Raw genomic sequence first — 112,740 nt, forward strand, 5'->3', positions numbered from 1 at the left:
ATATATATATATATATATATATATATATATACACACACACACCCCACATCTTCTTTATCCATTCATCTGTTGATGGACATTTAGGTTGCTTCCGTATCTTGACTATTCTAAATAATGCTGCATAGAGTATAGGCATGCATATCAGCATGTATATATCTTTTCAAATTAGCATTTTTGTTTTCTTCAAATAAATACCCAGAAATGGAACTGCTAGACCTTAAGGGAGTTCTATTTTGAATTTTTTGAGAAATCTTTCATACTGTTTTCCACAGTGGCTACATCAATTTACATTCCCACCAACAGTATACAGGGGTTTCCTTTTCATCACAGCCTCGCCCACATTTATTTGTTGTCTTTTTGATGATAGCCATTCTGACATGTATGAGGGAATATCTCATTGTTTTGATTTGCATTTCCTGATGATTAGTGATGCTGAGCATCTTTTCATGTGTTTGTGTGTTATCTATATGTCTTCTTTAGAAAAATGCCTATTTATGACTTCTGTCTATCTTTTAATTGGGTTGTTTTCTTGATGTTGAGTTGATGTTGGATAATTAATCTCTTATCAGATATATTATTTGCAAATATCTTCTCCCATTCAGTAGATAGCCTTTTCATTTTGTTGATAGTTTCCTTCTCTGTACAAAAGCTTTTTAGTTTGATGTAATCCCCCCCGCCTTTTTTTTTTTTTGCTTTTGTTTCCCTTGCCTGAGACATATCCAAAAAAATATTGTTAAAACCAATATCAAAGAGCATACTATGTTTTCTTCTAGGAGTTTTATGGTTTCTAGTCTTATGTTTATATGGTATGATAAAGTTCACTTATTATTTCTAATAGTTTTTTGATGGTGTCTTTATACTTTTCTATAAATAGATTCTATATCATGTCATCAATGGACAGTGACAGTTTTACTTCTTCTTTTCCAACTTGTATTCCTTTTGTTTGGTTGTCTGATTGCTGTGGCTAGAACGTCTGATACTATGTTGAATAAAAGTGGCGAGAGTGGGCATCCTTGCCTTTTTCCTTATCTTAGAGGAAATGCTTTCAGCTTTTCATCACTGAGTATGAAATTGATGGTAGATTTGTCATATATGGCCTTTATTATGTTGAGATATGTTCTATCTATACCCACTTTAAGAGTCTTTGTCATAAGTGGATGTTGAATTTTTTTTGATAGGCAAGAAATAGACATTAATATAGGACCCTATGATGGATACAAATAGGCAGGCAAGAGGGCTCTACCCCAAGAACTAAGTGGGCCACATTTTTATAATCGAAGAAGTGGGGAGAGGGAGAAGACCACCTTATTCCTTTTCCTTTGTAAAGATGTTTTAGGAAAATGATGCACAAGAGGGATGGTCATGTCCTAGGTCTCAGGTAAGTTCCTGGGACAGGCCACCAATTGAAGTCCTTGGCTTCAATTCAAGAGCGAGCCATAGTAAAGTGAAAGAGATAGATACACACTCTACAGACAGGATATAGTCCCTCTCAAAAGATGAGAGAAGCCCTGGGAGAAACACGCCCCACAGATAGATTGTGGGCAGTCTTAGAAAGTGAGAGCAGCCAGATAGGTGTTGAATTTTGTCAAACAGTTTTCCTGCATCTATTGAGATCATCATATGGTTCTATTTTTCAGTTTGTTAATATGTGTATCACACTGATTTATGGATATTGAGCCATTTCTGGGATAAATTCCACTTCATCGTGGTGTATGAACTTTTAGTAAGACCTGACTGGAAGTTGGGGAATGACAGCATCTAGAAACTAACAGCTGCCATTAGCTGTGGCTGCTCATAGAACCAGAATCCATCCCACTCATTATTCAGAGCTTCTTTGTGGCCAAGGCTAACTCACCCCCACACTCTGGGATACCCTTGATCATCAGTCAACATACTGGATTCTAGACCAGAGAGAAGAAGCAAAGCCCTTTCCTAAATCCTATTCTCTTCCCCAATTTACAGAGTGGCATTTTTAAAATTAAAGTATAGTTGATTTACAATATTATACTATTTAGGTGTACAACAGAGTGATTTAATATTTTTAGGAGTACCACATAATGATTTGATATTTTTATACATCACAAAGTGATCACCAAAGAAAGTTGTATTTTTCAGGAATTTATTAGCATAAAGTTGTTTTTTCTTATCCCTGATACTACTTACCTATGCCCTGATTAGTCTTGCCAGAGATTTTAAGTTTTATTATTCGTTTTTCAAGAACAAACTTTTGACTTGGTTGTTACTGTTAATTGTTATGTGTATTTTCTACTATCCTAATGTTGGCTTTTATTATTTTCCTTTTAAAAAATTCTTTCACATTTTATTACTAATCAGGTACTTTTTCATTGAAATGTAATTTACAGTATGATACTAGTTTCAAGTGTACTGCATAGTGATTCAGTATTTTCTGTTGTTTTCTTCCTCCTACTTTCTTTGAGTGATTCTGATGAGGTTGTCTATCACTGTGGCATAATCTCGTGTGAGGGTATCTTCCGTTTGCTCCTCTGGAGGTCCGCTCCACCTTCTCTCCCCCATGAGGGTGGATTGTTCTCTGCTCTTGTGGTCCTGTATGAACTACACCAATGGGTTCACTTTTTCCCTGGCTTCTACTTGGGTTCAGTCAGTGAGGTGTCTGGGCAGGAGACTGGCGAAAGGAAGTAGAATGAGGTCATGATATTTATTCCCACGGCTTTCTTCCAGCGGGGGTGCTTCAGGCTAACTAGTCTCTCAGTTGAAGGTCACTGTTTCTCTCAACTTCTTTTCAGGTGATGGTAACCTTTCCGTTCCCTTATTCTTTCAGGCTAGGTATGGTAATGGCTATGCTAGTACTAGCCCCAGATTACTACGCTATCCCTTGAGGTTCTCTTATACTCTGCCCAAATACCTTTGTAAATAGTCTTTTTACTAAACCCTCCTCTCATCCTTCTAATTTGAGTGAGCTGTATGTTTCTTCTCAGGTGCCTAACTGTTATATCTAGAGACCATTCCGACTGGTACATGTTTTTAATTTAAAGTCTAAAGTTAATTGTTCTTTTTATACCTCTCCCAAATAAGAGAAAAACATTAGATTAACAAGGTTGCAGGATATAAGATCAATATACAAAAATCAATTTACTTCTGTACATTTGCAATTAACAATATAGAAATGAAATTAAACATCTCCACTTATAACAGCATAAAAGAAAATTATTTGGGAGTAAATTTAACAAAAATACAAGAAGATTTGTACACTGAAAACTACAAAACATTGTTAAAAGTTTAAAGATCTAAGTAAAGGGAAAATATTTCCATCTTCATGGGTTAAAAGACATAATATTGTTAAGATGGCATTTGTACCAAAATTAGTCTGCAGATTCAATGGAATCTCTATCAAAACCCAGTTGCCTTTTTTAGAGAATTGGACAAGCTGATCTTAAAAGTCATATAGAAAGTCAAGGGACCGGGAATAGTCAATACAATCTTAAAAAAGAACAAAGCTGGAGGATTCACTCATAATGATTTTAAAACTTACTACAAATAATAATAATAATCAAGAAAGTATGGTGCTGGCATTAAGGGTGGACATATAAATTAATGGAATAGAACTGAGAATGCAGAAATAAACCTTCATGGTCAATTGATTTTTGAAAAAGGTGCCAAGGCAATCCAGTGGGGAACATTTTTAACAAATTATGCTGGCACAACTGGATATCTACTTGCATAAGAAAGATTTTGTACTACTATTTAATACCATATAAAAAACTAACTCTGTGAATCAAAGACCTAAATAGGAGCTAAAACTATAAAAATCTTTGGAGAAAACATACATTTTTGTGACCTTGGATTAGGCAGTGGCTTCTTAGAAGACACCTCAAAGCACATGTAAACAAAGAAAAACAGATAAATTGGATTTTCTAAAAATTAAAAACTCTGTGCTTCAAAGGACACTATAACTAAAATGAAAAGACAGCCTACAGAATGGGAGAAAATATTTGCAAATCAAATAGTTGGTGAGGGTTTCATATCCGGAATATATAAAGAACTTTTACAACTCAACAGTAAAGACAATACAATGAAAAAATGGGCAAAGGAGATAGACATTTCTCCAAAGAAGTATACAGATGGCCAACAAGCGCATGAAAAGATTTAACATCATTAGTCGTTCAGGAAATGCAAATCGAAACCACAATAAGATACCACTTCATGCCCACTAGGACACGGTGTCTTAGTCTATTTGGGCTGCTATAATAAGTTACCACAAACTAATTTGAAGTTAGTTATGAATGAAAGTGTGGGAGAATTTTTCATTTTTGGCAACATTGCCATAACTTTCAACTGAGTTTTGGTTAGGAATTTGCAGTGTGGTTTTTTCAGACGGTTCATAATCAGGAATATCTTGAACGTGTGAAAAATGTAGCATTTTTACTGAAATAGTTCAAATTGTCCTTAAATGGACTGTTTTCATGCTACAAAAATTGAGAATGAGAAGGTGAAAATATAGGAAGAATGAATAGTGATATTGGGAAAAGTACTTAACGTTAGCAGACAATGGCTTTATTTGTGCCTCATTAAGAAGAAAGGGTAGGTACTTGTGTGGTGGCTCAGTGGTAAACAATCCACTTGCTAGCGCAGGAGACGTGGGTTGGACCCCTGGTCTGAGAAGATCCCACATGCCTTGGAGCAATTAAACCTGTGTGCCACAACTGTGCTCTGAAGCCCAGAAACTGCAACTACTGAGCCCTTGCGCCACAACCACTGAAGCCCGCATGCCCTAGAGCTGGTGCTCCACAAGAGAGGCCACTGCAGTAAGAAGCACTCACACCACATCTAGAGAGCAGCCCAGCTCTCTGCAGCTAGAGAAAAGCCCACACATGAGGGAAGACCCAGGACACCAAAACAAGGGTAAGTTAGTAAGACAGCATTTTAAAAATATGACTTTATCAAATGTACAAAACCAAAAGTGACATGTACTAATGCATTATTTGTAATGATACTCTTGCCAATGAAAGCATCAATAAGCCAGCAATATTAAAAAGATGCATTGGAGAAGGAAATGGCAACCCACTCCAGTGTTCTTGCCTGGAGAATCCCAGGGACGGGGGAGCCTGGTGGGCTGCCGTCTATGGGGTCACACAGAGTCGGACACGACTGAAGTGACTTAGTAGTAGTAGTAGTAAAAAGATACTTGGAAACATGACATGCTGAATCAGTCCCTTGAATATTTTCAAAAAAAGAAAAGTATATATAATGTGATGGGACAGATTTTTCTGTGCCATGATGTAGCTATCAATGAGAAATCCTTATTATCATTGTATTGGATTGTATATTTGGTGCCAAAAGGGAAAACTGCTTACAAGGCTCCTGAAAAAATAAGAAACTGTTCTTCTGGCATATATATATTTTGCTTTTGTTTTTCTTCCAGTTTTATTGAGATATAAATTGACACACAGCACTGTATAATGATTTGATTTACATAACATGATGAAATGATTTTCACAGTAAGTTTAGTGAACATGAATCATCTCATATAGATACAAAATTAAAGAAATAGAAATAAATATTTCCTCATGATGAGAACCCTTATGATTTATTCTCTTAACTTTCATATATATAGCAGTGTTAATTATATTTATTATGTTGTACATTACATGCCTAGTATCTATTTATCTTATAACTGAAAGTTTGTACCTCTTGACTACTTTCATCCAATTCCCAGCCCCCTCACCCTGCCTCTAGTAACCATAAATCTGATCTCTTTTTCTGAGTTTCTTTTTGAAGTACAACTGACCTGTGTACACTGTGTTAGTTCCTGTTACACAACATAGTAATTCGATATTTCTAGACATTGCAAAATGATTACCTCAATAAGTCTAGTTACAGTCTGTCCCTGTAAAAGACATTACATAATTATTTATTTTATTAAAAAACTTATTTTGGCCTTGCTGCACAGCATGCAGGCTCTTAGTTCCTGGACCAGGGATTGAACCTGCGTCTCCTGCATTTGAAGCACAAGGTCTTAACCACTGGACCGCTCGGGAAGTCCCCATAATTATTGACTATATTCCCCACACTGGACATTTCATACCCGTGACTCATTTCTTTTGTAACTTGAATTCTGTAACTCTTAATCTCCTTCATCTCTTTCCTGCCCCCACCCCTGACTCCCTTCCCCTCTGCAACCACCTGTTTGTTCTCTGCATCTCACCCTGTTTCTGTTTTGTTATGTTCCTTTGTTTTGGTTTTTAGATTCCACATATAATTGGCACCCCACTCCAGTACTCTTGCCTGGAAAATTCCATGGACGGAGGAGCCTGGTAGACTGCAGTCCATGGGGTCGCTAAGAGTCGGACATGACTGAGCGAGTTCACTTTCACTTTTCACTTTCATGCATCGGAGAAGGAAATGGCAACCCACTCCAGTGTTTTTGCCTGGAGAATCCCAGGGACGGGGGAGCCTGGTGGGCTGCCGTCTATGAGGTTGCACAGAGTCAGACATGACTGAAGTGACTTAGCAGCAGCAGCCTAAGTAAAATCATAGAGCATTTTTCTTTCTCTGACTTACTTCACTTAGCATAATACCTTCTAGGTTCATCCAAGTTATCACAAATGGCACTATTTCATTCTTTTTTGTGGCTGGGCAATATATATTTATACCACATACTCTATCCATTCAGCTATTGATGGGCACTTAGGTTGCTTCTGTATCTTGGCTGTTGTAAATAATGCTGCAGTGACCACAGGAGTGCATATCTTTTTTAATTAGTGTTTTTATTTTCTTTGGATAAATACCCAGGAGTGAAACTACTGAATTGTACGGTAGTTCTATTTTTAACTTTTTGGAGGAATCTCTATACTGTTTTCCATAGTGGCTGCATCAACTTACATTTCCACCAATAATGCAAAAGGGTTCTCTTTTCTCCACATCCTCACCTACATTTGTTATCTGTTGTCTTTTTGATAATAGCTGTCTGACAGGTGAGAGGTGATCTCTCATTGTGGTTTTGATTTGCGTTTCCCTGTTGATCAGTGATGTTGAGCATCTTTTCATGTGCCTGTTGGCCATCTGTATGTCTTCTTTGGAAAAATGTCTATTTGGATCCTCTGCCCATTTTTTAATTGGGTTACTTAGGTTTTGTTTTGTTTTTGATGTTAAGCTGTATGAATTCTTTGTCTCTTTTGGATATTAACCTCTTATTGGATAGGAAATTTGCAAATACCTTCTCCCACTCAGTAGGTAGCTTTTTTGTTTTGTTGATGGTTTACTTCCCTGTGCTAAAGGTTTTCAGTCTTCTGGTATATTTTTTGGTGTGTACTGTTTTTATGGTAAATCAATAAACATACGTCTTAGCAATAATATGATTTCTCCTTGAATCTTTGCAGAATTTTAGAAGTAGTATTAATTATGGTATTGATTTTGTGATCCAACTTGAGAAAGACAAGTTGGGTATTGCACAATGCTTAGTTTATGCCTGAGATGAGCGGTAAGGCCATTTTAAGGAAGGTCTTGTTATGTATTTAGTTATTCGTCTCATACAAAACTGGATTAAAAATGTATACAAAATTGACAAGTGCAATTTTGGTCAATATAAATTAATCTGGAAAAGTTAAAATATGACAAAGGCATTTTTAAAATGTTAGCAGCATCTGAAAACAATGTTATTTGGCATAGTCTTATAGGTTGTAAATCTTTGGAAAACAAATTTTGGTGAAATTCATGTGTATGTTGGGCAGAAACAGTGGATGTTGTTCATTTTATTAAAGGAAGTCAACAGAATAGCCAATTTTTGGAAAAAAATTATTCAGGGATTAGAGGTGACCTACCACTTTTTTTATCTTATCAGAGTTAGTTGGTGGTCTTAAGGGAAAGTCCAAAGTACATTACAAGAATACAATAAAATTCCTATTTTTCTAGCCAAAAAGCAATCTCATTTGGAAAATCTTTTCAAAGTTGTTTTTTTGGAATAACAATGTTGGCCTATTTGACTGATATATTTTTTAACATTCTTAGTGAATTAAATTAGAAAGTTCTTAGGAAACCCAGTCCAATTCAAGCCTATCCAAGCATTTCAAATGATATTACTGCAATGGCAAGCAAAATTTCAATATATTAGGTTTGGTGCAAAAGTAATTGCGGTTTTGCACTGTTGAACTTTGCTGTTTGCTATTAGAACACATTCTTAAATGTGGTTATGTTATACATCATTTTAATTGCATTTCTCACTTTATGTTTTTTGCTAATGACATTACTTGCTGTTTATTTTATATTTATTTTGGACCATAGACATGATGTTAGACAAAAAGCAAATTTGAGCGATCTTTTTTATTTGAGTTCAAAATGGGTCATAAAGCAGTGGAGACAACTAGCTACATCAGCAATGGATTTGGCCCAGAAACTGCTAACAAATGTACAGTGCAGTAGTGGTTCAAGAAGTTTCGCAAAGGAGACAAGAGCCTTAAAGCTGAGGAGCATAGTGGCCGATCGTTGGAAATTGAGAACGACCAACTGACAGCAACCATTGAAGCTGATCCTCATTATAATGATTTAAAATTCACGGTCCGAAACTGCAATTACTTCTGTACCAACCTAATACATGCCACTGGTTCCACGGTTTTCAAGTGTGGCCCCTGGTCCAGAAGCAGGAGCATCACCAGAGAACTTGTTACAAACGTAAACCCATGGGCTCCACCCCAGAACTTCTGATTCAGAAAAGGGAGGGCCAGCAGTATGTGTTTGAACAAGCCTTCCAGCTGATTCCCAGGTGGCGCTAGTGGTAAAGAACCTGCCTACCTTATGTGCACTCCACAACTGGACCACTCAGAGATGTTCACGGAGTTATACAGAGAAGAGAAGAAGGAGGAAGGTGACAGAGGTGGCCAGGAGGATAAAAGGGGGGAATGAAAAGGAGGGAGACAGATCCAGCCAGTAATCAGTTCCCTAAGTGTTCTCCACCGTCTGGAACACACAGAAATTCACAGAGTTGGGTAGAGTAGAGAGGGGTTAGGGAGGAGACACAGGTGACCTGGTGGAGAAAAAGGAGAGTCCAAAGGGAGAGAGAGCAGTCAAGCCAGTAATCTCGCTCCCTAGTGAAAAATGGGTCCTGAAGATTGGGTCATTAAAGGTACAAAATTGGTAACAAATACATAAAAGCAAAAATTAAAAATCTAGAGTAGAGTTTGGAATTTCAAAAATACGATGTTAAAGAAAAGAAGAAGGAAAAGAAAGAGAGAAAAAACGAACAAACAAAAACAAACAAGGTCGTGAAAATTATAAAGAAAGTACAGGTACAAAATTGATAACTAATACCAGAAAGCAAAAATTAAAAATCTAGAGTAGAGTTTGGAATTTCAAAAATACGATGTTAAAAAAAAAAAAGAAGAAGAAGAAGAAAAATAAAGAGAGAAAACAAACAAACAAATACAAACAATGTCACAAAAATTATAAAGAAAATACAGGTACAAAATTGATATCAAATACCAAAAAGCATAAATTAAAAATCTAGAGTAGAGTTTGGAATTTCAGATATACAATGTTATATAAAAGAAGAGAAAGAAACAGAGAAGAAGAAAAAAAAAAAGTCACAGAAATTATATAAAAAAAAACTATAGGTACAAAATTGATAACATATACCAAAAAGCGAAAATTAAAAATCAAGAGTAGAGTTTGGAATTTCAAAAATACAATGTTAAAGAAAAGAAGAAAAAAACAAAAACAAAAACAAAAAACAAGGTCAAAAAATTATAAAATATATATATATGAAGTTTGCTGAACAAGAAAAAAATAGGGTCTTTTTTTTTTTTTGCAAAGTAATAGGTTATAAAAGTGAAAATTAAAGGAACAATAGAGGACTTAAATTTTTTTTAATTAAAAAAAAAAAGAATGATCATAAAAATAATAAAAATATATCTAGGACTTTCTTGGTTTTTTTGTGGGTGTTGTGGGTTCAGTTCATTTTTGGCTAGTTCCTTGGTCAGACTTATATTTCTCAAGATCTATAGGCCCCTTCCTATGTAGTCCGTAGTAACCACAGGGTTTTGATCTATTGCCTGTAGCTTCCAAGGCGTTTCCCTCTGTTATATCTTCTTCACTGGGACGACCCAGAGGGATGGTATGGGGAAGGAGGAGGGAGGAGGGTTCAGGATGGGGAACACATGTATACCTGTGGCGGATTCATTTTGATATTTGGCAAAACTAGTACAATTATGTAAAGTTTAAAAATTAAAAAAAAAAAAACAAAACAAACATTTTCACTCAAAAAAAAAAAAAAAGAACCTGCCTACCAATACAGGAGAAAGAGACGCGAGTTTGATCCCTGATTTGGGAAGATCCTCTGGAGGAGGAAATGGCAACCCACTCCAGTATCCTTGTCTGGAGAATCCCATGGACAGAAGAGCCTGGCAGGCTACAGTCCATAGGGTCACAAAGAAGTGGACACAACTGCAGCAACTTTGCATGCTCAACTTGGCCAGGTGATTCTGATGTAAGCTCACGTTTCAGAAGCAGGGTATTTGATGTCCCCATCATTGTTGCAAGAAATCGATGAAACCTTATTAATGAAAGGAGCTCAAATTAAATGAAATAAAATTAGAGATTTTCATTGCCCCTTATCTCTTATTGTTGGTATTAATGTTATGCTGGCCTCACAATAACAGTCGGGGAATATTATTTCTTTATCTGGCTTTTGGAAGAAATTATATATTACTGGTATTATTTCTTCCTTAAAAGGTTGGTAGATTTCAGACCCATTTGGGACTGAATTTGTGTGTGTGTGTGGGGGGGGGGTTTAAATTATAGATTCAATTTCTTTAATAGTTATGGGATTATTCCAATTTTCTACTACTTCTTGAGTCCATTTAGCTATAGATTTTTTTCCTAGAAATTTTATTCCATCTAAATTTTCAAATGTCTAGGCATAAAATTGTAATTATATCCTTTTAAGAGTTTCTGAATGCTGAAGAATCTCAATTTTTGACACTAATTCCTGGTGGGAATCTATTCTGTTTTCTTCATAGGGGCTCTTCTAATTTGACTGATTGCTTTCTAGGATTGCAGCACAACAGTCTGGGACTTCTTTTCCTTGTACTGAAGCTTTAAAAAAATAAACAGAAAAATGATGGTTATATAAGATGTAAATATTGGAGAAAGATGAGATATGGGTGTAAGGGTGTTAGTACTATTCTTGGAACTCTTTTGTAAATCTAAAATTATTCCAAATTAAAAAAAATTTTTTAAAGAACAAAAAAATGGTATTAATCATCCACTATTCATCATTTCACTCAAGGACTTTGGGCTGTGTTTGAGACTCGAATTCACCACAAGTCAAATTTGTCGCCTGTCAAGAGGTTCCCAAGAATTACGGAAAAGACTCAGAGGCAGTGGCTTTTACTTAGATTTTTTTTTCTTTCTTTTCAAAAGAGACCTTTTCTTTTTTTAATTCTTTCCAAAACAGAGTTTCAGAAAGGGATAATTATACAATTGCAGGAAATAAGGTTTTGAATGTCTTTTGAACTATATGTATGTTAGGAGGAGGGGAAGTAATCTTGTTACTTTATCCTTCTGTCAGATGCAGTCTACCAGGAAGTTGAAAGAAACCACGAGAACTAAGTATAGAACAATACTAAAAATGTTGGTGAGCAAGGATTAGGTTGTGAGAGTCTAACCAGAAACGCTTCCGGAGTTCTGCAAAGAGTAGGAACTTAGTCTTAAAGAAAATGTGGGATTTGCAGGAGTTGGGTCTTCTCATCCTTAGTAGGACAGGAGGTCTCTAAGGATCCAAGTCTGCCTGGAACACGGAGGGGGTGTGGAAGAATGGTGGGAATCAGGGTGCGGTGTGTGTGTTACTCAGTTGTGTCAGACTCTTTGGAAGAATGATGGGAATCAGGGGTGTGTGTCTATGTGTGTGTTACTTGCTCAGTTGTGTCTGACTCTTTGCAACCCCATGGACTGCAGCCCACCAGGCTCCCCTGTCCATGGAACTCTCCAAGCAAGAATAATGGAGTGGGTTGCTATTTCCTTATCTTCCCAACCCAGGGATGGAACCCGGGTCTCCCGCATTGCAGGCAGATTCTTTACCAGCTGAGCCACAAGGGAAGCCCCTTTGACAACAGAGGAAAGGTTAATTACTATCATCCTAGGGAAAAGGTTGGGCTTCCCAGGTGGCTCAGTGGTAAAGAATCCACCTGCCAATGCAGGAGATGTGGGTTTGATCTCTAGGTTGCAAAGATCCCCTGGGGAAGAAAATGGCAACCCATTCCAGTATTCTTGCCTGGGAAATCCCATAGACAGAGGAGCCTGGCAGGCTACAATCCACAGGGTCTCAAAAGAGTCAGACACGACTTAGCAATTAAAACAAGTTGGTGGGGGGAACAAGATAGCTTCAGTCTTGAGGCCACATATTACTTACTAATTACAAAAGGAAAAAATGTACCTTTCCAATAAGACACTTGGCAAATACCACTTAGGCCAAGAGTTCAACCTTGGCATCATTAATAATGGGATAAATTTATATTATTTCATCCTGATGTGAAGCAGTGAGAAAGATACCATCAACTATATAGTATTATTGCTAGAAAATCTGAACCCTAATCTAATCAAGAAATTCAGATAGTAGGGCATTCAGCAAAATTGGCCCAGACCCTTAAAAACTGTCAGTATCATGTAGACAGAACAGATGAAAGGACTCTTAGACATTAAAAGACACTAAAGAGACATGATATTCAAAAACAAGGCATGATCCTTGATTGAATCCTGTTGGGGGGGTGGGGGGGAAGACTCTATAGGACATCTTGGGAGCAATTGCAGACAATTGAATAGAAGGTGATATTATATAACATTAAATTTCTTAGATGTGATGGTGTCATAGTTATTAGAAGCAGGTCCGTATTCTTGGGAGATAATATGCTAAAGTATTGAGGTATAGTATCATGATATCTGTAATTTACTTTCAAATGGTTTGGGAACAAATTTGATGTTTATGTGTGTGTGTATATATATATATATATATATATGCAAATAGAGAAAAATAAAGATAAAATAATGTTAAAATGGATGAGTTTAAGCAAGGATATCTGAGTATTCGTAGTATTATTCTTTCAACTTGTCTGAAGATTTGAAAATTTCCCCAAAAAAACTGGAGGGAAAATAAAATATTGCAAATAAACTGCTTGGCCAATGGTAAATGCCCCCCCGCCCCGAAAAAGAAAAGGGTGGGTCTTACATAAGCATATAAGCTCCATGAGGGCAGAGACTTTGTTTCTTTTATTTAGCACTGTATCCCGAGCGCCTGGCAAGTGAAACCGTACCCAACAAACATTTTTGAAACAAATTCTTGAAAAGTTGTACATTAGAAATGTAATGTGTAAAATATAATCATTGGAAATAACAGCAAAGGACGATATATGAACAGCTGTTTCTATGGTCTGAATATAATTGTACCAGTTGCTTTGATTAAAATGACTTTTCTATGTTGAAAATTTTTTTAAATTGCCCAGAAAATCCATCTGCCCAGTTGGGTAACTCATTTATAAGAAGTTATAGTCTCTGAGTAGTATCAGCATGTTTGGTTACACCATTTGGGATTAATATGGGGGAAAAATTAGCCTATGAAGAAGCTTAAGTTTTTCTAACTGTGACCCCAATATCAATAACCTCAGATATGCAGATGACACCACCCTTATGGCAGAAAGTGAAGAGGAACTCAAAAGCCTCTTGATGAAAGTGAAAGTGGAGAGTGAAAAAGTTGGCTTAAAGCTCAACATTCAGAAAACGAAGATCATGGCATCCGGTCCCACCACTTCATGGGAAATAGATGGGGAAACAGTGTCAGACTTTATTTTTTGGGGCTCCAAAATCACTGCAGATGGTGACTGCAGCCATGAAATTAAAAGACACTTACTCCTTGGAAGGAAAGTTATGACCAACCTGGATAGCATATTCAAAACCAGAGACATTACTTTGCCAACAAAGGTTCGTCTAGTCAAGGCTATGGTTTTTCCTGTGGTCATGTATGGATGTGAGAGTTGGACTGTGAAGAAGGCTGAGTGCCGAAGAATTGATGCTTCTGAACTGTGATGTTGGAGAAGACTCTTGAGAGTCCCTTGGACTGCAAGGAGATCCAACCAGTCCATTCTGAAGGAGATCAGCCCTGGGATTTCTTTGGAAGGAATGATGCTAAAGCTGAAACTCCAGTACTTTGGCCACCTCACGCGAGGAGTTGACTCACTGGAAAAGACCCTGATGCTGGGAGGGATTGGGGACAGGAGGAGAAGGTGACGACAGAGGATGAGATGGCTGGATGGCATCACTGACTCGATGGACGTGAGTCTGAGTCAACTCAGGGAGTTGGTGATGGACAGGGAGGCCTGGCATGCTGCGATTCATGGGGACTGATCTGATCTGATCTGAGGCTCTTTTGGGAGGGGTCCTACGCCCTCTGGTGGTGAAGGACACTCATTTGGTTTCTATGGAAAAGGCCGGCAGAAAAGAGAAGTGGGAGTGCCTTTACCCAGAGGCTTCTGGAAACCTGGGGATTCAATCCCTGGGTTGGGAAGATTCCCCTGGAGGAGGAAATGACAACACACTCCAGTACTCTTGCCTGGAAGATTTCCATGGACTAAGGAGCCTGGTAGGCTACAGTTTATGGGGTTCTCAAAGAGCTGTACCCGATTGAGCGACTTCTCTTTAACTTTCTGGAAACCTATCTCATTTCCTAGTTGGTAGTGACCTTGGGACTGAACTTGAAGTGATCATTTTTGACTCAGTGAATAGATAGATCTGGGGAATGCCTGGGCCAGGATGGGCTGAGGAACGTACAAATTTAGGAATGGACAGTGACATTTGTGGTTGGGTGTTCACATTTGTGAACATTCTCCAGTGTTCTTGCCTGGAGAATCCCAGGGATAGGGGAGCCTGGTGGGCTGCCGTCTATGGGGTCGCACAGAGTCGGACACAACTGAAGCGACTTAGCAGCAGCAGCAGCACAGCTGAGATGGGAAGACTTGCCTCCAACATGATGAGTGCCAAGGGAAACCTGAAGGGCCATTTGAACTGTAAGATCTGTCAGGATCCTGTCTCCCAGTTGTGACAAAGATGAGAGAGTATAGTCCACCATACCTATTGGGTTGTTTGGTTTTCCTTGATTTTTGTAGGTGTTAACGCATCTGTTCATTAATTTACTGAGCCAATAAGTCAGGAAGCAACAGTTAGAACTGGACATGGAACAACAGACTGGTTCCAAATAGGAAAAGGACTATGTCAAGGCTGTATATTGTCACCCTACTTATTTAACTTCTATGCAGAGTACATCATGAGAAAAGCTGGGCTAGAGGAAGCACAGGAGAAGGCAATGGCACCCCACTCCAGTACTCTTGCCTGGAAAATCCCATGGACGGAGGAGCCTGGTAGGCTGCAGTCCATGGGGTCGCTAGGAGTCGAGACTGAGCGACTTCACTTTCACTTTTCACTTTCAGGCACTGGAAAAGGAAATGGCAACCCACTCCAGTGTTCTTGCCTGGAGAATCCCAGGGACAGGGGAGCCTGGTGGGCTACCATCTCTGGGGTCTCACAGAGTCGGACACGACTGAAGTGACAGCAGCAGCAGCAGCAGCAGCAGCAGAGGAAGTACAAGCTGGAATCAAGATTGCTGGGAGAAATATCAATAATCTCAGATATGCAGATGACACCACCCTTATGGCAGAAAGTGAAGAAGAACTAAAGAGCCTCTTGATAAAATTGAAAGAGGAGAGTGAAAAAGTTGGCTTAAAGCTCAACATTCAGAAAACTAAGATCATGGCATCCGGTCCCATCACTTCATGGCAAATAGATGGGGAAACAGTGGAAATAGTGGCTGACTTTATTTTTCTGGGTTCCAAAATCACTGCAGATGGTGACTGCAGCCATGAAATTAAAAGACGCTTACTCCTTGGAAGGGAAGTTATGACCAACCTAAACAGCATATTAAAAAGCAGAGACATTACCTTGCCAACAAAGTAATGTCTAGTCAAGGCTATGGTTTTTCCAGTAGTCATGTATGGATGTGAGAGTTGGACTATAGAGAAAGCTGAGTGCTGAAGAATTGATGCTTTTGAACTGTGATGTTGGAGAAGACTCTTGAGAGTCCCTTGGACTGCAAGGAGATCCAACCAGTCCATCCTAAAGGAGATCAGTCCTGAGTGTTCATTGGAAGGACTGATGTTGAAGCTGAAACTCCAATACTTTGGCCACCTGATGCGAAGAGCTGACTCATTGGAAAAGACCCTGATGCTGGGAAAGATTGAGGGCAGGAGGAGAAGGGGACGACATAGGATGAGATGGTTGGATGGCATCACTGACTCAATGGACATGGGTTTGGGCAGACTCCGGGAGTTGATGATGGACAGGGAGGCCTGAGGCCTGGTATGCTGCGGTTCATGGGGTCGCAAAGAGTCGGACACGACTGAGCGAATGAACTGAACTGAATAACGCATCTGTTCATTAATTTACTGAGCCAATAAACATATTTGACCACCTACTATGTGTCAAGTTCTATTCTATGTGCTGGGGATATAAATGCAGCAATGAACAAAGACCCAGATTATCCTCTAGGCAGGGGGAGGGGTGCAGAAAGAAAACCATGTTAGGTCAAACAAAGCAGGTAATAAGATGGAGAGCGTAAGTAAGGAGTGTGAGTGCTGTTTTTATATGGATGGTAGGGAAGGTCTCTCCTTGAATAGAAACCTGGAGTGCATGAGAAAGCAAACCATTCAGAAAGCTTCCTGGGGATGAGAAGTTCCTCACACATTCTGGATACTGACTTGTTTCCCAGAATATTCCTTGCCTTTTATGGTTGTTTATGCTGTCTTATGGGGCTTCCCTGATGGCTCAGACAGTAAAGAATCTGCCTGCAATGCGGGAGACCTGAGTTCAATCCCCAGGTTGGGAAGATCCCCTGGAGAAGGAAATGGCAACCCACTCCAGTATTCTTGCCTGGAGAATCCCATGGACAGAGGAGCCTGGCAGGCTACAGTCCAAAGGGTCGAAAAGAGCTGGACAGGAATGAGTGACAAACACTACAGTGTCTTATACAGAAAGCTTTAATGTTGCTACGGTCAAACTTGTCAATCTTTTCCTCTTTGTGACTTCTGGGTTTTATGATTGAGAAGAACTTTCCTACTCCCAAATCATAAAAGTAGTCCCATAGATTCACTTCTACTGTTTTTATACTTTGATTTTTAACATATATAATTTACATATCACAAATTTATGAGGTATAATTTACATACAATAAAACTCGCCCACTTTGAGTCTAATTATTTGTAGCCAACTTATGGTTGTATAACCATTAGCACAATCCAGCTTTAAAACTGTACTTTGATTTTGTCACATACCACTTTTAGTATGTCTGAGATTCATTTTAGCTTTTGGTGTAAAGTTCAACACCTAACTTTTTATTTTCTTTCCCCATTGATTTGAAATGTCTCCCTTACCACATGTTAAATTTCCATGTATACCGGAATCAGATCTTGATCTCTTTGTTTCAGGGGTCACAAATAGGGTTTTATTTGGCCCTTGGGGTTTTCAAAATTGGGTAATTTCACATAAAAATTCAGACTTTTGGCCTTTCTGGAAAAAACCAGACGATTTAGCAACAACCTGCTGAAGGCGAGTAGAGCTCACTCCCTGCAGATGGGAATGAGGACGACGACCACAATCCCAGTTTACCAGAAACAGCCTCTTTATATGCCTACTGTCCTGTTGTAATTAATAGCACTTTTTCATTCTTAACAATGTTCTGGTTTGGGCAGTAAATTATGAGTTACAACCTCCACCATTCCTTATTGCACTACACCCACCATTCCTCTTTCATTTATGTTATTAATACAAGACCCCTTCCCAGAATGAAAAAAGGCAAGGAGACACCACGATTCTACCACAGAAGTTTGCCAAAAGCATGATTATGTGGGCTCAGAGTAGAGTAAGAACATACTGGTGGGGAGAAATCAGGTCAAGTTTCCTCTGACAGTGAATATGATGTCACAATTTACCAACCATTTTCCCTTCCATTATTTCATTTAACTTCACAGCAACCTACCAAGTTACACAACTTACCCTACTGTGCGTCTGAATAGGGATGTGCTGTCTTCCCCTGTAACTCGCATTCCAAAACAGGGACCTAGTTATCTTCTCTGCTCACCACTGCTTTTCCAGGGACCGCTCGGTGCTGGGCGCAGAGCTGGCTCCAAGGAACTATGTATTGGCTGAATAGGCTCCCAGGAACTATTGACTGAATGAACTCGGGAAAATGAAGCTCAGGGAGGTCCGTGGCGAGTCTCAGCAGAAAGAAGCAGGTGGGAATCAGAACAGGCGGCCTGGTCCTGGTCTGGAACCCAAGATCTTTTCCTAGTCATTTGACTGTAACCTCCCCAAATTGGCAAGAAATGGGAGACTGCGCACGCAGGGACTTGTCTTCGACCTCGAGGGACCTCAGTGAAATGCTGGACCGAGGGGCCAGAAGGACAAGTGGCGCAAGAAACCACTCATCGCTCGCTCTCATCTGCCCGCTTGCGAACAAGACTACATTTCCCGGCAGCCCCCGCGGCACGCACAGCCCCTGCCACGCGGCCTGCGCCTCCGCCGTCGGCCCACTGGGGGCGCTGCGGCGACCCCTCTGCCGCCCCGTAGAAATCTCCGCGGCCCCGGGGCCGCTTGCTTCCTGTTTGTAGGACGAGGAGACATGGCGGCGGCGCCGGCGGCTGCTGGGTCTGGGGCCGGCCGAGGGCGACGGGCGGCGGCAACGGTGGCGGCCTGGGGCGGATGGGGCGGCCGGCCGCGGCCGGGTAACATTCTGCTGCAGCTGCGGCAGGGCCAGCTGACCGGCCGGGGCCTGGCCCGGGCCGTGCAGGTATGAAGCCGGCCCGGAGGGGCGGGGCGGGGTGGACCGGGCGGGAGCTGGCGGGGGGCCGGGGAAGAGGCCTTCCAGGCCGCCGCAGTACGGGCCTGACCCCTCTTGGCCGGTCGCTGGGCCTCTCTGTAGGCTGTCCCAACGCTGTCAGCCGCGGCGGAGCAGTGGGCAGCGGCAGGCTAGAGGCTCCGGGTTAGGGGCCGAGCCGGGCTGGGCTGCATCGGGCACTGATGGCGTGTACGAGTCCTGGGCCCAGCTCCTGGATCCTCCCTTCCTTGCGCCACGTCTGCACGTCTGGGGGACCCTGGGCGAGTTTGCTTTAGCCTCTACGGGCCGCGAGTTTCTCCTCGATGAACTGGGCGGTGGGTCATCATTGCAGCCACCAAACTGTTCCCCAGTCATCATAAATGTCATTCTCTCGGAGAGGCCTTTCCTTGACATAACCCCTCCCCCCCTTCTAAAGTAGGTCCCCATTGTTATTCAGTTACAGCCCAGAATTCGTTTCGTTCACATTACTTTCTTAGTCTCTAATTACGTATTTCTTTGTTGTCTACTCTTTTTCTCGCCTGTATCTTACATTAGGCTGAGCTCCAACGGGTGCAGGGACTGTATCTGTGTTGCGTGTGTAAAGCGTCATGGTTAACAGCTAGGGTTCCGGAGTCAGGCCTGGATTCAGAACCCTGCTGTCTCTTGGTTGGGCAAGTTTACCTTTCTGTGCCTCAGTTTCCTCATTTGTAAAATGAAGATGATAATTAGTAACCAACCTGTTAAGGTGTTGTGAGGATCAAAGACAATTGTGTAAAGCGTTAAATGCGTTTCTGGTGCATAGTAAAAAGCTGAAGGGTAATCAGTTAATATTAATGCAGTACTTGTTATCTAGCTTACGCTACGTGCCTATTATATGATTAGTTTTGGGTTTTGTTTTTTTTTTAATGAATGAAGGACACTGTTTTAGAGTAAATCAGGATGAATAAGACCAAGGTTGCTTGCTCCTCCCCTTCCCCCTCACCTTGTTCCCAGAACTTACCTTGTAAACACCCCTGTAAAACATTAGCTTAACTTAAGGACAGCTTTTGCATAAAGAAACTTTTAAGTATGTACAGGAAACTAATAAAGTGATTGGTGGAGTGGGAATTGGGTAGATGAGGGAGAGAATGAGAGTGAGATTTTTCATAGTAACTTAGTTTTGAGCCATTTTAATATTATATGGTTAAAAGGACATATGTATATGTGTGTTTGTATAGGGTTACAGATGAAGAAGCAGTTCTGGGTGAGCAGTATTTTCCTTGCCATAAGATAACCATAGATGAGCAACTTTTTTCCCTTTGCATTCTTCTCTATCTGCCTTAAGATCCTGGAAATACTTGCTCTGTCCTTTAACCCAAAGACTCTTACTGACCTGAGTAGGTAGGAACGGGCAGAAAGGGAACTTAACTCACCTTTATTGAGTACATACTTTGGATCAAGCATTGTGCAAGTTGTTTCATTCTCAAGTCTTTTGAATCAAGTGTCAGGACTCATCTCTTAACACCGATGAACAAACAGGCTCAGAAAGATTAGGTAATTTGCTCCTAAGCGCTCTTCTTGATAATCTTCTGTGTTCTGAGAGCAATAGAGAGCCACCAAAGTTCTTTAACTTAATGAATGAAAGAAAATTAAGTTCTTTACATTTATTTGTACCCAATGCTGGATGACTTGGAATGGAAGGAGACTGGAGAAACTCATCGCATAGAAGGTACTGGAATGTTCTTGAGCCCCATTTATAATCTGTGGTAATAATTGATTACCACATTAATTACCACCATTAGTATGGTAATCAAGTTGCATACAGACAGGTGTGGGAGCTATTTCAGAGGTTGAGACTGCGGTTCCTTCCCAAAACTATAGTGAAGATAAAGTGGGAATCTTCATCTTTCAAATGTGTCGCTTCTTAGTAACTTTGTTTGATCTCTTCCTTGTTCCACTCCTTTTCCTCCCCCACGTTGCAGAGCAAATGAGTTCCTCACAGGTATTTCCATGACACAGTGAGTATATTCTCTTATGGCCTGTGGAATACTTGGAAAGACCAGGTTAAAATTTTCTTCTTTGCGTTTTAAACACATAATGAATGTAAAGTTTACCAACTCATTCATTTTTAAGTGTGCAGTCAGTAAGTATTCATATTGTTGTGAAGCAGATCTCCAGAATTTTTTCATCTTGTATATCTGAAACTTGAGCCATTAAACTACTCTTTTTCCCTTCTCACAGCCCCTGGTAACCACCGTTCTTCTACTTTCTGTTTCCATGAATTTGATTACTTTAAATACCTCATATAAGTGGAATCATGCATTGTTTGTAATTTTGTGCCTGGCATATTTAACTTAGCACAGTGTCCTCAAGGTTCATCTGTGTTGTAGCATGTAACAGGAATTCCTTGGGAAAAACCAGATTTTGAAGTAAGATGGACCTGTATTGAACCCTAGTTCTGTCATTTACTGCTAGGTTATATTATGTAACCTCTCTTAACCTCAGTTTCGTTATTTCTAAAATGGCAATGGTAACATCTTCTTAGTGCTATTGGGGGAGGAGTAAGTAGAATAATGTATCTAAAAAGCTTGCCCAGTGTATGGTATATAGTAGATGCTCAGTAAATAGTTGTTATCAGCTCATAGATCTGAGACTGGGCCTCTTGAAAGACTGTGTTTTATTTTTTTATGTGTCTGCAGAGCCTGAAACAGCACCGGTCATTTGATCCTCAGGACTCAGGAAATTGTTTGACTTGAAATACTGTATCTGAGGGCTTTGTCTTTCTCGGGGCTGTCTCTTTGTATATCCCACACAGTCCCATGGCTTTAAAGAGTTCTGGAGTCAGATTACTTAGATTTGAATCCCAGCTCTGGTACATACTTGCTGTGTGTCTTTGAACAAGTAGTTTAATCTCTTTTTGCCTCAGTTTCTTCATTTATAAAATAGAGATAATCATGGGCTCTAGCTTGGTAAGGCTGTGGTAAGGACCAAGAGCATTTATACATGTAAAGCACTTAAAATGGTGTCTAAAATATAGTAGTCACGCTATAAAGATTAGCAAGTATTGTTTTTAGCAAAACTATATTCTGATAGATCCTAAATCTGTATTTCCATCCTGGTTCCCCCCTTTAGCTCCAGTTGGATATATCCAAATACTTTCTCAGCATCTCCACACAGACATCTAATGGGCACCTCAAAAACTTAATATGGCAAATACAGCCCACCAAACCTGATCTTCCTCAAGTCCCAAATGGAACTTGGGAGGAGCCTGGGAGAAGACTCCGGGCTGAATGATTTAAAATGGGCCTATCCTAGTTGGATTTTAGTGTGCCTTATTTTCATCTCTCCCTTTCAGTTTGTCCTCTTGTCAGGTAATAAAATATGCTGGTATGATGCTTTAGTGTTTACAGAGCCTGTCCAGATTTATCAGCACATTTGATCCCTAAAACAAATCAGATCTTATAATCCTTTGCCTAAAACCCTCCAGTGGCAGTTGGTATCAAATGCAGTTTCCTTCCCTGGGGTGCACAGGACCCTGCATGGTCAGTGGGAATTGCGGCAAAGTGATAGACTAGGCAAGGCAACTCAACAGGTCATGACCCACCACACCTAAAGATACCACTTCAGTTTGGAAATCTAATGATAGGCTGGCTTATGGCATCCTGTTCTGTTTCCCAAATTCCAGTCATCACTTCCTTTGTGATTATTGGTATATCTAACTTCTACCTGGGTGTTATTTACTTCATATGTATCTTTTTAGATTGACCCCTCTTTTTTTTTTTTAATTTTCAATTGGTACTGTCTCTTTCAGCCTTGTTCTAAGCATTAACATTTGAAACCTAGAGGTTCAAATCAAATACTGTCCTCTTTGCCTGTCAAGGATAATTTGATATTGAAAACCCCCCAGTAGGATAAATTCTTTTAAAAATATGGATAATATTTAAACAGGTTTTTATATTCACAAACCATAAAATCCCCTTTAAATTATATTAAAACATAACAGATCCCATTAAAGTGGATGCAAGCATTCATTGGTTAATATTAGCAGAATCTAACAATGTCTTTTATCTTCATTAATTAAAGGTATTTGATCTTCATTAATCTTTAAGAAGGCTATTTACTTGCACTTAATTTATTTCGAGGCATTTGATATCTTACACTTAGAACTAAACGAATAAAACATACATTTTATGTTTATGGAATTCATCATTTAATTATTTAAAAAGAAAAGCACTAAAGACAGAAATAAGTCAACAAAAACTGTAAATGTCTGGAAGTGTCACATTTACTAAATAGGTTGACAGCTTAGGCAGCATGATGTAAGAGATTATCACTCCTATAAACTGTCAAACCACAAGTACTCCAAGAGAAAAAACCCATACAACACCTGCCAAAAATTCAGCTTTGAAGATGCCTGGATAGTGGCTCTTTTCATCATACTACTCAGATGCTCACAAGGAAAACAAAACCCAGATGATTATTTTTAAATGAGAGTAAGTGCCTTGTAAGACAAACTGGTAGTAGTAAAAGAAATTCCGTGTGAAGCTGACTATTTCGATTATGATTTGGAGAATCTCTGGGTATCATGAACCTTGCAAAAAATAACAGCAGTGCCCCCACTTTTCACCCCAAGTCCCACTCTCCCCGGGCAGTCACTGTCCACACTGTGGCTGTTTTCTTTTGCAGGCGAAGAGTCCACAAAACAGGAAAGCCAATATTCTAAATGACATAAGGCTAATACTTGACTATACAGTTTTAAAGGTTATCTTTTCTCTTCCTCTTGTAGAGGATGAGGGTTTAATTCACAGCACCCTGTGCCATACATTTGGTCTCCATGATTCTCCTAATGTGGTTATGTCAGTTTTGGCCATTGGTATTTTCATTATGATGATAGTGATAAGATATAATTGTTTACGGCAGAGCCATATAGTATGCAACAGTTATATTCTGTATAATGCGTTTTTCTTAGTTAAAAGCTGCCCTTTCTTTGCCTACTTTTTAAATTGAAACCTGGGTATAGTAGAATTCACCCTTTCAGTGTATAGTTCTGTAAGTTTTGACAAACACACACAGTTGTGTGACCACCACTGTAGTTAAGATTCAGGAAGTCCCCCTGTAGTAGTCTACCCTTCCCACCACCATCCCTTGGCAGCTGCGCATCTGTTGTCTGTCCTGTTATGCTGTTTTACTGACTGTCACAGAAATGGAATCATTCCATATGTAGCCTTTTGAGTCTGGCTTCTTTCACTATAATCATCCTTATAAAATTTGCTTTACTTTTTGTTACAATTTATTACCAAATTCTAAAACTCCTACTTTTTTCTTTTAAAAAGAAATTCTTCTTGGAACCCTCTGGCCCACCTCAGCTTGGACTAGTTACTTGCTAGAATAGCTGTATTGCTGAATTTTGGGGGTTTCCCTTCACCAAATTCAGGACATTTTGTTTCTTTTTCTCATGTTTTGGATCTCTGTTTTCTGAATCCTGTGTTCCTTTCTCTTGGAGTACATTCTCTAGTAGCCACCTAAGAAAGCATACATGGGAGGTAACTTTCTTTTAAGTTTGTATGTCTGAAAATGTCTTTTTTTCCTTATACTTGAGTGTTTAGTTTAGCTGGGTATATAATTCTAAGTTAGAAGTTATTTTCCGTTAGAGTTTTAATGGCATATTATTCCATTGTCTTTAAGCACTTGGTGTAACTGTCGAAAGGTTCTGTTCTCATGCCCCATCCTTTGTACATGACCTATATTCCCACTCCTTACCTCCTAAGAGCTTTTAGGGTCGTCTCTTTTTCTGGTCTTCTGTAATTTTAGCTATAATATGCATTGATGAAAGTCTTCTTATACATTATGGGTACACTTTGGTAGATGTACATTAAAATATGTAACAACTAAGATGAAATCATGTCTATCACCTGACTAACCCCTCTGCAAATGATTGCACTAAGTGTTCTCTTAGGATCTTCCTATTTTTAAAAGACATTTTCTCTCTTTTGAAGTTTGGGCTATGATTGCTTTGGAGAACTTCATAGAATAAGTGAGACGTGAGTTGGTTCTGAAGAATGAGTAGACTTTTAACAGTAGCATAGATATTTCTCAGGAACACCATTGAGAAAGTCCTCATAACTGGCCATTAGAAGACAGAAGAGAAAGTGAAGTGCTCCTGTGGGAGATCGGTGGGAGACAAGTTTAGATATTTGGGATTAGGGCGGGGAACGTAACATTTATTGAACGTCCACAGTATGCCATTGTGCATAGAGTTGGCTTTTTTTCTTTAAGTTTATTGTTAAATATTTGACCTTTAAAAAGCTGTAATAAGTAATACCAGTGTATTGCCACAGTAAACATGTACCCATGGCCAAATTTGAGAAGTTATTAATATATTTAATTCCCCTTTCATGTCAGTCCCTCTCTGCCGGAGATAACATTTGTTTTGAGTAACATATACTCATGTACAAAAGGGAGAAAGTGAGTCTGCCTTACAGATGGCCTGCTGCCACCTCTCCTGTCTCCCTCCAGTTCTACTCCCAGATGCAACTCTGGTTATTGATTTCTTGTGGATCCCTCTGTCTAAGCTTAGGAAAGCAAATGTGTCTCTGTAGTCTTCCTTACACAAGTGATACTGTCCTATACATACTGTTGTGTAGTCTGTATACACACTATACGTGCTATGTGCTTCTAGCTTTTTTCACTTACAAATGTATTGTCGAGATCCTTCCATAGTCACTACATAAGACTATTGTATTTCAGGCATTTACAAAACTTTCTGTGTTGAAATGCACAAAGATAAATGAACAGCTCAAAATTACCTACTATGTAGCAAATACTGCATCACCTCTGTACTCCGTACTAACCTCTCTATCTACTCTTCTTCCCCTCAAATGAAATTGCTAGTCTAACTTCTAACTTTGCATTTAGTCATACTAGTTTTTATACTTTATACAAATAGCATCAGGGCTTCCCAGGTGGCACAGTGGTAGAGACTCTGCCTGCCTGTCCAGGAGACTCAGGTTCAATCCCTGGGTTGGGAACATTCCCTGGTGGAGGAAATGGCAACCCACTCCAGTATTCTTGCCTGGAAAATCCCATGGACAGGAGAGCCTGGTAGGCTATAGTCCATGGGGTCATAAAGAGTTGGACACGCCTGAGCCCGCATATGCATACATACCTACATACATAGAATCAAACAGTATGTACTAAGTCTGCCTTCTGCCTTCTTTCAGTCCACATTGTGAGATTCATCCCTGATGACAGGTAAAGATGTAGTTCATTCATTTTCATTGCTATATAGTATTAAACCACAGTTAATTCATTGTAATTTTGATGAGTATTTGGGATCTTTCCAGTTTTTGGCGGTTTTGAATAATGCTTATGTGAACATTCTTGTACTTGTCTCTTGAAGCATATCTGTGCAATTTCTTTGGGGTGTATACTTAAACGTAGAATTCCTAGGTTATAGGATATACATAGGTTTAGCATCATCAGCTAAACAGTTTCCCAAATGGTTGTACTAATTTACAGTCCCACCAGCAGTGTATGTGAGCTCCTGTTCCATGTTCTGACTAACCTGTGGTGTTGCCAGTCTTTTTAGTCATTCTAGTGTGTGAGAAGTGGCGTCTCATGATTTTAGTTTGTGTTTCCCTCATGACTAGTGACGGAGAAGGCAATGGCACCCCGCTCCAGCACTCTTGCCTGGAAAATCCCAGGGACGGGGGAGCCTGGTAGGCTGCAGTCCATGTGGTTGCGAAGAGTTGGACACGACTGAGCGACTTCACTTTCACTTTTCACTTTCATGCATTGGAGAAGGAAATGGCAACCCACTCCAGTGTTCTTGCCTGGAGAATCCCAGGGACGGGGGAGCCTGCTGGGAGGCCGTCTATGGGGTCGCACAGAGGCGGACACGACTGAAGCGACTTAGCAGCAGCAGCAGCATGACTAGTGAAGTTAAGCATCTTTTCAGGAGTTTATTGGCCATTTGGACTTTCTGTCTTGTGGATTACCTGTCTAAATCTTTTACATATTTTTCTGGTGGGGTTTTTCATTTAAAACAAAGTTCTTTTTATTTGCTGGATATGAGCCCTTTGTAGTTATATTTGGCAGATATCTTCTCTTATTTGGTGGCTTGCCTTGTTAGTCTCTCAAAAGATCTTTTGGTAAACAGAAGTGCTTAATTTTAATACCACTATTTTCCCTTATGGTTAGTGCTTTTTGTATTCTGTTTAATAAATCTTTACCTACTCTAAGGTCATGAAGATACTCTGCTTATCTTCTAGAAGCTTTACTGTTTTGCCTTTGCCATTGAAACATATGTTCCGCTTGGAATTTATTTTTGGGTGTGGTGTGAGCTTTTCCATAGAGATATCGAGTTGACCAGTTGCTTATTGAAAAGTCTTTTTTTGTCCCTCCAGTGCTGTGTAGTATTTGTTTTCACGTCTGTTTCATGTCTGTTCTGTTCCTCTAATTTGTCCGTTTGCCCTTATGCTATTACCAATTCTTATTTTCTGTAATTTTATGTGTTGATTTTGGTTATAGAATATTGAATCAGAAGAGTAGCTTCTCCTAGTTTTCTTCAAGCATTCCTTGGCTCTTCTTGGTCCTTTGCCATTTCCATATACATTTTTGAATGAGTGTGTACATTTTTACAACAGAATTTTGATTGGGTTTGCTTTCAGTCTATTCAATACTGCACACTCATTCTCTCCTTCCCTTACATCTCTTTTTCTCTGACTTAATCTTCCTAATCTCTCTTGATGATATTTTATAGTTTTCTATGTAGTGGTCTTTGTTAGATTCATTCCTTGGTGTTTGATACGATTTGATGGTATCGTAAATAGCATTTTAAAAATCATGTTTTCTAACTGTAGCTGTAACATAAAAGCAAGATTGGTTTTTGTATTGCTGCAGTGTTTATATTGCTCCTGTATTTTAATACTTTAGATTATTTTGGATTGTGTGTGTGTACAGTCATCTGCAAGTATATCTGCAAACGAAGCTTTTATTTTATCCCTTCCTATCTTGCATCTTTTTTTTCTTACCTAACTGCTGTTTGGGATGCTCCTTTACAGTGAATTGAAGTGGCATGTCACTGACCTAAGAGGGAGAGCCTTAAACATTTAACCATTAAGTATGATGTTGAATATTTTCCGTAGATACTCTTATTCACTTCTTTTCTGAGTTTTTGTGTTGAATTCTATCAAAATGCTTTTTCTGCATTGAGATGTTAATATAATTGTTTTCCTTTGTGTTATTAATATGATGAATTACACTGAGTAAACTTTTCAAATATTAAACCAAATCTGAATTTCTGATTCAAAACTTCATCATTTTTATAGATTGCTAAATTTGATTTCTAATTTTCTTATTAGGATTTTTTTCTTTCTGTGTTTATGAATGAGAATGGCCTATAATTTTCCTTTCACCAGGTTTTGGTATCAAGTTTATCCTGGCCACTAGTCATAGCTTTAGTTGGACCCCACAAATTTTGATCTGTAGTATTTTCATTGTCATTTATTTCGGAATATTTTCAAATTTTTCCTTAGATTTCTTCTTTGACCTATGCATCTTTAGGAGGTATACTTTTTAATTTATGAACATCAGGGTTTTATAATTATCTTTCTGTTACAGATTTTAGGCTGATTGCACTGCAGTCAGAGAACATAGTTTGTGTTTTGATTCATTTAGATACGTATTGAAATTTGCTCCATGGCCCGGCAGCTGCGCATTTTGTAAATGCTCTGTGTACTTGCAAAGAATGTATCACTTCAGTTCAGTTCAGTCGCTCAGTCATGTCCAACTCTTTGCGAACCCTTGAATCGCAGCATGCCAGGCCTCCCTGTCCACCACCAACTCCCGGGGTTCACTCAGACTCATGTCCACTGAGTCAGTTGATGCCATCCAGCCATCTCATCCTCTGTTGTCCCCTTCTCCTCCTGCCCCAAGCCCTCCCAGCATGAGTCTTTTCCAATCAGTGAACTCTTCGCATGAGATGGCCAAAGTACTGGAGTTTCAGCTTTAGCATCATTCCTTCCAAAGAACACCCAGGGCTGATCTCCTTCAGAATGGACTGGTTGGATCTCCTTGCAGTCCAAGGGACTCTCAAGAGTCTTCTCCAACACCACAGTTTCAAAGCATCAATTCTCGGCGCTCAGCCTTCTTCACAGTCCAACTGTCATATCCATACATAACCACTGGAAAAACCATAGCCTTGACTAGACGAACCTTTGTTGGCAAAGTAACGTCTCTGCTTTTGAATATGCTATCTAGGTTGGTCATAACTTTCCTTCCAAGCAGTAAGCGTCTTTTAATTTCATGGCTGCAGTCACCATCTGCAGTGATTCTGGAGCCCAGAAAAATAAAGTCTGACACTGTTTCCACTGTTTCCCCATCTATTTTTATATCACTTTTTATGAAGTGATGGGACCAGATGCCATGATCTTAGTTTTCTGAATGTTGAGCTTTAAGCCAACTTTTTCACTCTCCTCCTTCACTTTCATCAAGAGGCTTTTTAGTTCCTCTTCACTTTCTGCCATAAGGGTGGTGTCATCTGCATAAATGTAGTGTCAGTTTCTGCAGTGAAGCCGTCTGGAATTTTGATCAGTTCAGTTCAGTCACTCAGTTGTGGCCGACTCTTTGGGACCTCATGGACTGCAGCACAACAGGCCTCCCTGTCTGTCACCAACTCCTGGAGTTTACTCAGACTCATGTCCATTGAGTCAGTGATGCCATCCAACCATCTCATCAATGTGGAGAATATTGCCATATTAGAAATATTAAGTCTTCCAATCTCTGAGCATGAATGGCTTTCCATTTATTTAGGCATTCTTTACTTCTTTAATTTTTTTCAATGATGTTTTGTGTTTCATTGTACAGATCTTATATTTTGTTAAATTTATTCATAAGTATTCTTTTTGATGCTGTTACAAATGGGATTGCTTTCTTATTTTAACTTTTGGATTGTTCATTGCAGATGCATAGAAATTCAGGTTTTTTGTATACTGATTTTGTATCCTGAAACCTTGCCAAACTCATTGATTAGCTCTAAGTGTGTATGTGGGTCTCCTTTGAAAAAATGTCCATTTAGGTCTTATGCCTATTTTTAAATTGGGTTGTTTATATATTTTTTTTTTCTGTTGAAGTATAGTTAATTTGTAATGTTATGCTAATTTGTGCTAATTAGTTTTTGTAGTTTTGCTTTGAGTTGTGTGAGCTGTTTATATGTTTTAGGTATTAATCCCTTATTATATCATTTGCAAATATTTTCTATCATTCAGTGGGTTCTGCCTTTTCATTTTGTTGATTGCTTCCTTTGCTGTGCAAAGGCTTTTACGTTTAATCAGGCTCCATTTATTTGTTTTTGATTCTTTTGCCTGAGGAGACACAGAAAACATACTGCAATGATTTATGTCAGAGTTCTGCCTCTGTTCTCTTCTAAGAGTTCTATGGTTTCTTGTCTTACATTTAGGTCTTCAATCTATTTTGAGTTTATTTTTTATATTTTGTGAAAAAATGTTCAAATTTCTTTTTTTTTAAATTTATTTTACTGAAGTATAGTTGATTTGCAGTGTTGTGTTACACATGCCATTGTTTTACATATAGCTATACAGTTTTCCCAACACTGCTTATTAAAGAGGCTGTCTTTTCACTGTTGTATATTCTTGTTGGTTTTGGTATAAATTAATTGACCGTAAGTGGTGGGTTTATTTCTGGGCTTTCTATTGCGTTCCATTGATCTGTGTGTCTGCATCCATGTGCCAGTACTGTGCAGTTTTGGTTCCTGTAGTTTTGTAGTATAGTCTGAATCAGGGAGCGTGATACCATCAGCTTTGTTCTTTTTTTTTTTTCCAGGATGGTTGTGGCAGTTCTGGATCTTTTGTGGTTCCATATACATTTTAGGAATTTGTTCTAGTTCTGTGAAAAATGCCATGGATATTTTGATAGGGATTGCATTAAATCTGTAGATTGCTTTGAGTGTATGACGTTTTAACTAGTCTTCTAATCCAAGGACACAGGATATCTTTCCATTTCTATGTATCATCCTTAATTTGCTTCATCATTGTTTTATAGTTTTCAGAGTATAGGTCTTTCACCTCCTTGATTAAGTTTATTTCTAGGTATTCTTTTAATATCTTTGGTTTTGGTATCAGGGTAATACTAGCCTCATAGAATGAGTTGGGAAGTGTTCCTTCTTCTGTTTTATGGAAGAATTTGTGAAGTATTTGCCCATTTCTCTTTAAATGTTCAATAGAATTTACTAGTGAAGCATCTAGACTTGGGCTTTTATGGGTCGTTTCCTTCCTCCATCCCTCCCTCCTTTTCTTCCTTTTGTACTAAATCACTAATTTGATCTCTTTAATTGTTTTAGGTATATCAGATTTTCTGTTTCTTCTTAAGTTAGTTTCTGTTATTTGTGTCCTTCTGAGAATTTGTACATTTCATCTAATTTATGTAGTTTGTTGGCATATAGTTGCTCCTAGTATTTCCATGTAAACCTTTTTATCTCCTTAAAATTGGTAGTTGTTTCCTCTTTCATTCCTGAATATATAGTAATTTGAGTCAATGTAAGTTAGTCAGTGTAACTATTTTTAATATTGTTGGTCTTTTCGAAGAACCAAATTTGATTTTGTTGATTTTTTTCCTGTTATTTTTCTTTTCTCTATATCACTTATTTTTGCAAGGATATTTTTAATTTCCTCATGCTTGCTTTGGGTTGGGTTTACTCCGTTTTCCCCCTAGTTTCTCATGATGGAAGATAAGATAATCTGAGATTGCTCTCCTTTTTAATATAAATGTTTATAGCTATAAACTTGTAAGCACTGCTTTTGCCAAGACCCATGAAGCCATTGTTATTTTCTTTTTCCTTTCAAGGAAGGGAAAGGTGTTTTGGTTTTTTTCCATTGTTTTGGGGTTTGCCTTAATTTGAGTTTGCTTGAAGAATATAACATTTCTGATAATCATTTAGACCTACAGAAATGGTAATTTCCTACGGTGCACCCTAATACAAATATTCAGAAACATTTCATTATCTTTCATGACCCTTGAATTATTTTATTTTTACAATTTAAGAAAACAAGCTCAGGAAGAGTAATGGGACTTGTCCAAGATCAGAGTACTGATGTGCATCAGGATAGGCCAAGCTGTTACTGAAGACCTGCGTGTCCTTTGTAAGCTGCAGTGAGCTTTTGATCTAATTGAGGGATAAGTCTACATGAAAATAATTCACTTCTGGCACCCATAATGCCATATCCCCAAAATAGACACTGCCATGATTAATGAACCTGTCATTAGACTAGGCTATTGCTCATGCCTTCAGACACTTACTGAGCCCCTGCTCCGTGCCTGGCGTCCTTGGGGAGAAAGAAGGCGTGCGCGGTAAACACAGCCTGGCACCTGCTCTGTAGCAGCGGCGGTTAGGACAAATGAGCCAGTAACTATGATACTGTATGATAAATGTTAGATAAGGTCCCAGACCCTCTCAGAAAGGAGAGAGAGGAAGTCCTATCAAGGAAAGTTTCTGGGTTTTTGGCTTGCATTTTGAAGGAGAAGGAACTTTCTAGGTAGAAGAGACAGGGAGGAGGAGGAGCTTTCCAGGTAGAAGAGACAGGGAGGAGGAGGAGCTTTCCAGGATGCCCAGAAATGTTCTGTGGCATAGAGTCCACCCTTGAACAGCACAGAGGCGTAGGGGCGCTGACCGTTCAGTCACAATTCTTGTATAACTTAAGAGTCAGCCCTCCATACCCACAGTTTCCCTGCACCTGTGGAATCAGCCAGCCATGGATTGTGTAGTACTGTAGTATTTACTACTGAAGAAAATTTCTCATGTAAGTGGACCCATGCAGTTCAAACCTGTATATGTGTGTGTGTGTAAATAATTACGCCTCTTGCTCCCACCTTAGGTTTATTTTCTCCCCATACAGGTGGCATACCTATACAGAGCTGTGTACGGGGGAAGCACATATGCAAAGCATAGAGAGAGAACACATACATTTGGAGCCTAGAGTGTGCATTGGGCAAAGAAGAAGTTAAGAGAGGAAAGTAGGTGATAGAGTAGGAAGGGGGTGTATCATAAACCAGGAGCTGGACTTTGACCTTACAGGCTGTGGGGAAACTTTGGAAGGTTTCTAGAAAGACCTTTGACTGACTTGTCCTGGGTGGATTTGGGAGCCAGCTGCTCTCTTTTGCTGTATGTTCTAGTACTTCTTTCCTCACCAGTAATAGTTTCCTCTTTTTTTTTTTTCCTTTGGACTTACAGTTCACTGAAACTTTTTTGACGGAAAGGGACAAACAGTCCAAATGGAGTGGAATTCCGCAGCTGCTCCTTAAGCTGTATGCGACCAGCCACCTCCACAGTGACTTCGTTGAATGCCAAAACATCCTCAAGGTAACTGTTAGGGGCACTGGAGGGGCTGCATTCAGGCCTCCAGGTGATACCAGACATCTGGGTTATTCCTCTTTTTCAGTCTGCTTTTTAAAATAGCCTGTATTTATTGAGTAAGCTGTAGAAAATTTGGGAAGTTCAGAAAAAGTGCAAAGAAGAAAATAAAAATCACCTATAATCCCACCACACAGAGATAATCACCATAAAGTTCCCGGTGTATATACTTCTGGGTTTTATTCACACTTGTTTTGTCCTGCTGCTGCTACTGCTAAGTCACTTCAGTCATGTCCGACTCTGTGCGACCCCATAGATGGCAGCCCACCTATGGGCAGCACGGGGGAGCCTGGGATTCTCCAGGCAAGAACACTGGAGTGGGTTGCCATTTCCTTCTCCAATGCATGAAAGTGAAAAATGAAAGTGAAGTCGCTCAGTCGTGTCTGACCCTCAGTGACCCCATGGACTGCAGCCTTCCAGGCTCCTCCGTCCATGGGATTTTCCAGGCAACAGTACTGGAGTGGGGTGCCATCGCCTTCTCCGTGTTTTGTCCTAGTACTTGCCTAATTAAGGAGGCCTTGCCCTGGGATTGGGATACATTCTTTTTCAATGGGATTTAAAAGGTCCCATTTGGGTGAGACTTCAAGGAAGTGGCCTTGTGGTTGTTGATAAGTATGACAGGCATCTGAAGGTGAAGGGACTTGGAAAGAGTGCAGAGACATCCAGGGCAGTTGTTCTCAATCTGGAGTGTGTTACAGAGTCACCTGGAAGCCTTGTTAATGGTGGGCCCTGCCAGTAGAATTTCTGATTTAGTAGGTCAAACTTCATATTGGGAAAGCAGGTCCAACTTTGAATTTAGATTACTGGCTCTAATGTAGCTAAAATCTATTCAAGTTATATTTGATCATAATAAAATATGTTTTTCATATGTGAAGTTCTGTTTATTATTTCACATAAATCATTTTTAAATATTAATAGGGCCAGATAAGTTTAATCTTTACCTTTCAGAAGAGATGTTTTGTCTACACAACTTTTTTTGTAAATTGAAAATCATTCCCAAGTAAAAGTTTATAAAAAGATGTTTGTGTTCTTAATCTTCTCACAGTTTGATTTAGGATAGAAATAATTACAGTGTCTTATGCTTGCTTGAAAACATTTTGTGAAGAATTATACATTATTTCACTTGATTCCTGCAAAATCTCTGAGATATGAGGTAGATGAAAGAGGGAAATTCATATTTGTGAGTGCTTGCTATGTAATCATCATTTCTTTATGCATTCAACAAATACTTGAAATTTACTATGTACCAGGCATATTTAATTTTTATGATAACTCTGTGAGATGGGTGGTATTAGTGGATTAGTCCAAAATACTTTGATTGCATGTAACAGTAACCCACTCAGATTAGCGAAAAAGATTTTTTATTGTCTCACATCTTCAGAAAGCACAGATGTGAATTCAGGGGCCAAATAGAGTTAGGCAGTCTATTTCTTATCTTGACATCTGTGTGTGGCCTCGTATTCTTCCACAGAAGTAGGGCTGTTACCTGAAGAAGAGAAAAGGAGATACTGAGCAGGAAAATCCAGGTGTCTTCTGCATTTCCTTTCTCAGTTGAGAAAACAGACTCAGCATAATCCACCCACGTTCACGTGGTTATCATGATGAGCCCAGATTTGTCCTGCTCCTGAAACCAGCTTCCACTGTACTGTGTTGCCAGCAGAATTATAGTCTAGTTTTATAAATGAGAGAAATGAAACCCAGAGGAAGTAGTTCTCCCACTAATTATGTGACCTTGTACAACTTTGTGCTTTTTGTTTTTTAACCTGTAAAATGAGTCAAACTATACTCACTTCATTGAATTATTTTAAGGATGAAATGGACTTAAGTATAGAAATCCGGTGCTTGTCATGTAATAGGTTATCTGTAAGAGAGAGTTCTGCTTTTTCTTGATGAGTGGTACTTCGACCAACATCAACATCACTTGGGTACTTAACGATAAATGCACATTCTCAGGCCCCAGCCCAGACCTGTTAAATCAGAAACTGCAGATGGGACCCAGCAGTCTGGGTTTTAACATGTCCTTCAGGTGACTGGATGCTCACCACTGTATGAGAACTACTGCTCTAGTCCAGTGGGTTCCGTCTTCCCTTGCGGTTCCTGAGAAGAGAGCACAATGAGTAGGACCCTGTATTCCTCCTACTCTTCCTCCTGTTTGACCCACAGTAGTTATGCTTTCTTTTGTAAGCACAGACTCAGGAGCCAGACATCCTAGGTTTAAGTCCTGACTCTGTCACATACCCTGTTTGACATTGACAACTTCTTTGTGTCTTAGTTTCCTTATCTGTAAAATTGGGCCAATACATTACTGTTACGTCATAGAGTTGTGAGGATTTTTTAAAAGAGGTAACTTATGAAGAACCATGCCTGGTACATAATAAGCATTTAATAAGTTAGCTTCTACTACGATTACAACAACTTTTATCACATCAGCTTTTCTGTAAGTTGGCTTTTTTTTTTATTGTTCATTGTGGAGGCTGTCTTTGGCTTCATGGGAATTCAAGTTGTGACTAAAATGCAAACTGTTCTTTTGGTGTCTGGTTTGTGTTGGATAGTAGCACTCAGTGTCTCTTGGTTCCTTTTTCACTAGGAAATTTCTCCTCTTCTCTCCATGGAGGCTATGGCGTTTGTTACTGAAGAGAGGAAACTTACCCAAGAAACCACTTATCCAAATACTTATATTTTTGACTTGTTTGGAGGTGTTGATGTAAGTCATTGTTTATTATTACTACTGCTATTTAATGGCTTGGGAACTTTTGAAATGGGAATTAGGAAGCGTTTTAGAATTTATAGCAAGCATTTCAGAATTTTCTCTTTAGAAGCTCCATGGTATTCACCTGTGTTGAAGTACCATAGCTTTTACATTGAAAGAGTTGATTTTGTGTGAATTGATAATAATATCAACTTTTTTAAGGCACAAAGTTAATGTTTCCTAGTTCAGCTGTGATGACTAGTTTCTTCTTTGTCCTTCCAGAGATGTAATATATATATGTGTGTATGTAAATAGTTACCCTGACTGCCCCCCCTTAGGTTTATATTCTCCCCACATAGAAGTAGCATATCATATATACAGGTACCTTGCTTGCTTTTTTTCATGTGATTCTATAACTTGGAGGTAGATTCATTTTAATATGTGTAAATCTGCCTCATTATTATTAACAGCTATATAGTATTCCCTGGTATGATTATACCATTATTTACTTAGGCCTTAGTTGATGGACATTTAGCTTTCTCAACACCTTTCCTATAACAAACAAGGTTGCAGTGAAAGTTTTTGTACATGTGAGTACTGTATACTTTTAGGATCAAAGCATATGTCTTTTATTGTTTATAAACTTACCAATTTATGTACCTAAAAGGCTTTTATCAACTTACATCCCCAGTAACAAAGAAGAAGAGTGTCTTTTTATCCACTCCATCGCCAACACAGTGTGTGTATGTGTATTTTTATGGACTTTGTTCTTGAGGTGTAACTTGCATACAGTGAGGTATGTCAGTAACTATGAGAAGATACATTCACCTTTGCCACCCAAACCATGAAATAGACTGTTACCAACACAGAGTAGCCTCCTTCACTAAGCAATATGTTTTAAGTATTTTAAATATTTGCTAAGCAGATATGAGAAAAATGATATTTCTTCATAGTTTTTTAAAGTTTTATTGAGATACAGTTCACATCATATAATTCACCCATTTAATGTGTATAATTCAGTAGTTTTTAGTGTATTTGTAGATATGTGAGACCACCACCATAGTCACTCTAGAACATTTTTATCACCCAGAGAAGAAACTCCATATGTTTAAGCTATCACTCTCCCACTCCTCCAACCACCAGCCCCATCATAGGCAACTGTTACTCCACTTTGTCTTTATAGATAACCTTGTCTTGGACATTTCATATGAACAGTCACATAATATGTGATCTTTTGTTATTGGTATGTTTCACTTAGTTTAATGTTTTTAAGGTTCATCCCCATTATAGCATGTTTCAGCAGTTTATTCTATTTTATGGTTGAATAATACTCTACTGGGTGGATATAGCATATTTTGTATGTTCATTTGTCAGTTAGTGGACACTTGGGCTATTTCTATCTTTTGACTGTTACAAATAATGCTGCTCTTAACACTTGTGTACAAGTTTGTGTGTGGAAATATCTTTCCATTAATGTTGGGAATATACCTAGAAGTGGGATTGATGGGTCATATAGTAGCTCTTGTATTTAATTCTTTGAGGATTTATCAGACTGTTTTCCAAAGCAGCTGCACCATTTTACATACCCACCAACAATGCACAAGGGTTCTGATTTTTCCACATCCTCTTCAACACTGGCTATTCTCTCCACTTTTGATTATAGCCATCCTACTGGGTGTGAAGTGTTACTTCCTTGTGGTTTTGATTTGCCTTTTCCTGTTGCCTAATGCTATTGAACATTATTTTATGTGCTTCTAGGTCATTTGTTTGTCTTCCTCAGAAAATATCGTTATTATGAATTCTGAGAGCCCTTTATATAGTCTCTGTATAGTTTTAAAAATTTATATCTTTCAATGAGTGGAATTGGATATCTTTTCGTGTGTTTATAAGTAGTTCCTTTTTTTTTCTTCTATTTGTTTATTAGGCCCTTCTCTTATTGATTTTTGTCTTAGTTCAGGCTGCTACAGCAAAATCCACATTTGAGTAGTTTATGAACAACAGATTTATTTCTCAAAGTTCTAGAGGCTGGGAAGTCCAGATTCATGGCACTGGCAGATTTGGTGTCTCGGGAAGATCCTCTTCTGGATTACAAATGCCAGCTTCTCCCTGTGTCCACACGTGATGAAGGGCTGGGGAATCTCTCTGGAGCCTCTTTCATAATGTGTAACACCATTCGTGGGTGCTCTGCCCTCATAACCTAATCACCACCCAAAGGCCCCACCTCCTAATGCTGTCACATTGGGCATTAAGATTTAGCATGGTTTTCAGGAGACAACATGCAGATTATAGTAACTTGTAAGTACTCAGTTTTTAAAGGTCCTTTGTCATAAGTGTTCTATTTTTTTCCCTAGTTTGAAAATTGAATTTTGACTTTGTTTATGATACATTTTAATGTGAAACTTTTTAGGTTTACTTTTTAAGTTGTTTACTTTTTAGGTTGTCAAACTGATCGGTCTTTCCTTTCATGGGTTCAGAGTTTTTCTTTGCCCATTGTTGCATTATAAACTGTGTCTTTATTTCCATCTAATACTTCAAAGTTTTTATCATGTATGATTAATTTTTGCACCACTTGAAATTTATTTTTATGTAATGAGTGAGGGTACTGGGATCCTGCTTCTTTTCTCTCAGATAACCTGTCCTTTCCCCTGTTACTGGGAGCATGAGGGAGGCTTTCAGGGTGTTGTGGTTGTGTTGTATCTTGATCTGGGTGTTGATTGTGTTGGATAGAGATTCACTTTGTAAAAACTGGAGCTGTATGTTTACAATTTATACTGTTTGCTTTATCACGTTCAGTTCAGTCACTCAGTTGTTTCCGACTCTTGGCGACCCCATGGACTGCAGCACGCCAGGCCTCCCTGTCCATCACCAACTCCCGGAGTTCACTCAAACTCATGTCCATTGAGTCAGTGATGCCATCCAACCATTTTATCCTCTGTCATCCCCTTCTCCTCCCACCTTCAATCTTTCCCAGCATCAGGGTCTTTTCAAATGAGTCAGCTCTTCATATCAGGTGGCCAAAGTATTGGAGTTTCAGCTTCAACTTCAGTCCTTCCAATGAATATTCAGGACTGATTTCCATTAGGATGGACTGGTTGGATCTCCTTGGAGTCCCAGAGACTCTCAAGAGTCTTCTCCAACACCACAGTTCAAAAGCATCAATTCTTCGGCACTTAGCTTTCTTTATAGTCCAACTCTCACATCCATACATGACTACTGGAAAAACCATAGCCTTGACTAGACGGACCTTTATTGGCAAAGTAATGTCTCTGCTTTTTAATATACTGTCTAGGTTGGCCATAACTTTGCTTCCAAGGGGTAAGCATCTTTTAATTTCATGGCCGCAGTCACCATCTGCAGTGATTTGGAGCCCCCCAAAATAAAATCTGCCACTGTTTCCCCATCTATTTGCTATGAAGTGATGGGACCAGATGTCATGATCTTAGTTTTCTGAATGTTGAGCTTTAAGCCAGCTTTTTCACTCTCCTCTTTCACTTCCATCAAGAGGCTCTTTAGTTCTTCACTTTCTGCCATAAGTGTGGTGTCATCTGCGTATCTGAGGTTATTGATATTTCTCCTGGCAATGTTGATTCCAGCTTGTGCTTCATCTAGAGCTCAGCGTTTCTCATGATGTACTCTGCATATAAGTTAAATAAGCAGGGTAACAATATACAGCCTTGACGTACTCCTTTTCCTGTTTGGAACCAGTCTGTTGTTCCGTGTCCAGTTCTAACTGTTGCTTCCTGACCTGGATACAGATTTCTCAAGAGACAGACCAGGTGGTCTGGTATTCCCATCTCTTTCAGAATTTTCCAGTTTATTGTGATCCACACAGTCAAAGTCTTTGGCATAGTCATTAAAGCAGAAATAGGTGTTTTTTTGGAACTCTCTTGCTTTTTCAATGATCCAGTGGATGTTGGCAATTTGATCTCTGGTTCCTCTGCCTTTTCTAAACCCAGCTTGGACATCTGGAAGTTTACAGTTCACATATTATTGAAGCTGGGCTTGGAGAATTTTGAGCATTACTTTACTAGCATGTGAGATGAGTGCAATTGTGTGGTAGTTTGAGCATTCTTTGGCATTGCCTTTCTTTGGGACTGGAATGAAAATTGACCTTTTCCAGTCCTGTGGCCACTGCTGACTTCTCCAAATTTGCTGGTATATTGAGTGCAGCACTTTCATAGCATCATCGTTTAGGATTTGAAATAGTTCAACTGGAATTCCATCACCTCCACTAGGTTCATGCGTAGTGACGCTTCCTAAGGCCCACTTGACTTCACATTCCAGGATGTCTGGTTCTAGATGAGAGATCAAACCATTGTGATTATCTGGGTTGTGAAGCTCTTTTCTGTGTATTCTTGCCACCTCCTCTTAATATCGTCTGCTTCTGTTAGGTCCATAACATTTCTGTCCTTTATTGAGCCCACCTTTGCATAGAATGTTCCCTTGGTATCTCTAATTTTCTTGAAGAGATCTCTAGTCTTTTCTATTCTATTGTTTTCCTCTTATTTCTTTTCACTGGTCACTGAAGAAGGCTTTCTTATCTCTCCTTGCTGTTCTTTGGAACTCTGCATTCAAATGGATGTATCTTTGCTTTTCTTCTTTGCTTTTTGCTTCCCTTCTTTTCACAGCTATTTGTAAGGCCTCCTCAGACAGCCATTTTGCTTTTTTGCCTTTCTTTTTCTTGGGGATGGTCTTGATCCCTGTCTCCTGTACAATGTTATGAACCTCTGTCCATAGTTTATCAGGCACTCTTGTCTATCAGATCTAGTCCTTTAAATCTAGTTCTCACTTCCACTGTATAATCATAAGGAATTTGATTTAGGTCATACCTGAATGGTCTAGTGGTTTTCCCTACTTTCTTCAATTTCAGTCTGATTTTGGCAATAAGGAGTTCATGTCTGAGGCACAGTAAGCTCCTGGTCTTGTTTTTGCTGACTGTATAGAACTTCTCCATCTTTGGCTGCAAAGAATATAATCAGTCTGTCTTCAGTGTTGACCATCTGGTGATGTCCATGTGTAGAGTCTCCTCTTGTGTTGTTGGAAGAGGGTGTTTGCTATCATGTTATTACTTCAATTTGAAAAAACACTTCCTTTCCTTAAAGATGCCATTTTCCCCAAAGCAAAAATTGAGTGTTGAACATTTACATCCATAGCATGAGTCATAGACTGTATTCCTTCAACCGTTGCTCAGCATTCCCTCTTTAGCAATCCCAGCGGTCCTGTCGCGTTTACTTACTGGCCAGTTTGAAGGGCCTTTACTTCTGAATCGTTTGTCAAAGAATTTGCTTAATAGAAACCAGTGTGTTCCTGGGAGGAAAAAGAAGATAGGAGTCTTTAGCCTGGTGTCTTATTTGCAGTGGGAACGAAGCTTTTCTCCTGCAGGTACATGCCCCATCTTAGGACATCTTTGGATCATTAGTTCTTGATTTTGTGGAGTTTTTCTTCCCTGCTTTGAGTTAGGTTAGCTTCTCCAAGAATCTCAGTGTGTTTATAGAGGCTTTTGCTTGGATTATTTTGTTCTTCACTAACCATTATTTGGGTGCATTTCTTCTTGCTGAATTCTCTTGTCATCTTGCTTCTAAAAGTACCTTTCAAAGTTCTTTATTTCTCCCTCTGCCAATCCCCAGAAAGGCTCCCAAGTAATTCCGTTTTCAACATGCTGCCTAATGCTTAGCTGAAGTGGAATGGTGGCTACACCATTCCTTGTCAACTTGAACAAACCCCTAATGTAACACTGGAAAGTGTATCCTAGAGTCTGTGAAGTTAGATGCCTGTAGGATCAAGTAGGCGTATAGTGAAGCAGGCCCAGAGTAAGATGATCTACATAAGTTAAATGACTGCAGAGACTGAGATGAACTGGAGAGTGCATGCCTGCTTTTATAGGGAAATGACTTCCATTTCTTTTGACCTTTGCCCTCAGGGATGTAGGAAATCTAGATTCGTAAGTAGAATCACAGCTTTTCAGTAGATATGGACCACATGAATTATGTCTGTGGGCCAGGTGTAATCCATGCTTGGCATTCAGGGACTTTTAATTTGTTCATTGACATAGAACATCATCTATTTGAAGACAGTTTATTTTAAATATAATAATCTATGCAGGATGAGCTCCTCATACTTTACTGGGATGACTGAAAAGCAGGGCATCTCTTTGAAAAGCTTTTGTGTAGTACATCTCAAAATCTTAAAGATCGTTATTGATTTTGCTCTGTTTGCGTTTATGTGAATCTCTTCTGAGGACATAAGTCAAAATGAGATAAAGCTTTGTATACAAAAATGCTTAGTGTGGCATTACATATAATAGTTAAAAATATTCATCAGGAGGAAGGTAGTTTTTGTTTTCTATAAGGTCAGTGGTGATATCATTGATATTCTCTGTTATTTTCTATTCTCTGCTAAATTAGTTTCCATTCTAATCCTTATTATTTCTTTTCTTTTGCTTGCTTTGGGGTTGGCTTACACCTCTTTTTTTCCAGTGAATTGAAGTAAAAGATTATTAGGCTATTGGTTTGAGATAATTCCTTTTTTTTTCTTTTAAGAGAAATTTTTTGCATTTTTACTGAAGTACAGTTGCTATACAATGTTATATAAATTACAAATGTACAGCATAGTGATTCACAGATTTTAAAGGGTATGCTCCATTTATAGTTACTATAAATACTGGCTGTCTTCCCCATGTTGTATAATACATTTGTGTAGCCTGTGTTACTCTCAGTAGTTTGTACTCCCCCACTTTGATGTTGCCCCTCCCCACAACTGGTAACTACTAGTTTGTTCTCTGTATCTGTGAGTTTGCTTCTTTTTTTGCTATAGTCACTATTTTGTTTTATTTTTTAGATTCCACATACAAGTGATATTCATATACTGTTTGTCTTTCTCTGTTTTATTTCATTTATCATAATGTCCTCCAAGTCTGTTCATATTGCTGCAAATGGCAAATTTTTGTTCTTTTTTATAGCTGAGTAGTATTCTTCTCTCTGTGTGTGTATTCCATGCGTGCTTTAGTAGAACATGTATTCTGCTCTTGCTGGGCAGAATTATATAGCTATCTGTTATAGCTTATTGGTTTATCGTGTTCAAGTCTTCTGTTTGGTGATACCTCATTTTCTATCCATTATTGAAAGTGGAGTATTGTCTTGTCCAGCTACTGTTTAACTTGTCTGTTTCCTTCAGTTCTGTCAGTTTTTGCATCATGTATTTTGAGGCTCTGTTGTTAGATGCATATATGTTTATTATTGTTATATCTTTTCCAATGGATTGACCCTTTTATCATTATTAACTCTTTCTTTCAACAAAATGTGTGTTTTTTTTTTCAGAATGAGCTTTTAAATGCATATTTATTATAAACAGTTTAAACAGGAAGTGAAAGTGTTAGTCACTCAGTCATGTCTGACTCTTTGCAGCCTCATGAACTAGCCCACCAGTCTCCTCTGTCCACGGGACTCTCTAGGCAAGAATACTAGAGTGGGTTGCCATTCCCTTCTCAGGGGATCTTCCTGACCCAGGGATCGAACCTGGATCTCCCACATTTCGGGCAGATTCTTTACTGTCTGAGCCAGAAGGGAAGCCCTTAAACAGTTATATGTTGTATTAAAAGTATGTAAAATGATAAATGAATGCATATCCTCTCCAGCCCCCTGTGGAAATCAGTATTAACAGTTTATGGTGTATCTTTTGTGATTCTTTTTATAAACTTGTGTTTATAAAAGAACATAAATATTCTAAAGCAAGAGTAATCATTGTTGTAGTGTTCTGCAGCTTTTAAAAAGTTGAAGCCACATTGGATCCCAGAGGTTAACTAATCTAACATTCTTATCTTTTGAAATGAGAGTTGAGACCATGGTGGGACCCTGACTTGCCCAAGTTTTCATGGAGAATAGGTGGCTGAGCTGTGACTAGAACCCAGGTTTCCTGACTCTTGGTACAGTGCTCATTTCCCTGAACTTCATTGCCTTCTCCCTGTGTTGGGAACAAAAGGGCCTTGCAGTACCATGACAGGTATTTGGGCCATGAGTTATCACAGCAAAGATTGTTTTATAAGTTGTGCTTTGAATTTTGAAGATTTTATCCCTTTTTTTTTTTTTTTTTAAATAGCTCCTTGTAGAAATTCTTATGAGGCCTACGATTTCTATTCGGGGACAGAAACTGAAAAGTAAGTATACTCAGCAGCTACTTGCGCTCATTTTCTAACCTGCTATTGTGGTGATTCCCAGGAGTCTCTCTTCTTTCCCTTCACACTGAGGACATGCCTTACATTCAGCTGTAGAACATTCTCCGCCTAACTGCTCTCTTTATTTTATACTCGGTAGAAAATACAAATCTGGTGCTTTAAATCAAAAAGTGTGAAAACTACTGGACTAAAAGAATTGCATCTTTGTAATTTCTAACAGTCTTTGGGTTCAGCTTTTATGTTTTCTTTGCAAATTCTTATTTCTCATATCACTAATTGAGAGAGTAAGGAAAAAACTGGCAAGATCATTTACTTTTTTTAATTACTGTCTTGTTTTTGTTGTTATGAGGTTATTCACGCTCTTTGTAAAAAGTTCCGTTACTACCAGAATGTGTGTGGTGAAAAGTCAGAGTGTTAAGATAGCACATAATTTCTTGAATTGGGTGGTGGGTATATGGGTATTGTCCTATTATTAGTCTTTATAACTTACACATGTTGCAAATACTATTTTTAGGTCGTCCTTTTATAATTTTTAAAAAAAACTGTAAAAAAAATAAAAAACTGTAAAAAATTAAAAGACATTAAAAGCCAGGGATCAGTTAACATTTGATGAATGTTTACTACAAACATCAGTTTGTCTTTTTTTTAATGAAAAATTTTTCTTCTAAACAAAATCAACATGACATAGTGTATAAGGAAGGCCTTGTTTATACGTGCAGGAGCAGTTAAGAGGATTTGTATTCATCTTTGATGTCGTACCTTTGTATCCTGTCTAAATTGATTCTTCCTGTCCTTGGTCCTCGTAGCAAGTAGCAGCTTGTAATTACCTGTTGGTGTACTTATTTATTCTCTCTTCCCCTCTAAATTCATAAGTTCTATGAGGCTTTGTCTTTTTTTTTCCACTGCTAACCTCTGTATATTCTGTATCCGCTCTAGAGTGGATGCTGAATAAATATTTGATGAATGAGTGAGTTCCAATTCCCTTTGAAAATGAAGGTCTAGAAGTACTGAAATACACTGATTTGGTGTTCCAGCCTGCTCCGAAGTCATGAAGTAAACCAAAAAGCCCCCTTAGGTTGAAAAGCAGTGGTGAGGGATATAGGACATCTCCATTGTCTCAAGATTATGTCAGTTAGTCCTCTGGTCACTCTAGCTTGGCAGGGCTGCCCACTGGAATTGTGAAGGGAAGCCTGACATTTTAGAGTTTGTGGCAGCATGGGAATGAATGTAAACAGTTTTCAAAAATAAAAAATGATGCCAAACAAAACACTTTATCCATGGTTCATACTCAGCTTTATTATCTCCTGCTTTTGAGGTCATGAAAATTTATTTTCCATTTTGTCATACTCTTCTGTTCCTGCTCACGGAGAAGTAACTAGTTCTTTATTAGAGTCAGTAGGTTAGGGATTAAAAGCCTTTTATTTAGCACAAATAATAAAACAGAACACTTTGAGTCTGGAGTAAAAAAGACTTCCTTGTTTGCTGCTAATAGGATTTTCAATGGAGATTTATAACAACAATCCTGGTGCTGACACTTTAGTTTTAGTGGATTCTTACAGTTCTGTTTTTGGAAATGTGTTTTAGGGAACCAGTTCAACACAAGCATAAAATTAAGGCTGTATGTTACATTATTTATTTCTAGCCTATTTAAATAGCAAAAGTAAAAAAAAAAGAAAAGCTGGATATGATTTTAAGCAAGCTGCAAAGGGAACATGGCTTATTAAGTGATAACACCACAACAGGTTGAAATTATGAAGACTGTGGACCCTAGGAAGCATACTAGTATATCAGACCAAAAAGCTATATACAAATTGGTTAATAGGCTCTGATGGGCATCCTGAAACTCGGGTAAATAAGGACTGGAAGGAGGTATGCTGAAAGGAAAATAATCATTTTGGGATCATGAGGAACAATTCTTATGTTCAAAAATTTGATTCTGTTGTACTGTCTTTCCAATGAGAAAAATAACCAGTTGTTCCCCTTTCACTTTCAGTAAGTGATGAAATGTCCAAGGACTGTTTGAGCATCTTGTATAATACCTGTGTCTGTGTAAGTACCCCTGCCACTGGGACCTCATTTATCTCCCTACCAGATCTGCAGTGCTTGAGGAAGGAAGATTTGAATGGGGGTGGTAGACATGACAGCTATCTTCACACATTGGAGAATTGGACTTATGGACTTATGTGTGCCTGAGAACCAGAACCAACAGGTAGAAATTGTGGGGTGGCAAAATTTCATAGTAATTGTTAAGAACCATGGCTGATTCAACAGCTACTGAACTCTTCTAGCCCTGGAAGAGTCCAAGCAGAGACTGAACAAATACTTGTTAAATGGATGCAAGCCTGGGAAGAGTGTCTATGACCTTTTAGGATTTCTTTAAACTCTACTGTGCCTACTCCTTCATTTTTATTGTTAGAAAACAGAACAAGAACCAGAAGGCCTACCTTTTGTTGACCAGGACACTCATCTAGGTTGATCATTGAGTGAGAAAGAATGGTAAATAGAAGCAGTTTGGTAGAGAGAGCATAGCACTTAGTGCTGCAAGTTGACTCGGGATTCTGGCTCTTGTCTTCATGCTTATTCATTCTCCCTGTGCTTCAGTTTCATTTCTTAGTAGAGTGTGGTTAGTAATCATACTAACAACACCATAGGGTTATTGTGAGGATTAAATGAGATGATACATGTGAAAGCACTTTGTAAAGCAATATACAGTGTTAATTTTTGTAAGACACAATACCTGTCTTTTGGGAGCTTATGTGGTAAACTGTAAAGAGTGAATCATATACAACAGAAGGAAACAGATGCTGTTGCAGAAGTGAAACCTATATGCAGTCAAAGCACAAAGGAATATTTAATTTTCATTTCATTGCTTGCTTCATTCAAAGAAAGATTTCAGGCACCTTGCATGTAAAATCTACCAAGATCATTAATTTAGAAGCAGATATCCAGGAATTGGGCTGAACATAAAATCATCTGTACCATGGATGGGGTACAAATTTGAATTTAAGCATCTTACCAACCAACACAAATAGGGAAATATGTTTCAGTGCTTAACACAGTTAAACATCTATTATAACAGTGCTCTGCAATAGAAATATAACACAAAACACTCAGGTTCTTTTTATTTTACCTTTAGGAATAATGTGTTTATTAGTTCAGGATTGATATCCTAAGATAAAAATCGGCATCCACAAAGATCTTGACAACATACATGATAGACCATTTGAATAAAAAGAATTAAAAAGGGATAAGCTTTGGATATAACTATAAACATACGGGAAATAAAAACTAAGGTCCTGAGCAAGGGAGGTATGTCTTAGGGACATACAAATGAAAAATAGTTTAGGGGCCTAAACTGTCAGTAAGTTTATCAGTAATCAAAAGGATTCATCAAAGACTACTGTCACCAAAAAAGGCTAAAACAAGCTTAGTCTACTGATCAGTCGAAATAAAATATTTAAAAGGAGTTGCACCCTTGTGTGCGACTCAGCAGTGGTGCCCTGCTTCCATGACTGTGCAGCTTTCCTCTGGGGGCACTCCTTGCCAGAAATTTCCTCCCTCCTGTTCCCTCGGGCCATCTTCCTGTGGTGGTCCTGGGGTCCTGGCCCGGGGACTGCTCTCCAGTCCCCACTCTCCAGCTTCCCAGCCACCGTGCCCACCGGTGGACCCACATCCCAGTCCAGGCTTCGGGGGCATCTTAAAGACCATGGGTCCTTGGAAAAATGATGGAGAAGGAGTACTGTCAGGCCAAAAAGGCACAAAACAGATTTAAATTTCCTTTGGGGACAAAGTTTTATAGAGTGAAACCTGTGTCATGGAAGAAGAAAGTATAATTTATGGAAGAAACTGAGACATTCTGTGACATTTTTCTCATTTGTTCAACAGTGCTCATTCATCCCTTCCAACACAGCAGACCGTCTTTTTATAGAAAAGTTAAAATAATAATATAGTTCAGTGGTACATATCATTTACTATTTACCTGGTTACATTTTAGGAACAATAAATTCACCAAAACTCTCAGCTGAATTAAAGTGGTTTTTGTTTTTGTTTTTCTACCCAATAACTCTAGAAATGCGGATCAAACTAGTTCATTTTTTCAAAGGGAAAATGTGCATTGTGGCTTATGATTAGCCACCTTAATTGCCTGTTACATATACATTGGCTTGAACTTAGATATTCACTGTTAGTTATTGTTAGCAGCATTTGTCCTTTTGTGAAACCAGTATCAGAAAACTTACACCCTTTAAGACATTCTTTATAAAATGTATAAATTCTTCAAAAATATTTGAAAAGGAGTGTTACTGCCTGCAGATATTTATAATTTCGAGTTTGCCTCTGTAGACTGTGAAAGCAAATTGTTTAATTTTTTTTTTTAAATGCGCTTTGATGTTTCAAAACAAAAAGAAACTCTAATTCCATTGACTGACTTTAAAATCAGCTATAATCATTAGTCTTCAAAAGCATTTTGCACAGATTGGTCACCTGGATTCTACAAGAAGGCATGTGCTGGTGGTGGTCTCCCAGCAGCACACAGCCCTTCCCAACACTCTCTTACTCTGTTTAGAATAATCATACTGATGAGGTCAGAATTCATGGTTCAGTTTCAGAAAAAAAGTATTCATTGTACATTAACCATTTAGAGGTCATTTAAATAACAAATGTATTGTAAAAGACATGTAGAATTTTAAAACTGAAGATTCGGACCTGTTTTTTCTCTTTTTTTTTTAAAAAAGAGTTATGTAATAAACCTGCACCTAATCTGCATTTTTAGTCACTGATTAGGCTATGTATATTTTGTGTTTGCTTCTGTGTACCACATTTTAAAAAGTATAAAAATGTATTATACTGGTCTCTCAAGAATGTTAGAGTATAATATAAAAGTACTCCAAAAACAGATGAAATAACCTATCACTCCAGCATACTAGGTTGTTTTAAATGTCCTCGTAGCCAGTTTTTTTGAAAGTAAGAAAAGAAGTAGGAAGAAATAGTTGAAGTTAATTTTAACATTGTAGTTTATTTAATACAGAGTATGTCAAGAATACTATTCCAACGTGTAATCAACATGAGTAATTTTTAGTGAGATAACGTAATCAGTATAAGTAATTATTAATGATACATTCTTTTTTTATTTTAAACTGTCAAAGTCCAGTGTATTTTTTGCTCTTACAGCACATCTCAGTTCAGACTAGCCACATTTCAAGTCCTCAGTAGCCACATGCAGCTAGTGGCACAGGTAGGCACAGACAGACCCGTAAGGTAAAAATAAGCTAATTGTTCAGGTAGTGCACAATTATAACTAAAGCCGGTAAGAAATTGTTCTTATTAAAGAAAAGATGATGCATGTGTGATGTAAAGACTCCATCATTCACAGCTTCCATGCTGTTAATAGTCTTATGGGGCAGTCCTACAAGAGTGCCAAAGAATTTTTGAACTGTGGTGTTGGAGAAGACTCTTGAGAGTCCCTTGGACCACAAGGAGATCCACCCAGTCCATTCTGAGGAAGATCAGCCCTGGGATTTCTTTGGAAGGAATGATGCTAAAGCTGAAACTCCAGTACTTTGGCCACTTCATGTGAAGAGTTGATTCATTGGAAAAGACTCTGATGCTGGGAGGGATTGGGGGCAGGAGGAGAAGGGGACGACAGAGGATGAGATGGCTGGATGGCATCACTGACTCGATGGACGTGAGTCTGAGTGAACTCCGGGAGTTGGTGATGGACAGGGAGGCCTGGCGTGCTGCCTGGGGTCGCAAAGAGTCGGACACGACAGAGTGACTGAACTGAACTGAACTGAATGTTAATGATACTCCAGTAGAACACAGTTCAGTTTTAATAAAGGGCAAGGAAGGGGAAGGAAAGACAGGGAAAGAAGGAAGAAAAAAAGAAAAGGAATGGGAAAGAAAGAAAATGAAATGAAAGCGAAGAAAGAAGAAGAAACAAAAATATAAAGATAGGATGATGTGGTCCAACCTGTGCTGATCTGATTTACATCCAGGTTAGATGGAAACCTAGGGCTTTCAAAGTTGCAAACACCAGTGCCTCCAAGGATCAGGTAGAAAACAAGAAAGGTTTGCCTGTTTTGGAGTGGGCACTTTAGTCACAAGTCACAAGTGACTAACCTGTGACTAACCTGGAGTAAGATTGTCCTGTCTCTTAAATTCAAAATTTAAAAGGTGCTGCTGGCCATATAAAACTTGGCTTACTAAGTGCTGGTTTGTAGCGCTTGATTTAAATACTAGGCAGATACTAGGTTAAGAACCTATGATGGATATTATTTAAAAACTCCTCCCCAGAAAAAAAATGCATTCATACAGTGTTTTATATATAGTTGTAGGAATTTAAGGTCTCAGCTACAATTCCTGGTATAGCATGGAATTGCTTTTCCATGTCTGGAGGGGATATTTTGCCCTTTATGTTTTATTTTGTGATTTTAACCTGTTCTGTCTTTTCTTCTCCCCTGATAGACGGAAGGGGTTACAAAGCGTTTGGCGGAAAAAAATGACTTTGTGATCTTCCTGTTTACACTGATGACGAGTAAGAAGACATTCTTACAAACAGCAACCCTCATTGAAGATATTTTGGGTGTTAAAAAGGTGAGCTGGGTCCTCTGGCTGGTGCGTGACCAGGTGGAGCAGAATGTCTCAGACAGCTGTACATGAGTGATATACAAGAGCTCTTTTAAAGAAGAATTTTTGCCATATTCCTTATAAATACTTAAATATATTTATAAATATATAATATTATAGTATATGCTAACAGAATATTTATATATAAACATATAAATACTTAAAGATTTTAAAATACTTAAATATATTTAAGTAACACAAAAAAGTTATTTTTTTGTGTTGCTTAAATATATTTACTAGGTTATGCTCCTTATAACAGGTCTTAAGTGACTATAAAACTTAAGACAGATTGAAATCAAACTAATTATAAAACTCAAAAGGACAAATTGACGTGAATTTAATGTGTCAGCTATTGTTACTGTGCTGAAATCAAATTGTCCCTCAATTATTATGATGCAGGATCTTTTTCGCATAGCTCTTCTGCTGTATGCTGTGCAGGGACTCCGTTTTGCTACCACTTCTCTATATTTGAACTGTTGTGAAGCTTTCTTATGGTGATGTTTGACTTTCACTTGTTACATTCACCTGTGTTTTTTCTCATTACTCTTCAGCAGTTACTTTTAATTGACACCAACCATAAGAAATAACAAATATGAGCACTGAAATCCTGCTACTTGGTCTTAAGACGAACTTTCAAATGATGCAGAATATGCTTTTCTTAAAAAAAAAAAAAAGGCAAACTGTAATCGAAAGCACTAAATTAAAAACTTGTCATCAAGCACTCACAGACCTCTCCAGAGGTCTGTAGACATGTTAGAGAAGCACTGTATTAGATTTTTGGCATAATGCTTGTTAGAACCTGGTTTTCTTCCCCCAGTCTGTGTCAGTTACAGTTGGCAGATTTCTTTTACTACTGAGGAGGTGGGAGTTAGCATTGCTCTTAGAGTTGCTGTTGCAGTGAAAAGAGCACCGTGTGCATTGTAGAGATCCCCGCTTTCACTTCTGTCATCCTGCTGCACTTTCCCCAGGCTCTGCTTGTCATTGCCCAGGCCAAAGATGCACAAGTGACCCATTGTCTGTAGGAACACACTGGAGATGTGTGCAGGTCCCAGACAGACCCTTTGTTCTCTTTGATGAAAAGGCTTTGTTATTTTTCCAATAATTGTATGTTCCAGTTTGTGAGAAGGGGCTTCCAAGGCGGAAACTCCAAATTCCCTGACAATCTCAGCATGAGACTCTGGGATTGCTCCTTCATAACTTTGCCTCCTTGTCCCTTGTGTGCTCTCTCCCCTCTCATACTTTTCTGTGTTGCCAAAAATGGTGATGAGTTTTGCTAGATGTTAGTTGGAAAGAATAGACACCTTAAAGAGAGTGGGAACACAAGCCACAAACTGGGGAAAGATATTTGCAACTCATTCAACTAACAAAAGATTGGTATTCAGAATTTATCATGAGGAATTCCCTGGCACTCCAGTGGTTGGAGACTCTGAGCTTCCACTGCGGGGGGCACGAGTTCAATACCTGGTCAGGAAACAAAGATCCCACGTGCCTCATGGTACGGCCAGACAAACAACAAAAAAGACCAAAAGCAACAATAGAATTTATCGTGAATTCTTACGCATCAGCAGGGAAGAGACAGTTGGCCCAGTAGAAAAATGGGCAGTGATAGGAACAAGCATTTTACAGAAGAGAGACAGATGATCCATAAATAGAAGATGCTTAACTCCCATGAGAATGTGCATCACTGCAAACGTATTACTGCGGACACCTTTTTGTATCAGTGGAGTAAACCTATTTTGTTTTCTAGTTGAATATGCGCCTTCCCTGTGACCCACACCTATGGAAGCATTTCCTTGAGGACTGAGGCACTAGTATCGTGGCCTAGGTCACCTGTAACCTGTGCCCAGGCATGCTTGTGGGGAAGCTCAATTCCAGGACAGTGATTCTTTTATTTATTTATTTTTGGCTATGCTACGTCTTCATTGCTGTGCAGGCTTTCTCTCGTTGCAGCGAGCAGGGGCTGCCCTCTAGTTGCAGTGCACAGGCTTCAGTAGTTGCAGCACGTGGGCTCAGTAGTGATGCTCGCAGCCACTAGAACACAGGCTCAGTAGTTGTGGCACAAAGGCTTTTAGTTGCTCCATGGCATGTGGAATCTTCCTGGACCAGGGATCAAACCTGTATCCCTCACATTGGCAGGCAGATTCTTAACCACTGGACCACTAGGGAAGTCCCCAGAACAGTGATTCTTAGAAATAAAAACACTAAATTGAAGCCACAAGGGTGTGAAATCAATTCAGTGGATCTACCAGCTAATAGAAAAGATCAAAATGTATTGTGTAAGGGTAACTCAGTTTTTGTTTCATGTGTATACACATATTTATGCATTCACCTATGTATATTTGCTAGGTTGTGATGGAAAATTTATTTTTTACTCTTGAATATTGTCAGAATGGTTTGGAAGCCACTGCCCCAGAAAAACTTCTGCACCTGTGCATCAAGAAACACATAAGAACGTTTAAAGCATTATTGATTAAGAGCCTGAAATCTGGTGTCTCTGATCCATCAACAGGAAAATGGATAAATGTCCTCTATTCCCACAATGGGATATTATACAATGAATGTTGCTATAAGCAGCAACATAGCCAAATCATAGAAATTATTGATAGAAGTCAGTCAAAGAAGATGGTCTATAGTATATCATTTTTACAAAGCTCAAAAATAGGCAAACTCAAATTATACAAAACTTTTTTCAATGAAAAAACAATAATAAAATTCAGAATAGCGGTTACCTCTGGTAGAGAGGCAGGGAAATGTGATAGAAGAGGCGCACATAGCTGTTCACTTTGTTTTACTTTGTGGCATATATTACACCAAGTATTAAATAAAAATTAAAATGTAACCCAAACAAGTGCACCTGAAGAGTGGGAGGGCCTGGGTTGTAACCCTACACCCTAAGTTAGCCAGGGCTAGAGGAACTGATGAGCTGAAAGTTTTCAATAATAACAATAGCCAACATTTATTGTTACTATTGTTACTGAGAAGCAAAGGTGGAAGAAATTGTTCTCAAATACCCCTCCACAGACAACCAGAAGTGGGAGTAGGATTCAGGAGGGCTTCTAGGAATCATCTATTTGTTCATGACATGTTTATTGAGACCCTCACTACCAGGTTCTATGCACTGAAGCTCTGGAGAGAAGGTAAGACACACCTCGCCCTCAAGACAGTGTCAGTTTATTTGGGAAATTATTTGGGAATAGAAAACTTCGTGTGATATGTGCAGTGATAGAGAAATACCCAATCCAGTGAAAGTTGAGTAAATTTATGGGATGAGGGGTAGCAGGTGTTATCTGAGGAATGTCAGGATGCTTCAAGGAGAGAAACTCATGTGATGTGTGTGCAACATTTGTGGCTCTTAAGAAAGGAAATGAGAATATAACCAGATAACAAAAAGCATTTCATTAAACTCAGTACTCACTCATGATAAAAGCTAGGAATAGAAAGAAAATTCCTTAAGGTGATATTGACTATCTGTTAAAATTTACAGCAGACATCCAACTGAACCTGGAACTTTGGGAATACTTCTATTACAGGAAAAGGGGAGAATGTCTACTGTCATTTACTCTCGATAATTGGTTACATAGGCAGGTACACAAGGAGACGCCTTTGGGAATGTTCATTGCTAATTTGTTTAATAGTGAAAAGTTGTAGTCCACCTTAACACACACATATTGTAAAAGGAGAAAGATTGAATAAATCATAGGGTAAAACAGTGAGAAATGAATAAAGCAGACTTATTTGTATCAATAAAGTTAAATTACAGTGTTGACTGTGAAAAATAGGGTATAATATGTCAATCACACTGGATGCAGAACAAAACTATATTTTTGTTTATTGAGGTATAATTAGTTTCAGGTATACAGCTTAGTGATTCAAAATTTTAAAAAATTATGCTCTGTTAAAATTTATTTTAAGAATTTATTTGGCTGCATCTGGTCTTAGTTTTGGCACATGGGATCTTTTGTTGTGGCACATGGACTCTAGTGTGGTGTGCAGGGTTGATAGTTGGCGGCATGCAGACTTGGTGGCTCTTAGGCATGTGGGATCTTAGCTCCCTGACCAGGGATCAAACCCTCATCCCCTACATTGCAAGGAGGATTTTTAACCACTGGACCACCAGGAAAGTCCCTAGGTTATACTCCATTTAAAGTTATAAAATACTAGCTGCATTCCCTGTGCTATACGTTATATCTTTATTTTATACATAGTAGGTTGTGAACAATAACATGTATTTTTGTGGAAATATTTGTAAGTGTGAACGTGTAGAAATAATAGAGTTCAAAGTAATGGTTACCTCTGAGGGGAAAGAAGTGAAGGCTACTGGATAGGGACACACAGGGGCATTCACCTATGTTTAAAATATTTTATGTCTTAAAAAGAGAACATCTGTGGCAATTTCTTATTCATAAAACTTGAATGGTAGACTTTTTTTTTTAAGCCAAAATGGGACATATGAGCAAAGGTAGAGAATACAAATAGTGGCTCTCAAAGGGTTTAATTCTCAAACCAAGACTGCTAGGTAGATTAGTTCTGTTTAACAAATGAGAAAACAAAGATTTAAATTCCATGACTTACTTAAGGTTGCACAGCTGCAAATTGCAGGAGCTGGGATTTGAACCTAAGTGGTATAAATACCAAGCTCCATTCTCAGGGGAATGCAGTAGAGCGGCACATTCAGTCTCAAATGAACTGAGCATGGGAATTGTTTTGTTTGTGTCTTTTGTAGGAAATGATCCGACTAGATGAAGTCCCCAATCTGAGTTCCTTAGTATCCAATTTTGATCAGCAACAGCTTGCTAATTTCTGCCGGATTCTGGCTGTCACCATTTCAGAGATGGATACAGGGAATGATGACAAGCATACACTTCTTGCCAAAAATGCTCAGCAAAAGAAGAGCTTGAGCTTGGGGCCTTCTGCAGCTGAAATTAACCAAGGTAAACTCTCTAAGTTGTCAGAATTTTGACACTGTAGCACTGAGATCCCTTCCTAAATCTTTTCTTTCAGTATTTCTAGAGATTTGACTCCCATGTGAGGGCTCCTTGGGTCCACTTAGACTGTGTAAAATTTGTGTGTATCTGTTCATTATTTTGGGGGACCAAGTCCATAGCCATCAGATTTTTTAATAGTTCCAGAATTTCAAAAAAGTGAAGCACCATTATTTATCAAAATTAAAAGTACATATATCTTTTGTTCCACTACACTTTTTCTGGGTCTTTATGCTATATGCAAAAAATCTTTGGTCATTACTTTGCTGACAAAGGTCAGTCTAGTCAAAGCTATGGTTTTTCCAGTAGTCATGTATGCATGTGAGAGTTGGAGTATAAAGAAAGCTGAGCGCCGAAGAATTGATGCTTTTGGACTGTGGTGTTGGTGAAGACTCTTGAGACTCTCTTGGACTGTCCATCCTAAAGGAAATCAGTCCTGAATATTCATTGGAAGGACTGATGCTAAAGCTGAAACTCCAGTACTTTGGCCACCTGATGCAAAGAACTGACTCATTGGAAAAGACCCTGGTGCTGGGAAAGACTGAAGGCAGGAGGAGAAGGGGATGACAGAGGATGAGATGGTTGGATGGCACCACTGACTCGATGGACATGAGTTTGAGCAAGCTCTGGGAGTTGATGATGGACAGGGAACCCTGGCATGCTACAGTCCATGGGGTCGCAAAGAGTCGGACATGACTGAGCTACTGAACTGATACTGACTGATGCTATATGCTATGTGTGTGTGTATATATGTGTGTGTATGTTTCTCTGTACAGGGAAGATCCCCTGGAGGAGGGCATGGCAGCCCACTCCAATATTCTTGCCTGGAGAATCCCCATGGACAGAGGAGCCTGGTGAGCTACAGTCCATGGGGATGTGAAGAGTCAGATACGCCTGAAGCGACTTAGCACTTGTGTATATACACACACACACACACAGAAAGATATATACAGTCATACATTAGAGAGACTGGAAGTTCAGTTCCAGTATCTGCAGCACTGTGAGAAATACTGCAGTAGAGTCACACAAACTCTTTGGTTTCCCAGTGCATATAAAGGTTATGTTTACACTCTACTTAGTCTATTCAGTGTGTAATAAGAGCACTATATCTAAAAAAAAGTACATACTTTAATTAAAAATATTGCCTAAAGTGCTAGCCATTATCTGAGCCTTCAGAGTTATAATCTCTTTGCCTCAGTGTTGATGGCTGCTAACTGATCAGAGTGGTGGTTGCTGAAGCTTGGGTAGCTGTGGCAGTTTCTTAAAATAAGACTGCAGTTTGCTACATGGATTGACTCTTTCATGAATGATTTCTCTGTAGCAGGCAATGCTGTTTGTTGGGATTTTACTCATAGTAGAACTTACTTCAAAATAGGAGTCAATCAAAAAAAAAAAAAAAAATTGGAGTCAATCTTCTCAAACCCTGCTGTTGCTTTATCAACTAAGTTTATGTAATATTCTTAAATCCTTTGTCATTTCAGCAGTCTCTTTTTTTATTGAAGTATAGTTGATATACAGTGTGTTAGTTTCTGCTGTACAGCAAAATGAATCAGTTATGCATATACATACATCCACTTTTTTAAGACATTCTTTTCCCATATAGGTCATCACAGAATACTGAGTGGAGTTCCCTGTGCTATACAGAAGTTTCTTACTAGTTATCTATTTTATATATAGTAGTGTGTGTATGTCAATTCCAGTCTTCCAGTTTATCCCTCCCCCGCTTCCCCCTTAGTAGCTGTTAAGTTTGTTTTCTCCATATATGACTCTATTTCTGTTTTGTAAATAAGTTTATTTGTACCTTTTTTTTTTTTTACTTTTAGATTCCACATATAAGGGGTATTATATGGTGTTTATCTTTCTCTGGCTTACTTCACTCAGTATAACAATCTGTAGGTCCGTGTTGCTGCAAGAGGCATTATTTCATTTTTTATGGCTGAGTAATACTTCATTGTGTATATGTACCACATCTTTATCCATTCATCCATCAGTGGACATTTGGGTTGCTTCCATGTTCTGGCTATTATAAATAGTGCTGCAATGAATGTCCTGTTGTATGTATCTTTTTGAATGATGGTATTCTCCAGGTACATGCAGGGCTTCCCTTGTAGCTCAGTTGGTAAAGAATCTGCCTGCAGGGCAGGAGACCCGGGTTTGATTCCTGGGTTGGGAAGATACCCTGGAGAAGAAAATGGCAACCCTTTCCAGTATTCTTGCCTGAAGAATCCCATGGACAGAGGAGCCTGGAAGGCTACAGTCTGTCGGGTAGCAAGAGTCAGACATGACTTAGTGACTAAACCACCAGATATATGCCCAGGAGTGGGATTGCAGGATCTGACTGGTAGCTCTGTTTTCAGTTGTTTAAGGAAATAGAGGTATACATAGTAGTCAGCTTTGGCTACCATAACAGGATAGCATAGACTGAGTGGCTTAAACAACAGAAATTAGTTTCTCACAGTTTTGGATGCTACAGGTCCAAGATGCAAGTGCCATCGGCAGCGGTTTTGGTGAGGCCTCTCTTCCTGACTTGCAGATGGCCTCCTCCTCACTGTGGCCTCAGTGTGACCTTCTCTCTGCACATGCACAGAGAGCTCTGGTGTCTCATCCTCTTAAATAAGGATACCATTCCTGTCAGATTAGGACCTCATTTTATGATCTCATTTAATTACCTCCCTAAAGACTCTGTCTCCAGATACAGTCATGTTGTGGATTAGACCTTCAACGTAACAATTTGTGGGGGGACACAGTTCATTCCATTATAGTGTGGAAGGCTAAAGTGTGTAGGATGTTGCCAAAAAGTTTTTGTTTTGTTTCTAATAAACTGTGGCTGTGAAATAGTTTTCTTGACCAGCAAAATGATGATTTATCTATCTTCCTGCCCCTCAGTTAATAAAAATGTTAGAGCACTTTATAGGCTGCTCAGAAACTACCAATTATCTCTTCTGTCGATTCAGATGGAAACAAATGGATCCATCTGTGGGGAAAAGGTCTTTCAAATTTTAGTCAGAGATGCAAATAAAGCCTCAGGCCTGGCAATTATCAATTTATAGGTGACACTGAGATGAGAGGGGCTGATTTATACAACATGTGAGCTAGAATGGAATTCAGAATCCTCTCAGAGATCTGGAAAGCAGGGCCTCAACTGCAGCAGAAAAATTTACAGGAATATTTTGGAAATACTGATGTTTTAACAAATAAGAGAGACAAGGTCTGCTTTTGCAGAAATTATTGGAAGTTGTGGATGTTTTAATTTTCAGCTGGTTTAACATTAGCCAACAGTGTGTGTGGTAGCTACTGGTAAAGCTGTGAGAAGTACAGATTGTACAATGCTGGGGTTGCCAGTCCCCTGAGATTGTGCATAAGTTGGTGAGTAAAGTGAGGCCAGTGAGTGTTTTCTGAGAAGAGACTCCATAACTTTGATCAGCTTTCATCATCAGAGAATCCATAACATTCATCAGAGATGAGTGACTAACAAAAGCTCAGGACCCTGTCGGGTGGGAATCAGTCTCAGAATCCTAAATACTGGGCAGGTCACATCTGAATGGCTGTGTTTAGTGTTCAGGGTGTGTTGACTAGGTCTTAGGAACTGCCCTCCGAGGAACAGTTAGGAAAACTGGAGCTGTTTACCTGGAGAAAGAAAATGTGACTAAAAATCCATGTTTTTGAAATTTTTCAAAATTAGAAATTTTTAGAATTCAAACTTATCATTTATTTTATTTTTTGTGGGGGGAAATCTACAGTTGTGTTTTTTTTTTATTCACAAACTACAAGATGAATAGCAGGTATACAGCAGAAAGTTTGTTCTCCTCCCAGTGGTGACGTATCACCAGTTTCTCATCTGTCCCTCCAGAGATGCCCAGCCACGGGGGTGGAGGAGGGAATGAGAGAAGACTGGCTCCTTTCTGGTTGTACTGATGATGATGTAAAATAAGCACCATGCTGCCTCTGACTCTTTTCAGATAACTTTATCTTGCAAAGCATCCCATCCCAGTACATGTAGAATTACCTGATTCCTTTTTACAAGTGGGTAGCCATTGTATGGGTGTACCGCAATTTATTTAATTAGTCCAGTGTTGATGGAAATTTGGTTTCCCTCGTCTTTGTTCCTACAAATAACATCTTTATGTATAGAGTTTAATGTGCTGGATATTTGCCTTTTAAATGTTGATAGATGTTAACAAATTTACCTTCCATAGAAATTACTAGTTCACCTTCCCACCCTGTATACCCTTCCCAGTATAGGGCTATTTTAGATTTCTTGATATTTGTCAAACTTGATAAGTAAGAAATGGTATCTCAAAAGAAACAAATGTAAAAACAAAACCAAAAAATTCTATCCCAGTATATTTTTGTTACTTGATGTGAAAGTCACATTAAAAAACCAACCACTTAGTTCAGTGACTTATAGTACCTTTGCAGTTTGTGCGGCCACCACCTCCATCTAGTTCCAAACCATTTTCCTTATCCCAACAGGAAACCCTGAACACATTCAGCAGTTACTCCCCAGCCCCTCTCCCCGCACCCCGTGCTAAGCGGCCTTAGTTGTGTCCAGCTCTTTGCGACCCCGCCAGGCTTCTCTGTCCATGGGATTCTCCAGGCAAGACTACTGGAGTGGGTTGTCATTGCCTTCCTCCAAGGGATCTTCCAGACCCAGGAATCAGACCCCTGCATCTCCTGGGTCTCCTGCGTTGGCAGGCAGGTTCTTTACCACTAGCGCCACCTGGGAAGCTCTATTCCCCCCAGCCACTGGCCATCATCTGCTTTCTGTCTGTGGATTCACCTATTCTGGGTTTTTCATATAAATGGATTTTAAAAATGTGTGACCTTTTGTATCACATCTCATACCTTTTTCACTTATCATGATGTATTTGAGGTTCATCAGTGCTGTTAAATGTCAATGTTTCATTCTTTTTTCATTCTTTTTTGTGTGTATATAACAAAATTTATAATTTTGTTAAATACACAGAAAATTTATACACATTACAAAATGTGTATCTATTGATGGACATTTGGGTTAGTTACACCTTTTGACTACTGTGAATAGTGCTGCTCTGAACACATGTATTTGTTCGAGCACCTACTTTCACTTCTTTTGGGTATGTATTGGGTTGGCCTAAAAGTTCATTCAGATTTTTCTGTAAGATCTTACAGAATGAATACTTAGGATGGAATTGCTAAGTCACATGGTATAATAATTCTATGTTTAACTTTTTGAGGAAAAGTTAGTTTAAATATAGTTTTATTTCATCTTTGTTAATGAAGTCATACATTATTTTATAGTCAGTCACTAATTTGTAGAGGATGGAAAGAGGGCTAAGATGATTTGCCAATTTCTGCTGGGACTAAATTCATATGACATAATCCTCCTAACTAGTTATTTTGTTTTTATTTATTCTATTTTTAAAGAACTTTCTTTAAAGTTGTATTCTTCTAGGATTTATTTTAAAATTTTTTGTTATGGGACTCTTCACACATATAAAAGTAGAGACATGTATCTAACAGTATAATGATCCCTGTTTACGTATTACCTGCCTTCAGCAGTTATCAACTGATGGCCTGTCTTTGTCTCTACCTTCCTTTACTCCTCCCTTCCTCACTTTGGATATTTTGAAGCAGATCCCAGACGTTATAATATTTCACCTGCCTATATTTCAGTGTTTCTATAAGATGGTGATTCTTGAAACACAACTCTTAATACCATATTATACTCTCCCAAAGTAATATTAATATCTTGATATTTTGAAATATCTATTTGTTAATTTTTTATTAGCTGTTACATTTTCATGGTTCAGAAAATTACAAATTCAGAGAGGTGTTCACTGTAAACTTCTCCTCACACTTTTCCCAATGGCCATATTCTCTTTGCCTTTGGCAACCACTCTTTTCTGTCCTTCCAAGATTTAGTATATCCACAAGCAAATAGGCACAGACATTAGCTTTATTTTAAAGAGGGTTAATTTTTAGAGCCAAGATTTGAACCTGAATTCCCTGCCTTCAAAGTTTATTACGCTGTTTATGCTGACCAGAGTTTCTGTCCTACTCATCATGGTGAGTACAGTGGGACTGGTGGAAATGGGAATTGGGTGGTTAAGCTGCTTTCTTTACCTTAAAAAAAAAAAGGACTATCATTTTTTCTTCCGGGTGTGTGTGTTGTAGGAAAATCAGATAGTTAAGTAATTTTAAAAGAAGTATTTGTATCCTTTCCTACTTAGGAACAGCCACAGTAAGTACTTTGGTATATATCCTTCCATTCTTCATGTGTGTGTATATATAATGTGCATATTTTAAAGAAGAAAACTTTAAAATTTAAAGACATTGGGCTTAAGCCAAAACAGTTTAATAATTTACTTCTTTAAGAAGTAAATTAAACACCTCTTTAGAGTTGCTATATAGACATATGTGTCATTGTTTGTAGTATGTGTGTATTGTGCTCCACTGCATGGATATATTGTATTTAATCGATATGCTGTTAATGAACATATAGTCATCTGTGACTTTCGCTGTTATAGAAACACCAGTGAACCTCTCTCTACAGATATCTATCTATCTATCTATCTGTAATTAATTATTTCTTCATGGTGAATTCACAGAAATGGACCTCTAGCTCAAAGACAGAGAGAAATACAGGGTTTAAAGGTTACTCCAATTTATCTTCCCACCAATTGATATGAGAGAGCCTGACTCCCTGCACCTGCTAAAATTGCTCTTATTTCTCTACCTTTATTACTGTTTTACCTTGGGTGGGCATTTCATTTTAAAAGGAAGTTCTAACTGCTGTCAGCTTAAGAGTCATTCCTCTGGGTGGGATGCAGGGAGTGGGAGGCAGGCTCAAAAGGGAGGGGATATATGTATACATAGAGCTGATTCAGGTTGTTGTACAGCAGAAACTAACACAACATTGTAAAGTAATTATATTCCAATTTAAAAGAAAAAACCCCAGAATTTTCACTTAAAAAAAAAAATCATTCCTCTCATGCAGGTGAGGATCTGGTTGTCTGTTGAGAGCTGTAGTACTGGTTTCTGTGGTCACATTTCTTCTCTTGTTTTTCCTCGGCAGCGGCCCTCCTCAGCATCCCTGGCTTTGTCGAGCGGCTATGCAAGCTGGCAACTAGAAAGGTGTCAGAATCAACGGGCACAGCCAGCTTCCTGCAGGAGTTGGAGGAGTGGTACACGTGGCTGGACAATGCCTTGGTGCTAGATGCCCTGATGCGAGTGGCTAATGAAGAATCTGAGCACAATCAAGGTACCCGGGGCAGGTCTCCTGAGAGGTGGAGAGTGTTCCTGTGGGTTCCTAGAGCCATTCTTGACCTCTTTTCCAAGGAGAATAAGTTGAAATTGACTCAAAAAAGAATCTCCCTCAGGGCGGTCCTGAATCATGATTGTTCAGATTTTAATAGCAAATGACAATTTCTTGGAGCTCCCTCAAAGCAGACCTGATTTCAGGGACAGGACCTTTATTACAGAACCCAAAGGACCAACTGGAAAACCATTACCAGAACATTCTTAGCAACCCAGAGGATCTTTCTCTGTCTCTGCTTCTTTCTACACATTTCTTTAGTCTTCTCCGTTCTCCATTCTGATGAGTATGCCGCCTGGAAATGTGTGGACTCCTAGTCTCAGCTTCAACTTCTCGGTGAACTGCTCTGTTTTAGATGAGGTACTCAACCCAAAGCATTTGACTCTGGGGTCAAATTGTACAAATACAGGAATTCCCACTGGAATCATGCAGATAAAAGTGAAGGGAGGAGTTTCATTCCTGGGATACACAACAGCAGCAGCAACAGACATCCATATAAAGTCTGTGGAAATTGTTCTCAGAGCATGCAGCGAGTAGGGAAACATTTCTTCCAGAAAAAATCTACTAAGATTGGGAACCTTGAGAGCTTGTGATGCTGGAATTTCTACTTGATGCAAGTTCCACTGTAGGCAGGTGTGGCCAGAAAGACAGGGCTCTCTCAGCTCCCAGATAAGGATACAGAATCTCCCTGGGAGGGACAGGCTCTCATTCCTTCTAGCTCCAAATGGAAGAGGCTGAATTCTTGATGAATACAGCCACGAGGGCAGAGGTTCCTTTCCTTCTCCCTTCCTTTCCCTTCCCATTGTACAATGTGTTGATTTCATACATTTATGTATTGTAAAATGATTACCACTGTAGCCTTAGCTGACACCTCTATCCCATCAGATAATTAACATTTCTTTTTTTCTGGTGAGAGTATTTAAGATCTACTGTATTAGCAACATTCAGGAATATGATAATGGTATTATTAGCTATAATCACCATCTTCTCTATTGGACACCCAGAATTTATTTATCTTATAACTGGAAGTTTGTGTTCTTTAACCAATAACTTCTCATTTTCCCAACTCCTAACCACTAGTAACCACCACTCTGTTTCTCTGAGTTCAGCTTTTTTTAGATTCTACATATAATTGATATTATACAGTATTTGTCTTTCTCTGACTTATTTTACTTAGCGTAATGCCAGGGGCTCCTTCCTTCCACCTACCTCCATACCGTATTCATAGCTCAGAAGCTTGCCCAGTAGACCAAGAATTCTGTGGCCCTTATCACCTTGCCCCAGTTCACTTGTGGAACAAAGGTTCCACCACATAGAGAGAGGCAGGCTGAGAAGACAGTGGAGGCTATCAGTCCTGCTCAGAGTAGTAGCACTGAGATTTTGCCAGGCGGAGAGGTAATAGGTAAGAACAGAATGTTGGGAAGTTTGAGCTCAAGGTCATTCTCAGAAACAATGTAGATTTTTTAAGAAAATAAAAGGACTTATTTTTAATTGAGAAGTAAAAGTCAAACCATATGCCAGCTAGTTCCCCAGAGAACCAGGGAAAGAGGTGGCTGAGAAGAGCTTAAAACTGAGGTCACAAGAAACCTCAGTCTCAAAAACTACCCCTGCATGAATTTAATTGAATCAGACTCTGGAGCAATTTATGCCTCAAGGCTTTGTCAAAAACAGTAGAGTGGTCAGCTAGCAATTAGTGGAGCCTGACAGCTGAGTTTCGTATCAGATGAGGCAGAAAGTTTAACAGAGAGATGAGGGAAAGATCCAGACAAAGAGAGCCCTGCTAAAACACTGTCATCCAGGGACACATGCCCAAGGCTGGCAGAGGGGCTCATCAGTCCTCAGAGAAGCAGACTTGACCACAAATGGCTAGGCAGGTCACTAAACAAGAAAACAACAAATCAGTCCTCAGAGAAATAGACTTTATCCCCAAGTAGCTAGGTAGGTCACTAAACAAATAAACAAGAAAACAACAAATCAGTCCTCAGAGAAATAGACTTTACCACAAGTGGCTAGGCAGGTCACTGAACAAACAAGAAGACAACAACATGCCCTGAAAGGAAGAAGGGGAATCAGCCTCAAGAGTTGCTATAATATTTACCCAAAATGTCTGATGTTTAACAAAAATTGAGACATCCAAAGAAACAGGAAAATATGACCCATACATAGGAGAAAGCAGGCAAAAGAAATTGCCTGTGGAAGAGCTCAGATGTTAGAATTAACAGAGACATCATAATTATAGTCAAAGAGCTAAAGGTAACTATGCTCAAGAAGCTCAATGAGTCATCAAATAGAGAATATTATTAACCAGATAAAAAAAGTCAAAAGGAAGTTCCAGAGATGAAAAATACAATAACTGGAATGAAAAGTTCACTGAGAGAAAGGAACAGAAAATAATATTCAAAGAAGTAGTTGCTGAAAACTCCCCAAATTTGATCAATGTATACACATCACATCCAAGAAATTCAAAGAACTACAAGTAAATAAACTCAAAAGAATTATACCCAGGCACATCATAATGAAAATGCTGGAAGACAGAGAAAATCCTGAAAAATATTTAAGCAAAGCAAATAGCTTAAAATAGCAAGAAAGAAATGACTCATCATGCCCAAGATTATCTCAATAAGATCATCAGAAATGATAGCAGCCAGAAGGGAGTGAAATGACCTACTCAAAGTGCTGGGGAAAAAAACTCAGCCAAGGATTATATCCAGTAAAACCTTCTTTCAGAAACGAAGGTGAATCCCTCAAGGCAATAAAAATAAAAACAAAAATAAACAAAAGAGACCTAATCGAACTTATAAGATTTTGCATAGCAAAGGAAACCATAAAAAAACAACAACAACGAAAAGACAGCCTATGGAATGGGAGAAAATATTTGCAAATGATGCAACAGACAAGGGCTTAATCTCTAAAATATACAAACAGCTCGTACAGTTTACCAACAATACTACTACTACTAAGTCACTTCAGTCCTGTCCGACTCTGTGCGACCCCAGAGACAGCAGCCCACCAGGCTCCCCCGTCCCTGGCATTCTCCAAGCAAGAACACTGGAGTGGGTTGCCATTTCCTTCTCCAATGCATGAAAGTGAAGACAAAGTGAAGTTGCTCAGTCGTGTCCAACCCTCAGCGACCCCACGGACTGCAACCTACCAGGCTTCTCCGTCCATGGGATTTTCCAGGAAAGAGTACTGGAGTGGGGTGCCATTGCCTTCTCCGTAACAATAAAACCCAATCAAACAATGGGCAGAAGCCTTTAATAGACATTTCTCCAAAGAAGACATGACAGATAGCCAGTAGGCCCATGAAAAGATGCTCAACATCACTAATTATTAAGGAAATGCAAATCAAAAGTTCATTGAGTCCCACTTCATACTGGTCAGAATGGCAATCATTAAAAAGTCTATAAATAATAAATGCTTTAGAAGTTTGAAGGAAAGGGAACTCCCCTACACTGTTGGTAGGAATGCAAGTTGGTGCAACCACTGTTGAAGACAAGGTGGAGGCTCCTCAGAAAACTAAGAATCACTGTATGGTCTAGCAGTCCTGTTCCAGGCATATAACCAGATGAAACTGTAATTCAACAGGGTACACGCACCCCTGTTTACAGTAGACAAAAACACGGAAATAACCCAAATGTCCATCAGCATATATTAATGGATAAAGAAGAGTGGTATGTACACATAATGGAATACTACTCAGTCATAAACAGGAGCCAGTAATGCCATTTGCAGCAACATGGATGCAACTAGAGATTATCATATGAGTGCAGTAAGGCAGAAGGTGAAAGACAAATACCATAGGATATCACTTAATATGTGAAATCTAAAATACGACACAAATGAACCTATCTACAAAACAGGAACAGACTCAGAACAGACTCGTGGTTGCCAGCGTTGGGGGGAGGAAGGACTGGGGGTTTGGGATTAACAGATGTAAACCATTATATACAGGGTGAATAAACAAAAAGGTCCTATGTAGCACATGGACCTGTATTCAATATCCTGTGATAAACCATAATAGAAAGGAGTATTTTTAAAAAGAATGTCTGTACATGTTTAACTGAGTCACTTTGCTGTATAGCAGAGATTGGCACAACAATGTAAATGAACTATGCTTCAATTAAAAAATTTTCTTTTAGTGAAGGTGAAATAAACACCTAGATAAACTGCCTAGATAAAGAAGAACTTAGGGAATTTGCTGCTAGCAGATCTCCCTTATGAGAAATACTGGCTGAAAGCAAGTGACCTCAGCCAGTAATTCAGATTCACACACCAAAAAAATGCAGCATCAGTAAAGGTAATTATATATGATTATAAAAGACAATATAAGTGCATGTTTTTCCTTAACTAATTTCAAAAGCAGTTGTGTAAAACTGCGTTTATAATTATATTGTTGAACCTATAACAAATAGAAAAGTAATATATTTGACAATAACAGATCAAAGAAAGTGAGTAGGACCAAAGTTGTGTTGGAATAAGGAAATTGTTACAAGATAGTAACCCAGGAATTGACAGGAATCTGAAGAAAATCAAAATGGTAAATAAAGAGGGTCATTATAGAAAATTATAAATATTTATTCTCCTTTCTTAGCTTCTTTAATTGACATACAATTTTATGAAATAATTATACAATGTTGTGTAACAAGGTATTGTATAGTACATTGTATTGTTTGGTTTTCAGCATATGTAGATGTAGTATGCATAATAATAATAGCACAAAAAGGGAGGAAAGGGACCTATGAGAGCCCTGGAGTTAGTTTATTTTTAAACTTTACAAATTGTATTAGTTTTGCCAAATATCAAAATGAATCCGCCACAGGTATACATGTGTTCCCCATCCTGAACCCTCCTCCCTCCTCCCTCCCCATACCATCCCTCTGGGTCGTCCCAGTGCACTAGCCCTGGAGTTAGTTTAAATCTAAAAAAGAGTCTGTCAAGATGTATATGGCAAGCAAGCCCTGTAGTGAATGCTGACATAGTAACTTTAGAAATATAGTTAAAGGAATTACATTGTTACACTAGAAAATATTTACTTAATACAATAAGTGTTAACGAAGAACTAGGGGAATACAAGTGAGCTTTAACAAGACAAAAAGTAAAAGGCAGAAGTACATTCAATTTTGTCAGTTAATAACGTTAAATGTGAATAGATTGAACAATTCATTCAAAAAACAGATTGCCATGTTGGGTTTTTTAAAACGATCCATTATATGCATGCTACAGGATACACAGTTTCTCAAAGGTAGAAATAGGTTGAAAGTAAATGATAGAAGTGTATCATGCAGAAGATAACCATAAAAAACTGTAATGGCTGTACTATAAGAGAGACTTTAAAAACAAAAAAAAAGATATCAGAGATTTATAAGTAGATTTTATAGTAAATCTATCGAGATTTAGCAGTTAAAATCACATATGTGTCTAACAACAGAGCCAAAAATAAGTAAAGAAAGCAAAAACTAACAGATTTGAAGAGAGGAAATATAAGTTTGAAATATAAGTTCAACATAATAGTTGGAAACTTTAATAACCCAGTTTCAATAGTGGGTAACTATATAGAAGATCAACAAGGAAATAGAAGACTTGAGCAACACAGTAAGCCACCTAGACTAAATATGTGTGTATATATATATATATGCACTAAGCCCTAAAAAAAATTCAGAAAACTTAAAAAAGGATTAAAATTGTAGCATATATACTTCGATCACAATGGAGTGACATTAGAAATTAATGGTAGAAAGAAATTTGGGAAATTCACAAATGTGTGGAAGTTAAGCAATCCACTTCTAAATAATTGATGGTTCAAAGATAAAATCACAAAGAAAACTAGAAGGTACTTTGAGATGAATGAGATGAAATGAAAATGATGGCACAACATACCAAAATTTACTGAATTTCAACTAAAGCATGCTTAGAAATTTATAGCTGTAAATGCCTGCATATAATATTTCAAAAAAATAACCTAACTTTCTGCTTTAAGTCATTGAACAAAGAAGAGCAAACCACATTCCCAGAGCAGACAGATGGAAAGAAATAATAGGATTGAATTGGAAATTAATACAGAATAGAAAAACAACGGAGAAAATCCACAAAACCAAGAGCTGATTCTTTGAAAATATCAGCAAAATTGACAAATCTTTAGCTGCACTGATTAAGCAAAAAAAAAGAGACAAGATTCAAATTACTAAAATCAGGAGTGAAAGAAGATATATTATAACCAACCTTACAAAGATAAAAGGACTATAAGAGAATACTATAAACAACTATATGCTAATAAATTAGATACCCCAGCTGAAATGGAAAAATTATAAGAAAGACACAAACTCCTACAACTGACTCAAGAAGAAATAGAAAATCTGAACAGACCTATAACAAGAGATTGAATTAGTGATGAAAAACTATCCCAAAACAAGTCCTGGCTCAAAAGGCTTCACTGGTTAATTCTACCAACCATTTAAAGAAGAAGTAATGCCTGTACATCACAGACTTCCATAAAGTAGAAGAGGAAAGAACATTTCTTAATTCATTCTGTGAAACTGTATTACCCTGATAACAAAACCAGAGACATCACAAGGAAATTACAGACTAACGTAACTTACAAACGTATATGCAAAACACCTCAACAAAAATACTAGCAAACCAAATACAGCAACAAAAAAGGATTATATACCTGATCAAGTATATATACATGACTAAATGGAATGTATGCAAGGTTGACTCAGTATATGAAAGTCAGTTTAATATGCCACACTGATGGAAAAGGGACGAAAACTACATGATTATTTCAGTAGATGCAGAAAAGGCATTTGACAAAATCCATCTTAAGATAAGAACATTCCAAGTGGGAATGGAAAAGAAATCCTCAACCTGTTAAAAGGCATCTAAGAAAACCCACAGCCAGTATTATAACACTTTATGGCCAAAGACTGATAACTTTTCTCTCACTAAGATTAGAACAAGACAAAGATATCTGCTCTTACCACTTCTGTTCATTGTACTGGAAGTTCTGGCTAGGTAGTTAGGCAAGAAAAAGAAAGAAAAGGAAGAAGTAAAACTGTCTCTAGTCACAGATGACATGATCTCTTATACCTAAAGATCCACTACAAAACTGTTAAACCAATAAACAAGTTCATTCAACAGTTTCAGCATACAAGATAGGTATACAGAAATCAGTTGTGTTTCTGTACAGTAGCAATGAACAAACCAAGAATGAAATTAAAACAATTTCATTTAAAAGAGCATCAGAAAAGAATAAAATACTTAGTGACATATTTAACAAAGAAATAGAAAACTTACACTCTGAAAATTAGAAAACATAATTGTTACTGAAAGAAAACCTAAAAAATTGTGAAGAAAGCATTTGTTCATGAATCAGAAGAGTTGACATTATTAAAGTAGCAGTAATTCACACCTTGATCTCCAGGTCTGTCTAAAGATTCAGCACAGTCCTTGTCACAATCCCGACTGACTTCTTTGCAGAAATGAACTAGTAGGCCTTCAAATTCATTTGGAAATGCAGGAGGCCTCAAATAGCTATGGCAGTCTTAAAGAACAAAGTAGGGGACTTCCATTTCCTAATTTTTCAACTTAGTACAAAGCTATAATGCTACTGACCTCAAGAGATATACACAATGAAATAGAATTGAGAATTCAGAAATAAATGCTCACTTATATGGTCAGTTGATTTTCAACAAGAGTGCCAAGACCATTTGGCTGGGGAAACAGTAGTCTCTTCAGCAGATGGTACTGGGACCATTAGATATCCACATGCAAAAATGAAGTTGGACTTCCCTCCCCTGCCACCTCACGTCATATATAAAAATGAGCTCAAAAAGATCAAAGACCTAAATGTAAGAACTAATCCTTGAGAACACTTAGAAGAAAACAAGGATAACTCTTTAGGACTTCGGATTTGGTCGTGGTTTCTTTCTTGTTGTGGTTCAGTCATGTCCGACCCCTTGTGACCCTGTGGACTGTAGCCCACCAGGCTCCTCTGTCTGTGGGATTTTCTTGGCCAGAATACTGGAGTGGGTTGCCATTTCCTTCTCCAGGGGATCCTCCTGACCCAGAGATCAAACCTACATCTCCTGCGATGGCAGGTGGGTTCTTTACCACTGAGCCACCAGGGAAACCCTAGTGGTTTCTTAGATGATGCCTAATACAGGCAACCAGATGAGAACTAGGTAAATTGGACTTCATTAAAATGAAAATATTTTGTGCTTCAAAAAGCAACATCAAGAAAAGGAAAAGCCAGAATGGGTGAAGACTTTTGGACGGTAGAAGACAACATTTTTGCAAACCATATATCTAATAAGGGACTTGTATCTAGAAGATATAAAGAACTCCTACAGCTCAATAATAAAAAGACACCCATTTCAAATTATGGGCAAAATATATGAATAGACTTTCTCCAGAGATGATACAAGAGTAATCAGCAAGCACATGAGAACATTATCAACATCATTAGCCATCAGGGAAATGCAAATCCAATCCAACAATCAGATATCCCTTCATACCCACTGGAATGACTATCATCAAAAAGACTGGTAACAGGTGTCCTTAAGGAGATGGAAAAATCAGAACCCTCATTCTCTGTTGGTAGGCATGCAAACTGGTACAGCCACTATGGAAAACAGTCTGCAGTTACTCAAAAAGTTAAACATAGTTTTTGTATGACCTAGAAATTCCACTTCTAGGTATACACCCAGGATACATGAAAATATATGTTTATACAAAAACTTACACATGGATGTTCATAGTAGCAGGTTTATTATAACCAAAATACAGAAACAACTCATATCTATCAACTGATGAATGGATAAAAAAATTAATATGTTTTATATAATAGATTATTATTCAGTACTGATACATACTGCAGTCTGAATAAACCTTGAAAACATTGTGCTGGAAACAAAAAACGACAAGTTGTATGATTCCATTTGCAGAAAGAGACAGAACATAGTCTAATGGATGCCTGGGTTTCTAGGGGCTTGGTGAGAAAAGGGGAGTGGCTGCTAAAGCAAATAGGATTTCTTTGTGGGGTGATAAAAGTGCTCTAATGTGGATTGTGATGATAGCTGGATATTCTGTGAATATATTAAAGACCAGTGAGTCATATCCTTGAAAGGGATTAATTGTATGGTATGTGAATTATAGCTTAAAGCTATTTAAGTTAGTGTGCTCCAGGGTACAGTATAGATGTATGGAGGATCATACCCACTTTAATCAGTGTTGTGGAACTGAAGAGATCTGTAGGGAAGGCCAGGCCTCTTAAACTAGTTTTCCCATCCTCATCCTTGGGAATTGTCTTGTTCCTGCACACTGGCTATTGCTTTGAGGCCTGCGTTTGTTGAAAATATTTATCCTAGAGAGTTTCTTATGAGGCCTTTGCAAACCAGGCAGCAAAAGTTGTCAGTGACTCAGAAGAATCCAAGCTGCCTGCATCTCTTCACAGGTTCATTACTGAGGAGGGCTCCTGTGCCACCCACCACACCTGCTCCTTCCACAAAGGTCCTCTCCCGCAGTGCCCCCTCTCCCCCGCCACAACCCCTGGTCTAGGTGATGAGGACACTGAGGCACCAGAGGCTTCACAGCACCCTGTGGGTGTGCAGCAGAGGTGTGGTTCTGCATGATAACTCATCAGATTCTCTTTACCAATCAGTTGACTCTGAAACTGTTCTGGGAGCTGGGCCAAGGAGTCCCAAGACATAAAATTGAGTAATGATGGTTTTTCTCCCAACGTGTAAGAAAATATATGTCAGTAAATAGCATTTTCTCAATTAGATTTTCTTGAGTAAACTGTTTCTTAGTTTTTGCCTACTGCCACTTTAGTTGCCATTAAGAGCTTGCAGATTACAAGAAAGAAAACAAATAGCAAGCAAGCATTAACTGAAAATCCCAGAGTTAGTTTTTTACTTCTGTTTGACACACACTTGTATGTAGGGTACATATGCTTGGCAGTTTTTAAGCACTTTTAATATATTAAGTCATTTAATCTTTGCAACATTGGTAATAGATACTGTTGCCGTTGGGCTTCCCTGGTGTTGCAATATTAAAGAATCCTCCTGCCAGTGCAAGAGACAGGAGAGAGAAGATGCAGGAGATGTGGGTTCAATCCCTGCCACAGAAAGATCCCCTGGAGCAGGAAATGGCAACCCACTCCAGTATTCTTGTCTGGAAAATTCCATGGACAGAGGAGCCTGGCGGGCTACAGTCCAGGGGGTTGCAAAGAGTTGGATGCAACTGAGCAACAGCACACACATTGTTGCCATTACTCCTGTTTTATAGATGAGGAAGGATGCTGAAGCATAGGCATGTCAACAGATTTCCACAAAGCCACCTAACAGTCTGGCTCCAAGTCTTTAGCCCCTGTGCTGCAGTCGTGCTTCTTTCAGCATCTGGTCGTCTTCCAGCTTATATATTAGTGATGTTTAACATGGCTGGAAAAATAGTTCCAAGTCCATGAGGTGGAGTAAGTTAGGTTCTTGTGACATGATATCACCATACAGAAATCATAACTGTGAGTGCCTCACCTGGGTATATTTTAGCACCACTGCTCTATAACAGACAGATTTTCTGGCCTTTTCAAAAGGCTCCAGGGCAGCAGTTCAGTAGGAGTATGAAAGGACCTCCTTTCACCTTAAAGATGAGAAAAACTAAGAGGAAGTAAATCCTAAGGTCTCCTGACCCTGAGCATTTAAAATAATAGGGACCGAAGAGTGAGACTTCCCAGGTGACTCAGTGGTAAAGAATCCACATGCCAATGCAAGAGATGTAGGTTAGATCCCTGGGTCTGGAAGATCCCCTGGAGAAGGAAATACTCCAGGAAGAATACTTCAGTATTCTTGCCTGGGAAATTCCATGGACAGAGAGCCTGGCGGGCTACAGTCTTGGGGGTTGCGAAGAGTCGGACACAACTGAGCACAGCACAGCGCGAGTGAGGCTTCCCAAGAATCAGGTTCTGGGCTTTTTGTGTCCTCCTCCACTGCACAGGGTCTCCAGCTGACTGCTGCAGTACTCCTGTTCTCCCCATTTACAGAACCCTTGAAAGCCTGACGAGGAGGTGACACGCCCAGGGTCCCACAGCCAGCCAGTAGGTTGTCGTTCCACAGCCCTCAGTCTTCATCCCTTTGCTCCGCCACGCTCCTGAGAGTACCCTCCGCTGTGTGACTCACTGAGACTATTTTGTTAGTGGGGCAGTGGGGTAAATGGTTTATCTAAAGCCCAGAACACAGTGCTTGACACAGTACAACATAGCTGTTGCCGTCACTGCTAATAATGAAATCCGGGGAAATGAAAATCTGCTAGTAGGTAATATGTTCATCTCCATCTCTAGTATCGATTGTGATGCCTCCTCTGCCTTAGGAAAGTTCCCTTGGCTGAGCGATAGGAGGAAAAAAGTCTTTTAAAAAGATCCCGTTTCAGTCCTTCAGCGGTGCCCCCTTGTGGAATCTCGGCAGAATGACCACATATTCAGTCATTTGTGACCTGAAGAGAATTTGACACAGTTTCCTGCTGGACGTGTGTCTGGGTGCCTTCTGGCGGCGGAGGTGGGGTGAGGGGTCCAGATGAGGGCAGAGAATGGGTTAGGGTACTGCGTGGGCTGTGTCAGAGCGTTAAAAGCGGATGGGGTAGAATTGCAGAGTCCGTATTTCCTACCGTCTAGTTACGCGTCTAAGCTTCCCTGGTCCCTGGTGGCCTGACGTTCAGAGTCTCCATCACAGGCCTGGGGCCCAGTCTAATGGCTGTCCCCTCAAGTCTATTCAGAGCAGGTTTGAGGGGCAGAAACGTGTTTCCTCACGCGCGGTGACTGAAGCCTGTCTCCTGGTGGCTGTGCCAGCCTCCATTGTGTTCCCTCCGCCAGGGGCTTCTGAGGAGAACAGCCCGCCTCACAGCTCCACCAGGACTCAGCTGCCTCAGTCGATGAAGATCATGCACGAGATCATGTACAAGCTGGAGGTGCTGTACGTGCTGTGTGTGTTGCTGATGGGGCGCCAGCGCAACCAGGTGAGGCCCGCCCAGCTCCGGGCCGCGGCGCTGGCAAGGTGCTTCCCGCGGATGCGCGCAGCGCGCCGGCGTCCTGCTCGGCTGCCCCCACAGCGACTCTGGCCCTGGCCCAGCAGCGCGAGGAGTCGCGTTCCTCAGCCCTGCAGTCTGGTTCCAGAGCCCATTGTCCTCCCACCGCACCGTACTGGGGCGACCTTTTTAGACAGAGCTCTGGGGCCCCAGGCAGAAGTGGGTGACGTAGCCATGTTACCTGTTACCCGACCTTGTTAATACACAGGGTAAAGGGTGGGTGTCTGCCCTGCAGATGCACTGGAGGACTTGCCAGTCTGATGGGGGCTCGGGGTGCTGGGCCAGAACTAAGTCAAGTTATGACAGCTGGGCAGCTACCAGGGGTCCAGCTGTGTGGAGGTTCCCTGAGTCTTGAAGCAGTTCCAGGAGGGCGGGATGGGGGGTGCTCTGGAAGCACACCCCGCTTCTCCCCAGGATGGACAAGCGGCCCCCTACCGTTCCCTCTACCTCCTAGGGATGTAGCGAGGCCTGAGGGGAGCTGGGAGCGCGGCAGTCCCTGAGCACCGTTTTGAGTCAGAGACTGTTCTCTCACACAGCTCTCTGTGAGATGGATGCGGTTATCACAAGTTTGCAAGAAAGGAACAATTTTAGAGAAGGTGGAAGGGGAAAGACTGGCTGAAAAGATGACATCTGGCCTGGCAGTGTCCTGAAGAAAGTGAGGGAGCCAGGCATGCCAACCACTTCGCCTGAGGTGGCCTACCAGGTCAAGGAAGCAGGCCCTGGTGGGCACCGGGCTGGTGGTTTAGTGGAATAGTACAAAGCTGGGGGTGCACTGGAGCCAGCAGTCAGGAGAGGCAGGCTGAGGGGTCGCAGGGGGCCAGGTTGCCTCTGGCTTTCATAGGCCATTTAAGGACTCTGGCATTCACCCTGAGTGAAACGGAAAACCATCCTCCAGCTGCTGTGTGCAAGAGCTGACAGTAGCTAGGACCCACGTGTTGATGGCAGGGGTGGTGAGCAGTGCTGTTTGAAGGTAAAACAGGTAAGATTTGCTGAGAAGTTAGGTATGGACTTAAGTGGAGAGAGGAAGTAAAGATGACTTCCTTACCTCTCTCCAAGCAGGTGGGAGGAATGGTTTGCCGTTTATTGAGATGGTTAAGACTAGTGGGTAAGAAGTGGAGGGGCAGACGTCTGTAGGGAGGAAGGGGCAGGGTTCAGTTTGAACATGTTAAGTTTAGCTGTCTGTTAGAATTGGCACTGGAGTTACCTGCACGTGAGTTAGGGGCGAGATGGGCCCTGGAGGTATAACTTTGGGGATTGTCAACCTGTGGTTGGCATTTAAAACCAGGACACTGGATGAGATCCTGCCATGACATCCACAGCACTGGGGCTCCTTCCTTCCATGTGGTATATATTTCATATAAAAAATATTAGTCATGATGTCTTACCTGTGTTGAGTGCTTTTTCTTTTTCGAGACACTTCTGTAATCATATTTGAATTTGCAGGTGCTTGGTAAGTTACACAGCAGATGGTGGCCTCCATCCCACTTGATATTTTTGAAAACCAAGACCCACATAAGGGCCATGTTCTCAGTCTCCAGGCATCGTCAGAGCAGGGCTTAAATCCTGCTGCTCTGACTTTTCTTTCTGTCCCTTCACCGTGATAGTTCCCCTGCTCCCTTAGTCTCCCTGGCACCAAGTTTCTATGAATCTTTGTGGTCTTTGGTTAAACTGATCACAGCCGCCCTTTCCGGCTGGCCTCAACCCTGCCTTCCTGAGAGCCAGTGTGATGCTGCTGTGTCCTCATTTGCACAGTCAGCATTTACTGAGTTCCTACTGTGTGCCAGGTACTACAGGGACATGGATTATTTTAATAGGTCGGTAATTCACATAGTTCTGTATTGAGGTATAAATAAGTATCAGTGAAGCCTTTCTCCCCTCTGATCCTGAACATTCAAGGTTCTTCCATGAGGCATCTAATTTTACCAATTATTAATGTCTCTAGAGAGTGTGAAAGTGCATTGGTGCATAGTGAGAATAAGTGTAGATGTTTGCTTTAAAGCTCAGCATTGCTTTCTTTATCCTGAAGGCTTCTTGTACATATATGCCTGGGCTTTTGATAGACCTTCAACGCACATCTGTCTTCATGCTTTTGCCTTCCTACCCCTTCAGGTTCACAGAATGATTGCGGAGTTCAAGCTGATCCCTGGGCTGAATAATTTGTTTGACAAACTGATCTGGAGGAAGCATTCAGCATCTGCCCTCGTGCTCCACGGTCACAACCAGAACTGTGACTGTAGCCCGGTGAGCAGGGACCCTGACGGCAGATGCCAGGAGTGGTTGTTTCAAGACCTGCTGTTGGCCCTTTGAAATCTCCTTCTTTGAGAGTAGAGCAGAAACTAAAAGTCACAGCCCGTTACTCCCATAATTGGAAGCCACCTTGGGGAAGGATCTGACCCCCACCCTCCACCTACCCAGGAATCCCTTTGGAGACCCTCCACCAGCCTCCCATTGTTCATTCACCTCCAGGCAGGGCCACACACTCCACTCCAGGGCAGCAGGGTTTTCCTCATTGTTCTCTACCCCATTCTAATTGACATCCCTAATAATTAGGTTTGCCTCACAGAACCACGCCAGCGGTTGGCCTCCAAAAAGGACTTTAGGAAGTTTTTTATTTTTTTTAAGGGTCAAGGGCTCATGTCTACCTGGTTTTCATCACAGTGCCCTAAAGAGCCCTGAACGGGGAGTCTAAATCATCGGCCGTCAGCACCACATCAGTGCCACACGGCTGTCAGGGTCCAGAGCCGTGGGCCCTGCCTGGTCTCTCTGCTGCATCCTGGGGACTTCCCTCAGTGCCGTGTCTTCCAGTTTGCTGTTTTTCTCCTTGGCTTTGTCAGATTTACCTTTCAACAGATCCATTTGAGTTCATATATTTTGCGTTTCTAGACATTTTGTCTGGATCTTTGTCCAAACGTATTTGGTCTTTTATTCATTATGTTAAATATTTTCTTCTTCTGTTGCATTTTCTGTCTTTAATTTCATCTCTTTAATTATTAATAACATACTTTTGTATCGTCTTTTTTGGATTGTTCACAGAGTGCTAATACTTGTGCCTGCGTCTTCAGACTCAGCTTGGGGTGGGGAGTTGCCTTGTGTTCTTTACTGTTTATAGAAGGTCACCTTCAGGGGGCTTGTTTTCCTTGGGGATACTGGAAGTAGTCCCATAGAACATTTGGCTTTTGTCTACCAGGTGCTGTAGGGAGCGGTGTCCCAGGGCAAGTTTTCACATTGAGTATCTGCCCTCCTCCCCTGGAAGTGTGAGCCCAGGGTCCTGCGGACCTGGGGACTCCCCTCCACCAGCAGAGACAGGGTTCTTTGCCAGCTCCTGGGGCTGGTAGGTGGGGTTTTTCTAACCCTTTTTTCACTAAATGTATCAGCTCCACAGGCTTTACATAGGCCCAAGGTCCTGTCTGGTCCCTACAGAGCGTTGAAACCCAAGCCCTGGCCCAAATAAGTCTCATTTGCCCTTCTCTGCCAGCTGTCAGCTCTTGTGCTCCCTGCTCTGAACTCAGTCCTTCCTTCGTTTCTAATTCTAGTGGAATTTCTTCTTTCCTATGTGCTTAGCCTCACATTGAAAATAATTTCAGTTATTTTGTATCCAGTATCTTGGAGTGTTTTTAACAGAAAGGTTCTGCCTTAGCTTAATCCACTGTTGGCCAGATGTGGACAAAAGTTTTTCTGACTAAAGAGGAGTCCTCCCTGTGCGCCAGGACAGGGACTCAGAGAAGCAGCAGGATGCCCAGGCTCTCAGCAGACCCTTTTGTTTTCTTTTGGAACGTTGTGACTGTGGTCTTAACGTCGAGGATGCACGTGTATTTTAGGACATCACCTTGAAGATCCAGTTTTTGAGGCTCCTCCAGAGTTTCAGCGACCACCACGAGTAAGTACAAGCTGTCCCCAAGAGGAGACTTGGTTTGCTGTCTCTGTTCTCCCTTTGTCTCATCACTGACCTCAGCGGAGGAGGACCCGGGAGCTGTGAGAGCCACTCTCACCTCAGTGTGACCATGAGGCTGCACTTCCATAAGAGCTGCCATTTGTCCAGCCCTTCCTTTATGCCAGGCATTACCTGAGCTTCCCCTTGACCCCCACAGCCATCTTGGAAGTGAGTGCGGAAGTTGCTGGCCCCTTAATACCCCTGGAGTCAATGCAGCTCTCGGCCGTCTGTCCCTCTGAGCCAGGAGTAGACAGCTTGGCTATTCGCAGGGGCCTGTAGGAACCTCAGATGGCCAGAGTGGGCTGAGTATTTATATGTTGAACAGGTGGGATATTCTTTGCCTGTACGAGGAGATGTGCTTTCTCCTGTTTTCCTTGGAACACATTCTGCCCTCTCATTTTTTACTCTTTAGCCTTTGATGGAGGATGTGTAGGAGAATGAGTCTCCGCTCTGAGGGAACAGTGCAGGCAGGGGAGGGGTAAATGGCAGCTGACCCTTGACCTTGACACTGGGAAGACGTTGGTGAGCTGGCAAACAGAAGCAGGCGCTACTCAGCTCTTACCACCTGCTGGGTACAGGAAACAGGGCCCACTGTTGTATAGTTGCTGAGTTTTTCCCCCGAGAGAAGCCAGAAATGAAGATTTATGTGCACGGTCCTGATTTTTAGGTGCTGGTTTAGATTCCTTGCGTAAGCTAATAGAACATGCCTGAGGACCCGTGTGGCCTCAGGGGCCTTCACTTTGAAGCTTTTGTGTGGGTGGTGTGGCCCATCCTCTCTGAGAGATTCTCTGTTTGAAGGCCTTAAGCCCCAGGAAGTATGGCAACTCTGAAAAAAGGCACCAGTATGTCCTGAATGTGTCCTTTTTCCCCTGAGGACCTGGGTTCCTCACTTTTGTCATTTGACGGCTCACATTCGCAGGCTTGGATTGTGTATATTCTGAAGCAGCAGGAAAGGGGGGCGTGCTTTTCATGGGAGTGGCAGGGTCAGGTTCCAGTTTTCCAAAGATCATTCTGGGTGCTGTGTGTGGGATTGATTCCTCTGGGAGACCATTTAGGAAGCTGGTTCTGTCCACATGATGTGGGTGATGAGAGGCCTGGCTGTGAAGGCGGAAGGTCACACGGGCCTCCTGGTGGGAGAGCTGAACTAGGGCCAGGCTTGAGTAAAGTGATGAGCATCTGGGCATCATGGAGTTGGAAGTGCCTTTGAGAAATTAAATAGAAATGTTCAGTAGCAAAAGAAAGGCCTTACACATACTAAGGAAAGGGGCTTTGTTAGTGAGCATGCAGGCAGAGGGTGGCGTTGGGGCCAGGGAGACTCCCTCAGCCGAACAGCAGTGGGCTCCATGCCCTCCCCCAGAATGCTGCCTTGGGGTGGGTGGTTTTCAGGGCACCTACTGGGGGCTTCTTAACAGAAGTGGGCAGCAAGAGACTGGCCCAGTGTGGAGGTGGCGGCCCCAGTTCCTGTCCATTACCGCCTCCAACACATCTGTTTCAGGAACAAATACCTACTGCTCAACAACCAAGAGCTGAATGAACTCAGCGCCATCTCTCTCAAGGCCAACATCCCTGAGGTGGAAGCCGTCCTCAACACTGACAGGTGAGCATCGGGGGCCCACAGCCCGCCTGGCTGCCTGCGTGTCCCGGGGCTCACAGACAGGTGTACCAGGGTCTGCATGCTTGTCCTTTCTCACATGTGTAACTGGCATGCTGAGGGCTCCCGTGTACCAGGCTCTGTCCTCCCGCCACCTGCATTGTCTCACTGGAGCTCCTTAGCAACCTCGGACGGAAGTGCCATTGTCACCCACCTTGTAAACTGGGGAGCAGGGGCTCGGCAAGGTCACCTGCCAAAGGTCGTAAATGCTCTGCCCCCTCCCTGCTCACTCAGCTTCTTTGGCCGCCTCTTCTCCTGCCCTCTGCCAAAACCCATTAGCTGAGTAATGCCTCACTTTCTGGAGCAGAGCAGTGGGGTCTCAGGCTCACAGGGGTCAGGGCAGGGAGGACTGTGTGCAGCAACAGGAGTCATAATTCTCTGATCTTTTGTTGTTTTGGTTTAAAAGCAGCAGAAATCTTTGTTCAAATGAAATTGAATGTAGTCCCACATCTGTCTGCAGTACAGGAGACCCGGGTTCGATCCTTGGGTTGGGAAGATCCTTTGGAGGAGGGCACGGCAACTCCCTCCAGTATTCTTGCCTGGAGAATCCCCATGGACAGAGGAGCCTGGTGGGCTACAGTCCTTGGGGTTGCAAAGAGTCAGACAGGACTGAGCGATCAAGTACACAGCACAAGGCCTATAGTCAGTGAAGAGTAGAACTGCTCTATTTGAAGGGAAAGTTTAAGGGCCTAGAGTCGCTGCCTGCTATTCCTCTCTCCTCCATAATGCAGCCTGAGTGCTTTTCTCATTTATTTTCTTTGCTTCCTAGACCGGGAAGCAGAGGCCCAGAAATTTCAGTATGTGTCCATGGCCACCTGAAGCCAAAGCTGGGGCCCAGGGTGCTCCCTGCCTTACGTACCCTATCAGTGGCACAGACTTTGCCCCATCTCTTAGACTCTGTCATGGTAATCCAAACCCACTTTTGACACGAGCAGCCCTCCCTCCAGCAGTTTCGAGCCCCATATGACTCTGGATGTGTTTTTGGCCTCTGGTCACTTGTCAGCATGCCTGGGCAGTGAAGGCTGCCCTGAGATGTGAGAATGCATTTGGCTGTTTAGTTCTGAGACTGCAGGAGTCCTTAGGGTGCTCTGGACCCAGGTGGAGCAGGAGGACATCCTGCAGGTTTAGAAATGTCCGCATGTTCTGTTTTGTTTTGCCTTTTACCCACCTACATCAGCAAAGACACCCAGCCCCAGGGTCTCAAGACGTTGTTCTTCTGCCATATGGAATTTGGCCTCTGTCAGCCTCTCAAATCTGCCATCAAGATTTTTGTCTGTTTTCTTTCAGGAGTTTGGTATGTGATGGGAAGAGGGGCTTATTAACACGTCTGCTGCAGGTTATGAAGAAGGAGCCAGCTGAGTCATCTTTCAGGTAGGTCTGGACATGCACCTCCCACTCCTGAGGGTGCAGAAACCAAGTGTTTAAGCTGTTAGAAATGCCTTCTGTCATCACCAGCTTCCACCCCGCATAGCTGGTTATTGTCAGGGAGAGGGAGTCTGCTGGCTCCCTGGTGTTGTACGGAATCTAGCATGTACTGGATTCTGCTGTGTGCTGGCAGTGTGTTTCAGGAATTGAGCCAGCATTCAGCAAGCACCTATTCTGTGCTGATGCTGGACAAGCGGGAAGAAATGGGAGCTACAATCCCTACCCATATGGAGGCCCCTGGCATGCAGGAAATAAGCATGGGAAGACCCCTATGTGGGGGATGCGGTATGGAAGGGCTCAGAGCCAGGACCTGCCCTGGGGACTGTGGGAGCAAAGGAAGGGCTTGTGGGGGAGGGGGGGTGCAGACAGGGAGGGTGTCCCGGTTCCTTAGACTCATCCATGTTGTCTTAGAGGCTGTGGACAGGACAACGGCTGAGGGAGGCATTCCATCAGGGTGGGTGTGAGCTGTCAGCAGGCTCCACGCCCAAGGGTTCCCTGTCAGCTCAGCCTACCTTGTCCCTTCGTCCCCTCACGGATCCAAGCTCTGCCCTCTGGGGCCACTCAGTCAATATCAGCCTCCTCTTCTCTAGGACAGCCCATCAGAAGTGAGTTCAGTGACCCGTCCACAAGCCTGTCTGGTCCCTCATGCATTTCTGACCCCTCTCTTCCATGTCCTCCTGTTCCTCTGAAGGAACGGAGCCTAGAGTATGTTTTCAGACGTAACTCCTGGGGCAGTCCTCTGAGCCCACATACTCCTTCCAGACGAACCACATAGAGGACTGTTCCCCACTGAGCCGTCAGCTCCCTAAGTATGGGGACTCGCCACGTGTTCCCAGGGCCCTGTGTGAGGCCCAAGGCCTGGGAGAGGTTCAGTAAGCATCTCCCAGTGTTCAGTGTGTTGGATCAGTGAAAAGGGCAATAGACATCTCCCAGCCGCTCGGTGAATGGAACGTGGGCCAGAAGAGGGCAGCCTTAGCCACCTGGGCCAGGGGTCAACATTTGGGTCGCAGGTTTTGGCAAGCCCGGGCTGTGGAGAGTTTCCTCCGAGGGACCACCTCCTATGCAGACCAGATGTTCCTGCTGAAGCGAGGCCTTCTAGAGGTAATGGCCCAGAGGAGCCAGGGTGTTGGGTGTCTCCTTCTCCCCCAGCCCCATGCATTGCTTTCCTGCCCTGAGACCTAGACAGCTGGCAGAAGCAGACCAGACTATCTTCAAATGCCAGTGCACATCTCTCTGGTACTTCCCCTGAGCTTTCAGCTCTGGGTTCCCCATGGGTGCTTACCGGGTGATTGAGGGATCTGAGGGGTGGCCATGGAGGATTATAGGAGTCTGTGAAGTTGCTCAGCAAGGCCTTTTGACCCCAAGGATACTTTGCTGCTGACTATTTAATTTCCCTTTATTGAAAAATGGTCTCCAGAAAAAGCAAAGTTTACAAAAGGGGGTAGAGCAAAATGTCCAAAGCTACAATTGGTTTAAAAAATAAAAAAGGATACAAATAGGAAACTGACCCATGAACTGTAATAACATCCATAAGGTAAAGAATTCACTTAAATGAGTATATACAATCTCAAGAAAAAGAAAAGGAAACATTTTAACTGTCTTGTAAAAATTCACTCATTGTAAACCTTTCCGTTTATTAACATGAACCATGGGGTCAAAATGTGTCTCCTGTCCTTAAACCCCATGCTTCACTTGAATGGCCTCAGTGCTCAGGCCAGGGCCGTATTACCTCTGGAGACAGCTCCCTCCCTGTGAGCTGGAGAGCTTGGCCATCGTGAAAAGACTTTAGCTCAGACCTGGGCAAGCAAGAGAGGTTGTGGCTACATACCTCAACCTGCCCTCACCCCTACCCGCCCCACTTCCTGGTTAGGTGTGTCAGGCCTGGCCTTGCCCTTGGAGCCACCAGCATTCTCCAGTGAGAATCTAGACAGGGGAGCAGGTTCTATCAACCTGGATGCTTGCTCGAAGCTAACACCACATGGGCTGAGCTACATACCAGGGCTGGGGGAGGCAGGCGGTGGGCAGCTCAGATGAGCACGGCCTGGGGCCTCCGGGGACCAGCCACCTTTTCCTGCCTTCATTCTGTCCTCTCCCACCCCCAGCACATCCTCTACTGCATCGTGGACAGTGAGTGCAAGTCACGGGATGTGCTGCAGAGTTATTTTGACCTTCTTGGGGAGCTGATGAAGTTTAATGTTGATGCATTCAAGAGGTTCAATAAGTACATCAACACTGATGCAAAGGTAAGTCTAAGCCAGGGCTTCGTGAGTTCACTGTTTTGTCCAGAAGTTATGTCAGAGCCCTGGTCCTTGCCAGTCTTCAGGTGCTGGTTTTACACTGGAGAGTCCTGGGGTCAGCGGGCAGATGTCAGTTAGCGTTCATTAGCCCTTGCTCTGCGCTAGACCCTGGGTATGCAGGGATGAAAGTCTCGCCTGCTTGTGGGCAGGCGGGAGCAGGTGAGCTTGGCAGTGACTCTGACACGTGTGCCAGGTGCCATGATGGGCCCTGGAAGGGCAGGACGGGGCCTGATGGGGTAAGCTTTCAGGGTGTATATGGTAGAAACCCAGCCCAGACTAATTGAAGTAAACATGACAGCAGTCCCTTTGGTGCAGAAAACACTGGACGTGGTGTCTGAAGATCTGGTTCAGCTCTTGCTGGGGCTGCTTATTAGGTGGGGAGGGCAGGGCACCGAGTCCCTCTGAGCTTCGGTCTTCCTGTTGGCAACAGCTGGGCCAGGGTAGGTGGGTGCCCCCTGCGGTGACCGCATGCCCTGGGCCTTGGCCATCTTTAGCCGAGAGCCCACCACCCCCGTCAGCCTGGCCCCCGCTCCAGTTCCAGGTGTTCCTGAAGCAGATCAACAGCTCGCTGGTGGACTCCAACATGCTGGTGCGCTGCGTCACCCTGTCACTGGACCGATTCGAAAACCAGGTGGACATGAAAGGTCAGAGAAGCTCAGTGCTGACGCGAGGCCGTCCATTGTGGCCGCACTGGTGTCAAACACCCAGCCTCTTGCAGGAGACAGAAATTTCTGAGTCATTACACAACCAACATGGTTGGGGTCAGGGCAGTGGCTCTCTGGGTGATTTTCATGAATTTTCTCTATCATCCATGCTTCCTCTGATGGGCATGTATGACACTTTAATTAAAGAAAACCAAAACATTGTTGCCAGCAAAATGCAAGAAACAACACCATACCCTTCCTCTCCTGGCCTGGAATTGCCTGGATGAGGATTCAAGTGGTGAAGCCTGGGGAGGGCCTCAGGGAGGCATGGCGCCAGAATGGGACTGAAGGAGAAGGGGAAGGCGCACTCCTGCTGGGGCTCTCATGGGAACGCAGGCTTGGCCATGGTGGCGGAGCAGCGGGAGCTTTGTTCCCCGCTGCAGCCCAGCTTTTCTATAGTCGTTTTGACAGTGGGGGCTCCCAGCTTCAGAGTTGGGGCCCGAGGGGGGCTTGACTAGAAGCCTGGGTGTCGGGCCCCGGGGCCATCGAGAAGCTTCTGCGCCTGCTGCTCACACCTCTGCCTGTCTGCCCTCAGTTGCGGAGGTCCTGTCCGAGTGCCGCCTGCTCGCCTACATATCCCAGGTACCCACACAGATGTCCTTCCTCTTCCGCCTCATCAATATCATTCACGTGCAGACGCTGACCCAGGTGAGAGGCCTACAGACCTGCCCCCAGGAAAGGGGGATTGGAAAGTTACCGTCATCCCGGGGCCACCTTCACCCTAGAAGTACCTCTCCTGTCACCCACCCCTTCATTCCTAGGAGACCCCCCAGCTATTCTGAGGACTTGTTCCAATAAGGGATCAGCTCCCCATTTTACAGAAGGGGCCTGGGGAAGGAGCCAGCCTCTGAGGTCACAAGTGGTTTGGGCAGAGTCTGGGTGGGCAGTGAGTTCTGACTCCCCATCCAGTGCTCTCCAGGCCCTGCCTGCAGCACAGACCTGGGGTTGGATCTGATGTTGACACCCATCTCCTTCAACAAGCAATTGTGCAGCTGCCCTCCTCCAAGCTTCACACCCTCTTTTCTAAAATGGGGGTGACACTCAGAGGTTTTCTTTTGTTCCTTCATCTAACAAACATTTATTAAGGCAAGACCCTGGGCTGGGGATGCACCATGAATAAACAGACCAAGATGCTTCCAGTCTAGTGCTGAGTGAGAGAGATGTGTACGCCCAGCCGCCCCAGGGACTGAGGCTCCCAGGAAGAAGCCGTGCCTGAGCCGATTCTGGAGGAGGCATGGACTGACTAGATTAATAATGCCGCTCCCCCCAACTCTGGGGTGGGAGATGGGGGCAGTGAGGGCCAGGAAGGCACTGGGGGCGGGAGCTTCATCGTTCCTCTCCGCCGTCCTCTGTTGGCTTTATGCAGGGCAGCACCATGTGAGGCCCGTGGACACCTCCGCCCTGCCCACTACCCCCTTACCTCCCGCCCCGGTCCACCAGGGCCCCTGGGCTGCCGGCACACGCCTGACCCACACAGCCCGATCCTTGTAGGAGAACGTCAGCTGCCTCAACACCAGCCTGGTGATCCTGATGCTGGCCCGACGGAAAGAGCGACTGCCCCTCTACCTGCGGCTGCTGCAGCGGATGGAGCACAGCAAGAAGTACCCCGGCTTCCTGCTCAACAACTTCCACAACCTGCTGCGCTTCTGGCAGCAGCACTACCTGCACAAGGACAAGGACAGCACCTGTCTGGAGAACGTGAGTGCCCTGCCCCGAGGGTGCCGGCAGGCTGCGGGCGCGCCGGCCCAGGCTCCTCGGAGGGGCAGGTGTCCGGGGCGCCTGACTCCCCCCGGGCCCTCTGGAAGGCAGCTCTCTACCCCTTACCAGGGCACTTCCCGTGGCCCCTCTCTCTGTGCACAGAGCTCCTGCATCAGCTTCTCATACTGGAAAGAGACCGTGTCCATCCTGTTGAACCCAGACCGCCAGTCTCCCTCTGCCCTTGTCAGCTACATTGAGGAGCCCTACATGGACATAGACAGGGACTTCACCGAGGAGTGATCTTGGGCCAGGCCTCGGTGGCTGCTGGGCCAGCGCGGGTGAGCGGGGTACGCGTGCCTCACGCCCTGCCCCCACCCTTCCCCCGCCTCCCTGCTGCTCCACCTGCCCCGGGTCTTCAGGTACAGGCTGAGTGGGAGGGAGCATCTAGAAGCCCTTGGCCCCTGGGTTCTGAGGCTCCGGGTCATTGGGGTGCCTCAGTTCCCTCAAGATGGCCATGATGAGGACAGGGGCGCTGTGCCCACCCTTCGTTCAGAACCCTGGGGCCCTGGCCCACCTAGAGCCAAGGGGACTTTTAAAAACAGCTCTGTCTGAGCTCCCGCCGGTCTCTTGACTGTCAGTCCTGGCATGGGGAGGGAGATGTGGGCCCCCTCCCCAATCTGTGAGCCGAGCTTGCCCTGGCCTTTGGACCCAGGCAAAGGCTTCTGAGCCCCTGGGCAGGGGTGGGGGATACCAGAGAATGCTTCTTTCCCCCAGGCCTGCCCATCTGTCCCTCCTTTCCTCCCTCCCTCGTTTTCCTTTAGCTCCTCTGGTTCTGTTTGCTCATTGGCCGCTGTGTTCATCCCAGGGGTTTCCCCCAGAAGTGGGGGGCTTTCTCCTTCAATTCCCTGGGGCACAGGGTGGCTGTGCCCCACCCCCACCCCCAGGCAGCGTCTCCTGCCTGAGCCTGCCCGCACGGGAGCCTGCCTGGGAGCACACCCCCGGCCCCTTCTTGTGTTGCCAATTTATTAACAACAAATAAACCAATTAAATGGAGACTATTAAAGAATTTATTTTAAATGACTGATGTGGGCCTGACTTTTGTCTGTGAGACCATGTGCTCCCCTCCCCTCCTGAACCCCAAAGAATGAGCAGAAACCCAGTCAGAGCTGCAGCCACGGGGTTTATTCAAGGTGGAGCAGGGCTTGGGGTGGCGAGGCTCCAGCATGTGTGAATGAAGAGAGGCCAGGATCAGGCTGGGGCAGACAGCAGGTGTCCCTCTTTTCCCAGAGCCCAGGGTTCCAGTGTCACTCCTTGTGCTAAAGGGAGAGGGGTGCCTGAGTGAGCGGCTTCCGGGGCAGAGGGCAGGGAGGGTGCCCCACACCACCCCTCACCTTGGGGCCCAGGGCGTCCCGGGTGCGTGCCCGCAGCTTGTTGGCCTGGGTTTCCGCCATGTCTGCCCGCTCCTCTGCATCATCCAGCTCATGCTGGGCCTTTCGATACTTGGCTAGGTTGGTGTTGGCCTGCTGCTCCTGTGGGCACAGGCAGGCCTGCTCACTCTCTGATCACTGAGATGGTCAGCTGCCCCAGAAGGGGTCGGCTTCTCCTGGTCCTCCAGTCTGCTTCACCACCGCTGCCCACGGCCCTCCCCATCCCTCCCCAGTCCCCACGGCAGGAAGGAAGGGCTTGGAGCCACTCATTCCAGAGGTGCCTGGGTGCCAGACCTGCCTGGAAGGGGAAATCAGAGAGGTCCCCTCAGAGACAGAGCTAGGTCTTGTGTCTTGCTGGACCTGTTAGAAACTTGTCTTTCTTCCCACTGGGCAGTGGGGTCACTGTCCCAACCAACACACAAAGCCACCGTGGGGGAAATCACAGCCCAGAGATGGAACAGGCCTGACCATTGCTGGCATCCCCACTGACTGGGGCCAGCTGTAGAAGTGGGGTGACCACCGGAATCCTGACTGGTACTAGGCCCCAAAGACCCAGACTCCCGTGCACTCACCGCCTCTTCAAACTGACGTTTGTAGCTCTTGACCTTGCTCTGCAGCTTGTCCACCAGGTCCTGCATGCGAGCCAGATTCTTCCTGTCCTCCTCAGCCTGGGCAGGCAAAGGGGATTCAGGTCTTGCCCAAAGCAGCCGAGCCCTAGGGCCACCCTTCGAGGTGGTCCTGGTTACCCACCTGGTACGCGAGCTCCTTGACCCGGCGTTCGTGCTTCCGCACCCCTTTGAGGGCCTCTGCGTGCTTCTTCTGCTCCGCGTCCAGCTCGGCCTCCAGCTCCCGCACCTACAAGCAGCCAGCCGGTGGGCCTGGTGCCCCTGGCCTGCCCTCCCCGGGGCTGACCCACCCGCCAGGGCAGCAGGCTGGGAGGCGGGCCGCACACACCTTGGCCTCCAGCTTCTGCACCTGCTTCTTCCCGCCCCGGAGGGCGGCTTGTTCTGCCTCCTCCAGCCGGGCCTGCAGCTCCCGCACTGTCTGCTCCAGCGTCTTCTTCATCCGTTCCAGGTGTGTGCTTGTGTCCTGCTCCTTCTTCAGCTCCTCCGCCATCATGGCTGCCTGTGGAGGAGGCGGCGGTCTGATCAGGAGGTGACGGTCCCTTTGGACTCTTCTCTGACATCCCCAGCCCCGGCCCAGCCTCACATCAGTGATGGCCTTTTTGGCCTTCTCCTCGGCTTCCCGCCTTTCCTGGGCGGCCTCCTCCACCTCCCCACTCAGCTGGGCCAAATCCACCTCCAGCTTCTTCTTCTGGTTCAGGAGACCTGTGTTCTGCAGGGAAGCAGAGCTTTAGAGTTGGGCCTTGCAGGCCCCTGCCCCGCATGCTCTGGTGACAACCCCCAGTGCCCACCTGTGAATGCAGGAGGTTGAGACGCTCCGTGGCTTCCAGCAGCTCTTGCTCCGCCAGCCGCCGGCTGCGCTCACCCTGCTCCAGGGCTGCCCGCAGCTCTTCCAGCTCCGCGGCCAGCAGGGCGGCCCGCCGCTCCAGGGCCTGTGCCTGCTCGCGGAGCTCTGCCGCCAGCCGCTGCTCCTCGTCCCGCCCCGCCTGCTCCTCCTTGAGCTGGGCCTGCAGCAGCCGCGTGGCGGCCTGCGCCTCTGTGGCCTGGCGGGTGGCGTGGCCCAGCTGCAGCTCCAGGTCATTGAGATCACCCTCCATCTTCTTCTTGAGGCGCAGTGCCTCATTGCGGGCCCGAGTCTCCGCATCCAGGGAGGCCTGCAGGGACTCCACTGCCCGCTGGTGGTTGCGCCTATGGTTGGGAGGGACGGAAGGAGGAGTGGTGACCTTCGAGGAGCAGGGGCCCGCGCACTGCACCTGCTGACAGGCGCAAAAGGAACGCTGGAGACGTAAACTGGACTAAGTGACCGGTCTCTCCCTGGTGAGACTGTCATGACTGCCTGTTGCCCATCAGAGCAACTTCACAGGCAAGAGTGAGGCTCCGGAGCAAATGGACATGGGCTGAATCTTGGCTCTGCCTCTACTGTGTAACCTTGCACAAGTCCTCTGGCCTCTCCTCGGTTCACCTCTGAACTGTGGACAATAATCCATTCCTCCCCCCAAAGAAAGTCCTGGGGAGGGGGGACTAGGTGTCATGCAAATCTGTGTGCACGCTGGGGCTCAGCCAACACCTCTTGCCCTCTGCTCTCAGACGGTTGGGACGGGAGAGGCTGTCGGCCTGGAGAGGAGGGCCAGCCCCCCGCACCTCAGGTTAGTACACTCTTCATCTTTCTCTGCCAGCTTCCGGTCCACCTCAGCCTTGACCTGGGAAAGCTCCAGCTGGATCCGCAGGGTTTTGGTCTCCTCCAGCTCCAGGGCCCCCTGGGGTATAGAACAAGCCATTGAGCCAGGAGGTCCACAAACGTATGTTGAGAGGGGAGGCCAGAGGAGCCAGCGGGTCAGCGTCGCCCCACTCCTGACCTCAGCCTCCTCCAGCGCTGCCTGGAGCTCGCTCTTCTCCCCTTCCAGCGCCTTCTTGGCTTTCTCCAGCTCCTGGACGCTCTTCCCACTGAGGCCGACCTGGTCTGTGAGGTCACTGATCTCTTCTGCAGAAAGGACAGGGCACTGAGGGGCCACCCCACCACTCATGCTGCAGCCACATCACTTCACCCCCTCGTAATTCCAGGGTGCCCCGGCCAGGGCACCCTGCCTGTGTGACTCGGAGGGAACTCGCAGTGACCCCCAGGGTGGCTCTGACCCCATGGTGGGCCGTACCCTGCAGGTTCTTGTTCTCCCGCCTGAGCGTCTCCAGGGCCTCCAGGGCCTCCTCATGGCTGTGCCGCAGCCGGAAGAGCTCAGTGCCCAGGCTGCGGGCCTCCCTCTGGGCCGCCTCCAGCTCCCGCTGCATCTCCTCCTCCTGCCGCCGCCGCTCCTCCAGCGCCCGCTCCAAGTGCCGCTGCTTCTTGTCCAGCGCCGCGGCCGCAGAGGTTGCCCGCTCCAGCTCCAGGGTCACGTCCTCTGACTCGGTCTGCAGCCGCAGCTTGGCCTTCTCCAGCGACGAGCACTTGGCGTGAGCGGCCTCAACCCCCTCCTCTGCCTCCTGCAGTCGCAGCGCCAGCTTCTTTCTGGGCCCCGGGAACAGATGGGATGTAGGAGTGTAGCTGAGCCCCGCATCCTCCCCCACCCTACCCCGCCCCGAGGCGGTGCTGGCCAGGCCGGCAGGGCACTCACTTGGCCTCCTCCAGTTCCTCGGTCCTCTGGATGGCATCTGCCTCGTACTTGCTCCTCCACTGGGCCACCTCGGCATTGGCCTTGGACAGCAGCCTCTGCAGCTCGGCCTGGGCCTCAGCCTCCTCCTCATGCTGCTCCCTCAGGAGGTCACAGTCATGCCGCAGAGCCTGCACTGCATGAGCCAGCGCGCTCTTGGCCTGCAGAGAGCCCGGTGACCTCAGCATGGGGCCGGCCGGTGGCCCTGTGCCCCCACCCCCGCCATTCTGTGGCTGCCCACGGCTGGCCCACCTTGCTCTCTTCCTCTAGCTGCCGCCGCAGTTCCTCCAGGCTCTGGGTGGCCAAGGCCTTCCCGCGGCTCAGCTGGCTAATCAGAGACTCCTTCTCCTCCAGCAGGCGGCTCAGCTCCCCTGCAGGCCAAAGGGGAGCCAGCAGGTCAGGTGAAGGCGAGTGGACAGCATGGAGGCCCCGCCGTGGCCCGCTGAGCCCCGTGCCTCACCACTCTCGGTTTGCAGCCGCCCACGCTGGGTGCTCGCGTCTGCCAGCTGCCGCTGTAGCTCCTCCACCTTGATCTTGGCCTCACTCAGCTGATCCTCATATGCCCGGCACAGCTTCTCTGCACTGGCCTGGGAGCCGGGGTCAGGGATCAGAACAAGTCAGAGACCCACAAAGCAGGATCTAGGGCTGCCAATCAGAGAGACTGGAGCCAGGAATTGGAAGGCTAGACATGTGCCCAGGAATCAAAGGGAGAACAGAACCCCAAGTTCAGGGTCAGAGATTCAAGTGCTGGACTATGGCTTAAAACATGGGTGTCAGAAGTGAGCTGGCTGAACCTGTCCTAAGGCCAGTGGGTCAAGGTGAGGTAAGGATACCAGAGTCTGAAGTCAGCTGGGGACAGTGGTCACAGGTCAGCTGTTAAGATTAGGTGGTACAAAGGTCAGGGGTCAGGGTTGGGTGCTGGGATTCAGGACAAGAACAGTCAGGTATGTGTTATTTGCGCAGTCATGTCCGATTCTTTGCGACCCTATGGACTGTAGACAACCAGGCTCCTCTGTCCATGGAATTGTTCAGGCAAGAATACTGGACTGGGTTGCCATTCCCTTCTCCAGGGCATCTTCCCGACCCAGGGATCAAACCCAGGTCTCCTGCATTACAGGCAGATTATTTACCATCTGAGCCACCAGGGAAGCCCAAACAGGATAGGGATGAGGTCAGAATTCAGAGGTTAAAGACTGAGAAGTTGGAATTGGATGCTGGGTCAAAATCCTTTGGCATCAGGGCACAGAGTTTAGGAGGTAGGGTTTGAGGTCAGAACTAGTGGGGGAGGTTTCGGGCTGGGTGCCGGGTGAAGGGGCCAGGGATCAGGATCAGGTGCAGGGTCAGCACTAGTGTGGTGTCAGATAGGCAGGGGGTGCTCAGGGCTCAGAGCGTGGGGTCAGCTGCTGCAGTCAGGAGGGGTTCGGTGAGGGTGGGCTGCTAAGCGGCAGGTCAGAGGTCGGGGTCAGGAAGGAGGCCGACACCTTGCCGCGGGCCAGGGTCTCCACGTTGGCGCTCAGATCGTCCACCTCCATGCGGAGCTCGCTCTTCTCCTTTTCCAGCTTCTGCCGCACACGCTGCAGGCTGTCCACCTGCTCGCCCAGCTCGGCCGCACTGTCCGCCTGCTTACGCCGCAGGGCCGCCACCGTGGCCTCGTGCCGCAGAGCCGCCTCCTCCAGTTCCCGCCGCAGCCGGCCCAGCTCGGCTTCGCGCTTCCGGCAGCCCTCGCGCTGCCCGGCTGACGCACCGCCGGCCTCCTCCAGCCGCTCGCTCAGCTCCTCCAGCTCCCGGGCCGCCTCTGCCCGCTGCTTCTCCACGCGGGCCCGGGCCGCCCGCTCAGCCTCCAGCTCCTCTTCCAGCTCCTCGGCCCGAGCCTGGGGACGGGCAGGCAGGCGACAGGGTCACCTCCATGGGCCCCTGAGCCGGGTCCTCACCCGCCCCCGTCCCTCACGCACCTGCAGCTCCTTGATCTTCTTCTGCAGCTGGGCTCCAAGGAGCTGCTCATCCTCCACCCGCAGGTTCAGCTGACTCAGCTCCGAATCCTTCCTGGGGGAGAGGGTGGGCGTGAGCCGGCCCAGGTCCTAACTGCCGCCAACCTGCTGGGAGCCCCAGCACACATGCTGTGCTGAGGCACTGTGCCTGGAGTAGCCCTCAAGATCTCCCCAGAGTTCCCTCTCAAGCCCCAGCCCTAGAGCCTGGCCCTAAGTGGGCCCCCTTCACCCTACGGTTCAACCTCTGCTGTGATGCAACACTGACTAGAGTCCTGGGGGCGACGAGAAGCGGGCTGCAGGCTCAGGAGGCCCCCGCGGCAGGAGGTCGGGGCTGGGCCCTCCCCACACTTACTTTTTGAGCTTCTCCTCCAGCTGTTGCTTGTCCTGGGCAGCGTCTGCCACCGACTCCTGCGTCAGCTTCAGGTCCCCCTCGAGCTTGCGTTTGGCCCGCTCCGTGTCCATGCGCAGCTTCTTCTCTTGCTCCAGGGAGCACTCCAGCTGTTGGGCAGGACAGGGTGGGTGGGCTCCCCCCTGTCCTGGCCAGCCTGGCCCCTCCATGCAGCCCCCTGCTGTGGCCCCAACTCACATCTTCCACCTGCTGCTCCAGCCGAACCTTGGCCTTGGCCAGCGCGCTCACACGGTCCTCCTCAGCCTGCAGGTCACCCAGGGCCTGCTGGTGGGCCTCCTGCAAGGCCTTCTTCTCCTTGGTCAGCCGGACCACAGACTCGTCCAGTGCTGCCATCTCCTCTGTCAGATTCTTCACCTGTGTCGGGGCCAAGGTCACTGTGGGGCTGCCTCCCCCAACTCTGGCCTGAGCAGCTGCCCCTTCCAGCCAGGGAACCTCAGGTGAGTCAGTTCATCCCGAGCCTCAATTTCTTCATACTTCAGGGATGGTTGTAACTTCCTCCTTGAGGGATTACTGAGCCCTTCCCCAGTGTCTGGCTGGCACTGAGAGATCAATAGATGCCAGCTATTTGGGTATTCAGGGGTGTTTAAGCAGCTGTTCTTACTCCTGGCTTCCTCAGGGAGCACCTGTGAGAACCTGAATAAGCAGCTCACCCTCCCCCAGAGCCTCACCTTCCCCTCCTGTATGATGGAGTCAGTCCCCCCAGAGTGTGAACCAACGGGCTCTCGAGAGGGTTCAATGAGGGAAGGCCCCTGGGGCACATGGAGCTGGTGGATGACGATCCGAGCATCTGCTGAGTACCTACTATGTGTGAGGCTTGGTGGCGAGTGCTCGCACAGCCTACTTACACGCTGAATCCTCACCCGCCCTAATTAGGGAAGTGCTGCTATTAGCCCCATTTGACAGAGGAGGAAACTGAGGCTCAGAGGATGAGACCTGCCCAGGGCCACACAGGTGTGGGACTTTCAGGTGCCTGGCCCCACAGCTCTTCCCCACCCCACCCCGCACCCACACCTTATTCTCCGTGGCTTGCTTCTCCTTCTCGGCCTTGGCCAGCGTCAGCTCCAGGTCGTCAATGTCCTTCTTGAGCTCTGTGCACTCGTCCTCCAGCTTGCGGCGGCGGGCAGCCAGGTCTGCATTCACTTCCTCCTCGTCCTCCAGCCGCTCGCTCAGCTCCTTCACCTTTGCCTCCAGCTGCACCTTGGACTTGATGAGCAAGTGGCAGCGCTCCTCAGCATCCGCCAGGTTTTCCTGCTCCTGGAGGGGGACACGGGAATGGCGCAGAGTCAGGACAGCCGAGGGTCCTGCTCCTGGAGGGGGACACGGGAATGGCGCAAAGTCAGGACAGCCGAGGGTCCTGCTCCTGGAGGGGGACACGGGAATGGCGCAGAGTCAGGACAGCTGAGGGACCCCAGGCCAGGTCCTAGACAGAAAGCTCATGTGTCCATGCCAAGGCCTGACACAGGTTCAGTTGGCTTCTGGGACCAAGGAATGCCATGCCAATGACCTGTTCTGGGCCCTGAAGGCAATCAGGTGTGGTGGGATGAGAGCACAAGTGGAGGGATGGACCGGGGGACAAGAGGGGAACCTAGGCTGCGGGGCGACCCAGAGAAAGGCCCAAACAAGGCTCAAGGAGAGAAGCCAACGGCCAGGTCCGCCCTCACTGAAGTCGGGGTGGGGAGGGCCCTGCGGGGCCACAGAGGGCTCAGATTCTCGGCCACCGCACTGTTTCCTCACCACCTGACCAGATAACCATCTCCTGCTCTAGAGGGTGGGTTTCTGAGCACAGGCCCGTCTGTCTTCCCACCAGTGTTATCTCCAGAGCTTCTGTGGTGCCTGACACTCAAGGTGTTTGCCGAAGGAAGGAAGGGCTCTGTGGACTTGGGGGAGGATCTGGACCCTTGATCTCTGCCCTTTGGTTGTTACTATTACCTGCTGCCTGGGTTCCCATGGCCCTTAACCAGAGAAGAGAGCCTGGCACTGTCTCAGGGAGGGAGCAGAGGAGAGAGCTGGGGAGATGGGGCTCCACGGAGGCTTTAGCAGGAAGCCATGGGGTCCCAGGGTGTGGGAGCACTGGGGCATGTGCACTGACTGGGTGGGGAGGTTGGGTATGAGGAGGCCGCACACAGGTATGAGCCCATGAGCCTCCAGAATAGCAAAAAGGACCCAGGTAAAGCCTGAGCACCCAGCACATGCCAGGTTGGCCTTGGCTGGGCGGGGGGGAGGGGGGGTGGTCTGGGGGAGTGGGGCACGGTGCGTCTGCCTGTGCTATTTCCTCGGAGCAGCCTGGGGTTCCCTGAGGATGCCCGGGGGTCGGGGCACCAGGTCGCAGAAAGAAAGCCCGCCCTTCCCCGCCTCACCGCCTGCAGCTGAAGGGCCAGGTCGTTCTTCTCCTGGGTGACACTGACGTGCGTCTCCTCCAGCTCCTGGCGCTTGGCCTCCGCAGTAGCCAGGGCCCCCCGCAGCCCCCGCAGCTCTGCCCGCAGGGCCGCCAGCTCCTCCTCAGCCTGCGCCGAGCGGAGCAGCGGCTTCATCTTGAAAAAGAGCTTCATCCATGACCAGTTCTTGACAGCGTTAAAGGCACGGATGTTCCACTGGATGGTGAACAGGGCATCCCTGGGAGGGGTGACCGCAGGTGGTCAGCAAGTTCACAGCTGCCCCTTCATAGCAATAGCCCCGATGTTGCTGAGCACCTCCCCTGGGCCGGACATTGCACTAAGCACTTCAGTGTGTGGTCGATCGCATTAACCTTCCCAACAGCCTCTCAAATAGGTCCTAATCCTCTGCTTTACAGACGAGGTTGAGGGAGAGGCCCAGGGCATGCAGGTCTGCCTCCAGGGCTGGAGCTCACAAACCCTGAATGGCCTGGTGGTCCCTGCAAGGGTCCTGAAGACAGGACACCAGTGGGGGTTAAGCCGACTGTCATATAAGGTCGGACAGCCTGGGCTCCCATCCCAGCCTCCCACCTCCCCCATGAGACAGCTGACAGCTCTCTCTCTGCTCAGACACCCCCTCTGGTGAGCAGAGATGGTCATCTGCCTCTTAGGACTGTCCAGTACTTTGCATGTGTGTTCAGTCTATTCCGACTCTTTGTGACCCCATGGACTGTGGCCCACCAGGCTCCTCTGTCCATGGGATTCTCCAGGCAAGAATACTGGAGTGGGTTGCCATTTCTTTCTCCAGGGGATCTTCCCTCAAACCCGTGTCTCCTGCATCTCCTGCATTGGCAGGCGGATTCTTTACCAGAGACGCCTGAGAAGTCCATCCTGTACCTTAACCAAGATAAATTCAAACAAGATATCTCGCCCAGGGCTTGGCACATAAGACTCTTAGAAAACACTAGATGCCCTTATTCTCACTCCAGACCACACTCTGGGATGGCCTGGAATAGAGATGGACTCTCTTTCCCCACCTTCTGAGGGGAGGAAGTGGCAGGTAGCTGGGGGCTGATGGGGACACAGCAGAGCCTTGCCCCTTCGGAGACACTCAACCAGCCATACACAAAATCTGACCCACAGGACAGTACGACCAGGTTCAGAGAGCCTAGAGGTTCTGTGAGCTGGGGGACAGTGGCTGTACGCCAACCCTGTGTCCCACCCCCTTGCTCGCACCCACCTGCCTCCAAGCAGGCGCTGGTACTCCAGGCGCATCAGGCGGCCCCGGCTCCGCGCCTGCAGCAGCGTCAGGACCTTGGCCAGACGCTGGTCACGAAGCTCTTCCAAGACGCCTAGGAGCCCAGCCTTGAAGAACACCTGGGGTAGGCATGGTAGGTATAACCCTCAATCATCTGCATGACCCCCTGCAGAGTGCGTGCCCACACCGGGTCAGGACCCTAACTCCCTTGTGCCCCGACCTTGGTGTGGCCAAACTGGTACTGGGTGTGGTCGATGTCCAGTGAGCCCAGCAGCTTCTCTGTAGCCTTCCTGCTGTCCATGAAGGTGTCGTCCGGGATGGCGCTGGGGTTCAGGATGCGGTACCTGAGGGGGTGGGGAAGGGTTGGTGAGGAGGGTGCTGGGCAGGGAGCAGAGGACTGGAGAGGCTGGCCTCTCGGAGGCTTGTTCAGGCTCCACTGAACAAGCTGGCAGGTGACACTTGACAGCCTCGTGATACTCGGGGAGTGGGCATACTCTGCTTTAAAAGCTCAGGTAATATTTAAACGGCTTCAGTAGTTCTTTAAGAGGCGGCAGTATTTACAGAAGGCCTATGGCACTGTCATAATTTTTAACTTACAATTTTTAATTATTTATCAGTTTTTTGAGAAGACAATAAAAAAGTAAAGACGGTGATGTGTTACAGCATATCACAAACTGAAGAAGCATTGGGAGAGAATTGTGATTGATAAGATCACGATCTTGTGGATCACAAGATCAATAAGGGTTCCGGCATGCCCACTTCTAAAAGGACACACTTGCACGTGTGCACAGGGCCGTGTGGGTCAGGTTGCGCTGACCACACTGTGAAGGCAAAACCCTGGAAACACAAAAGGGCCCTCACTAAGGGACTGATTACAAAGCACGGGTCACTAGATTACAGAGGACTTCACTCCATAACAAAATGGATGATGCTCCTTGTCATTACACTTACCCAAAGTCCTAGAAGGCACAATACTGAGAACGGACTGTAATGGTGACTATACACACTGAGGGATTATGACACCACCGTAACAGATGCCCCACTCTGGTGGGGTTCACTGACCACAGGGGAGGCAGGACTGTCGGAATTTCCTGTACCTTCCCCTCAATTCTGCTGCAAACCTTAAACTACTCTAAAAAATAGTCTTCATGTTTTTTAAAGAGGATGATGATGCAGACTTATGTCTATTAACAAGGAACAATCCCCAAGACACGGTTACAGGGAAAAAATAGAACATGTGTGTGTTCTCATGTGTGCATGTTCATGTGTGTGTGTGTGCTCATGCGTGTGTGCGCATGTGTGTGTGTGCACCCATGTGTAAAGTATTTCTACAGACACACATGTATAATGGTCAGCATGAATGGCCACAATTACTTCTGAAGAGGGAGGGACCCGTGGACAATTGCAGCCAGACAAAAGTCAAACCTATAAAGGGAAGGCAGAGAGGCTACAGCACTGACCAAGCGCTCGTTGCCAGGCATTACATAAAGCCTAGTCCATGTGAACCCTCATTCAACTCCCAAATCCACACCTGGCTCTGCCTGCCCGACCTCCCTCCTGGGCTTCCTGCTGGAGACATTTCAAGTCTGACATGTTCCAAGGAGAGTTCAATCCACTGTCCACCTACCTCCCCCTGCCAAAAGTTTAAAAATCTATCTTGGTTTCTTAGTAAATCTACCACCAACTCCCCAGTTGATAGGCCAAACACCTGGAAGTCACCCCTGTCTTTTTCATTCTCTTTCCACTTCCAGTTCATTAGCAAACCCTGCTGGCTGAAGCTGCAGTATTTACCCAGAGCCTGTTCACTTCTCCCAAACCCAGTCCCTCAGGTCTCACCGACTAGCATTTCCCACTGGGATGCCCCCCAGCCCCCTCCCCAGCCCTCCTGCATCCTCCTTGGTGCCCTTCCTACCCCACCCAACCTTCTGCCTCCACCTGGGAGGAAGGTAAGAGGGAAGGTGGCTGGCGGGGGAGCTAGGGAGGAGCCAGGGCTGGGGCCGGGAGACACCCACCGCTGCCGGAAGTCAGTGTAGAGCAGCCTGTTGGGGAACCCCTGTCGGCAGATCCGGATCCCCTCCAGCACCCCATTGCAGCGCAACTGGTGCAGCACCAGGAAGGCGTCCATGACCCCTGGGCACAGTGGAGGTTAAAGGAAAAGACTAGCGGTCAGGGGACACACCTTCATGAATTCGAGGCCGCACAAGCCCTGTGGAGAGGGGTGACCCAGCTCTGGCCACCCCATCCCCTCCCTCCCATGTCCCCCCATGGGGAACCAGCCCCCCTGGGGTGACTACCTGGGGTCTTGTTCTCATTTGGGACGATGCAACGGACAAAGTGGGGCTGCGTGGCCCGCAGATTGGTCATCAGCTTGTTGAGGTTCTCCTGGGGGAGGGAGAGGGGAGAAAGCACAAGAGGGCAGAGAAGCAGGATTGGAAGCCGCAGTGGACCAGCCCACCAAGGATGGACCAGCCCGCTAAGGACTGGGCACCTCAGCACTGGGTCTCTGCAGTGACACCCTTTGACTCTCCTTGTGACCCTTGGCCCTCTTCCATTTGACCAGGCAAGTCCCCCAACCAATCCTCAGCCCTCCCACAGGCCCCGTGGCTCCCACCCCATCCCCCCTAAACCCTGCCCAGGCAGCGTGGGGACGGGAAGCAGCACAGACTTGCTGTGATGTTCACGTGGAGAGGAGTTAAACATCACTGCAAGTCTTAACGGCCGCCCGCCCCGGGTGCAGGGGACAGAGCAGGGAGCCAGGACCGAGTGGGGGCGGCAGGGAGGGGTCCTCCACGGGGCCTAGATGGGGCCTCACCTTGTGCAGCTGGGACACCGTCTGGAATGATGCTGCCTTCTTACGCTTCTCTTTCACCCCGGACTTGGGGGGCTCAGCTAGGACAGACAAGGGGCCAGTCACTCACTGCAGAGAACTCCCTCTGTGAGTCCCCTGCAGACTTGCACCACTTGGTACTCACTAGAGCAGGAGCCAGCGTAGTTCTCGTAGAGAGTAGCCAAGAGCTTGTTCTGCGACTTCTGGAAGATGGGGACCACCGTCTCATTCAGTGGATCCTTGTTTTTCTCCAGCCAGCCCACGATGCTGTAAGGCACCTGCCAGAGACCAGACAGGTGCTGACCCGAGGGGCGGAGGAACCGCAGGAAGGGAGGAGGGAGATCAAGAGCTGGGGTTTCAACAGGCACTTACCACGCCTGCATAGTGGACCACCTCAAAGTGGGCCTGGTACTTGCGCTTCTTGTCAGGCCGTGGCTGCTGGAAATTGGGCGACTTCCCCGCGTGGTTATCATAGAGCTTGGCCCGGAAGCTGGCATCCGAGGCCTTGGGGAACATGCACTCCTCCTCCAGGATGGACAGAATGCCCAGCGGCTGGGGACAGGGCACAAGGGTGAAGGGTCTCCATCAAGCCAGTCCATCCATGCTGGGCTGGACTTCCACTTCCTGGAGCCCCACTCTCTGGGAGCTTCCCCAGACCCCCCAACCTCAGCCACCATCTGCCCAGAGGGAGGCAGAATGGATCTGCACCCAGGAGCCCTGTCTTCTAAGAAAGAAAGTTTGTGGCTTGGCTTTCAACCCGCTTCTGACCAATTTGCAGCTGGCCCTGAGTTGTTCTCTTTGCTTATAAGTGTGCAAATTCAAACCAGCACCCCTGCACCCACACACCCCCGACATCTGTGGTCTCACACTCTCCCACATGGTGCTGTCAAAAAACGCAGTTGATGTCAAACTCTGGCTTCCTCACTTAGTGGTTAAGGGGCCCTTAGACCTCTCTAAGCCTCAGTTTTCTAACCTGCAAAATGGGGACATGAATACTTTCATTCCTGCCATAACAGCAAAGAACTGTCGACCAACTGAATGTGCATAGGTAGGAGATTATAGAAACGCATGGGCATCATCTGCTGTGTGAACCACTGTGCCTTCTTCAACAAAGCACCACGCCCAGAATACACTTTTAGAGAAAAGGTAGGATGAGAAGTGAGTCTGTGTCCGTTAGAGAAAAGAGATGCCGAGGATAAAGGATGGAGAGGATGCACGTCGTGGTAGGATTGGGGGAAATATTCTTTCCCCTTTATTTCTGATTTTTCCATTTTTCTTTGATTTTTCTTTCCTTCTAGTCTTTGTACCATAGGGAAATAGGTGTAATGTTTTATAAAGCAAATAAACAAACACACCCTACCCTGCCCTGTAGTTCTGGACAGTTTTGAGGGTCCAGTGAAACTGTGTCTGCAATAGGGCTTACTGTCAGCAGTGCAACAGGGACGCACGCTCACACACATGCCCTGCTCACCAACACACGATCGCACTCAATCTCCAACACACCTAGTCACACACCCGCACACATTTCCATTCATATACACATCACACACACACGCTCACAGTCATGCTCGTATACACACGCTCACTTCAATGCACACGCACATGCATGCCTGCACACGCTCGTTCACACACAAGCACACAGGCACTCCCTTGCCAGAGTGACCTGGCCCTGGGCCCCACCTTCTCGATGAGGTCGATGCAGGGCTGCAGGTCCAGGCCGAAGTCGATGAAGACCCAGTCAATGCCCTCCCGCTTGTACTCCTCCTGCTCCAGCACGAACATGTGCTGGTTGAAGAACTGCTGCAGCTTCTCGTTGGTGAAGTTGATACACAGCTGTTCGAAGCTGTTAAACTGTAGAGGGCAGCGCCCGGCTCAGCCGGCCTGCTTGTAGATGGGGACATGGAGGCCCACAGAGAACAGGGATGTGCGGGACTCCACCCTGCCTCCAGGCAGACGCCCAGGGCTCCTGCCCCCACCCCTATGGTCCTCCACCCCAGAGAGAACAGAGCCTGGGGCCATGGGCCTGCCCGCACCTCAAAGATCTCAAAACCCGCAATGTCCAGGACGCCGATGAAGAATTGACGGGGCAGCTTGGTGTCCAGCGTCTGGTTGATCCGAGACACCAGCCATCGGAACAGCCGGTCGTAGGTGGCCTTGGCCAGAGCCCCCACGGCAAACACCACCTGGAGTCGTGGGGAGGCTGGGCTGGGACCCGGCAAGAAGCGGACCCTGCCCCAGCTGTCCCAGGGTGGGCCCCGGCAGCTCACCTGCTCCACGCTCTGACCCTTGGTCACATATTCATTCCCCACACGCACTCGGGGGTGCAGAAGACCTTTGAGGAGGTCCCCGCTGCTGACCCCCATCAGGTAGGCAGCCTTGTCAGCACCTGGCAGGACACACAGGTGAGATGAGGAGGCGGCTAAGACTAGGGGTTTTGGGGGCTCTACTGGTCTCTACTTAGGGTTAGGAGAGGGAGGTTGGGAGAGGTCAGGGTCAGCAAACTGTACAGCTCAGAAGGGTGAGGGGCTGGAGTTGAGTAATCACAATTTACAAATCAGGGCCAGACTGAGGTCAAAGGTTGCAGACAAGGCTCAGGGATCACAGTCACGGACTGGAGGTTGGGATCAGGGTCAAGAGAATGACCAGGTCAGGTCAGGGTCAGGGCGCCTCACTCTCAGTGCCGTCAGCCTCAGCCTGCTCCTCCCGCTGTTTCTGCTTGAATTTCATGTTGCCGAAGTGCAGGAGGGCCCCCACGATCTTATAGCAGGCGCACTTCTCCTCCACGCTGAAGCCCAGGATGTCCATGGCATGCTGTGGGGGAGGGGAAGACTCAGAGAACTCTAGGCTCCTCAGGGTCCAGCGGAGCCACGGGACCTGCTCCCCTCGCACCAGACGTACATCAGTGGCCATGAGCTCCTCCCCGTCATCCATGTTGTCCACGGTGATGACGCCCTGGCTGCAGAAGTGGTAGTCGTAGGGGTTCATAGACAGAAGCAGCATGTCTGGGGGACACAGAGCCGAGAAGGGGGTGTCGGCTGGGTTCACCAGCTCTCCCCCTTCCCCTGGTCCCAGCGTGGTGGGTCCTGGGGGCTCTTGCGGCAAGAGACTCTAGGGCCCTCTCTAGATTTTGTCCCCGGAGTTTCTCTCCTCCACTCCAATGCCCAAGGCTTCTCTTTCTTTATGAGTCTGGGGAAAGAGCCACAGTCCCTAGCTCTCACTCACCTTTTGATCCTTGCTCACAGCCACCCCTCCGGCCCAGACCCCGTCTGGGTTCTCGGGTACAGGGAGGATCAGATTCTGCCCTCGAGGGGCTTGCAAGAGAGGTAAGCCAGGCCCAGATGGAGCCCTTGCTCCCTGCCTGGTGCTGGGGGAAATCTTTCTAGTCTCAGGACAAGAGAGACAACCTGGCCAGGGCAGAGGTGCTGAGGTGCCTGTTCCCCAGCGCGAGGGGAAGGGCTCAGCAGGAACCAGAAATCCCAGGAAGCGGGTGGGTGGCTAGAAGGAGTGCTGCGTCTCTAGGGAAGAAGGGATGTCATAGACCCCAGAACAGCAGGGGAACAGGCAGCCCAGGGCCTGGTCTGTAGGGGCCCGGGACAGGGCTGGGCAGCCCCACTGCCACCCAGACCGGCGGGCTCTGACTCCCACCCCGTCGGGCTGCTGGCCCTCACCCTGCAGCTCTGGCTTCTTCCCCGAAAGGATCTGGTAGTAGACGTGGTAGCCTCGCTCACCGGGCAGCTGGAAGATCACCCGTGACTTCTCCAGGAGATCTGGGGGAAAGGGAGGAGCTGGCCTACTGTCCCGAGTGGGTCACCCCACCAGGGCTGAGGAGCAGGGGGCAAGGGTGTCTGCACACATGGAGGCGCCGTGTCTGCACACACCCCCGGCATGTGCTGTGGGAGGTCTCTCCATTGGCACATGTGCCACAGTGTGGGAATGTGTGTGTCTGTATACCAGTGTACGTGTATTAATGTGGGTGTCTGTGTAGGGGTGTTTTTTTTTTTTGCCACTTGACTTGTGGGATTTTAACTCCCTGACCAGGGACTGAACCCGGGCCCTCAGCACCGAGTGCCAAATCTTCACTGTCCTAACTGACCATCGGGGAAATCCCCTGTGTGTGGATCTTGGTTTTTCTGTTCTTTCATCTAGGCTGTCATTCCTCCACCCACAGACTGCTCCTTTCCCCCAGAGGTGTGCTGGTGTGCCAGTGTGTGCAGAGAGCAGAGCCTTGGTGTGTTTGCACACGGGCCCATCAGGGTGTAAATTACGACGTTTCCTCCCATCACCACCTGCCTATGCTTGTCCGTCAGGATCAGGCCCTGCATCCCAAGATGGGGAGCAGTCAATGTGGAGGGGTCCCTCTGTGCGTGTGACCTGGGCACCCAGTGTCTGCATAGCCGGACTGGGTCAGGGATAGGCGATGACTGCAGAGACACACTGGGGGAGACCTTCCTGGCAGGACAGGGTCTCAAGGTGCCCAGAGATGAGGCTGGGCAGGAGGGGCACAGGTCTGCTGGATGGAGGGTCAGAGAAAAGGCTGGGGTTGTGGTAGGGGGAGGGGCCCAATCACAAGGAGCCTGACCCGCCAAATAAGGGTGGGGGTCTCCATCTTAAGGTGATGGGATCTGGAGAAGGTTTTTAGGCAGGAATGCGATGTGATCAGATTAGTAGCCAAAAAAAGATCACTCTGGCTAAAAGAAGATCAGGCAGAGGAATGGAGGCTGGGAGATCACGTGGAGGCAGTGGGTAAAGTTCCAGGTGAGAGGTGAGGTGGCATGAGCTCGGCAGTGGCCTGAGGGTGAAGAGCAGCGTCTGGGGCAGGTGGGAGCCCCAAAGACTTGATGAAACTTGTTCAATCTAAGTGGGAAGGTGCAGGCCTGGGCCCCTCCCATCCTCCTTCTTCCCCTCCCTCTCCTGAACTCACAGCTGTCAATATCCGCTGATGCCAGCTTCCCAGAGGGACCAAAGTGAATGCGGATGAACTTGCCCTGTGGGCAGAGGAGCAGCCTCAGTCGGGGGCCCAGGCAGTGCTGCTCCATCCACCCAGGGCTCCCCAGACCTTGTGTCTCCCCGCCTCCCCACCCTCCTGCCCCAACCCCACCCAGTCTCCCACCAAAGCCACTCACAAAGCGGGACGAGTTGTCATTGCGCAGGGTCTTGGCATTGCCGAAAGCCTCCATGGCGGGGTTAGCCTCGATGATCTGATCCTCGAGGGTGCCCTGGTGGCAGGATGAGGGGTCTCTCACCCCATAGTCCTGGGTCTTAGCCCATCCCAGACCACCTCTGCTTGGGAAGGGGAAGAGGAAGGGGAAGGGGAGGGAGGGTCCCCAGGACTTCATAATAATTGTCTGCCCCACTCATACCAGCCCCATACCTACCCCGGTCTTTGTGGCCAGAAATTGCTGGGAGGAGAAGGAAGACAAAGTTAGAAGGTGTGAGGTCTCACCAGGCGGGAGTGTGGCAGTGGGGGAGTAGGGTGGGTTAGCAGGACAGTGAATGTTAGTCACCCAAATGTCACCCCACTCCCTATGCCTGACCCTCCAGGGGCTGTTAGATGGAGAAATGCAAGAAATGGAGCAGGCAGGGCTCTAGTCAGGGAGGGGCTTGAGGCAGGAGCTGTGTGTGGGTGTCCCCTACCCACAGTGTCCCAAAGCTCTGTCTTTGGCCTCCTCCATATCCCTTCATTTCCCACACCCCTGGAATTGACCCTGCTCCAAGCCCCAGAGGTTCCTGACTACAATCTACTCCCCTTTAGAGTCCAGCTCAAAAGCCCCCTCCTCTAGGAAGTCTTCCCTGATTCTCTGAGGCTGGAAGAGACTCTTCCTGTCCAAACCTTCTGACCCTTGACCTCCCTCTGTGATGGCCCTTCTTCACACTTCTCCTTTCTATTATGATTGGGTGCATTTTCACTGTACAACTGTATATCGAATATTAGTCAAAATAGCCCTGCCAGGTGCATATTATTAGCCCTAATTTGCAAATGAGGAACCTAAGACTCAGAGCTGGAAAGTGTCTGCTCAAGATGACACAGTAAGTCAGGGGCAGGGCAGACACTGAGTCCAGGCATCCTGCTTCCCATGACGCCCAAAGCCACCTGTCTCTCATCTAGAGGGACTTGCTGAACCAAAGGACTCCTCCCCACTTGTTCTCCTAGCCTCATCTTCCCTCCATCTACCCTTCTATCTCTTCCCTGCCCTGGATCCCAGCACCCTGGGAAAAAAAGGGGGGAAAGGAAGGAATGGATTCTGGAGTGACAGGTGCCATGCCACCTGTCCTATGCTATGAGACTTTGGTGATTCACTCACCTCCAGGGAGCCCAAGACTTAAAAATCCCCCTGAGCTGTTGTTGGGGAGACAGGGGCAGGAGACAGATGGCAGGAGCCCTCCCCTGAGCTCCACCCCACACACTCAGCTCCAGGCTTTTGAATAGGGCTCCTTCTGATAGATGTAGTCAAATTTGGGAGAGAAGGGAGGCAGGTTGATAAGGTTTTTAAGCTACAATGCCCATGGCCCCTGTGGGCCAGGCTTTCTCTCTACCTCCCTTGCCTGACAGCTCCCCTAAACCTCAAATCCACGATGCAGGGCTCCTTTCTGCCCAGGTGCCCTCTAGACTCACCCATTCTGGCTGCAGCCCCATCAGCTCCCGCCCTCCATTCCTATTCCTGGACCGAGCCCCAACTTCCTGTAGCATCCTCAGAGACATTTTGGGAGTTGGAAAATGAGGTGGAGGGGAAGGAGGAAAGAGTACCAAAAAAGTCAACAGCAAAAACAAAACCAAACAAGAAAAACAACCACCACCACAACAAAAAACCAAAACTGGAAAAAAAAAAAAAAAATCACAAGAAAATCAAATGGGAAAACAGGAAAAGGCAAAAAGAAAAAGGAAAAAAAAAAAAAAAAACTTTAAATGGAAAAAAAGATAAGAAAAAGAAGAAAGAAAAATGCCCCAGAATAAAAGCAAGGCTCAACAAGACCAGGAGTGAGGGCTGGGTGGGCGGAGGCCTTAGGCTTCTGGAAAGAAAAGTCAACCCATTTGGGGGTGGGGGTGCAGTGCCCACACATCTCTAAACAGCTGGCCATAGGGCTAGGAAGGAAAACTGCACCTTGAAAACAAATAAAAAACCCCAAAATACTGGTCCCCCATTGTTTCAGAAAATTTCAAAAACCATAAAGAAATCATAGGGTGCAAAACTGCCCTTAATCTTGACTGTTGGGAAGGCCAAGTGCCCTTGGCTCTGGCTAAACCTGCCTTGTTTGATTGACAGCAGGTAACTGGAGCATGAAAACCAAGAAACCGATTATTACTTCTTGGTAAAAAACAGCTTGCTTGGTAAACTTTTAAAATATGAAGGTCGTGAGAATATGAAAGGGAAAAATTACATGAAATGTTGAGGACTAGCAATGTGGTCCCGCCCCTCTGCATTTCAGATGGGAACAGTAAGGCAAGCCTGGATCTGCGTCACGTGACAGAGAATGGCCACAGCCTCTCTGGTCAAGCCTTGCTCGGGCCAGAGTCTGCCACCAGGGTGGGAGGCTCAGGCAGGGCGAGCGGCTCTGGGGAATCAACTTTTAAAAAAAAGAAGAAAAGGAGAAAAAAAAAGAAAAGAAAACAGTGAGAAGCAGCAGGGAGCAGTGCCCGCGTGGGCAAGTCTTACAGCCTTCTTGCCCGGCCCGTCTCCCAGGGCAGCGACGATGGCAAAGTACTGAATGACCCGCTTGGTGTTAACGGTCTTACCGGCCCCCGATTCTCCCCTTGGACGACACAAACATGAATCACCAATGTCCATCTGGCTACTCTAATTCCTCCCACCCCCAGCACCCTACTTCTCCAGCAGGGTGCCTCTGCCCTCCCCACACCCAGCTCCCAACTCAGGAGCCCCCCAACCCAAAACTCCTCAGAGATGGGTCAGCTCCCAGAGGTGTTGAATTGTTTACAAAACAAACCAGCATAAATCATCCCAGTGAGATGAGAAAACACATGATGCCACTGTTTACTGAGCGCTAACTTACTGCCAGGCCCTGGGCCGAGTGCTTCACCTGAACTGGTTCACTGAAGCCTCAGGAACCCTGTAAGGCAGGCGCCATCATCACCCTCTTGATAGAGAAGGGGATGTGACTCAGAGAGGTCATGTAGCTGTTTCTGCTGGGTGCCAGGTGCAAACATTCACCGGCTGACTCCTATAGCTCTGCAGTAGGTGAGCAGGACTGTCCTGTTTTTACTGATGAGATTCAGAGGACCAAGGGCACCAGCAGGAAGTGGACCCATGAGAACTTGAATCCAGGTCTTTCTGGTTTCAAAGGCTTTACTCTTAACCAACAGGCTGCACGCTCACACACATACACACACTCACGCACAACCGATGTCCATATTGGCTTGGCTGGACCTAAACTTGGTATGTGAGAATTCTACCACTTTCCCAAGGAGGCAAACAAAGGGTTATAAATAAGATTCAGAAATAAGAAGCTGGTAATAAAGAAGAAGGGCTTTCTTGGTGGCTCAGTGGTAAAGAAGACTCGTGCAATGCAAGAGATATGGGTTCAATCCCTGGGTCAGGAAAATCTCCTGCAGGAGGAAATGGCAACCCACTCTAGTATTCTTGCCTGGGAAATCCCGTGGACTGAGGAGTGTGATGGGCTACAGTCCATGGGGTCTCAAAGTCAGACATGACTGACCGACTAAAATAAAGAGGAAAGGGAAGGGGATCTCCTCCCCCCTCCTTGAGCCAGAATCAGAACTCCCCAAAGATCAAGGTTAGAGAAGATTCCAGGCCCTAGGAACAGGGGGTATGAGGGTGGGTGATCAGTCTGGCATTCCTTTTCTACTTATCTGCTCAGAACAGGGGCAGAGAAGACGCTATAATTTAGCCTCACCTGGGACACTGGCTCTAGGTGGTAAAACCCCTGCCTTTAGCACTTTGTATTCAATTATTCAATCTCGGGAAATGATTTTAGTTCCAATCCCTTCCTGCCAGATGGCCAGCATTTCCCACCCCATCCCCAGAGCCCCACACTCACGTGATCAGCATGGACTGGTTCTCTCGGTCTGGAAGAAAGGGGAGGAGACAGAGAAGTTAGCCAAAGTGAGGGACCAGCCACAGGTGGAACACCTGGGATATCCTTGGTGCTGGGACAGCCCCTCCGCCACCCAGAGCCAGAAATGGGAAGGACCAGGTGGGAACCTTCAGACTGCAGGCCAGCTCCCACTTGAAGACACAGAACGACTATGCTTCAGTGTCCAGCGGGATGGAAAAGAGGGCAGTGCGAGTGGAGGGAAGGGGAGCCGGGAGCCGGGGGAAGGGTCTCAGGAGAGAAGGAGGACTCAGGGAGAGGAGTCAAGGCAGCCCTTACTGCGCAGCATGTCATTGTAGGCGTTATCCGCCACCGCGTATATGTGGGGCGGGGCCTCCGAGCGGCGCTTTCCCTTGTAAGCTGCTACCACGGAGGCTGTATAGACAGGGAGCCATTTGTAGGGGTTGATGGTGACACAGAAGAGGCCCGAGTATGTCTGGGGAGAGAGAGTATAGATGGGTTATTGGAGGCCAAGTTCCCGTCCTCAAGCTCTAGCCCTCGCAAAACTATGATCTTTGCAAAAATTCTCCAAAATGAGCTGCCTAAGGTGCGACGCCACACCTCTGTGGCCGTCCTGGCCCCGCCCTAGCTCTCACTCCTGCCCTCAGCCTGTGGTCCCACCTCCAGAGCCCATTGCCCAGCGACTCGGCGGCTGCCGCTCCTTCCCTACAGTCCCGTGGCCAAACCTCCAGCCCCACCTCCAGCTCCGCCCACCAGCCGGTGGCCCCGCCCCCTCAGCCCCATGACATCACCCTACCCTACCTCTAGCCCTGCTCCTCCACCACACACAGCCCCGCGCCCTCCCCACGGTCCCGACCCCGCCGAGCTGTGGCTCTCGCTCTAGCCCCGCCCCTGATGGTACGGCCCCGCCCCCACCACGCACAGCCCCATCCCACCCGTGGCCCCTCCTCGGTTCCAGGCTCACATAGATCATCCAGCGAGCATAACGCTGGCGCAGGTTGTGCAGTACGGATGCCTCGTTGAGGTGCGTCATCATGGCCATGTCCTCCAGCAAGTCGAAGCGGGGCGGGTTCATGGGCTGCAGCTCAGCCTCGCGAACCGTCAGCACCTGCCAGGAAGGCCATATCGTGGGGGCAGGAACCAAGTGACCTCAGCCTCTCACCCCTGTACACCCCCAGACCCCCTTTCATCCAGAGCATGCCTTCCAGGAGCTACACCTCCGGGAGGCAGAGGAGCTAATTCCAGGAAAAGGGGGGAGCCAAACCTTCTGGTCTTTGGTCTCCACGTTGACTCTGCCCCCAGTGGCTTCCGACTTGATCTCAGCCTCCACGTAAGCATCCTGTTCATCAGGTACCCAGACCCGCTTCTTCCCTGGTTTCCGGGAGAGCATTGGGGCTTTGAAAGAGACTGATGCACATCCAGGGGTTGGGGGCCCAACTGGGTTCCCCTGTCGTGTCCCTAGACCTGTGTGCCTAGGAGCCCCTCTATCAGGACACAGGAGTACCCAGGAAAGATCCCTCCAGACCCTCTTTCCTGAAAAGGCAGCACTGGGAGGTTTCCCTAGAGATCTCCTCAAAGAATCCCCTGACTGAAATCAGGGTCCCCCACAGCCCTGGATTACACACTTTGGTTCAGATTCATGCTTCTCTTGTATTTGCCCTGCGACCTGTGGAAAATCCCTCATTCTCTCTGGGCCTGTCCCTCAAAGGCAAAACATTGTAAGCATTGCCTTAGTTCTCCTCTGGAGCAACCCTCAGTATCAGGCACTTAATATTAGTGGGTTCTGTCTCCCCTATTTCACCCAAGACTCAAGCCCTGCATCTTGTAAGTCTGTCTTATGCTCCTTCCTGCCCAGGCAGCTGGTCCCAGAGCTCCAGGGAGCCCATATTTCATGGTAGTTTAAAGGCATCATGAAAGTTAAAGACTCAGGTATCCTGTCACCTACTGGCCAAGTACCTTAGGACCAACTACATAACTTGCAGGCTCCAGTGTTAAAATGCAAGTCCTCTTGTTAAGAAATCATTTAAAATTTCAAGATGCTGATAGCAAAGAGTAAAAGGCCCCCAGTGCAGCTGCAGAGGTCACATGCCCACGAAGCTGGCCCTGGCCCTGGTCACCACCTCCCCAGGTTGTTGCAATGATGCATGGAAAGTCATCTGCTCTGGGCCTGGCGCACAATAAGTGCTTGATACACATTGCCTATTGTTATTATTGTCCTATGAGCACACCGGGTCATAAATAGTCGCCTTTATTCCTGTCCCTAATAAACAGAGGGATTGGCTCTAGGGAAAGCACTAAAAATAACTCCAGCACAGGTTTTATGGACACGTGAAGGCAGCCCGCACACATACCAGGCACTCTCGTCTCAGAAGCCTCAGGCTCTGGCCGCGGACTGCAGTCACAGGAGGCAGGCGATACTGTCCCATTTTACAGAGGAGCAAACCAAGGCTTGCTCACAGACACCCAAGTGAGGTATACTAGGTCCCTGGGATTTTCTTCTTGGGGCTAAAGCTGTCAGGCCAGAGGGCTCCTTCAGACCCGAGTGGAGTGCCACCCCTCCTCACTCCTGTTCTGAGTCCTTAAGAACTTCTCTGTGGCTCTGCCCACCTCTGCCCTCACTTACCATCCCACAGGACGGTGTGCACCTTCATCTGCTCATGGTAGCCCTGGCGGAGGTAGCGTGCAGACTCCCCAAGTTCACTCACATCCATCATGGTAGTGGCACTGAGAGGTGGAGGATGCAGCAGCAGAGATCTTGGAGGTTCAAGGTGGTCCAAGTCAGCAGGCACTGGAAGATGGCATGGAGAGGGGACTAAGGGCAGGGGCCCCAAACTGGGGTGTGATCAACCAACCCACAAGACCTAATAGTAGGTGATTCTTTGGTAAGCCCCCAACACATGCACGCACCCTCTCAGACACCAGAGCATCCTCTCCCACAGAAATGGAGAGACTGGTGCCAACCCACAAGCACCCTCACCCACCAGCCTGTCTGGCCTCCCTTGGGCTCCCACTCCAGCCCTGATCACCCACCTCGGCACCACGGTGAGAGCTGGGAGCTGGGCTCCCCCTTTTATTGCTGCCGTCAAGGTCAGCGGAGGAGAGCTATGTCAGCAATCTCCACGTGTCACAGCCCCCCCAGCCTGGCCACAGGACACAAAAGGCAAATTCCCTTTTATCTCCACCAGCTCGGCCCCTGGGCTATTTTTACCTCCCATTGTCAAGGGATCACAAAGGCGGAGAGAGACACTCGCTCTACTCAGAGACTGGGAGGTTGAGATTCAGACTGACAGGGGCAGGGACAAGGCAGGGAGAGATATGGAAAGACTGAGGTACTGGGGGAGAG

General features: G+C 44.7%; 2 protein-coding genes across 6 annotated transcripts; one reads left to right on the forward strand and one right to left on the reverse strand.

The window, feature by feature from the left end:
- The first annotated feature begins 18,646 nt into the window (after positions 1-18,646).
- Positions 18,647-87,905, forward strand: TRPC4AP (transient receptor potential cation channel subfamily C member 4 associated protein). Of its 3 annotated transcripts, none has more exons than XM_027558721.1 (19): positions 18,647-18,853; positions 33,105-33,233; positions 35,872-35,988; positions 44,068-44,125; positions 46,137-46,192; positions 50,606-50,734; positions 55,491-55,698; positions 62,807-62,992; positions 74,883-75,049; positions 77,228-77,359; positions 78,937-78,995; positions 80,545-80,646; positions 81,988-82,071; positions 83,136-83,226; positions 84,228-84,368; positions 84,958-85,066; positions 85,662-85,774; positions 86,618-86,824; positions 86,987-87,905. In XM_027558721.1, exons 1-19 carry the CDS (start codon positions 18,686-18,688, stop codon positions 87,122-87,124), a joined length of 2,394 nt encoding a protein of 797 aa, XP_027414522.1. In that variant the 5' UTR covers positions 18,647-18,685; the 3' UTR covers positions 87,125-87,905. The 3 variants fall into 3 exon arrangements, with proteins under 3 accessions (XP_027414522.1, XP_027414523.1, XP_027414524.1); XM_027558722.1 differs by having other exon boundaries at positions 18,656-18,853; positions 74,907-75,049; XM_027558723.1 differs by lacking the exon at positions 18,647-18,853 and adding an exon at positions 19,189-19,215.
- A 79-nt stretch (positions 87,906-87,984) lies between these two features.
- Positions 87,985-112,449, reverse strand: MYH7B (myosin heavy chain 7B). Of its 3 annotated transcripts, XM_027558718.1 has the most exons (42): positions 112,428-112,449; positions 112,021-112,185; positions 110,662-110,768; positions 110,362-110,505; positions 109,716-109,872; positions 109,383-109,410; positions 108,023-108,119; positions 105,746-105,769; positions 105,494-105,586; positions 105,292-105,355; positions 104,039-104,137; positions 103,269-103,372; positions 103,043-103,181; positions 102,638-102,756; positions 102,404-102,553; positions 102,051-102,221; positions 100,743-100,922; positions 100,516-100,648; positions 100,356-100,432; positions 99,838-99,925; positions 99,556-99,673; positions 97,764-97,887; positions 97,526-97,662; positions 96,271-96,526; positions 94,925-95,167; positions 94,091-94,267; positions 93,857-94,002; positions 93,469-93,559; positions 92,998-93,387; positions 91,977-92,103; positions 91,769-91,887; positions 91,481-91,677; positions 91,025-91,374; positions 90,731-90,855; positions 90,516-90,631; positions 89,666-90,062; positions 89,461-89,586; positions 89,206-89,376; positions 89,002-89,106; positions 88,824-88,919; positions 88,216-88,353; positions 87,985-88,140 (listed from the first exon to the last, which is right to left on the reverse strand). In XM_027558718.1, exons 2-42 carry the CDS (start codon positions 112,109-112,111, stop codon positions 88,129-88,131), a joined length of 5,826 nt encoding a protein of 1,941 aa, XP_027414519.1. In that variant the 5' UTR covers positions 112,112-112,185; positions 112,428-112,449; the 3' UTR covers positions 87,985-88,128. The 3 variants fall into 3 exon arrangements, with proteins under 3 accessions (XP_027414519.1, XP_027414520.1, XP_027414521.1); XM_027558719.1 differs by lacking the exons at positions 109,716-109,872; positions 110,362-110,505; positions 110,662-110,768; positions 112,021-112,185; positions 112,428-112,449 and adding an exon at positions 109,547-109,694; XM_027558720.1 differs by lacking the exons at positions 108,023-108,119; positions 109,716-109,872; positions 110,362-110,505; ... (1 more) ...; positions 112,021-112,185; positions 112,428-112,449 and adding an exon at positions 109,547-109,693.
- Between the last annotated feature and the right edge of the window lie 291 nt (positions 112,450-112,740).

Source organism: Bos indicus x Bos taurus, chromosome 13, assembly GCF_003369695.1.
Source record: "Bos indicus x Bos taurus breed Angus x Brahman F1 hybrid chromosome 13, Bos_hybrid_MaternalHap_v2.0, whole genome shotgun sequence".
In the NCBI taxonomy this organism is placed as follows: Eukaryota; Metazoa; Chordata; class Mammalia; order Artiodactyla; family Bovidae; genus Bos; species Bos indicus x Bos taurus.

Excerpts from the sequence above, each read along its gene's own strand:
- TRPC4AP (XM_027558721.1), top strand. The coding sequence starts at position 18,686 with ATGGCGGCGGCGCCGGCGGCTGCTGGGTCTGGGGCCGGCCGAGGGCGA. Across the intron at positions 44,126-46,136 it reads TCGGGGACAGAAACTGAAAA|TAAGTGATGAAATGTCCAAG; the intron begins GTAAGTATACTC and ends TTTCACTTTCAG. Across the intron at positions 62,993-74,882 it reads AGAATCTGAGCACAATCAAG|CCTCCATTGTGTTCCCTCCG; the intron begins GTACCCGGGGCA and ends TGGCTGTGCCAG.
- MYH7B (XM_027558718.1), bottom strand. The coding sequence starts at position 112,111 with ATGATGGATGTGAGTGAACTTGGGGAGTCTGCACGCTACCTCCGCCAG. Across the intron at positions 110,506-110,661 it reads TGGAGACCAAAGACCAGAAG|GTGCTGACGGTTCGCGAGGC; the intron begins GTTTGGCTCCCC and ends CCTTCCTGGCAG. Across the intron at positions 90,063-90,515 it reads GAAGAGTGTACTAACCTGAG|GCGCAACCACCAGCGGGCAG; the intron begins GTGCGGGGGGCT and ends TCCCAACCATAG.